This window comes from Coffea arabica, chromosome 9c (assembly GCF_036785885.1).
Source record: "Coffea arabica cultivar ET-39 chromosome 9c, Coffea Arabica ET-39 HiFi, whole genome shotgun sequence".
NCBI lineage: Eukaryota > Viridiplantae > Streptophyta > Magnoliopsida > Gentianales > Rubiaceae > Coffea > Coffea arabica.
In genome coordinates this window covers 36,274,585-36,418,763 of record NC_092326.1, presented here as the reverse complement: position 1 = coordinate 36,418,763, position 144,179 = coordinate 36,274,585, and the positions used below count along the sequence as shown (strand labels likewise).

Genomic DNA, 144,179 nt, shown 5'->3' with positions numbered 1-144,179 from the left:
TTGGCTAACGCCGTCCACGGGAAGCGACGCCACCCTAGCATTTATTCATAGTAAATCAAAGTAGTACACTATGATACAATGTTATTTTAACAACAAAAAAATTTTTTCACTCAAAGTCTCAAATATCCATGACATACGAATGAGGGATATTTTACCATATTTGTATCTCACATCTAATCATTAAAGTTAATTTGAGAAAAAATATTTTTGACAATAGAATTATTTTGAATTTAGTCAACAAGTTGAGATTTTTTAAACAATAAAAGTGAAATATTTGGGAACTTAGTTGTTTATTTTTGTGAGAACTCGAGAAATTGTGCGTATGCCACGAATTTATTTTATTTTATTTTATTTACCTTGATATTAGAAATATTACATATAACGAATAAACAGTTACCTTAAATGCCTAATTGAATCCCTATAAATTGAGAATTTAGAAAATAAATTCAATAAGTACATGTCTAGAAGTGTAGAAAAATTTTACGAATTAAATAAATATATGACGTGCATATCGTAAATTGTGTTAAATTGCAAATATTACTAGACACATAACATACACTAGAAGTTTAACAAGTACATGTCTAATAAGTTTTTCTTCAAGCTAAATGTGTCAAAATCAATGTAAGAAATTTTTAAGGTAAATGCAAATTAGAACAAACGAAATTTTGAATCAATGTGTGAGACAATATAATTACGGAATCTTGGCAAACAAATGAACTAAAATTAAAAAGACCAAACCAACCTTAGACCTTTGGTTAATCTTTCATGCAACCAAGAAACCAACTAACAGTACTACATAAATCAAACTGAAAGAAGCATAACACTTGACTAAATTGGAAGCAAATGGAAGCTACTTAAGCGGTGGAAGAAATCAGTAGGAGCTGGCCTTTGGCTGGGGCGGTGAATAACACCTAGTGGAGCACTTAGAATCTTCGATGACATGTTTTCGATGCCAATCCAATGCCACTTATGGCATTGTGCCAAGTGTCCTGTTATTATTTGCACTTTAATTTTCTAATAATTCAACTTGCACTATAACAAAAATAGTCTTTTCTGACATATCTATAAGGATACTTGCTGGTTTGTGCCATTATAACACTTCTATCATGACACTAGTTATCAACTCAATAATATATACTCTAATTTTTTTTATTTTATTTGATATAAAAATAATAATGTACCTTTAGACTCCCTATTATGACACTTACGAAAATGTGAGATACACCAAAAAAAATTAAAACACAAAACGACGTTGTTGGATTTTGGCGGAAGATTCCTTTGCCAAAACACTTAGTGAAATCTCAAAACTTCATTTTGCCTCCCAGTGAAATTTTGCTTCTTCTTTATCTCTCGCACAAACTCTCTCTCTCGGCAAACTATCTCTCAAAACTCTTGACCAAAATTTTGCTTTCCCGCAGAGTTTTTCCTGTTGAATCTCTTCGTAATCAAACTACCCTTGCTTTCCCATTGAAGGGGTGTAATTGCATGATAAATTTTTGCCCTAAATTGATTTCTCTCGGTTGCCTAAATTTTTGCCCTCTGCCTTTCTCTGCCACTTTCCTCTCCCCTGCTCCCTATCTCCACCGTCCCGTCGCCCCTACTCCTTCCCTCTCATCATCAGGTTTAGGTTCATCAAAACCAGAGAATGGAACAACATGACATCGAAGAGGACGAGTTTGAATTCTCCAGAAATTATTTCTTAGCAAACGAATTAGGTAAGAAATCCAGCCGCATGCTCGCAGATATCGATATCATCGATGAATAGGTTATATTCTGCAATTTTTCTATATGTAAATTTTGGTTGGTGGTTTCCTGCAAAAAAAGTTACATTTTTTGGCCTTTTCCTTACTGAATAATACGAGAGCTAAGGGAAGCCCTCGCCCATCTCCCCAACATTTCTAATTTCCAAACTGGTGTCCAACGAAAATTAGGGCTTTGAGTCTAAGAGAGACCTTAGATTGGGGGCAATATTCGCAACATCTGCAGTTATTCTTTCTTCGATTTCAATGATCAGCAGCAAATGTCGCCTCCTCTTGGACCCTACTCCGGCACCAGCACTCTCGCCTTGGTAAACCATCTACCTCCGCCAGCTTTAATTTCTCACAATTTCATTGATGTCTGATCAAATTTGGATTTTTTTCGTTTTCGTATAACTGGTGGCAGGTGGCTCGTGCTTCAGCCTTCACGTTTGGAGTCGTCTATGGAAATCTGAAGCTTAAGTATCTTAAGGTATTATTCTCTAGGGCAAAAAATCTGGGGCGACCATTAAACTTTTCTCATGATCATGTTTTGACCATCGAACTATTTTTTGTCAATTATTGACCACTAAACAACTTAATCAGTCCACCCGTGCCCATTTCGTCGGTAATGGCTGTTAATTTCTGAAATTAGCATTACACGCGGCAAACCACAGGGGCAATTTTGTCCGTCAATCCACTGACCGTTCCCTTACATTAATACATCAACTGAAAAGAAAAAAAGAGCGGTAGAAACAAGCCAATCAAACAAACTGAAGTGTCTGGTCTGGTGGAGGAAAAAATTGGGACTCAATTTCCAGCCCTAAATCTTGTGTCAGAAATCGAAGAAGCCAAAGAATGTCGAGACGCTCTCCTAAACCCATACCTAGATGCTCCTGCGGATTGATAGCAATGGTGAAGACCTCATGGACAAATTGGAACCCAGCAACAAGATTTGTGGTCTGCACTTTAGGAGAGGTAAGATCTTAGAGAGGTAAGATGTTAGATTTGTAATGAAAATGTTATAACAAGAGGATTTAGTCTTGGAAAATGTAAATTGCAGGATGAAGGATGTGGTTTTTGGGAATGGTATGATCCAACAATGTGCGAAAGATCAACTCAAGTGATTCCCGGTTTGCTGCGAAGAATGAATAGAATGGAAAGTAATATGGAGGAATTAGAAACTTCAGCAAGAAGATGGGACAATAAAGCTCAAAAATTGGAACTTAAAGTTGCAAAATTGGAGGGTGAAGTGAAAAAGTACAAGACCAGAGAGCACTATCTCAAAAGAGCTCTTCTCGGTACATGGGCTTTTCTATTGCTGTATTGTTTTTGCTGCTATTTGAAGACTGTTATTAAGAGTGACCATATGTTGGCCATCAAGGGATAGTTAATGTTGTTGGGTGATTGTGATGAAATGAGAGTAGTAAGGTTGAGTGGAGACAATTTTTGGTGGTAGTGTCCGTAGCAATAGCAGACCAAAGATTCCCATGTTGTATTTTGTAGTGATTTTTTCATTGGTTTGCTTTCTTATGTAATGGAATCCCTACTGTAATTGTGTTACTTTTTACTGAATGAATGGATGCAAGTTTTTTGTAGTTTCTGATGAATGCGGCATTATAACACAGAAAATTAAGACCAAAGGACCATTTCCATTAGATAAAACCAACTAGAAAAGTTTCCAATTTGCAAAAATACACAGCTTTCTGTTGAATATGCAAAAAGATAGTGGATGAAAAACAAAAGGCATCCACCATAACAAAACAAAATCCATCCACTATCAACATGAAGTGGATCCCATCAACTTAAATAAACTATTATAAGTCAAAAGATTTATGTACATATCAGTCACCATCATCAACATCTCGGATCACATCTAAAACTGCATCCAATTCCATCTAACTTGCACCTGCACTTCTGCCTCTTGTAGATCTAGATCTAGATCTACCAGCATTTGCACCTCTTCTACCCCTCCACCTACCAACCTTGAAGGGTGGTTCCTTTCCCAAGTAGGCATAGTTAGCATTAATCATCCCTTTGTCAGCATCAGTCAAGGGCCGTTTACCATTTCTGTTGAATTTCATGCCAGATCTAGAACTTGTAGCTGCTGGATATGGTTGCTGAACTACTGGTATTGGCTGTTGAAGTGGTGGAGTTGGGTGTTGGGACATTAGATCTGATTGCTGAGTTGCAGATGCGATTGGTTGGCTTGGTTGGCTAGCTAATGGAGTTTCCTGTTGCTGTAGCCCTTGGGTCTCTATACCTTGTGCTGGACTACTTTTGCTTGCTATTTTCTTCTAGAAACCTTATACAAATGCCAGTTGATTAGAGACTATATGTATGTATACTATATGACATTTGAAATACATTGAACTGTGTGTATACTCACATGTTTTTTCTTCTTTGGCTGGCCAGATTGTTGGTGCTCAGTCACCTCTTTGCATGTTGCAGCATTGTGCCCTGTTTTACCACATTTTCTGCAATGCATAGTGACATTTTTTCTAAGTTTTCTTCCATGGTTCTTCCCTTCTGTCTCATCTCTTCTCCTTGCCTTTTTTGGCCTCCCAGGCTGGACAGTGGGAATTGGAGGATCAAGTTGAAGCATGCTGGACTCAGGCCACAGTACTTGGCTGCTGATGGGTTGTAAGACATTATTATAAATCTGTAAAAATAAGCTCTTGTAGTAATATTCCACAATCATTTCATGTGGATCATCCTCAGTTTGCTTCATTGCTACAATGGCATGGGTACAAGGTAAACCAGATAATTTCTAGATTCGACAAGTGCAACTCTTCATTCTCAAATTCACAGCAAACTGGGAATTCCTTGGACCCTTTACCTGATAACCATCAATCCCATTGAACTGTGGAAACCACTGGAAAGACTCTTCAATTCTGTCCTCAACAATTTTTCTAATCAGAGGACCAGTTGAGTGTGGATATCTAGTCATGGCAGCCTTTCTTTTTTGAATTCTTTCCATCATCAGTTCTCTAATATTCTCCAAGCAAGATATAATTGGTTTATCCCTGGCCTCTAGTATATGTGAATTGAAAGATTTGCACAGATTATTGACAATCATGTCACATTTAGTGTGAGGAGAAAAGTAAGCCTTATACCAATGCATCGGATGAGGAGCCTTCTCCACCCACTTGTATGCTTCATTGTCATACTCTTTCAAGTCCTCAGCAGCTTTCTTGTACATCTCAATTGTGCTGCTCCTAGCTATCGCCCACAGCATCCCTTTAAGTGCCTTTCCAGGATGTTTCTTCTTGAAATTTTGATACATGTGCTGCACACAATATCCATGCTTAGAGTTGGGTAGCACCTCGGATAATGCTCTGTCCAATCCCTGCACAAAAACAAATGAATTATTGGTTCAAGCGGCCACAAGTCTCATATCAAATGTTGGATAATAAGATCCATACCTTTTGTTGATCAGAGATGAAAGTGTAGTGACACTGATTATCTATTTCCAGATCTGCTTGGAGAAGTTGTAAGAACCATTTCCACTGTATTGTAGCTTCCTTCTCCACTATGGCCCAAGCAATAGGCCACCAACCATTGTTGGGATCAACTGCCACTGCTGATAACAGTTGACCAGGGTAAGGCCCTTTTATATGGCAGCCATCAAGTCCAATCACAGGTCTACACATTTTGAATCCTTCTTTTAGTGCACCTAAACAATAGTACAGTCTCATGAACCTAGGATTCGAACCTGGATCTCTAAATGGAGTGAACTCGACCACCATGGTAGAATTAGTATGAGTCTTCTTAATCTCCTCACAATATTCCCATATATGCTTATACTGTTCGACTGCACAACCTTTGATTCTGTCAACAGCTATACCTCTAGCATTTCTGGCTATTGCTTTCGATATTTGTATCTTGTACTCCTCATGCACTGTCTGCCTTAAAGCATGGACTGGAATGTTCATATTGGCCCTAATTTTGTCCTCATATCTCTCAGCAACACATTTAGCAGTCATCATTTTATTTTTCCAGGCATGACTGCAGTTTGAGTGTACATCATAAAGGGTCTTAATCACCAAATCATTCGGCCCAATTGCTTTCTCTTGAGAAGCATAACACTCCCAGTTGCATGGATCCTTGCACCTTACCCTTACTCTCAATTCCTCATTAGTGTAGTACCAAACAGGTCTACCATTAGCAATAGAATAATTCTGCATTGCGGCCTTAAACTCAGCTGATGATGCAAATCGCATCCTAACCTGGAAATGTGGATTTCTCATGTCCTTTTCAGCATTGAAGTCAACATATTTGATTCCCTTCTGCACTTCATCATCTTCATCAGAAGAACCATCAATGCTATGCAGGTCATCCTCCATCATGTTGTCATGCAACACATCTTCATCAGCAGCTTCTTCCATTTCCTCAACAGCTTCCTGTGATGATGTGTTATTAACAGCCTGTGCTGATGATGTCTTCTCCCTTCTTGCTGACCTCTTTCTTTTTCCTCTTGTTGTTTTTCTAGGATACTTTTTCTTTGCTCTCTTACTGCCACCAGATGATCCTTTAGTTGCCTGTGATTGTTTTTCAGCTTGGGCATCATGTTGACCATCTCCAAGTGTACCACTTTCCAAGCCATTTACATCTTGGCTCTCATGGAGTATAGATTCAGTAGTTCTCCTCATAACAGGAGGGGAAATTTCAAATGTGGGAGTTGGTTTCTCACTCCCAAGCATTTGATCACCTTTGCAAAACTCTTCGTCATCAGTGAAATGCTCCCCTTCTGAGCTGCTGTCATCTTTATCATCTTCTTCACCTGCCATTGCATTCACATCGATTTTATCTCCTTGACTCCTACTCTTTACACCAGTCCCACTAGCTTCTCCCTCAATGACAACACTTACTCTTACACTTTCACCTCTACTTGTACCTCCCATTGCTGGTCCAGGGGCAGTCATATTTGTAATAACAAAAGAGCTACCAAACAGTTTTTTTCTAACCACCAATTGTTTATCAAGTTCTACAACTCCATTGCCATGTTCATCAACAACTACACTACCATGTTCATCAATTTCTTCAATTACAACCCCTGTTTTTTTCTTACTACCTAACAGTGGGGAATGTGACTGGATGTCAAGAATTTCATGTAAAGGCCTATGGTCACAGTAAACATCTATCAGTTTGTGCTCGTACGCCCATTTGGACATTGCCACTATATCTGCATCTCCTTGTAACTCTCTTAATCCCTTATTCAAATCACTCCCAGGTTCTAAGTAATAGTAAAGCATTGTACCATTATGTCCTAATTCCTGAACCATGTCATTTATCTCATGGACAGACATTCTCTCCGCATCACATGCATCAACATAATCTATTTCACCACCAACGTATGTTTTATACTGACGCCCACTAAATCTACCACCATGAAACATTCTAATACTGAATAGTTCAGAATTAGGCACTGCAATGAAATGGGAAAAAAAAAAGGAATCACTTCATTTGAAAAAAAAAAGGCTGAAAAAAACACTTGTTTATTTCAAAATTTCCCACTTTTACAACCGGCAGTTGGATGAAAACCCTAACATTTAAACCCTATAATGCTGCTGCATATTCACAACCCACAAATAAGTACCTTCGATTTCAGACACAAACTTGAGTAATACACCCATTACATTTAGTTTAAAGTATAGTTTCAGTTCATTCACATGATTTTCTCCGAAAAATAACGTATCGTAAATTTTATATGGATCAATGTCGACGTCTCTTCTCCTGATGATCCACTCCATAGATTCACCACGATTTTTCCTTCTCTTCGATCTTCAAAACCCTTCTCTTTGATCTTCCTACAACGATTTTGAGAACTTCAATTTGTTTGATTGGCTTGTTTCTACCGCTCTTTTTTTCTTTTCAGTTGATGTATTAATGTAAGGGAACGGTCAGTGGATTGACGGACAAAATTGCCCCTGTGGTTTGCCGCGTGTAATGCTAATTTCAGAAATTAACAGTCATTACCGACGAAATGAGCACGGGTGGACTGATTAAGTTGTTTAGTGGTCAATAATTGACAAAAAATAGTTCGATGGTCAAAACATGATCATGAGAAAAGTTTAATGGCCGCCCAGGTTTTTTGCCCTATTCTCTATTATTTTTCTATTTTTTGAAAATTTTCTTTTGTTTACTTTTGTCTGATTTTGAGTTCTTTTTGGGTAATTATTTTTTGTTAGTTGCTGATTTGGGTTTACTTAGTCAGAAATGAACATATATGGTGCATTTAGATTTGATATTTTTTGAAAAATTTTACAGTCCCTTTAGGGTACTATATGGATAAGATTAAAGAACTGTAGTATTTTGTTTTTTTTAAACTGAGTGTTAGATGGTGGTTTTAGAGGATTAAGCCGTAGAATGATTAGGCTTTATAAATCATAGCTTGCTTTATTCGCTATTCGAATGTAGACTTGTATAATTTACTTTAGTGCTTGGTAATCACTGGGAACTGATTCAGTTTGTTGAGTGTTATAAGCAGTACTGGTAGGCTTTGGCAGCATAGGGGTGTATTAATAATGAGTCGTACATGGATATTTGAGAAGCTTGAGTCATGGGGATTGTAACTTCTGATGCATCTGTGATGTTGAATTGGTGATACAATCAGCACTAGTTTATCACGCTGTTGGATAGCAGTTAAAAGTTATCTTTTCGTGTGAGAGAGTATATAGACGAAATACCGAAACTTTAATTTGTCTCCTTGTCGTGGTTGCGTTTGGTGAGGTTCTGACCTGATTTTGCATGATCCCTTAATCTGATTTTGAAGAAGTGCTTTGATCTGATGTACGAGTTTATAACTTTGAACTTGGACAACATTTATGGTTATGTTTGTGTGAAATAAGATTAAATTTTGCTAGCATATGATTCTTTAGCTTAAGGGATGCTTGGTATCGAACACTGTTCTGGCTGATCATGCTGGTGCTTCTACCATCATTTTCATAAAAGAGAGAAATTTAAGAATCTCTCATGCCTCTGAACTCCTGAATCTATGCACTTTTGTGTCTGCATTCACACTCGTCCCTTTTGTCGCGACAAATGCCCCTTGTAGTTAGTCAAACATAATATATATTATCTGATGTTTAAAGGAGAACGATTAATCTGCTTAGTCATACTGTCTTTTGTTCAATGCATTACTTGACAGTGTTGGTACTGTGATCACTACTATATGTAATGTTACCTAGACGACGAGCTTTAGTTTCAGCTTGTTGACAATGTTGGCTGTTCAGGCACCAGTTAGTGATTGGGAGTACAATGCTACGCTCCCTAAAACTGCTTCAATGATTGATTTGGCTTCAAAAATAATGATGACTTGTTTAGCACTGACTTAAGTAAGGACCAGCTGAGGCAGAGACTTGGACACATGTCCTACACACCTTGGCAGGTAGGAAATTGCAGTACATAGTTATGTCCAATATCTATAATTTTTACCATCGCATTTGATAGACCAAAGGCTATATTTCTAGCATGACATGATTTCCAGTAGGTTGAATTGCTTAAACGCAAACTATTTCCCGGGGTGTTATTATATTATTATTGTTGCAATTTTTTTCCTATCATTTTCCAATCTCAAATGCTCAAGATTTGGAAAAAAAATTTTCTGTTTCCCCAAGTCACTGGATACACTTTTCTTCATCCCTTCAATTTCTCGGTTGTTTTCTCTTCTTCTGAAGGATTGGCACTAACCTCTACTAAAGCATAGCCGAACTGCTCCACCCAGAGATGGCTGAAGGAAGTGGAAATGAGGAGACAACTCTTGAGCATACATCAACATGGGCAGTGGTAGTTGTTTGTTTCATCTTGATTGCTGTTTCCATACTTATTGAACATGGTCTTCATCATTTGGCTAAGGTAAGCCATACATTTCTTAATCTCCTTTCACTTCAAACATTTTTAGCTGATCAACAGACGCCTGCAGTTGCTTGATATTTGATGTTCTGGATTCCTATAGTACTTACAGAGGAAGAGGAAAAAGTATGTTCTTCATGTTCTAAGCAAAATCAAATCAGGTAAGGACACTTTAAAAAAATCAGTCACACTTGTATGCCTAGTATTCTTTTCGAGTATCATGGGATTATACTACACATACCAGGGTTTATTGTATACTTTTGAGTAGATAGTTGCAATAACATTTTTTTCCTGGCCAATGCTCTGCATGGATATGATGTTATGTGTAGATTTACTGCTCTTGGGATTCATTTCTTTGATGTTGACAGGGGGAGAAAGGCCGCTTGCAAAAATCTGTTTTTGTCTATATTTTCTTGTACGTCTTCAGATTATGCAGAGCAATGGGTGGTGTGGAAAGGTTGAAATTGAATGGGGAAACCACGCCGTATCCAACAAAGTTCAGGAAGCTGTCTAGGCAATATTAAACTTTGTCAAAAGAGAGGACCCCAAGGGATGGGATCACCCATGGAGTAAAATATCAACTTTTTTTTTCCTTTTTTTTTTGAATTGTTATTGCACTCTCTCAATTGATATTTATTTTCCTCTTGATGCTAGTTCGACACCGAATAAAACTGCAGTCCCTCTTCGTGTCGAACTAGCATCAAGAGGAAAAAAAATAGAGACTGCGGAAGTGAGAGCGAGAGCCTAGCAAGTATTGTTACCAAACAACCAAATATAAGGAGGATACCATGAGGAAGACAGGAGAAGCTGGGAATAGGACTAAGGAACTGGAACCGGAACTTAAGCAACTTGCACCAACGAACTTTGAGGAAGAAAAAGGTAACAACTCACTGTTTAGATGGTATAATTGGTATAACATGAACTATAAGTTGAGCTTAGTTAGAACTGTAACTTCTGGTTCAAGGAAGTGGTGTGCAGAAACTGTGAAAATGTAGAAAACTGAGCTTCGACTGAAGAAATGAAGCATTTCGGTTAGTTATCAGGAGTAATAACTCTAGAATTTCCTGTGATAGTTTGTAAAGTATGCATGGCATCTTGATTACTTCACACTTGAGATGATAAGCTCGATAGAGAGAACTAAACTTGAAGGAAATCTGATGTCTGCTGTTATGTAGCAGATTTTACAGCTAAGTACAGGCGCGAGGCTTAGTCCAACCTTTCTTCTAAATCCTGGTCATAAACTGTCTTATCTTACATAAGATAATTTGTAGCTGAGTCATTTCTCTTCATACAGTTAGCTGGAACATAAAACTGAAGAGAAACAAAAGGGAAATACAACAGCTAAGTCTTTACCTGCTGGAACTTTTTTTAGCTTCATCCGAGAGAAAGGAACTGGTTGTGTAGATTGTATGGAACAATTTTCTTATAGAAGCTCAAGCCATACGCTACTTCCTTGTCTTACCTGAGAACCTAGTGTAGAGTTGATAACTTGAGTGAGAATATTTCAATGATTAGCAGGAAGTTTTGTTTAGCTGACCGAGAGAAGAAATAAGGAAACTGTCCAGGTTTCTCTATAGATTTTGGTTCCAAACTCCTACGAATTCATTGTCTAATGTTTTGGTCTTAGCATGCATGTTGGATTTGAGAGTGACATGGCGTAGTTAATGGGAAATTTCTTGCTTAAAAAGTGATTGCTGCTCCAAACTTGTCTATCATGACCGAGAATGGAAAAAATTTCTGATCAATTTCTTCCTTGAGTTGGTTGTAAATTTTCGATAAGCTGACCAAGGCTACTTTGTAGCTTCATGATTATGAATTGCCTATCTAGTTGGAACGTGGAGTGAAAGGAAAGATTTAAGGAATAAAATGATAAAATTTTAGGAAATCTTACATATTAGCTACCTGGTTGCAAAACTACAATCATAGGCAAATAAGAAATTTAAATTAGAAAACGAATGAGTTATTACAAACTTAAATCATGATAGCTTAGAATTTGGTTCGGAATTAAAAAAGGGAAGGATGAAAAGTTTATTCACTTTCACCTTAGAATATAGAGTAAGGAATGGTGTAATTTTACCTTAAAACTTTATAAATTATAACCTTGGAAAAAAATGCATACTCTTGGTTAAAATGATCAATAAGTATTGAATATGTTATAGTTTGTTCTAAATTAAAACATGACTTTAAAACGGTTAACGTATAAGGTAATAAATAATAAAATCAGTAAGTTTCGAAAGTAAAATGATGAATAAATATTGAGAATGTTATATTTGTATTTTAAGGTCAAACTTGATTTTAATAGTTTAAATAAAAGAATAATAAATGATCATCTACAAATTATATTTACTTTGAAATTATTAACTTTGTGACAGTCCCACTTTCCCCTAAGGCGAACCAAAGGGGTTAGCGGACTGCCTGCCCAACTCTCGCCAGGACTAACGGAGCAGACAGAGCTATCTAATGCGTTCCGGAACTTACCAACGAGCGTAAGCTAGCCAAAATGGCAAAATAACCCAAAAATAAGAAAATAAAATCCGGAGTCGGCCATGAATAGTAACCGATCCGGCCGAACCCAACCGAAATAGCTAACAAACATTCACATCAAAATTTTAGCGTTTACAGATCAAAATCACATACAAAAGCTTTCAAAAGTTAATACATATACATGGTTTGCCAAATCAAAAGAGAAAACGCCCCAAAAGTACACTTAGGGTTTTAATACATGAGCTATACAAAAGATATGTTCAACTAGCTCAGTTTGGCAGCCATTTGTCAAATCCAGACCAAAAGTGTTTATTTTCCTGTAAGGAAAACAAAAGGAACAGAAAGGGGTGAGCTTGCGCTCAATGAGGTACCAAACATATAGCAGAAAATCATGGCATTTCACATTTAACAAATCAGATACACATGCCAGATGTAAAGCACAGGAACCAATGATTCAAATCAGAAGGATACGGGTGGCTCTCAGGAGCCAAATTTCCAGCGCAGTACTTGATCCAAACCGGTTGACTCTCCGTCAACGTATATAGAACCAAAACGTCCGTAGACCCCTCTTTACACCGAATTTCGTCCACCAAACACCCCTTTACCGGGCCCGCTCACCGTAACCGAACAGAAATGGTAATACTCGAGTATACCCGGAATCAAGGGTCTCAATACCCAAAATCCCCGAACAGACTACCGTGGTTCGTTATCTAATCGTCCAGGCCCTTGCCGGCCCGACTCGAATAACTTAGCCACAGGATTGAGCTCATAGGTCATAGAAAGGTCGTTGGACTCAAGCTTCCAAACGACGTCAGAACATATACAGATCCAGATACAGATAACAGATACAGATAGCAGATTCAGATACGCGTTCAAAATTGGCATATGAACAGACTAGAGAACGAGTGTGATAAAGTACACCCTCGCCTCCATTTTATCAAAACAGTATTTGGCTTCAATAGTCATAAATCAAATATTCAGATATTCAGATATTTCACATAACGGGTAGCAGGTAGTGGAACACTCACCGGCTCAACTTCAAAAGTTTTCACTTCAGACTGGCCTTAATCGCCAAGAAACCCTAAAATAATCAAAATAAATCAATTGAAGGTTTTACTTCCAGAATCGAGTAAACAGAATGCACATGTGAGGCTCGACTACTAGTCGTATGCCTCGCCAAATAATTACTAATGCAAGGGTGCAAAACATGATTTTCTTGGAAACGAAAAGGTAACATGAAGACTTAGGCGCAAACAACCCAAAAGCCTTTCATATCCACCAAAAGGCAAATTCAACTTAAAGGAACCAAACGGCCTAGAAAATCGGACAGCACCTCCCCTAAAATTCTTACTTTTCCAGCCATTAAGGCTTCATTATTTCCTCAAATCAGTCCCAACATTTCACACAAAAGTCATCTCATTTTCCAACAGCCGTTCACTAGACTCAAAGTAAAAGTTAACTAGAAAATTACCGGAATAAGAGTAAGCCTTAAAACATGTAAACAAATACAATGAGACTCGATAACTAATCATAAAGCCATGCCAATCACAACCCCAATAGGGTTTCATATGCATATTTAAGCATAATAGGTAACCAGAAATTTAAAAATGGCTTTAACAAAAAAAACGTATTTGACCTCATAATGCGGTAATGACACCACTTTCACTACGGTTATCGGATGGGGGTGCAAGACCCACCGTTTCGAAGCTATGAAATAGGGCTACAACAATGTAGAAGGCCACTCAGTCCAAATCCTAGCACAACTAGGTCGAAAATGCAGAATACCACAACCTGAACCGTAATTGCAGGTTTACAAATCACACAAAACTGTAATCAGTACAACTCGGTCTATACAGGTCCAAATGCATTGATTCCAAAGGCATATGGTAGCTAAAACATTCAGCTACATTTCATCATAAGACACCAACAACAAAATCCAAACCAATTCTAGTCAAAATGGCCAATTACTAGTGCAGTTTTCGCATTCTGATCAACCCAGAACAGCAACAGTAAAAACGTCATATCTCACTCTACACTAATCCAAATGACCTGAAATTTGCAGGCACTTCAAACTCATCAATACCTACAACTTTCATGTTTTGAGCAAAGTCCAATTCGGCCTCTAACCCTATGATCCAAAATCGGACAGAATTAGGGGTTTTGAAACCCTATATTTTCACAATTCATTCCAAACCCAAAATTGGTTGTAATTATCACTAATTCACATCTACTAGAGTCATTCCCCCTCATTATCAACCATCATAGATGACCACAACATCACATTCATATTAAACCAGAAAATTCCTCAAAAATAGAAAAACTTCACCAAATCACTTCAAACCAAGATAAAAACCAGAAATTTCAGCACTTTAATCACTACTAAGCATAACTTAAGCATCATTAGGTGTAGGAGGAAGTTTGAGCATCACTTACCAAGAAAACAAGAAAGAGGAAGTAGTAGGACACCTTAGCTCTCCAAGAAAGCTTCACCAAATCACTCACTATCACTAACTAAAGGGATTTTATGGAGTAATTGCAAGATCAAATGGTTGGATGGTTCACCTTGAGCAAGATTGGAGCTAAAACTTGAAGAGTTTCTTGCTTCCTTTTGGAGAGAGAGAGCCGGCCATATGAGGAGAAGAAATGGTGATTTTTGAGCAATTTTTTCAAGATATTTACTCAATTTGGTCAAAAGTCAAAAGTGTGAATAGTTGCCAACAAAGTCCAACCAATGGTTGTGTGACACTTGTCACTCCATTAATGCAATCTTATCACTTCTTTTTCTCTCTCACATCAATCATTTCACACACTCTACTTATCTCTTAACCCCCGATAAATTTTACACAGTATCCGGAATTTAACCTAATTGGCCGAATTTTTCCGAACTTTTCGCACTAGTGGGTCCCACGTCCGATATACATTCTTAATTTCTCAAAATCTATTCGATACTAGAAAAATCATCTAAAAACTATATTTACTCGTAAAAATAATCTAGAAAATTTTCCGGATACAGAAAGTGTAGAAAACAAGCCATGAAAATAAGAAAACCTAGAAAGATTATAAAACCTAACAAATGGAAAAGTTACGGGTTCTCACAAACTTGTTACCGGAAGTAGCCGTGAACCAGGAAATAAACTCGAGACCTGAGAGTAGTTTATTTGAATCTTTGGTGAGTGTTTTCGAATTGATTTGTTTAACTGTTTATGTGTATGTAAGTGAAATTATGTGATAAATGTGCTTATTATGAAATATTGCTAAGTGATTCATTGTGAAGTGTATCTCAATTGTCCCTCACCTTCTAAGTCGACGATATAGTTTATCGCACTCGGCTTAGTTGAACTTAAAGGTCAATAATTGACTGAATGTTACTGTAAGTGTGCATGAATGTAAGCCATATGTGTGCCTCGCCACATCGGCTGAATTGGGCCCCAAAACTCTCTGTTCAATGGACTATTTGAGCCAGCAAAGGATTTGATTGGGTAGGACAGTAGTTTTGGATAAATGTTACGGTATACTCGATTATTACCATGAGATTGGAAGATTATTAAACTGATTATTTAATATAAGAGATTGTTTATTATTTTGGAGGACATAAGGAAGTGAATTGGTTGAATGTACAATGATATTGAAATGAATGTACAATGACAGTGAAATGAGTGTCTCTTGACACTGAAATGAATGCTCAATGATATTGAAGTGGCTCTAATGCGAGCACCATATCTTTTTAAAAAGTGATTGTTTAGTGAAGTGTTTTTCCCAATTACTTAATGAAAGTGATTGTACAGTGAAATGTGCACTACTTGCTTAATTATACTGATTTAAGTGTTTATTAAATGTTACTTACTCGGCAAACCTCACTGGGCATTAGCTTAGCCCTTTTAGCTTTGTTTTCCTTATAGGAGTTGGAGGTCGAGGATCGAACGAGGGAACTTAGGGATTTATCGTGAAAACTTTAGCATTGTGATTAGTATCTTAATAAGGTAGGAATTTTGTATCGATCGAGATATTGTAAAGAATGTGAACGGTTGGTTTTGGTTTATAGAAATGTTATCTCTGGAGTTAATGTATGGTTAATGAAAATTATCAAACGGTTATCTTTGAAATTAATGTGAAATCAATGAGTCCTGGCGAGAGTCAGACAGACGATCCATTAACTTTTAGGGTACACCCTCTAAGGAAGTGGGGTCGTCACAGGTGGTATCAGAGCTCTTAACAAGCTCAAGCCAAGAGAGAGTTCTCGGACTGTCGGGATTGGCCTTTAAGTGTTGAATTAATTACTATTGCTAAGGGAATTAGATAAGTACGTCAGGTAGGAATTTCGAATATGGGTGATTTACTTTTGGGACCGACCGACTTGAGTTATGAATTATCCTATTTTCGGATTCTTATATCCGGGTACTAAATATTTCATTCAAGGGTTTATTTGTAAATTGGAAAAAATTTAGTATATTGCCTTATGATATGACTAGGGATCATGATTAAATTTGGAAAAATAGAAACGAAGGGACTAAGTCTAGATTTTGAAAGTTATAAGTGAAGAGCCAGTTGCGAGATCTTGAAGATTAGTGCAAATTCTATTTTCAAGATGAATAAATTTTACTAGTCCTTCAATGGTAAATGGATTATGTGCCATCTCTTATCCAAAAATATGGGTTTAGACCTAGAATTGAGCGAAATAATAGTGTAAGTAAGGATTTTAAAGCTGTAAACTAATGTGATAGAGGAGCAAGAGCGAACTAATGTAATGCATGATCAGTTGCAGGAGACTAAGGACCGCCTTATTAGGGTACTAAGATAAGGGATAAAATTGAAGGGATTTTTGGCCGAATGTAGGTCGTGATTGAAGAGGTTGTGAGAATGAATTTGGATAGGACAAACCCAAAAGAAAAAGCTCTTAAGGTTGAACATAAAGTTGAACTAACTAAAGAGACAGGATCCGCCAGCTCTATTATGGACTAATCCAATAAATCACTTGATTAAAACTTTTGTATGGATGATGGAGTTGGAACTTTGTCATGTTTTTATAAATATTGAATGTACATATATTAAAGACTTGTTTGACTTCTTAAGTGTACCTGAGCTTAATATATGTGGTACTTGACTTTGTTATATGATGTAACTTAATTGGCCATGAATCTATTTTGTAGTAACGATATAAATGGAATGAATGTGTTTCTGGGTTATGGTTAATTACATATAATTGATTATTACATATTCGTATATAGGCTAGTTGTGAGAGTTATAGAGTTTGAGAAGTGATAACGTCAGGCTTATAATGTTATCACAGGTATGGATTATATAATTAGGTATAATGCCTATTTGAATTGTATAACTAAAGAAATTGAATTTCATATACGTGGGGAAGTAGTCGATACAATACTTAAATTGGAAAGGGAAAATGCTAAGACACAAATTTCTTTGGTTAAGGTTTTGTGGAAACATGAATGATTAGACGAAGTGATTTGGAATGGAAGATAAAATACGGAAAGAATACCCGACACTTTTACGATTAAAAGTACGAAATTTCGAGGACGAAATTTTCCTAAGAGAGAAAGAATGTGAGAACTCGAGAAATTGTGCGTATGCCACGAATTTATTTTATTTTATTTACCTAATATTAGAAATATTACATATAACGAATAAACGGTTGTCTTAAATGCCTAATTGAATCCCTATAAATTTAGAATTTAGAAAATAAATTCAATAAATACATGTCTAGAAGTGTAGAAAAATTTTACGAATTAAATAAATATATGACGTGCATATCGTAAATTGTGTCAAATTGCAAATATTACTAGACACGTAACATACACTAGAAGTTCAACAAGTACATGTCTAATAAGTTTTTCTTAAAGCTAAATGTGTCAAAATCAATGTAAAAAATTTTAAAGGTAAATGCAAATTAGAACAAATGAAATTTTGAATCAATGTGTGAGACAATATAATTACGGACTCTTGGCAAACAAATGAACTAAAATTAAAAAGACCAAACCAACTTTAGACCTTTGGTTAATCTTCCATGCAGCCAAGAAACCAACTAATGGTACTACATAAATCAAACTAAAAGAAGCATAACACTTGACTAAATTGGAACCGAATGGAAGCTACTTACGCGGTGGAAGAAATTAGTAGGAGCTGGCCTTTAGCTGGGGCGGCGAATAACACCTAATAGAGACAGGTGTCGGGGAATTACTACCCAAAATTGCTATATAGGTAGAAAACCAAGAGAGTGCAGGTAGGAGAAACTAAGTGCTAAGAAGACCTGGGCGGTGAAGGAGAGCGAAATAAAATAGCAGTCCCTCTTCGTATCGAACTAGCATCAAGAGGAAAAAAAATAGAGAGTGCGGAAATGAGAGCGAGAGCCTAGCAAGTTTTGTTACCAAACAACCAAATATAAGGAGGATACAGTGAGGAAGACAGGAGAAGCTGGGAATAGGACTAAGGAACTAGAACCGGAACTTAAGCAGCTTGCACCAACGAACTTTGAGGAAGAAAAAGGTAACAACTCACTGTTTAAATGGTATAATTGGTATAACATGAACTATAAGTTGAGCTTAGTTAGAACTGTAACTTCTGGTTCAAGGAAGTGGTGTGCAGAAACTGTAAAAATGTAGAAAACTGAGCTTCGACTGAAGAAATGAAGTATTTCGGTTAGTTATCAGGAGTAATAACTCTAGAATTTCCTGTGATAGTCTGTAAAGTATGCATGGCATCTTGATTACTTCACGCCTGAGATGATAAGCTCGAGAGAGAGAACTAAACTTGAAGGAAATCTAATGTCTGCTGTTATGTAGCAGATTTTGCAGCTAAGTACAGGAGCGAGGCTTAGTCCAACCTTTCTTCTAAATCCTGGTCATAAACTGCCTTATCTTACGTAAGATAATTTGTAGCTGAGTCATTTCTCTTCATACAGTTAGCTGGAACATAAAACTGAAGAGAAACAAAAGGGAAATGCAACTGCTAAGTCTTTACCTGCTGGAACTTTTTTTAGCTTCGTCCGAGAGAAAGGAACTGGTTGTGCAGATCGTATGGTACAATTTTCTTATAGAAGCTCAAGCTATACGCTACTTCCTTGTCTTACCTGAGAACCTAGTGTAGAGTTGATAGCTTGAGTGAGAATATTTCAATGATTAGCAGGAAGTTTTGCTTAGCTGACCGAGAGAAGAAATAAGGAAACTGTCCAGGTTTCTTTATAGATTTTGGTTCCAAACTCCTACGAATTCATTGTCTAATGTTTTGGTCTTAACATGCATGTTGGATTTGGGAGTGAAATGGCGTAGTTAATGGGAAATTTCTTGCTTAAAAAGTGATTGCTGCTCCAAACTTGTCTATCATGACCGAGAATGGAAAAAATTTCTGATCAGTTTCTTCCTTGAGTTGGTTGTAAATTTTCAATAAACTGACCAAGGCTACTTTGTAGCTTCATGACTATGAATTGCCTATCTAGTTGGAACGTGGGAGTGAAAGGAAAGATTTAAGGAATAAAATGATAAAATTTTAGGAAATCTTACATATTAGCTACCTGGTTGCAAAACTACATTCATAGGCACAAATTAGAAAACTAATGAGTTATTACAAACTTAAATCATAGATAGCTTAGAATTTGGTTTGGAATTAAAAAAGGGAAGGATGAAAGTTTATTCACTTTCACCTTAGAATATAGAGTAAGGAATGGTGTAATTTTACCTTAAAACTTTATAAATTATAACCTTGGAAAAAAATGCATATCTCTTGGTTAAAATGATCAATAAGTATTGAATATGTTATAGTTTGTTCTAAACTAGAACATGACTTTAAAACGGTTAACGTATAAGGTAACAAATAATAAAATCAGTAAGTTTCGAAAGTAAAATGATGAATAAATATTGAGAACGTTATATTTGTTTTTTAAGGTCAAACTTGATTTTAATAGTTTAAATAAAAGAATAATAAATGATCATCTACAAATTATATATTTACTTTGAAATTATTAACTTGTTACAAGAAGTAACCGTGAACCAGGAAACAAACTCGAGACCCGAGAGTAGTTTATTTGAATCTTTGGTGAGTGTTTTCGAATTGATTTGTTTAACTGTGTATGTGTACGTAAGTGAAATTATGTGATAAATATGCTTATTATAAAATATTGCTAAGTGATTTATTGTGAAGTGTATCTCAATTGTCTCTTGTCTTCTAAATCGAGGATGTACTTTATCACACTCGACTTAGTTGAGTTTGAAGGTCGATAATTGATTGAATGTTACTGTAAGTGTGTATGAATGTAAACCGTATGTGTGTCTCGCTATATCGGCTGAACTGGGCCCTAAAACCCTCTGTTCAACGGACTATTCGAGCCAACAAAAGGTTTGGTCAGGTAGGACGGTAGATTTGGGTAAATGTTTCGGTATACTCAAGCATTTTCATGAGGTTGGGAGATTATTAAACTAATTATTGAATTTAGGGGATTGTTTATTGTTTTGGAGGACATAAGGAGGTAAATTGGCGGAATGTTCAATGATATTGAAATGAATGTACAATAACAGTGAAATAAGTGTCTCTTGACATTGAAATGAATGCTCAATGACATTGAAGTGGCTCTAATGCGAGCACCGTATTCTTTTAAAAAGTGATTGTTTAGTGAAGTGTTTTCCCCAATTGCTTAATGAAAGTGATTGTACAGTAAAATGTGCACTACTTGTTTAATTGTACTGATTTAAGTGTTTATTAAATGTTACTTGATCAGCAAACCTCACTGAGTATTTTTTTTCCCAACCGATAACAGATTCCATTAATATCATAAAATGTTTACATCACTTGGAGCAATTGTTCCTACATCAATGTTGGCTAACCGAAGCAGCCAGCTAAGAAAAGAATTTCTCCAATCAATATCAGCAACTAAGTTTAAGGCAAGCCTTGCCAAAGAATGAGACACCATATTGGCATTCCGTCTGACAAAAGAAAAAGTGCAATTCCGAAACTCTTTCCTCAGATGCAGGATGTCAAATAACACAGCATTGGCCCCAGGATCCTCCACCCTTTCCAATTTGATCTTCTCAACCACACTTTTACAATCGGATTGTATAATTATGTCCCTCCACCCACTCTTCATAGCTATGGTCATACCCTTCCTAATAGCTCGAGCTTCCTCCACCGTAGGATCCCCACACCTTTGTTCACTTCCTGCCCAGGCTCCTAGTAGCTTACTCCTGCTACATCTGGCTACCACACCCCAGCCAATTTTGCCATCCTTATGACTCAACGCGGCATCAGTGTTCAGACAAATGAAGTGTTGGGGTGGTGGTGACCACTTCCCTGCTCCATAGACTTCCTCCTGTCCATCATACTCCTGCCCATCCACTTCGTTGAATACCTCAGCATATTCCCGCCACTCCTGCATAGCCTTACCCACCACAATTCCAGGACATTTCCAATCATTATTAAACTGAATTTGATTTCTGGATTTCCAAATTTGCCACAGTATATGAACCGTCAGTTCAATATGGGTCCTACCCTCCGTTCTTGCCTTAGCCTCCACCAAAGTAGTCCACCAATGCCAAAAACTATTCCTATAAACGTTGAGACCATCCCAACAGATGGGAGCTGCCTTCCAGATTTGCTCTGCATGCTGGCAAAAAAACAACATGTGTTCCAACGTTTCTGGCATTTCACCACAACACAGACATCTGTCATTTCCCTCCCTCCCTCCTCCTATACTTCACTGCCTCATTCACTGGTAGAACTCAATGTAGACACCTCCAAATAAAGTGCTTCAACTTATGTTTGAGCCTTAAACTCCACAAAAATTTCCAGACACCAGAGTCCTCCATGTTTCTACTGCTACTACCCTTCTGAAGATCAAACCTCTTTGTTCCCCTACGCATAACTTTTGCCACTGCATACCCATTCTTGACAGTATATCGGCTAGTACTTGAGAACACCAACACCAGCCTATCCTTGGCTCCGTGTTCACTAATAGGAATTGTCATAATCCTCTTGCAATCCTCCTCCTCAAATAAGGTGCTGAGCAGGTCCTCATTCCATCTACCGTCCTTTATCAATTCATGGACAGATTTTAGTTGGCAATGTTGAGGCATCCTGGTCCTAATTCTCCCAGTCCCCATATCAGGAATCCAGTTATCCTCCCAAATATTTATGTTTCGTCCGTCACCCACAAGTTTCCTAATTCCTTCCTGTAACAGCTCCTTTGAACTTAATAGGCTCCTCCATACCCATGAATCCCCAGCCTTAGCCTCCAGCCTCCAAATTGAAGCTCCCCTGAAGTACTTCCCTCTCAAAATTTGACTAACTAATAGGTTTGGATTGGTTAAAACCCTCCAAAGCTACTTAGCAAGCATAGCCACATTAAACTCCTGTAGATCTCTAAAACCCAAACCCCCTCTGCCTTTAACCTCTGAGAGCTTCTTCCAATCAATCCAATAAATTTTTTTATTTTCCTCACTATCCCCCTACCAGAACTTTGCCATTTCTCTGTATAAATCCACACACAACCCTTTTGGCAACCTACAACAGCTCATAGCATAAGTAGGTAAAGCAAGTACCACTGATTTTAACAGTACCTCCTTACCTGCATTACTTAATAATTTATCCTTCTAGTTATTTAGCCTTCTGATAACTCTCTCTTTGATATAACTGAAAACCTGTTTTTTAGTCCTACCAATCACCATTGAGAGCCCAAGATACTTACTCTGCTTGACCTCTTTCATACCCCCCAACATACCTAAAATTCTTGCTTTCTGCCGCTCCTCAGTATTCTTGCTGAAAAATACATAAGATTTTTCTGCATTAATAATCTGTCCCGAAGCAGCAGCATACCGCTCCAAGATCCTCCTCACTTGCCCAGCTTCCTGCACATCAGCTTGGCAGAAAATCAACGTATCATCTGCAAAAAATAAATGGGATAACACAGGGCTATGCTTAGCAATTTTTAACCCTGAGAGGCACTTATCCCGCATAGCTTGTTTCAGTAGGTTAGATAAACCTTTAGAGACCAACAAGAACAAATAAGGGGAAAGGGGGTCTCCCTGTCGAATTCCTCTAGTCGGCCGCACATATCCTCTCTTCTCACTATTTATGTTAAAGGAATACACCACTGAGGACATACATCGCTAAATCCACCCCCTCCACTGTTGAGAGAAACCCATTTTCTCCATTATTGTCATAACAAAAGGTCATTCAACCCTATCATAAGCCTTAGACATATCAGGCTTTAAGGCCATAAAAGCATTGGATCCACTTCTCCTACTATTCAAGCAATGGATGGACTCATGGGCAATAATGAGATTATCAATGATTTGTCTCTCGGGGATAAAAGCAGATTGGTTATGGCTAATGCAAAGCTTCAGGAGAGGTTTCATTCGATTAACGAGAATTTTAGATATGATTCTATGAGTAACATTACACAAACTAATTGGCCTGAATTGTGACACCAAAACAGGAGACTCAACTTTTGGAATTAAGGTGATTATTGTTTCATTAACAGCACTAAGTAAATTCCCTGAGTGAAAGAAACTGGATATGGCCCTTATCAGATCTTCTTTAATAATGTGCCAATACTTTTGGAAGAAAATAGGGGTCATACCGTCAGGTCCCGGAGCTTTATTAGGATGCGAAGAAAAAACAGCCTTCTTGACCTCCACCTCTGATACAGGTCTGATCAGCCTTGTGTTCATTGGATCTGTGATTACCCTAGGGATTCCTTGCAAGATGGAGTCAGATAGCTGGGGGTTACTCATTGTAAAGAGTGATTAGAAGTAACTTTGTATTTCCCCTTCAACTTCCACCCCCGAGCTGCACCAACTATCGTCCTCTCTCTGTGATCCAGATATATTATTTCTTTTCCTCCTCCCATTCACTACAGCATGGAAATATTTAGTATTTTTATCGCCCTCCTTTAGCCAGCATGGAAATATTTAGCATGGAAACCTCACTGAGTATTAGCTCAGCCTTTTTAACTTTGTTTTTCTTACAGGAGTTAGAGATCGGGGATTGAACAAGGAAACTTGGGGATTTATTGTGAAGACTTTAGCATTGTGATTAGTATCTTAATAAGGTAGGACTTTGTATCAATCGAGGTATTGTAAAAGAATGTGAACGGTTGATTTTGGTTTATCGAAATGGTATCTCTAGAGTTAATGTATGGTTAATGGAAATTATCAAACGGTTATCTCTGGAGTTAATGTGAAATCAATGAGTCCTGGCGAGAGTCAGGCAGACGATCCGTTAACTTTTAGGATACACCCTATAAGGAAATGGGGTCGTCACAATTTTCCTATAATTAAAAATTGCTATATATTAACAATTGTTGCCATTGACTTTCCATTCTGTTGACTAATTTTTATCAATGTAAAATTAGTTTTATTAATAATAATTGAAGTTCCACTGATCCGAGGATTGGCATTCTATTGCTATTATTTTATATGTAAATATTTAACCTAAGTAATAAAATAAATAATAGCCACTTAAAGAAAGGAAATTGGTGCTCGATTGATTGTGGTGTAAAATATTAGTATACAATTAACTAGAGTTTGAAATGGAATTAAATTTATTTAGTATTTTACTACTAACAACTTTGACCCCATTTAATGGTTAAAGAAAAAATAAAAGAGACGTAGAGATTGTGATTGGTTCCTTAGTGTGAAAAGGGAAAGTTCCTCTAAAGTATTGCTGCGTGAAATTCTGGATCATACGAAATTAGAAATGTGATAACTTTGCAATTCATTCTCATTAATGATGAATTTCTTTGATTCTATATAGAATCGCAATTTTTTTCGTTCAGCACGAAAATATTCTTTTTTTGTCATATTGATGGCTTTTGCTTTTGAGATTATCTATATGTCGGTGGTTAGTATTATTGACAAGGTTAGAGGTCATGGAAAATGTTACTAATTTTAGAAGAAATTATGTATTGTAAAAATGGTTTAATAAATTTCTACTAAGCATAACTACTACATACAAAAGGAAAAGACATTTGATTTTATTTTGCTTTGATTAGAAGAACTTGTACTAGTAATAAAGGAAATTTCAATTCAACAATCAACATGCACATGATTACAATAATTTTTTAGTCAATTAGACTAATATATGCCATAAAGTAGTCAGATTGAGTCATTTGTGAATTGATAATTTTAACAATTTACATAACTTTCATCTATAAAAAATTATTATTATTATAAAATGACATTTTATAATAATTTACATACCATTTGCCAATAAAAAAGAGTTTGATAGAAAAAATATGGATACAAATCCATAATGCAAATAATACAAAGTATGTTTGAAATTCACAGAACTTAACATATGAGTAACTTTACTATAATTTTCAAAGATTATGCTACATTAATACAACTTTAATTTTTATACTTGTGACCCAGAAAATAAATTTATAAAAATTTTACCATTTTATTAAAGTCATAGGCTTTAATATATGAAAATTGTGATGTATAAGTAAGTGCTATTTTATAAACAGCTCAAAAGATTTGTTATTATTATAATACAACTTAAACTTTTATACTTGTGACCCAGTAAATAAATTTATTAAAAATTTTCCATTTTATTATATTCATAGGTATTAATATATGGAAATTGTGATATATAAATAAGTGCAATTCTATAAATAACTCAAAAGATTTGTTGTTATTGTCATCCAAACTTTCTAACCTTTCACAAATTCAAAAATAATTCAAAATTTATAATATGACAAATTATTCTTACATATTTTATAAGGTCATGTGCAAAAAAAAATATTTTTTTCATTGTATATTTAAAATGCTTAAAACATATAACATTTATAAATGATACGTACAATTATGTATCATACATTTACATTACGAGTAATTACTAACTATAATACTAAGTTTCAATCATTAATAAAAAATCTCAACATTATTTCAAATAAACTTCCTAATACTTGTTTCATATAAGTTTTTTAAGTAAAATAGTAAATCCATACCACAAACTAGTAGGTTTTGACCACTAACCAAATTTACTATTCTATCAACAATATTTGCTATTAATCTATAAAAACTTACTATTACTTAAACTAAACTTACTCTCCAAAAAGTAACTTTCAGATATAGAGCAGTAATTTACTTCAAAAAAAAAAGTAAGTTCCATATTTATTCCAATTTACTTTTTGAGACATAAAAGTTACTAATTTATTGAGTTAACTTACTATTTTTTATGTAAAACTTACTAACCAAAATTTTAGGTACTATTTTATTTAGGTAACCAGTCCAAAAGGTAATCAAATAGTCGCTAAAAGTATCAGGTAAAAACAGTTTCGTTACCATAACGATCGTTACTTCAGACTTTTCCATAATGTGAATATACATACTAATATTCACTATCTTTCCTTATATTTGGATGCTTTATCTATTCAATTTTACTTTTTTAAAAGATTTACACATAAACTATATTTTATGAGTATCCATTGAACACTTGTTAGATAATAATGGCATGTATATGACATTTATTTCATTGAGTAGCATCGTCCCATGCTCAAGATTTAGAGATCTTAAATTTAAATCTGCCTTTTTTTCCACGCTTTTCAAAGTCCACATTTTCCATACTATGGGAAAAATAGTAACTTCATCCCCAAGAGCCAATATCCGAAACAAAGGTCCTGTTGATAATCCAATTCAACACTTAAATTTAATGGATTCAGATCTTAATATATTTAGACCGTTTAATAACCAAAAATTAATTATTTAAATTAATAAAGTGGCACTAAAATTCTTAGGCAAAACTTACTCCCAAAATTAAGTGATAAGCTATTCACTTCTCACTGAATATGATATATGTTCAAATGTATTAGATTTAATACTTAACAATTTAATAACTTAATTGATTCAGATTTCAAATTTCAGACTTCAATTCTATGAAACACAGCCAAAATTTTGTTATTTCTCCCTAATTCTTTGAGCATTAATGAACCATTTAATATATATCCACAATTACCTTATAGGAATGCTTTCAAAAAGAACTTTTCTTTTGAAATTAAGAAAATACTTCCTTGCAGATGAACTACATAATACTGCATCCTACCCTGCCTAGTAGGAAATTTTAATGTATATAGCCCAAGTCCGAATTTCAGTTAGTTCATGGAGTCTTAGTATGGACTCGACTACCTTTTACATACTAACGTTGTCTGAATGATACCGAAACGATCGGTTTGCGTATACAGCCAGTATTCACTCTTGAATGTGTCAATACTCAATAGTGGTGTTGCCATAGAAGAAAATGCCTAAATTTAGAAGACTTCAGAAAAAAATAATCCAAATCAAGGGAAAAAAATTATCGAAATCAAGTCACGCCTTAATATGATGCCTATGTATGAGTTTTGACTAGGGTATGATTTCAACTTCTCGAATTTTTTTATCAAAACCTTTTTCAAATGCTATTAAGGTTTTGTTTTTGGATTAAAAAATACCGGAAACAAATATTTACTTTGGTTAGATTTTTGTTTACATTGACAATTATGAAAATTACAAAAGGTTATTTTGTTACTATACCATGCCTTCTTCTTATTCTTCTTAGCACTTTTGTTGTTTGTTTATAGATACCACCATGGTTATTCAGGTATGTATGTTCTTTTAATTGCGACCAATTTGACCAAATGAATCACGTTGGCCCAAAGACAATGGGGATCTGATCTGATTAAAGGGGAATCAAGAAACGCAGTACCAATTTTGTTTTTGTGGGAGTGATATTTTATGGGTAAATTGATTTTTTTTTTTTTTGTCAGAAGTGACAAGAATAATTTCTAACCTTAAACCCACAGTAATACCAAAAGCCGGTAACTTTTAGTACGACTATAAACTACACTCGCACACCCAACTCAAACGATGTGGGATACGGGGAAGGGAACAAGGGGACTAACCCACTCACTCTGTTTTTTAACCCTACCACTGATCTTGGTTCTTTTTTGTCAGAAGTGACAAGAATAATTTTTAACCTTAAACCCACAGTAATACCAAAAGCCGTTAACTTTTGGTACCACTGTTATGGGTAAATTGATAGAAACAAAGAAAAAAGTTCTTCCATCCGTGCTTGCTTCCAAATTTAGGTTGGGGCCTCCAGCCGGCCTTACAATTGCAACCCTATAAGCCAAACAAACAAAAAAAACCAATGAAACTAACCTTGAAGAACTCGAACCAAATGAGAAAAGCCCTTCACTTGCATTCATCTTAATTGTACTATTACGTACGTTTCAAATGCCAAATTTGTGCATGCAAAAATTTTCAATCTTGTTCTCTAATTTTTTGGGGTACTAGTAATTGTCGGCAAATTATTTATTCCGAATCTTATGTACTGGAAAAGGAATGAAGGAAGAACGCATTGGGAATCTTATGAGAGATTGATGTTTCCAGTGTTTGGGACTGCAAAGAGTATTAAGATTTTGAAGTTTTTGACATTATATATATTGTGCTGCCAAAATGTATGTGCACATTTAATGCCTTGTCGAGTAAGAAAGTTCAGAAAAAAGAAACAAAATTATCATAGTACTTGTGCTGTAAAAACTACAAACATTTGTAGAACAAAAACCTTGCACCAGCAAAATCAAGTACTTCAAGAGTACTTTTTGTTTATTGAAAGGTGTTGATGGTATTACAATGAATTGGCAAACAAAGTAGCAAGAATTGGTTTCAAATCGTGATTGTATATCACTTTTCTTTAAACTTTATTTATCATGTATAGCGTGCAATAAACTTGGACAAACATCTTTTTAGATAAGATGAAATTTGTTTGTCTTAAACTCTTGCACAAAATAAGACAAACCCTTTTGAACTAAGAAGTGCTTCCGAGAGAATTCAAAATAGTAAGAAAGTGATTTTTTTTTCCAGTAAAGCACTCTCTACTTAACCTCTTTATATAGGAGAAATTGTTTAAGAAACAAATGAACATAATAAATACTTGTATGAATATATTCAAGGTATTGTGTACAAATTCATGCATCACATAATTCTATGATCAAATTTATAAATCTATCCTTGCTGATCCCCACATACATGAATATATTCATGAATAAATATACATTTATCACAATATATGTACATCTTAAAATCATTTGATTCATAATACAATACATGTATGTACATCCTAGAATCACTAAATAAAAATTTTGAAAATTTCCAACAAAAGGGAATTTTAGTTACATATCATTTTATTTATTATTTTTGGTCTATTGAAAGAAAGTTTGGCATATTTTTTTGTTACTTTTACTTCAAAATATTTGTGGCATTACACTTTATTGAGTTTGTATCATTTAAACTTGTTTCACATTGCACATATAGCATATTAGGCTTGAGTAGTTGTAATTTTGATTTGTCAGACAATTGCCCAACTCTATTTACTCCTTTTACATTTCCCCTAACCAAGTATTATTTTTCATCCTAATTCCTGCTTAATTATGTGTTTTATGTCATATTTAGGACAATTAAATCAACATACTAAATTTTTCATTCCACTTTGCCTTCTCAATAAGATTATAGCAAGCATTGGAAAAGAAATATACATTTCATTGTGATTTCGGTTACCTAAGTATAGAATGATAAATAATTTTTTGCCCATTCTGACAAGAAAAAAAAAATCTTAAGTGGAAAGAACTTTCCATTCTGGACCATTCCTATGTATCAAACAGGGGTAAGTGATTTGTGGTGATTCTAACAAGTCGCATGCACTTTAACGGGTGCAAGACTCAAACGAATATGTGCAACAGTCTATTCATCGTCTCATATTATTAAGTAAAATATATTTGTTTTCCTAAAGCATCGAAAGTTCTTCAAATAACATTTATTGTTAGAAAAATATTTTTCCAATTAACACTTAAACACATTTTGTATATCACATCCAAAAAAATGCTTCAATAAATTTTATCTAATTGATTGTATTTCCAAATAATTTCCAAGAAAAAAAAAGATATACATAAACCCAAGAAGATACTAAGAAAGATGGAACTAGACCTAGTAATCATCAAACAGATGGTCTAGTTGACTCTATGCTTCGTAATCAGCCATTTGCAATAAAGGCAACTCATCTCTGTCCTCGAATCCAGAGGACAACTAATTAACTTCCAAGTTTCGACAGATTAAAATTCCCATTTGCTCAAATCAGGCGTGGAGTTTCCAAGAAACGCGGTTGGGCGAGTGAATGTAGACGTATCCAATTATATTTAAGCAGTGACGACTGCCTTTACCTCATCTGTTAGTGACGTCTGATTAATCCATTGACTACTAAATTTCGTAAAATTTTAGATCAGTTGGAGTACTCAAATTATAATACCTTGTGAAACTTTGGACTTGTCAATGGTGTTCGATTTTTAAAAGATGGAACACATTTTAGGCAAACAAGAAAGGCCTGCATTGATTCAAGAATTCTTTGTTTAATTAAATTTTCTTGTTTCACTTGGGAATTGCAGATGGTGAACGGCCAGCCAACTACTTAGACACATGAGATTTATCAAACATGCATACAAGAAAGAAAAACATATGTAGGAGAAAAATTCAGTTTGAGTAGTTCTATGAATCTTTGAGAGTGGCGATTGAGGTCCCCAACTAAAACAAAAAGCTCGATTGAGAATATGCATGTTTTCAGTTAAAACCATCTACAGGCAACAGCTGAAACGGGGAGCACTTATGTTGTTATTGTTGAGTGAATTAATATTACAGAATTTTGTCTGATCGCATCTTTTACTATAAAAGATGTAAAGGGCTGTGAAGGAGTGGTGAGAAACGGGGAAAGCTTGACAGTTAGGCACTGAAGAAGATGGTGAAGGCATCAGGGAAGAGGAAGCAGAGGATAAAATGGAGCAAACTGTATACGTTTTCGTGTTTGAATCCTCGCACAACGGATAATGATGCACCAAATCAACAGCTTCTTGGGCAGCCGGGGTTTTCGCGAGTGGTGTTCTGTAATCAGCCTGAGCTGCATAAGATCAAGCCACACAAGTATCCCAGCAATTACGTGTCGACTACTAAGTACAATTTCATGACATTCCTTCCTAGAGCACTTTTCGAGCAATTTCGCAGGGTTGCCAATCTGTATTTTCTGTTAGGAGCAGCATTATCTATTCCCAAGTTGGCTCCTTTTAGTCCTGAAAGTATGATTACACCCCTTGTCTTCGTTGTGGGAATCAGCATGCTCAAAGAAGCTATAGAAGATTGGAGTAGATTTTTGCAGGTAGCTACTCTTGCATCTTTTTGGATTCTTTTAATTATGCAACCATAATTTGCTTTCTGTTTTTTCCACTTTACTTGCTCAAAATATCCTAAAAGTTTGACACGTTTCACTTCTGTCTTCGTGCTTCATCGGAATTGCTTTCTTTTAATCAATTTCATGGCCTACTTTTTAAGAAGTGAGTGAACTAGTTGAACATTTGTTACCTAATTGCCAAATGTTTATCCGATATTGTTTTTCTTGTTAAAAGCAATTAAAGAAGCATCTTCTTATTCCCTTAGAAACCAAGATCTCTAATCTGCATTTCATAAAGCTTTGCTGAGTAGTATTTTCTTGAAGTTGGATGCATGTCTTCATACTGCCTTAAATCAAATTTCCAGGACATGGATGTGAACTCCCGGAAAGTGAAGGTTCACTCAAGGAATGGTTATTTTGTTGAAAAGACCTGGAAAGAACTTTCTGTGGGGGATGTTGTGAAAGTAAACAAGAACGAATACTTTCCAAGTGATCTCCTCTTGTTGTCTTCTAGCTATGAGGATGGTGTTTGCTATGTTGAGACCATGAACCTTGATGGAGAAACCAATCTGAAACTGAAAAGAAGCTTAGAAGCAACACTTAGTCTGGATGATGATGTGGAATATACCAAGTTCCAAGCCACGATACATTGTGAGGATCCAAATCCAAACCTGTACAGTTTTGTAGGAAATTTGGAGTTTAATAATGGAACATATCCCCTGTCCCCAACCCAAATTCTATTAAGAGACTCAAAACTTCGGAATACAGAATACGTGTATGGAGTAGTGATATTTAGTGGACCAGATGCAAAAGCAGTGAGAAATTCCACCAGATCACCATCGAAAAGGAGCCGCGTAGAGAGAAGGCTAGACTATCTTATATATGTTCTTTTTCTGTTATTGGTTATGATGTCAGTAGTAACCTCAATTGGCTCTGCATTGGTCTTAAAATCTGAAGCAGATATGTGGTGGTACCTTCGCTTGCAAGAAAATGCTGATTCACCATTCAAACCATCAAAGCCTGTAACGTCGTTTTTCTTGCAATTTGTAAGGTCCCTCATTTTGTATGGTTACCTGATTCCCATATCACTCTATGTCTCAATTGAAGTTGTCAAAGTTCTACAAGCCATGCTTATCAATAAGGATATGAGGATGTATGATGGATTATCAGGTAAGGCAGTGGAAGCTCGAACATCAAATATAAATGAGGAACTTGGACAGGTTGAGATGATCCTCTCAGACAAAACAGGAACCTTGACTTGTAATCAAATGGAATTTAGGAAGTGTTCCATAGAAGGAATATCTTATGGTGGTGAAATAAATGAAGTTGATCTTGCAGCTTCCAGAAGAATGAATGTTGATGTAGAAAGGTATAGGATCAGCATAGATGGATCAGATTCCACAGGGCAAAGCATTGAGATGTTTGAGTACTCTGTAGCTGAAGCTGATGCAAAGCAAGCTGTTTTAGGTTGTGATCATGCCATAGAGAATTCAGATATTGAACATAGAAGAATTCCTGCATCAGGGAAAGAACCTACTATTAAGGGTTTCAATTTCAGAGATGATCGCCTGATGGACAAAATGTGGATCCACGGGTCAAATGCACATGACATGATAATGTTTTTCAGAGTTATGGCTCTGTGCCATACAGGCATTCCGGTTGAAGATGGTAACAGCAAGAGACTGAAGTATGAAGCAGAGTCCCCTGAAGAAATTACATTTCTAATAGCAGCGCAAGAGTTTGGATTTAAGTTCTGTCAAAGAACTCAGTCTGTGATGTTTCTTCAAGAGCTCGAACCTTCTTCAGGAATTGAAGTAAAGAGGTGAAATTATGCCTGATATTAATTTTTTTGTCTAATCTTTTCCTTTCATATTTCTCTTTTATTAACAATGTTACTCATTTTGCAATGTCTGATTCTTCTTACCAACATGTATATGAAACTCTTAGGGAGTACAAGCTTTTGAATCTTTTAGAGTTCAACAGTGCAAGGAAAAGAATGTCTGTGATAGTAAGCAACGAGGCTGGGGAGATCTTTCTATTTTGCAAAGGAGCTGACAAGTAAGTGTTGGCTTGAAAAGCAATTAAAGCCAAGAAATCTATGCCACTAGAATTAGTTTGTTCTGGAGATAGTTAAGTTGGTAATCATGTCATTGTGAACTTTCTGCTTAGTCCACTAAATATATCCTTCTGCATTTTGGATGAGGTTCGACAGTTACTGCAGTGTCTTAGATGTAAATTTTTTTTTATGTAATCCAATCATAGACTTGCAGGGTTTCTATCATCTAATTGAGCTGTTTTCTGTGGTTGTCAGTATCATCTTTGACAGACTAGCAGACAATGGTAGGATATATCAGCAGGCTACAACGGCTCATCTATCAAATTATGCAGAAGATGGTCTACGCACAATGTTGTTTGCATACAAGAAGATTGAAGTGGTAGAATATGAGAGTTGGAATACATTGTTTACAAAAGCCAAGGCAACAGTAGGTACTGAAAGAGAAGAGCTACTTGAGCATGCCTCTGAAATGATTGAAAAAGATTTGTTTCTGCTGGGGGCAGTAGCAGTTGAGGATAAGCTACAGAAGGGGGTAAAGCTCACTTCCTACCTTTCTCTGTCGTTCCTTTTCTGTATTCCCCTTTATTCAGCGTTATAGGAATTCAGCATGTGCAATTTATCAGTTACGTTTCCTAAATTACATGAAATGGGATTTAAATTACATGAAATATGCAGGTTTTCAACTTAAATGCCAGATTTTGCTAAGTGAACGCGATCAAGTCCATTTCTTTTCCCTCAGGATTTGAATAAGTGACATAGGAATTTGGGTATTGTGATTGACAATTGTTTTGAGTATCTAACTCTCCATATTGGCCTTATATTGGAATATTTTCTCTTCATAGTCTTAACTAGTACACAAATTTTTAAATCAACATGCTTTTTTCTGGCAACATTTCACACAGTCAATTTTATACTTTCAGAATCTTTTGGTGGATAACATGAAGGAGATAGGAACTAGTAGTATTTGCTTTGTAGTACAAGTACATTTTTAAGATCAGCTATCCTTGGACTTCACTGCTTGACATGGTATTGGTATATTCCTGCCAGTGTTTAGATACTCAAAAATCAACATAATATATTTCTGAGATTTGATAACAGGTTCCTCAGTGCATTGATAAACTTGCACAAGCTGGGCTGAAACTCTGGCTGCTAACTGGTGATAAAAGAGAAACGGCAATGAATATTGGGTAAGACTGTGATCACTCCATCCTTCTAGCTGATGCGACTGTAGTAATGCTATGAAAAACGTTGGAATCATTTCATTGTAGTTCTGAGTTTCCATACTAACTTGTAAGGTGTAATTTTGTAGATTTGCTTGCAGTTTACTTCGCCATGACATGAAACAATTCCATTTGGTTTTGAGCAAAGAAGCTGAATCCAGTCATCAGTTAAAGGTGAAAACAATTTTCTTTAACTTCCATGATAGATAATATCTGCTAGAGATGATCAACAGCATGAACATAAATAATTCACTGGAATTAAGTTGTTTGTCTATGTCTAGCTTTTCAGGCTGTGGAAGAAGACATTTTATCCCAAATCAGGAATTCATATCAGGAAATTGTTAAAGGCAACAAGAAGGATGTCCCTTCTGCTTTGACAGTGGATGGTAAAGCCATGGAAGTTGCTCTAAGAAGTGAGATCAGCAACCAGTTCTTACAGTTAGCAGTAATGTGTGATTCAGTGATATGCTGCCGTGTTTCTCCCAAGCAAAAAGCTTTGGTAGGATCTGTCCTGTTCTTCTTCCTTTACACCTTCTTCGAGTGCTGTCTCTTTTTCTCCTGTCAGTCTCAAAGATCTGTGGCCATTACTTCCCCAAGAAATGTCTAGGAGTAACTAAATATCTGCATTGAACTGAGATTTTATGCTGTTAGTGAAATTGACATGCGGAACATCTAATTGAATGTAGAGGTTAAGCGAATTAATCAATTGGGACATATGTAGCCGACTTTGTAAACATAGGTCTTAGAATTTTCTTCCAGCATGTACCTTCTGTCTTTTGCACGGCATTTTTCAAGCTAGGTTTCTCTTTGTCCCTTGTTAAAGTTGCTTGACTCTATTGCATTTTCTTTTATGAATATTCTGACTGCTATAACCTTTTTTTAATGCATGATAAAATATAAAACGTTTCAATGAAATATAAGCACACTTATTAGACGTGACATCTGTAAATCTCTTTCACAAGTCTACTAATAACTTTGTTTGCCTACTAATCATGCCTAATACAAGCTTTTATGCACATACATGTTTGTTTTATACCTTGCCATGTTGCGGCAAATCAGATCGCTCGCCTTGTAAAAGAATACACAGGTAAGACAACCTTAGCAATTGGAGATGGAGCAAATGATGTTGGTATGATTCAAGAAGCTGATATTGGAGTCGGAATCAGTGGCATGGAAGGAATGCAGGTAAATATTTGGCTGGCTTTTTTTTTTTTCATTACTATTAATTTCGCGAATAAGGTTTGATAAATTGAATCCAAGCATACACAGCAATTAACTGAGGGATTCCACGTTGAAAAACAGCATTTTATCTACAAGAATGGATGACAGCTACTTGCTACTTGTTTATCAATTACTAACTAATATGGAATGAGTTTCTGAAACCTTGTGTCAATGCAACATGCAGGCGGTCATGGCAAGTGACTTTTCTTTGCCTCAGTTCTATTTCTTGGAACGTTTACTAATAGTTCATGGGCATTGGTGTTACAAGAGAATCTCCAAGATGGTAATACTCCATCCTATCTTGTGTTGCGTGTATGCAAGTGCCCAGAAAAGAAAGATAATCAACTTTATTAAGGTTCACTGACACAAATTTTGTTCTGCTACAGATTCTCTACTTCATCTACAAAAATGTTGCATTTGGCTTGACATTATTCTACAATGAAATTTACAGCAATTTCTCGGGTGATGATCTGTATGACGATTGGTATATGGTCCTATTCAATGTTCTGTTGACATCTTTGCCTGTGATTGCACTAGGTGTTCTAGAGCAGGATGTTTCAGCTGATGTCTGTCTGCAGGTGAGAAGAAACAAGTTCTACGATTTCATAACACTAGCCTTCATTGTTTGAAACCTCAGATAAACATGTAATTCTCACGTGTCCCCATCCCTACTGTCCCCTGAAAAAGCTAATCTTCTTGCAAGATTTTAACTTGATTAACCATTTTACCGTCACTGGAATAGTTTCCAGCACTTTATCAACAGGGACAAAGAAACATATGTTTCAGCTGGAAACGTATCTTTGGCTGGATATTGAATGCCACTCTTTCTTCTGTAGCTATCTTCACAGTCACCATATACATACTTTCTCCAGCTGCACTCAGACAAGATGGAAAGGTGGCAGATCTAGCACACATCGGTACCATCATGTATACATGTGTAATCTGGATAGTAAACTGCCAGATTGCACTCATAGTCACACACTTCACTTGGATTACCCATGTTCTGATCTGGGGAAGCATCTTGTGCTGGTATATCTTCTTAGTCTTGTATGGTATGCTTCTTCCTGAGCATTCTCAAGGTGGTTTTCACATCCTTATTGAGGCCATTGGGACTGCACCAATGTATTGGATTGTAACATTTCTTGTAGTAGTTGTTACACTCCTTCCATACTTCATTTTCAGTATAATCCAAAGATCATTCTACCCCATGGATGATCAAGTGATCCAAGAGATCAAGTACGGTAGAACTGATGTAAGCAACAAACCAATGTGGTTGAGGGAGCAGCAGAACTCCAGGAAGAGGACTCAAATTGGATTTTCTGCAAGAGTTGATGCAAAAATTCGTCACTTGAAGGAAAGATTGCACCGAACGAAAAAATGAATATACGAATTTGTCACAAATAACTAGTTTAACAATCAGCTGGAACCAGTCAAGTGACTAAATGATTATTTAGTGTATCACTTCCTCATTATCATCGAAGTATATTGTAATTATTTAGCAAGTTAGAAAATAAAGCATGGCTAGCAGCTTTAGCAAGGCTTAGAGTTATGCAGGTGAAGTCCTCTAATCTGCATTTCTTGCGAACTTAATTTGTCTTGGCTGTGATATCTGGTTCTTTTTGGAAGGAAATTAAACCGAACTGTATTTAGTTTCCTAATCTTTTAGTCTATTGTTTGGTGTGTTGTTTGTCTAGTTTCCATATTAGATTAGGGAATCTCAATCAGTTTCTAATTAGGTTTTGATTTACATTTGTATTTGTTTTAGGAAGTTTTAGAGTTTATAAATACTACTAGTTTAGTAGGTTATTAATTAAAGAGTAGAGTTAGGTTGAATTGAGTCTTTAAAGATAGATTTGAGAGAAAGTCTCATAATTGAATTTGTAAGTTGTCATTAGTGAAAGGCTATGACTTGATATTTGTTTTTGTTGAGTTTTGAATTAAATAAATTATTGACTATTTGTTCTGCTTCTCTTCCCACATATTTATATGAGTCAAAATTGCTTCCGCTATACACGTGATTTTTTATGCCAACAAGTGGTATCAGAGTTCTAGATTCAAAAGTTTGATTTTCGGGTATCTATGGTGGTCGGAAAGGGTGAAAAAATTTTTGATAGAGAAACCTATACCATAAAAAGGTATAAAAGTTGTGATACGTATATTAAAAAATTGAATCACAAGAGTTGGTTTTGAGGTACTAGTTCGTTGATTGGAATTAGAAAAAAGACCCTAATTGGACAGAGGTCTAAAAAGAAGGATTCTGTCATGATTATTGATGTTATGCAGTGATCAAAACAAAACAGATATTGTCAGATTGTTGATTGTTACAATAAAATTTGATCAAATCTGAAGCCAGGGAAGTCAAGAAATTCAAGAAGGGAAGAAAAAAAATATTTGTCAAGATAAATAAATTATTTTGAGTTGTCATGGACAAAGAATTTGTAAGTGACGAAAAATTTAAAGTTTTATGCACATTTAGTGGTGATAAAGAAAAATCTGAATGGTCAAGAATAATGCACAAATATCTTAAAAAGTGTGGTTTGGGTGAATTTTTTAAGATCAATCAAAAGAAATTAAGAGAAGGAAGGTCAGATCATTTTTCAAAATAATGCGAAAATTAATGGTTGAAAAGTATTATAAAAGACTTATCATCTCTAATCAATTGGCTTAGTGGTTTTGGTCAGACCTCTTTTATATTTTGGTGATAGAATTTTCATATGAATATAATTCTAAGTCAAAAATTGGTTTGGAATGCAAAGTTAATTTAAAGAAGATGTGTTTGTTGATGATAAAGAGACTTTTGAAATTTTTGTTATGGTTGAAATTATAATTTGCATATTTTGTTTGGGATGATTGATGAAGAAGAAATTTGTGATGGAAAAAGAAGAAAAAGAAGTTTTTGATGAGGCAAATAAAGAAGAAATTTTGGGTGCACATGCAAATAAAGAATTTGTGACTCAAGAAAAAATTTTACAAGTAGTTGAGAAAGAAAGTGAAATCATTGGTCAAAGTAAAGAGGTGATTAAAGATCGTGACAATATAGAAATTGTTAATTTTGTTGAGATTGATAAATTTTTTGAAGAGAAAATTCATGTGATGGAATTGGTTGATCTCAATTATGAAGTGGATGATTTAGTTGAAAAGTGTGACACTATCAAGGTTGATGCAGTTGTCAATGTGAATCAATCAACAGAAAAATATGGTGAGGTTAAAAATCTTGGTGAAAAAAATTATGATTTTTTGGTTTTGGGAGATTTTATTAGTAACATGGATGAATTGAGTTATGGAGTATTAGATGGAGAATAGGTGGATATGTTTAAATTTTTTGACAAGAGTGATCAATCGAAGAAATTGCTCAAGAAGTATAAGATTCATCCACTACTACGTGTAAAAATGAAATTGAAAACCAATCATAAGTTGAGAATGAATGTTATGTCTATCGCAATCGAGTTTTTCATGGAGATTCAAACTCGTGATAGCATTGGAGATGACAATGAAGAGTTTGGTTTAAGAGAGACAATGAAAGAAATTAAACCAAACTGTATTTAGTTTTCTAATCCTTTTAGCTAATTGTTTTAGTATGCTGTTTGTCTACTTTTCATATTAAATTAGGAAATTTCAAATCAATTTTCAAGTAAGTTTTGGTTTACAATTATATTTGTTTTATGAAATTTTAGAGTTTATAAATACTACCAGTCTAGTAGCTTATTAATTGACTAGGAGGTGCTCACCGCGCTTATGCGCGGTGTAGATTTCAAAGACTGGCATGCCCGGTGTTGCTGAGTAAACTAATAAAAAACTGGAAACAAGGAACTGACAAAATTGGAAATTATAATGAATAACATATCAAAGGCATAAGTAAAAAACATTACAAGTAATAAGTGCAGACTGTTGATACATGAAGGCTCGAGTAAAAATACAGAATAGGTAGATTGTCAATCATTAATGTTGAGATTGTTAATGTTGAGGTTGTCAATGTTGAGAGCTTCATTTGTAGTGTAGTAAGTGGTATATTTCATAAGTTACGCATTTCATCATCCTGGACTTTGAAGTAGAAGGCTTGATGTAGCATATAAGCATCTTTCAATGTAGAATAGTCTGGAGATGCTGACCTATATCCATGTTCTAGTGCGGATAAAGCGAGAAAGCAATATAAGCTTTTGAAAAAATAGAGGGAAACAATTGTTTTGTAAAAAAAAATGATAATTACTTCTATTTGCAAACATTAGAGCTCAGTAGTTGAAAACTGAGTTAGCCTTTCGACTTCAGAGGACATTGCAATAGGACAGAGAGTTCCAGTTAAATCCATGATCCAAATCGAAATACAATCCTTGGAATTAATAAACAAATATACAAGTGATTGGAGGCTTAGAAATCAGATACAATAGATTACCAATTTATGCATGTGTTAAACAGATATCTGCACTATGTAGAATCTGATGCCAATGGTTTAGTCAAACAAGGAAAGGAAAATGTCTCAAAACTTTATTTGTCAAAATATAGAATGCACTTGTTAATTTTACCTCACTTCCACTCAAGGGATGACAACATATAGTTTTCTTTCAAGACTCCAGGACTCTACTCCAAACCAAAGCTCTTCTCTTATCCTGAAAAAATGGAGGGGGCAATATAACCTTTATGATTCTAAAAACCTCCAGAATACTGTTTAAGAACCCACGGAGGGAACATAAAGGAAACTACAAAAATCATAACAGAAATAGATATAGACCGCTCCATGAGAAGGCCTTGATGCTCAAGTAGGATAAGAAGTGGTTTAAATGGGTCAGCTTCTAACATCTTCAAGGATCTTATTGCCCTTCTTTCCTCTGTTTGGCACACATGTGCCAAAAGGACAATGAAACCTAAATCCTGAAAATAGCTTGACATAAAGATCTTCTAAATTGCAGTTTTACTGCATAGGATTCTATTTCTCCAAGCTGAACTCCATAAGTTGGTGACTGACGTAGCTTCTCATTCAAAGTATCCAACTGTAAATTCAAAATCAAGATAATAGGAAGCATGAATGAAACATATTATGGAATTAAAATCCTTTTTAACAGCATCAGTTATTTATCGAGAAAACTAATTGTTATCTTGCAGCATGTTGACACTTGACATTAACTGAACCGAGCCAAAGAACTGCTATCATGCCCTTCCACCTTGTCTAGCCGAAAATCTGAGAAAGAAAATCAAGCATCCTCCAAAACCTTGTAATCAGAGTTGGCATGATGTTTTAAGGTAGAAACTTCTCAGTCAAGCTTGACTTGCTGATTTACACAACACATGATTATACCTATGTGCTTATTATCATCGCTAAAGAAGATTTCTTCCCCATACTTTAAAGTTAATGCCAGCTCTCACTATGCTATTCAGGTACATAATTGACACATTACTTATAGTAACAAAAAATTGGAACAATTACTGTCACAACTTTTCACATTTATAGGTACCAAGCAGTAGGCACATTCACATGTACTGGAAAAGTAATGGAATTTTTTTCATGTCATGAAGATTTGTTGGTATTACCGTATTCCATTCTGAAAAGGGGTAGTGGACTATGTAAGGAAGCTTAACATTTTATTTAGGACACATAAGGAAGTCACTGAGCATCTATTGTACAGGTAAATGGACCAACAATGTATGGATTTGCAAGTTAATGTACACACCAAAATGCAGGATATAAGCCACATATAGTAAGGGAAGAGAGAGAGAGAGAGAGAGAGTTGCATTTTGTTTACCTGATAAAGGTAACTCTCTGTAAATGAAAGTATTGGTAAGTATTTGAATATCAACTGCGGCTGGTGAACATCCATCTTATGAAACATAAAATATGACCTGCACCGTTCATCAGTACCGTAAGTCCAACAATGTTGAGGACAATCCCAAAGGAAAAGTCTTGCCATTGCAAGAACAAGAATTTCCTCCTATAATATAAAGTAAAACCAGCCTGAATAAATTTTAAACCCAGTTCTGTAGGCAAAAGAAAAGACTCCTATAATACTATAAAAAAAAGGACTTTTGCTAAAGATTGCATGGTTTGGTTATAACAAAGAACAATATTGCTCACAAAATCTTCCAATGTAGAATTTGTTCAAAGCATGGAGTCCAGCCCAATTGTAGCAGCTCCTTGGAAGTTGTCTCATGATCAATCAACCTTTTGCTCATCATCACAATGTACTGGCACAGCATTTTCAATATGTTCATTACCTACAAATTAAAACAGAACAGTCAGCTAAAATTTGCAGAAAGAATTAATAAACCTAAAAGATATACCCTATATCCCTTCCAAGAAGTAGTTTAGCTCAAGTGACATTTTGCAGAAAATAAATTTTTTATTTTAAAGTGACATTTTGCAGAAGTTTCAGACAATTAATACAAACGAGCAAGTGACCTCTTTTTTTCAGATTCATTTAAGTCATATATGGCCTAAACTCAGCTCCACTATGTAATGAAGCTGAGGGCACAATCCATAAGAAGATAGTCAACAAACAAAAAATGTTGAGAGTAGAACTGGAAAACTTTACTTTCTTCCCCAATACATTGCAGTGCTTCGTCCAAAAATAAAGTTGAAATTTGTCAAAAGGATAATCACAAGCATAAGTAGAGTTCTTGCATTCCATTTACTCTAACCTTAGATCACCCAAAGAAGCTTAGGCAAGTTATCATACAACACAAAAAAGTAACCTTTGTCATATACTCTGAAATCAGTTTGCACTTCATTTCCATGTCAAGCGCACTGCAAGGTTGAACCTTCACCAAATTGATTCAAGGTCACAAGGGGAGAACAATGAAACAAATAGGTGAAACAACTCGAAACTTTTTAATTGGGTGTCTGTCTGCCTGAGAGTCTGATTGAGATGAACTGGAAGTCTGGAACAGCAAATAAAATTTAATAGAGAATAAAAGAAAATTTAATCAAGGGGCAGGAACAGCATAAACAAAATTAAAATGGAGAAAGCAGTGGACTTGAGAGACAAACAAAAAACAGAGAGATGGAGAGAAGAGATTTGACTTGTGTTGAAGAAAAGAAGAGAGGGGCAAAAGAGCAGAGGAAGAAGATTGATTGATTGAGAAAAGGAAAAGGAGAAACAAAGGGGTGAGGAGGACGTCTGGACTCTGGAGATTGGAGTGGGTAAGAGTTGGTGGAGCAGTTCCTGATTTCCAGTGAAGAGTCTGAAGACCACGACACACGTGAATTGATGTAAGAAATAAAACAATCAAAGGATGAAGACATGCATGAACACCATCTACAGTACAAAAATGTAGCGAGCGAAAACGGTAAAGCAAGCTTAAACAATGTACGAAGCAAAAATACTAAAGAAAGCATGAAGATTCTGAAGAATGCATGTTGGGGAAAATAAGTAAAGTATGAAATGACCAGGAAGGAGGCAAGAAATAGCCGGCAACTAATGCAGCCAGAAGGAGGAAAAAGCCAACCAAAACAAAGAAACAAGCATCTGACCTGCAACCAAATTCCTGCCATAACACATAACAGAAGATCAGCTCCATAGCAGCGTCCTCGGAAGAACGAGAATGCCAGAAAATCCCAAGTACAAGGACATCAAATAAAGCTGTAGAAGAGGAAATGACAAGCACAGAAAGATGAGATATTGGAAAGAAAACAAAGAGGCGGGAAAGCCTTTTTTTTTGTTTTAAAATGAGCTCACCACAATAGCAACGGCATACATGGATCAGCATTCATCAGCACGGGAACAGGGGAAAAAGGAACAAAGTCAGCGAATAAAATAGCAAATGCTGCCACAGGTGATAAGGAGAAGCAGTAAACAGCATATAAAACGAAAAGCGAAAAACTGGTGGAGATAATTACCCTGAAGCTGGTCAATAGAAATGAAAGCTCCAAAAGAACAGAGAACGAAGCAGAGGGATAAAGAGCAAACCAACCTTATAGCTGAAACAACAGAACGAAAGAGGGAAAATGATCACCGGATGCATAAACCAACCACAAAGCATGATAGCATCTGCAAAATCCAGGACAGAAAGTATGGAGCAGCTTCCAAAGACGTACGGAGGACAACGTTCGAAAGTATAAGAGGCAAAGAAGGGACGCATGGCTGAAAAGTTACACAGTGACAAAGCATTGTTTTGACATCTATAACCCAACAACAGCTAAACTAAGTCAACCCACAAAAAGAAAGTAAATAAACATGTAAGACAAGGGTAAATAGGTAAAACAGAAGTTGTCACATTGACCCAAATACACACTCTAACCTCACCAAAAACCTGACATTAGGTAAAATGGGAAGCAGAGTATTACTATCAGCACTACAAGCCTAACACTATTATTATTATTATTATTATGACCACTATGAGTCCGGTCTTGGGTTCCATTGAAGGAGTTAATTTTTTTCAGCCAGGGCTCGGTGGCTCACAAACACAATCCACAGGCCAACAATCATGGAGAACGACCACTTTTCAGCAAATCATCAAATGACATGTCAGCAAACAAAACACACCATCGGACAACTTCCTAAGCACTTAGTCTATATATGGTTGAAGAGTTGACTTGAGTCTTGAAAGATAGGTTTGAGAGAAAGTTTCATAGTTGAGATTTATGAGTTGTTGTGAGCGAAAGGTTATTGATATTTATAATTGAGACTTGATATTTGTTATTGTTCGGTTTTGAATTAAATAAATTATTGACTATTTTTTCTCCTCCTTTTCCAATATATTTTTATATGTGATAAAATTGCTTTCCCTATGCACGTGATTTTTGTGTGCCAACATTTTTTAACTTCATTAAAATGTATATCCAAACATAATTTGTTAATGAAGGAAAAGCAAGGAAAGAAAGTAGGATCAATGGTAATTTTATCTTACCCGTTTTGTTTTCATGGGCAAAGAATATGGCAAAAAGTTACTCCCTCCGTCCCACTTTGATAGTCTTGTTTTCCTTTTTGGTCTGTCCCAAATTGTAGTCCACTTTCCCATTAAGAAATATAATGATCTTTCAAATTGTCTACAATACCCTTATTAAATATCTTGTTATTAATACATTGTTATTAAATACTAACCCATTACATTGAATACATTGAGCTTTTCCAATGCACTCTTCGTTATTAGCATAAGGGTATTTTAGGAAATTATTAATCTAAATTTATGTTTCCAACCAAATTAATTACACTTTCTTAATCTGTGTGAAAAAAAAATCAAGACTAAGTAAACGGGACGGAGGGAGTACAAAGTTTTAGATGGGTTTAAACATGGGACGATTTCAGAAACTTCTCCTCAGGTTTCTGAAAGGTTTTTGACTATTTTCACTGATCCCCCTCCCGCTTTTAAAAATTACATTAATCTTCCTTGAGGTTTACTATCTTATAATAGGGATAATTTCAGAAACCTCCCTTGAGATTTCTAATAATTTCACTGGAATCCCTTAAAGTTTAAAACATTGCACTTACCTCCCTTAATTTGATAGTTTTAATAACAAAACATTAACATAATATTGACTTGGTCAAATTTTATGTGAATACCTAACAATGTCCCTGTGTAATGGGTTTTAATTTACTTTTTCATACAATTATAAGATTATCTTGTATAATTATAAGGACAAAATACCAAAATTTTCATGTTCATAACTTCTATTTGATAAACAACTATAATAATAATAATAATAATAATAATAATAATAATAATAATAATAATAATAATAATTTTATTACTATGATATAATACTTTTGATGGTATTTTATTATGGATTTAGATTTATAAGATAGAAAATAAAATGTTGAAATAATTCATTTAGAATTTATAAATTTTTGAGGAGTGAGATCATCATAATTTAGTAGTGATTTTTGGGCCATTTCTTTTTGATGTGTTGTTAATTTTAATGCCAAAAAAATAGAAAACAAAGATCAACAAAAACATTGGATTGCATAGAAAGTTAACTGATAAAAAATTTACTAGTTTGACATTTGGTTACAATAGAAACTATAAGTAATAGTAGTGTTAATTCTACAGTTTTATTGGAAAAAATGTTTTAAAAATGAATAAGAAGGAAAAAGTATGAAAAATATAATTTTTAAAAGTCATTTTAAATATAAACATACCAAACAAGGGAATTTCATTAAAATATTTAAGGGTAGTATTGTCATTTTAAATGATGAGAGAGATATGTATAATTTTTAAAACCCCGAGAGAGCTAAATGAAATTGTCAAAAACCTCAACGGAGGTTTTTGAAATTATCCCCTTAGAATATTTAGGTCCAATTAACAATTAAAAAATGATATTAGAACAGAGAAGATAATATGATTTCACCATTATCACTCATTTACTAAATTGTTTAATTAATCTAATATTTGCCCAAATACTAAAGAAAATATTAGAATTTGTTGTTATCATCAGTAATTAAATCACATATGGTATCAAAAATAGTGTATCATTTTATATATTTTACTTATTGTAAGATCTCAATTGCACATTTCAGTTATAAAATCCATTATCATACATGATTAACAACAAATAATGAAAAAAAAATTTGCAACCAAAATATTATAAAGTGCAAGTTTTAATACCATAAAAATATCAGCAACTAACTTTAATATGTTGACAAGAATATTTATGATGTTAAAGTTTGTTCTCTATAATATTTTAGTTGCAAATTTTTTTATTATTTATTATTGATCATATGTAACAATTGGTATGTAATTAAAAAGAGTAATTTGGATCTTGTATTAAGTGAAAAATATAAAATGATATACTATTTTTTGATGTTATATGTGATTTGATCCTTAATGATAAACATCAAATTTTAGTATTTTTCTTTAATGTGTGGGTTGGTATTAAATTAATTAAATGATGTAGTAGATGAGGGGCAAGAATAGAATCATATTATTTTCGCTATTTTAATATCACTTTTTAATTATTGATTGGTGCTAAATGCTACAATATAATTAATCTCAACAAATGTTATTGTAATTTTTGAAACTCAGAGGTTTCTGAAATTATTCCTAAAAACCTCGGGGGAGGTATCTGAAATTATCCCTAAAAACAAACATTACAGAGGAAATTACAAATTGCACCAAACTTTGAGGGCCTTAAAGTAATTGACCCCATTTCTGAAGTAATCTGCCTTCTCTGCTCATTAATTTGCAGGTGTTCTCCGGCTCCATCGGTCTCTCTCTAATACACGTCACTAACTATTTTCAGCGAGAGGTTAAAAATGGTAATTAATTGTAGTTAAATTAAGCAATCCAAAATTAGAGCCGGATTCTATTTCTACGGAATGTTAGATAGAATAGGGAAAGAATTGCCGTGCAAACTTGAGAGTGCCATTTATCACCTGAGGATTAAAGGGTTCCGCTGCAAACTAGAAAGTTAGTAAAATTTTGATCACCTGAAGATTAACAGATCATTGATTTTATTTCAAGATTTTTTGACCCTTTTCAGTTTATTCATTTTTCTGATCAGTTTTAACTTGTGTTTTGCAGCCCAGCTGAATATTGAAAGATGTCCATCAATGCAGATACAGATTCACCAGGTAATCTCTACTAAATGCAAGATTGATTGTATTCTCGATTCAGTTTCTTTAGAATTTTTAACAGGGAAGTTATAAACCAAGTGAAATGGTATAACTTGTACGTTTAAGGTATTTTGTTATCTTAAAATGTACCGCATTAGGCTTAAATCTTGCTTCAGGTGACACATGTCTCTTATTTTAATTGTCTACGGAACATAGCTGTTAAGAGTTAAAGATGCTAGAAGTATTTCTTTTCCTTGCTAAATATGCTAGGAAGCCAGTTCATGTTGTTCCGCAGACAAAAGTTTGAAAAGAGGAAATGCTGTTTTTAAAGTTGAAACCAGACCTAAGTTTCGGAGGAGATCTAAGATGTCCAGGCCCATAGCAGGATATAAGTGATAAGCCTGCCTTTTAAGTATGTAACAGAGACCATATCTTATAATCTTACTGTAATGATGCTGACTTGAATAATTTGCAACATATCAGAAAGAAATGAAGAATAATCTAATTCCAGAAGCCTAGGTGCAGAGTTTCTTTTTTTTTTTTTTTGGGTTGTCTCAAATGTGGTTATAATGCCTCAAGCTACAGTAAGAAGATTTAGTGATGCAGATGTTACTGCTCTAGCAGTTTGGAAGTATGTAACTAGCTTTTCTTGTCAGCTGTATCAAGCTTTTGTCTGGATTAGATGTATAGGATTTCAGAGTGTTGCATTGTTTTCTTTTTATTTTCTGTGGGAAGAGAGACTTGGAGAAAAGTTTTATATCTAAGCCTGTAATTATTCTCCCTGCAGGTATATTGAAACATCAGACTGGCAATGTTAAACATCAGATGAAGGGTGCAGCTACTACATTCCGTAATGAACATGATCCATTTGATTTTATGAGATTTTTATATGGTAGGTTTATGCTTTCTATGTTATTCTTGAATATCATTGTTGGGTGAAAAGAAATGTTAACATAGCATGGTTAACATAAGTTTTGTACCGATGAGCTTTACATCTTCAGACAAAAATTGCTAGAACCTTGTGCATTATGTTGCAAAGACATATTACTACAAAATCTGTTGCTATTTTCATTTATTAATAGCAAGTAGCTACATGCTTTGTATGTCCATATAGTTTTTCAATTCTTTAATTTTGTGGTTGGAATTCTTTTCTTTAGTTTTGGGAAGCAAGTTTTCGGTGGGAATATAAAGGACAACTCAACAATGGAAAGCTTGAAATGAGATTTGACAATAATATTATATAGCATAAAAGTGGCTTTTAATTGGTCTGGATTATGATTTTTGTGGGTTTATCAGCCCTATCTGTCTCCATGTAACCAGATAATTGTCTAATGGATGGTGTAAGTCCTTTTTTTTGGGGGGGGGGGGGGTAAAATAGTGCATGCATTAGTCTCACAATCCAAACCGCAGGGAATGGTTGTTTTAGGTTACATATACTGAAATGTCTTGTATATTGGTTCGTGAAAAACAAAACGACCTCTAAACAAAAGTATGTTGAAGTGAGTGCATGAAATTTGAAAGTAGTGTAGTCTGACTGAAGCTTATAGATGAGATGGCTGTGTGGAAATGTCTAAAATTGGGGTTCTTGCTTTGAATAATTGAATTACTACCACATGTTTTAACTTTAGGTCGATGCCAAAGATTGTACAAGTATTAACAAAGTTCAGGAACTTGACAAATGGAACTGTTAGTTCTGCTTGCATTGCTTGGCATCATACTAAAATATTGGTAACTGGCAGTCCTATCATATAGCACTACAATTTATCTGTATAAATGACTGGCATATTCTAGATAGAAATGTGTTACCCTTTCATTGGAAAAGTTGTTTTATATATATTGGTAGTTTTGTCCAATCTACAACCCTTTGCAGTATTCCATTGTATGGTTTTGCAGAGGGTGCTGTAGCTGGAGCCACAGCTGGTGTTGTCGTTGAATCTGTTCTGTACCCAATTGACACCATCAAAACAAGACTTCAAGCAGGTTTATTTTGTTAACACATTTTGTTGTAGTCTTGTAGATTAAAAACTAGCTGATTAAAAAGGATCAGATGACAGTTCCACCTGTTGTTTGGTGAAGCTTTACATTGACATATTTCTTCTTGTGAACTGAGGTGATCTGTTTAGCTTTTCATTGTTTTATGGTAGGCAGTTCATGGTGGAGGAAAGATCATATTAAGGGGTCTTTACTCCGGATTGGCTGGAAATCTTGTTGGGGTCTTACCGTAAGTACTTATAACTGCAACTGCTGTTTTTCTTGTGCTCTACGAGAAACAGATAGATGATAATGTCATACAATGCAGTCTAAAGTTGATTTGAGCAACCTTGATTATGTAGATTGGGTATAGAGGCTGCAATTATATTGAAGATAACTTCTTCCTGTAGATATGGCCATAATTTGATTTACTAGTTTTCTATGTGTTCTGGGAGAAGTGATGGGACATTTATATTCTTTTCCTAAGAGATATATTATGACCTACACCTATTGTAGCTGGAGAGAGACAAAGAGCCCAAACTAGTGGCAGCATGTTCTTAATCAGAGAGTCTTCAACTTGGCCTTTAAACAAGAAAAACTTCTTTGTTGTGATCCATTAAATAGTTGTCTTAATTGACTGGATCACTTCAAGAATTGGCGCCACTTAGAAATTAGATAGTCATGGCTTTATGCACAGCAGGACATTAAGGGCGCATCTTAAGTGTTTCTTGTGGTACTTCTACATGAGCTTCTCCGGGAATGTATTTTTGAATACAATTGCTTATCATGAGACTAAGTCAGATAATAGGAAACCCATTTGCAGAGTGATGTAGATGGTTTCTTCTGGAATCTCTTGAGTCTTTTTAAGATAACAAGAAGCTTATACATAAGGGAAACTAGTGAAGCTTGTAAGGTTAATGGGTAAGCTTAAGGTATCATGCGGGCTGGATGTGTTTATGTGTAATCATTTAAGCAGTCTGCCTCTTTGAATACTGTGAAGCTCTTATGACATGCATTAAAAACTGTTCACCTGGTTTGGTATGATAAGACATACTAAATTTCGAAAATAATGTATGTGCTAAATTTCGAAAATAATGTATGTGCTTTGTTACTCTCCATGATTTACATGTTTGGAGGAAGCAAAATTAATATGTTATTTTTGTTGTCTTTAATTTTTGAGTCTGTGTTTTCTCCTTCTTTAGCTGCCTTTGCAAGTAATATGTGACCACAGAGGCATGAGAAAGTGGTAAATCGAGCCACAGGTTCCTTGGAAGGAGTCTAGAAGGAAGAAATATATAAAGTGGTTCTTAATGATAATTAAGAAACATTGCCTATGGTAGTCTGAAAATGGTTAACTGTGGTGCTTTCTGTTTAATATAGCCAAATTGAATTCTTGAATCCTGACATGGGAATCACTAACATTAGTTGTACAAAAAATTTAATAACTTGTTTATCTATTTATGGTGGCATTATCTGCATCTGCAAGGGAACCTGCATAATTTCTGATACCTGTGTTGTACTTTTACTTCTTGCATGAAGAAATTTGTTGAAGCTTTTTGGAGTTATAGTCTTTATGGGAATAACTTTAACTGCTTTTCATTGTTCTTAGCGAGAGTGCAGGACAAGTCTTGACAAATTTTCTAACATTTTGCAGGGCATCGGCAATATTTGTTGGTGTATATGAACCCACAAAGCAAATGCTTTTGAAGAGCTTCCCTGAAAGTCTCAGCGCCTTGGCTTATTTGGTTAGTTTTGAAACTATACAATATAAAAGTGCCATCTCTTTAATGGCGTATTACAGTTGCTGCTTCTTGCTAAATTGATTTAACTGCAAATTGTTACATTGATACAACAATGAAGAAATTAAGGAGTTATCTTCCAGTAGCAGATTCTACTCTTTGATTTAAATGCCTCCTGTAGTTCCTATTGGGATGGCTAATTTGTAATTCGAACTAATCATCTTCAAGATCATAATTAACTCCTGTCTCTTTACTTTTCTGCTAACTCCATTTTTTTTTTCCTGATCCAGGAAATCTAATTTTATATCTGCTCAAACTTTTTCATTATTGTTTAAATACGTTTTCATTTGGGGCAAAACTAAGTGTAGATAGCTGATAGGAGTTGTCTAGGAGCTTTAATTGTATTTCTATAGTGATGAAATGAGCTAAATCAAAACTTTCCTATGTCTTATTGACTGAGACAAAAAAGAAATAATTGTCTTCCATGTTTTAATTTGCCATGTTTAAAGATTTTGAATGCTTTTTCAGACAGCAGGTGCTGTGGGTGGGGTGGCATCTTCTATTGTTCGTGTTCCAACTGAGGTATTCAAAGTTGGTTATTCTGTTTTGTTTATGGGTGTTGTATGAAATCCTTATCTTTTATAACTACTTAGGTTGTTAAGCAAAGGATGCAGACCGGACAATTTTCATCTGCCCCCAATGCTGTGCACTGTATTGTAGCAAAGGAGGGCTTTAGAGGCCTCTATGCTGTACGCCATGCTCTTATCTTTCAGGGTCTAAATCTTTGTTTAAGGTGCTATAGGTTTTCCATCTTTTGAAAGTCTTTTACTGCACGTTTGCCTTCACCTTTATCTTTACTATTGCAGGGATTTGGATCCTTTCTGTTGCGAGACTTGCCTTTTGATGCTGTACAGTTCTGTATCTATGAGCAGCTTAGAATAGGTTATAAATTAGCGGTAAGAGATCCAAATAATTATTCTTTCATTTACTTAAGAGGCCTAATATTTTCCCGTGGAAATGAGATTTTATTTCCTACTTTGATGTAGCAGGCTTGGAAGCATCTCACAAAGTTATAAAATAGCCAAACTAGTCAACCTCTAACAAGATAAACTGAGCACATTCCCATATCTTTTGAAAAAATGAACACTATTGTTGTTCAACTGTGCCACCTGATATTTCCATCTTCTTTTTTCTGGTAATTGGTTGATCTCTGGAAAGATGGCTTGTTTAGTGTCACTTGAGTAGAAATCTATGGCTTATTTTGATAATGGATCATTAACAAGGACTAAATTTGTCATGACCATATAAAAGATTTATTGCCTTTGTTCTACAGCTTCTCAGCATCCACTCTACTTTTGAAGTATGGTTATTTATTGTTTTGCTAACTTTTTTGCAGGCTAGAAGAGATCTGAATGATCCTGAAACTGCAATGATTGGTGCTTTTGCTGGTAACTACAATCTTGCACGATTTTGTTTTTGAAATGCATAAGGGTTTCATCAATTAATATTTTCTAGTCTTCTGCAACGCTCAATAGTGGTCAGGTTGTGAAATTTTCCTGATTAGTATGGTTACATATATTAGCTGTAGAGTTTGACATTGTTATGTTTGTCACCGGTTGCTTTTCTGTTTAATCAATGCTTAAGAAATTGTAAGATACTGCAAAAGCAAGGTTTGAATGCTTATGAATGCTTAAGAGAGTTGACAAGACAATGCGAAATGAGAGGTCAATGCTGTTCTATCCCTTCCACATTGACAAGACGGTGAATTGACTTTCTTGGAAAAGGTATTGTAATGCTCAAACATAGCAACTGGAATGCACCTGCTAGTTGTCTCCTACCCGAAGCTGACTTAACATGGTAAATGTCGTTGAAGTTACCTTGAGATTTGTCCTAAAACAAAACTATTCTGTCTAAGTAAGATGACTACAACTTCTACATCTATGAGTACTAGTCTCTTCATATTACCAGTAAGGGACTGAATTTCATGTTTATACCTTCCTGAAAAATTAAATCAAAATTTAGGAATTATTCTGACAACTGCCCTTGGATTTAAACACTGTTCACAACACAACATTAAAGACTGAGTCAGACAGCTGAAATAATGTGACATATTCAAATTGAAATGGTTTGTACACCAGTGAAGTACAAACCACAATTAATTCTTTTGTGGTAAATGGCAAGTTGATGCACCTGCTCTTGTCTCAGATCTATCATGTCTTTGCTTGCACTTTTTAAACATCTCCTGATTAACCTTTCTAATGAAAATGAATTCATTAATAATAGACAATACCATGATCAAATTTTTTTTTCCCGATACGAATTCTATGGTCACTATATTATTGTTTGTGGTTGTGATTCCTACTTCTACTCAGAGTGCTTTGATTCCAAGCTCCTGTTAATGTGGTGGTCTCCATTGCTTCTCACAACTTCAATCCCTGCTTCCTGGTCTCCTTTTTTTTGTTTTTTTATAATCCACTCCATGTATGTCCATAGGTTCATCTTTATGAAAGCAGATGCACTCCATTTCACTAGCAGAACCGTCTAATTGCCTTTTCTGCAACTCTAGTTCTAGAACGGTGGGTGCATCATCAGAGGCATGTGGTTACATAGTTCAAATACAAGATACGTTCATAAGAACCCTTGAGAACCTTCCCCATTAACCTTTTTAGCATAACGCTCATTATACTTTTACCAAATTAAAAAGCTCAAGGATCCTTTTGTTAATCTAGTTGCTGATGCTGAACTACTGCACAGGAAATCTTGCCTAATTTGCACACCATGCTGATCCAGGTATTATGCAGTCTGCATCTGACTGCAAAATTGTGATCCTTTGGTGACTAGCAGTGAATTCATTTTTAGTCATCTTACTAATACCTTTCTCAATGTATTTGAATTTGTGAATTCTACTCGTGTGGCTCACTCAATATTAAAGAATGATTAACCATGGTTCCACTTCTTCCCCATGCATATCAGTGAAACTGAACATCCAATCTTATATGGGAATCTCTTGGATTTCTTTCTTGTTAATCAACAGGTGCAATAACTGGAGCTATAACAACTCCATTGGATGTCATAAAGACTAGGTTGATGGTTCAGGTGTGCTTTAATGATTGATGCTTATGCGTTAATCCTTCATTCTTTCTTAAATACATACACATGCTTGACCTTCAGTTGTTTGCCATCTTGTTAATTCTTCAGGGATCTGCAAAGCAGTATGAAGGCATCCTCCACTGTGTTGGTACTATTGTCAGAGAAGAAGGCACCTCCTCTCTTTTTAAGGTGTGTCTACATGTTACACATGATATACCCTGTATCCTTGATTCACAAAGACGATATTGTTAGCCAAGTTTATGTCTTTTACGTTTTCAGGATTCCTATTGATAACTCAAAAGGATATATTGATCTTTTTTGAACTAGTATTATACCTGATTAGTTTAATATGTTGATAGCCATAGAGGAAATACCATTTTCTTTCTTCTTCCCCTTCCAGTTATCTAAATTGAATTCAGTCCCAACTCAAATGAAACCTTGTTCCTTACCATTTGAGTCATGGAATGAATCCGCTTCTCTAATTTTCAATCACTTGGAACTAAAGATAATGTACTAATGGAAATTTATTGGACTTGTTAGTTATAGTCACCACTATTTTGTAGGAAAGTAGATGATTCTGGTCTCATCAACTTAAATGACGTGAGACCATTGTTTTGACTGTTATGCTGCAGGGGATAGGGCCGCGGGTGCTGTGGATAGGGATAGGTGGTTCAATATTCTTTGGTGTTCTTGAGAGGACGAAAAAGCTGCTCTCTAACAGTGGCCCAATTCACCCCAGTCCAGATTCTTTGAAGCAGGACTAACATAATGCTATCAGGTTTAATTAGTTTCATGAAATTAACTTCCAAAATGAGATTCGCGGGCATCATGTAAAAGATTTGTAGGAATTTGGTGGATTTTAGTGCAATATGAGTTCTGCCTCCTTTGGACCATGTTTCTATCAAGTAGCAGAGAACTGAGGGCCATGTGTCTCTTTATGGAAATTTTACATAATTTTATGAATATATTAAGGGAGTACAGAGAACATTAGTTGAATCTTTTGAATAGAGTATTATTTGAAATAATATTTTTTGTTATTGATACGATAGATTATCCTACACTAAGGGGGCGGGGAAGGATCTAAAGAGATCCAAGGATAACCCGGAGGGGATCGAATTACCACTAGATTAGCGTATCCATCTGGATTTTTTAAGCAGAGCCACTTTTTAATGTGGCAAATTGGTTGCCTCCCAAGTCCCACCCCACCAAGCTTTAATGCATTTTTTGTGATGTGATATATATAAGATAAAATAAAATTATTGAAAATATAAAAAGGTAAGTTGGAAAATACATGTATAATACAAGCGAAATATTATTTAGAAAAATATAATTATCCAAACAATACTTCAGGAAAAAAAGTGTTTGGATAGGAGATTATTTGGGATAATTTTTTTTAGAAAAATACTGTAACGCTTTTTTGATGTGATGTATGTAAGTTAAAAAAGTGATTGAAAAAATATATTGATGATATGTATAAATAATGTGAAAATAAGGTGCAATTCAAATGCACTATGGAAGTGTGCTGAGAGAGAGAGATATAGATTTAAAGAGGAGGAAAACATTGGAAGTGTACAAAGAGGCCGAGAATATAATATAATGAGTGAGTATCATCCAACACAAGAAAGGTTTTGACCAATAATTTTATGATTTATTCGTTTTACGAATTATATAAACCTAGACACTCAATTAGTGATTCTAATAGAACTATGTCGAGATGCTTAGTCGCCATTAAGGTCTTCCATTCATAGATTAGTATATTCTAACAAGTTGTGAGTGCTGACCTTAGAGTTTTTCGTTCCAAAAATTAGAGCATAAGAGTTGTGGTTATTTAGTGAGTTAATCGAGTAAGGCCACAAGATCGATCAAAAGTATTCAATTAGTGCAAATTAGGCCATAAATATGGTCCTAATTTGCCAAATTGATTGTGTGTTGAAAACGAGATCAAAACAGGATTAGGGAGAACTGTTGATCGCTGCAAGTTATCAAGTTGAAGGATTTGATTTGTTTAGCAGTCATAGACCGGAAATTTGACAAAGGGAGAGAGGAACAACTAGTGGAGGTAATTAAAATTTTTCAGCAATGATAATGGTGCAAAAAGAATTCACTAATGGTAAAAAGTTCAAAATTTTGCACACATTTAGCAGTGGCAATGAAATATTCAAGTGATCAAGAATAATGAAAACATATCTCAAAAAGTGTGGTTTAAGTGATGCTTTTGAATTAAGTTTTAAAATCGTTTGCCCAAAGAAGTTTGGAAAAGGATGTTAAGGTTATTTTTTAAAATTATGTGAAAATCAATAATTGAAGAGCTTTACAAAAGACTTAAAACTTAATTCAAAAGAGCATAATTAAGTTTAATTATGCTCTGTTTGGATTAACTGTATTTGGGGGTGTTTTTAAAAAATTTTATTATAGCAGAGTTTTTATAGTATATGTTGAGATATTTTTAGAATATATTTTGGAATATTTAAGAGTAACAGAGAGTTTTTAGAATATTTTTTAAACATTAAAAAAATTTGGACTACTTTTTAAAGTACATTTTAGAGTACTTTGTAAAAAATTTTATAGGATTTGAAAAACTAAATTGATGAGTCCAAACAAAGCAAAATTGTCATTTATATAATGATGGAATTTTCACATGAGTATGCTTACAAGTCAAAAATTGGTTTAGAGTGGAAGTTGGCAGGGAAAGAGAAAAAAGCATTTGTATTAGTCTTTTTGTCCTTGTTTTTCTTTCACAATCACAAATTCTTCATAATGCAGATCAAAATTGTCATTCTTATCAATATCTTCGTAAATGACTTCATCATCGATATACACGTCTGCATTGAGATTACTTTTCTAATTTTAAAACCAATTTTAGACCTGTAACCAGACCTATACGGAAATTCCATCGTGATATAAATGACATTTGATCTGAAAATTTGAGGTGCTCGAGATCAAGAAAAAGTATTTTGTAAAGCTCTTCAATTATTGGTTATCGCATGATTTTGAAAAATAATTTTGCCCTCCTTTTCCAAACTTCTTTGGACAAACAATTGTTGAAATTTATTTCAAGAATATCACGTAAACCACACTTATTTAGATATCTTTTTAGTATTCTTGACCGTTTGAATTTTTCACCACCACTAGAGGTCGTGGAAAATTAGTGACTTTTAGAGTGGGAAAAATCCACTTTTCCGCCGTAAACTTTGAATTAGGAACAAATTTCATCTCCAAACTTTTAGAAGCAGCACATTTAATACATGGATTAATAAATTCTGACCACATTTAGTCCAAAAATAGTAAATTGTTGAATTTGGACGAAGAAGGCTCGCACGCATGTCTAGTACACGGCTATTAAGTAAAAATAATTTTTTAGTCAAAATCAACGATCATGTGCCAAACATGTGATCTTTTTTGTCCAAATTAAACAAATTATTATTTTTGGACTAAATGTGATCAGAAATTATTAATTTATATATTAAATATGCTGTACCTAAAAATTTGTAGATGAAATGTGTCTCTAGTCAAAGTTTAGAAATGAAAAATGGATTTTTTCCCTTTTAGAGCGGAAGGCAATGTGGCAATAATTTGTAGCATAAGGATGTAAAATGCCAAAGATGACAAGTGTGAATGTAGAGAAGGCCTTAAAGTGGAAAGTGAAATTTGTCTAAAATCTTGTAGTAATTGACAATTGTAACATTTACATTCCCATTTCTTTTACTTTATTTTGCTCAACCTAGGTACATTCCACCGGTAGTCTAGCTCCTGTGGAGGAGGAGAATCTCCAATACCCACAAAAACCCAAATTTCGACCAATCAAGACTATCCATCTCAGCTACATTTACACTCATATCTCCACCCTATCCACTCTCTACCACTAGTCTCCTTGCTCCAAAATCTAAAAACCATCCCTCTCCACACGCCTTCTTCTCAATCTCCTATACTCTCATTCCTACCATACTCTTCTTCTCTTGCAAATTTTATTTTCATCTCACAAAAACTTAACAAAAAATCCAGCAAAATGTCTCTCACAATTCCCACAAATCTTTCTACAGCCATTGCTACACCAAAGCTGAATTCCCAGTTCAACACAAAGCCCAGAGCTGCAACAATTGTATGCTCAGCTAATTCTCCCAACCAAAGCACATCAACCTCAGAGCAACCTTCACCACCATCACTCAAGGCATTTTCTGCAGCTCTTGCACTTTCTTCCATTCTTTTATCGGCCCCGGTGATGCCCGCCTCGGCCGACATCGCTGGCCTCACACCATGCAAGGAGTCCAAGCAATTTGCCAAGCGCGAGAAGCAAGAAATCAAGAAACTTGAGTCATCCCTGAAGCTTTATGCCCCTGATAGTGCTCCTGCTCTTGCTATTAAGGCCACTATCGAGAAGACCAAGCGCAGGTTAGTATTGCCTGCAATTTTTTTTCATTTCTTTTCACCCGTGAGCAGACCTGCAGGAAGAGTTGAAAACTGTGTTCTGAAATGTTGATTGGGTTTGCAGGTTTGATAATTATGGAAAGCAAGGGCTGTTGTGCGGATCGGATGGATTGCCTCACTTGATTGTGAGTGGAGACCAAAGACACTGGGGTGAATTTATCACCCCAGGGATTTTGTTCCTGTACATTGCTGGATGGATTGGGTGGGTAGGCAGGAGCTACTTGATTGCCATCAGGGATGAAAAGAAACCAACAGAGAAGGAGATCATCATTGATGTCCCCTTGGCCTCGAGACTCGTGTGGAGAGGATTCATCTGGCCCGTCGCCGCCTACAGAGCGTTCGTGACTGGAGATCTCATTGACCCTACTGTCTAAATCCATTATCAGGTTATTAACCTACCCTTTTCTTTTAACCATTTTTACTATTAAAAACAGAAATTACTCAGCCCTTTGTGGAAATTTGACCAGTTGTATCAACAAGAAGTTTGAAATCACAATATGTTTCAACCATGAACAAGTTCACAGGATCTTGATGATGTTGGTTGCTAAGCTTGCTACTAGAAATGAGTTTCTTAGTTATCAATCCTTCTGTAAGAATAACTAAGCTGACTACTAGAAATGCAATGAAAAAAATGTCACTCATTTTTGTGGTTATGACTTTTATCAAGTGCGTTATTTGGCTGTTCTTGTATAGTTGAGGTACAGACATGGAACCCCAGGGACCGAAGATGAAGTGAAAGGCTTGAATTTTGGATCTTGCTCAGGAAAAAAAAAAAAAACAGATGATGGAAAAATTCTTGTATCTGGAAGTTGTAAACTCAAATGTATCTATTCGTTTCTTTGGAGTGACACCAACCAATGGAAGATGCTTAATTTTCTTTTGGGTGATCAATCAATTCTGAGTAATGCATGTCCAGTATTTCATTTTTTTCACTTTTTTGTTTCATTTGTTTCCCTTTTAACTCCTTTTCCCTGATTGTGATGTGATGATGAAGACATCAGAGACTAATGGGGGGAAATTTACGTCGGATTCTCAACTAAACTGAAGCAATTAACCAACAGATGTCTAGAAATTGTACATAGAAGAAGAACATATTCTATAATGCAAGATATACATGCCAGTAAAATGGATCAGTAGTATTCATTGCTGTACATGCAAGGCATATGGGATTCACTGGGATGAATATAAGCCAACCCTTCAGCAACATCATCAGCAAAATTTCCCATCAATTTAGACAGTGAACTGAATCTTTAGACACTCGCAGCAGCACTAACCTGCATAACTTTGAATGTTTTCCTCCTCTATATGTGTGTTTGTCATGTGTCAGATGGTGGGAAAAAAAATAATGTCAGCCAATTGAAAGCAATTTGCTATAGATAAGATGCAACTGAAAACATGTATTTTTTTTTAAAATATATATTTCTATTGCAAATCTTCCTATCCAAACAAACTCATATATCTCTTCAAAAGATAAATGCATTTAATTACCATTTGGATTGGTTATTTTTGCAAAAACAAGTTTTTCAAATACAATGTTACAGTAATACACAATAACTCAAAAAAACATCTCATCTATATAATATATCAAATATTTCAAAAAAAAATTTATAGTAAAAATTTTTCATATACATTGTTACAGTAAAATTTTTCAAAAACACTCCAAAAAACAGATAATCCAAACGGAGAGGACCTAGGTCTCTAAGGGCCAGTACATCAATCGCTAACATGTCGGGCTCTAATTTATTTTGGTCCTTGCAATGCTCGTACAAGTTAAAGGTTGTTTGTGCAACTTTTTAGAGTTATTTGTGCAAGTTTAAGATACTTTGTGCAGTGCCAGTGGTGGCAAATAATTGATTGAAAAGTTAACCACACACTACTAGAAATTGTATAAAATTTGAAAAATTAAGTCATTATACTCAGGAAAAACAGGGCAACACAAATTAAGGAATCATAATAAAACTAATAGAAAATCATATGTATGAATATATTCATATGAGAGAACAAATGGTCTTGGAGGTTTTGGTCAATCTTTACCAGATAAACTCTTGCAGTTTAGGTAGGAACAAGACTCAGCATTGTTTAAACTATCATCTTCAATATCACAAATAGGAAGGTCATCCAATTTGTTGAGTTCACTTTTAACCTAATACCATGATTGTCCACAATTTGTTAACAATACAAATTTTTAGAATTAACCGTTATTCCTTCTGCGAATTAAACTGGACAAACTGTCACCTTTGGCAAAATCATTATTGCCTTCAAAGTCCAAACTTTGCAAAATGTTTTAGATTTCATTGCAAAATATACCTCTTAATTAAAAAAAAAAAAATTCTTCCTTGATCCCATCATCCAAATCAAGGGAGAAACATTTTGGGTTTCTCTCAAAGTTTATCAGTAGATGACAAATTAGCCAAGAAAACTGCCTAATAAATACCTAAAATATGAAAAATGGGCGCTAACATGGTAGCAAATGAACGGCCAAAACTTCACTAGGAAAGTCCTTCAATTTTATTTTCTTTCATCCAAAATTCTCTGCCTCATATACATTTCTTGTCACAAAAGTTGCACATACTCACAACCACATATAACAAGAAAAAGTTAGTAAGCAAAGTTGCTCATTTACCAAAAAAGAATAAATAAATAAGGTTGCTTGGCAAATTATCCTTCCTCCTCATCAATTTTCTTCCAATACCACTTTCACTAGCCCTTCGTTATCTTAAAAAATATATAGACAATGCCTAATCTTTAAACGTGAGATGTATATTGTTGAATTTGCAAATAAAAATTTAGTCTAGTGATGTGCATAAGTTTGCTTGTCCTTTTCGATCCTTTTCTTTAGAAAGAAAATTAATTATTTTAGACAAAGTCTACGGCAATTTCTTTTAAAATTTCTTTTTCTTTCTTTTTTTAAGCCATAAAGAGTAGAGATTCAAGAAATGAGAAAGAAAAAGTTCTAAAATAAGTTTAACAACAAAAAAAAAAGGAAAGTAACAAAAACATACGCCATCATTTAATTAAATTATGCTCTGTTTGGATTGTAAATTATTTGATATATTTTTACTGTAACACTTTTTGTGATGTAATGCATGTGAGATAAAAAGGTAATTGGGAAGATAAAAAGGTGTATTGAAAATTGTAATGATGATATAAGCAAATAAATTTTGGCTAATAATTCTCTATCCAAACAAATAGTATGATCTGTTTTCCCTTCACCATCACCCCCTTCTTGCACACCACCTTTTCCTCCTCCTCCTACCCTTTTCGCCAATGCCCCTCTACCATGCCTCACTCATTTTTCCTCATACATTTCCCTTTTAAGTTCTATCTTCCCACCTTGCAATACTCCTCCCACCTCCTCTCCCACTCAAGAAGGGGGAAAAGAATGGATGTAAGGGGATCAAGTGAGAAGTGGGGAGAAAAAGTAGGAAAGAAGTGGGCGGAATGCCACGGAAAGGCATTCAATTTATTTAGATTGAAGATTTTGTGCATAAAAAAATCATTTACAATAATGCTTTTATAATATATTGTATCTGAAGAAAAAACAATTTAAAATAATAAAATGGTGATGTAATAATAATTTAGAAAATCTCCAATGTGACAGTCCCACATCTCCCTAAGGTGAATCAAATTATTCGGCGGACCGCCTGTCCAACTCTCGTCGGGACTCACTCACTCACTACAGTCCTCAAATAAATTGCAATATAAATCTCAAATATACATCAAATGTTCCACAAATTTACATACACTACAAACTAAAATCTCAAGAGATACAAGCAATACTAATTTTTCGAATAAGACAAAGGTCCTCAATTTTCACATAAGTACAAGTACAAGTACAATCGCAGTCTCAAATATTACACAAGATAAGACTATAACTCAAACTGTACAGTAGATCATCCAACCATTCACACAGAGAACTTTAATACAAATGCTTCATTCACCTCGAGCCCTGTGGAGGGGAATAAAATATTTTGAGGTGAGCTAGAAACTCAGCGAGTAACCATTAAAATCAGTAATCAAATCAGTTTCACAATAGTTAATTTCAATGATGTCATGATTCAGTAATCAAATGTACATTTATTGCTCTCGTGAGCCAGTGAAATCATTGTACTTAAACACCCAATACTCAAATCGATCAGTTAACAGTGAAACAGTGATAGGGAGTCATTAGTGCTCCAGATGAACAATAAATAGTGGTGGAGACGTTGGTTCTAAGTACAAGACTTCCCAAAAACTCATTGAAACCAAATCATGTCATGAACTCACATGCAAGCATACATGATATGCAATCGAGTAAACAATGCAAGAAACGGTTCATAAGTAGATTTGGAAACAGTTTGGGGTCACTCACAAATCACGGCTCATAATCCTCTTCCATTATAGACAATTTCGTGAATCGAACTCAAGCCCTTCGACTCAAATTCAAAGCAACCAAACACTCTCAAAGATCAAACAGCATTTCCCCTTAAATTCTTCATTTCCATCCTACAATAACAACATCAAATTACATCTTACCAACCGCAATTGCACATACGGTTCGTAAATAATAAAACACATCCAATTAGGGCCACAAAACCCTTCAATCAAAGCCAATTAGAAGCTTAAGAGCCAACCATAAGAAAATCCCCAAATTAAACCCTAAAATCGGAATTTCTGCACAAACCAGAAATTTTCCGCAAACAATCATATCCAACGTATACAAGCTCCATTTTACTCCATAACAAGCTATCATTCCATGACCAACATACCATAATCATATAAAATCAGAAAATTTCTCAATAAATTAGAAATTGGTCCAACTCTACTTAAAATCATGAAATCATCCACAATACAACATATTTAACCACTATAAACCACTAATATACCATTATTAAAACAAAAAGGGAACTTTCTTAGCAACTCACCTTACAACTCAAGAAAGATAGCACCTTAAAGCTTCGCTTTCAAAAATCAATCCATCAAAAGCTTTAAACCTCTATAGTACACACTTGTATTGAGTAATTTGTAATTCCACTGGTTAAAACTCAAGATTTGAACAAAATTTGAAGATAGAAAATGAAGAGCTTTCTTCGTTTCTCTCAAGTTAGCCGGTCAAGCAAGGAGCAAAATGAAGATATTTTGGGCCAAAAGTAGGATAAGAATGGAGGAAACAGCCGGTCAAAGCTGGTGACCGATTGTGACACGTCACAATCCGGTCGGATTCAAGGCAGAGGAGAAATCAATTTTTTTTTCAAAACCCTCAAGCAATCCGACCAACAATCCGGCCAAGAACTGGCCGGATTTGCAGCTGGATTTGATTCAGAACCTTTCCACCAAAAGTTTTGCTTTCCAAGTTCAAACGTTGCGCTACTCCGCTCTTCCGACAAAGATATATATAGATATATATAATCTCACACAATTACACTTGATATACACAATCACACGTTCATCTATATAGAATGAAAATCTTTCTTCTTTCGGGGCGTCACATACAAAAAAAAATTTCCGAGAAGGTTTTTGTCCAGACATTGTATTATGCTATAGAATAAATTGTAGAATTCATAATGTACTTAATTTTGAATAATTTTTGAATTTTTAAAGTGAAATCTCAACAATGTATGTATTTTTTTTATGTGAACTCCACGTGCTAAGATTTAGTAATTTTATTTTGAAAGATAAATTAAAAGATTTGTAAGTGTACTTATTAATGCATTTAAATTATATATAACTTATCATGTTATTACATGTATTCAAATCTACCATACATTTTTTATAAGAGAATTAATAATAGTTCCCTATTTATTTCCTTTGATTACTCGAACTGATGTAAAATGTTTTACCAATTGGGTTACATTTTCTTGTCAATTAATAAAAACAAAAAAAATTATTGCACCCTTACATTTGTGTTTGGATTGTAATTTAAAAAAAAATTATATTTTACGTAAATATATTTTTTAATTATTTTTTTATTTCATATATTTCAAATTATTATAATAATTTTTTAATAAAAAATTCAAAAAAATGTAATCCATACAATCAATCCATCACCAATGCCTTCTTGGCCAAATCCAACACAATCAACTTTACGATGTCAAATCAGATGAATTATTACTACTAGTTAGTATTTTAAGTCCTAATTTTAACATCTAAAAAAAAAGGTCCTAATTTTAAAATACTCCAAATTACAACAGTCAAATCAAATCTTGTCCCATTCAAAATCTGCTATCAGTCATGTCACTTCACTTCCAGTGAATTAACATCGAGGACACAAGGAATTCCCGCCAATGCCCATGGATTAACATCGGATTTCAAACCCAATATTTAGCCAAAATGCATGTTTCACGCAGAATCCGCAAGGCATCATACACAAAATGCTGCCTTGTTTGGATCATGGGTCTTCGCGGAAAAATTGTTACGTGTTTTTGTAAATAAAATTTTAATTATTTTTTAATTTATGTATATTAAATTATTATAATATATATTTTTAATAAAATTTCTAAAAGTATCAATTCGAAGAATAGGCTTATTGTTTGTTAAGGAAAATTATTTTACGTTTTTTGTGAGTATATTCTTGTTTGAATTGTACTTTTTTTAATAAAAAATTTCTATATTTTTTATAAACATATTTTTTAATCACTTTTTTACATCATATAGATCAAATTATTATAATATATTTTCTATAAAAATTTTTAAAACTAACAATTCAAATAGGCTTGTAATTTAGATTATTATTTTAAATTTTTTTAAATATTTTACATAAATATATTTTAAAATCACCTTTTTAACTGACACAATCCTTTTGGTAAAAAACTCCAAAAGATAGATACAAAAATATATTAATATATATATTTATATATAAATATTATATACAAAAACATATTTTGTTTAATAAATATATAAATACATATATAAATATTAATACAAAAATATTTATATACAAAAATATATAAATATTATATACAAAAAATATATTTTGTTTAATAAATATATATTTATATATAAATATTAATACAAAATATAAATATATATAATCAAATATATTTACATATATTTATAAATATATTTATATTTATTTATGTTAATATATAAATATATTTAATTATATATATTTATATAAATAATATATTTTTATATATTTATATAAAATTATAAATATATTTATTTCAATTTTTTTTATAATATGTAAATTAATATATATATATTAATATGTATATTTTGATATTTATATTTCAATTATGAATATAAGATATATATAAAATATAGTAATATTAATATATTTCAATTATGTATATTAATATGTATAACATATATATTATATCAATTTAAATAAATATTATATTTTTATATATAAATATAAATATTTTGTTTAAAATATATTTATATATATATTTATTTAAATATAAATATATCTATATATATATTTATATATATGTAAATATATTTATTTCAACTTTGTTTTATAATATGTATATTAATATGTATTAATATGTATATTTCATTTTGTATATAAATTATATTAATATTAATATGTAATTTAAATTATGCATATTAATATGTATATTATATATATTATATCAATTGAAATAAATATATGTATTTATATATAAATATTAATATTTGTTTAAAATATATTTATATATTTTTATATAAATATATAAATATATACATATCAATTTTGTTTTATAATATGTATATTAATATATATATTTGTATATGTATATTAAATATATAATAATATACATATTAAAAAACAAAATTAAAATTAAAATATTATATATTTAAATAAATAAACATTAATATATAGAAATAGAGCCAGTATATATTTAAAAAGAATCTCAATAAAATTCTAAATTATAAAAATATTCAAAAATATATTTTAAAAATATCTCTAAAAACAATCTAAAAACATATACAGTAAAAATTTTTTATATACAAAATTACAGTAAAATTTTTAAAAAATACTTTCAAAAACAGTTAATCCAAACGGAGCTTTTGAAGTTGTTTTTAAAATATTTGTTTGGACATGATATTTTTTAAGTTATTTTTGTAATACTGGATGAAAAACAAGTTTTTGAAAAACTCGTCTTCCAAACTGAGCCCGATTCGACCATTTTGTCTCGTCTTCCCCCATGCATGAAGTTTCCTAACGGCTAAGTCTACACGGAGGCATATGCACCGCCAAAAACCTCCCCAAAATCCTAGTACTATGCTAATCCTCGTACGATCTTTTTGTCTTCTACCTTCACCTTCTCCCTAGGCTGATTTCCCTAGGACCCTTTACTATAAATCGTCCTTCCAGCTTGATTTCAACTATCAAGACAGAGATAATCAGTTTCTTGATTTCGTGTTGGCAAAAAGGTTAGGTTTTCGTGTTGGTTGTTGCATTTCTGGGATAATCGAGAATTTTTCAAGGAGCTTGGCTGTGAATTCGAGGATGGATTCGGAGAGGGAGCTTCAACACAAGCTGATTGATGCTGGGGTGAAGCTTCTGGTGCCAATCTCTTCTACCGATGATCTCCTTGCCTCCCTCGATGTAAAGATCACTTTTTCATGAGGCATCTGGAAGATTTAGAGATTGGCTTGGCTTATTTCCTTTTTTTTTTTGGGCTATGTTGCATGCATGCGCAAAATCAAATATAAAAGTATTGGTTTTTGTCTCTTGAGTGCTTTTGTTGATTTAGTCCTTGTTGATTGAGATTATTAAATCCTGTTTTGTTTGTATCTTGGTGATTTTGCTGCTTAATAATGTAAACTTTTGTTGGGTTTGCTTCTGTAAAGTTCAAAATTAATTGCACATAGTAACAATAATTGATATAAATAGGCTTGCACCAAGCACGCACGAGGCACAGAGTGTTTGATTCTGTAGGTTCAATGTTTATTTGATAGGTTACTTCTCCCTGAGAAATGTTGTTAATCGAGGCTTTCGTTTTCTCTGATAAACGTTCTCTTTTCACGATTCAAAACTGCTGGCTTACTTCTGCGTATTATTTTATATTCGAGAACTCTTGTCTGTCTGATGTAAATTAATTATTATCTTCTTTTTCATCCTGTTGTTTAGAAACTAGAGGGCCTTTTATCGGTCTTAGGTCAAGATCCTTTCAGTTCGATACGAGATGCACTCTTGCCTTCGATGAAGGCTCTGATCTCTGATAGGCTGTTTAGACATCCTACTACGGAGGTCAGGATTTCGGTTATGTCTTGCATCTCTGAGGTGTTAAGAATCACAGCTCCACATCAACCTTATGAGGATGAAAAAATGAAAGTAAGCTGAAGAACCTATGGTAGTATTTATTCTTGGTTTAGTTGCATCTGTGCTTTGTATTCTACACTTATTTAGAACTCAGTTGTCAGCCTTTGCATTTCGATGGCGTGCAGGAAGTTTTTCAGCTAACTTTAGCTGCATTTGAGAAGTTGTCTCTTTTATCTGGTCGCTGTTATTGTAAAGCTTTGCACATTCTTGAAATTGCTGCAATGTTCAGATGCTGTGTTATCTTGCTGGACCTAGGCTGCAATGCATTTGTCACTGAAATCTTCGAACTCTTTTTAAGTACCATTAAGTAAGTCTAAAATCTTATATTTTATTGACAAAATCTTCTAATTGACTGTTTGTCCTTTTTGGATCATTTAGTAATTGCTATCGTTCACCTTTTCAAAGTAACTCTAGTACTGGTAGTTACAATACTCTTTAATTTGAAGTTACTAGATATGTTACATTACCTTCAACCTTCTTTCCTGAATATATGATCTGATTTTCACTTCATGAATTCCTCAGTGGGGGCAAAGGTTAAAAAATTGATGAGCTCATGGGAAAACCTTTTTGATGTGTTGTTGAGTGATTAAATCATGGTCTCTAATTCGAACAATCAAATTATGAGTGTTCATTTGTTTGTCTTCCACCTGTGTCGTACCTATCAACATATTAAACTATCATGTGCTGATAGATACTCTTATGTTTGAATGTTAAATACAAGGTTCAACCACCCGCATGCTGTATTCTCCAACATGGCAGAAATTATGACTTGTCTTATAGATGCAAGTGATGAAATTTCATTAGATCTTCTAAGGCCTCTTCTGAATAGTGTGAAAAAGGAAAATCAGGTACTCTTCCTTGTATAGATCTCTGCATCATTTGTTCTCCATTTTTTTTTAAAATAATCTGTACTCAACCACCTTTGTTGTTTGCCTCAGATTACTTCACCAGCTTCCTCTTGGCTAGGAGAGAAAGTACTAAAGAACTGCTCAACTAAAGTCAAACCTTATCTCATGAATGCATTGAAGTCAATGAGTCTAGATATTAATGATTATGCCGATATAGTTGCTTTGTTATGCAGAGATATGCCAGCTGGGGCCAATGTGGTGCGACATTTTTCTTTCGTTCAACTGGACCTTTTTTTTTTGGCAAAAGGCAGATAGGTTTATGATTTTATACTGTCTCCAAAGCTTCACACTTCTCTTGTAATTTATCTTGCTCCTTGTATTTGTGAATGATGGAAATATGTTTGGACTTCCTTAAAAGTTGTTGTTTCCCCCCACTGTCTAACATGTGAGATGTTAAGAAATAGTCTATAACTCTATATTCATCTTCCTGTAACTCATAGAAAAACCTGAAATTGTTCAGGAAGAGAATCAACATCAGAAAATGATTGTTGCTATAGATTTTCATTTAAAATTAAACCGTGCTTGAGATGCCAGACTGATTCTGTTGCTTCCAATGCATCATAGGATCGCTAGTTTTCATAGTTGAAGTTCTGTAAATTGAATTAATGAGTCTAATTTTTCCTAAAGATGAGGAAAATGCTCTTTTAAGCAAAATTAGTAGATCAGGCAGCTGAAATGGTTGATATTCTCCTGTTGGAATTGGTCAGTCTAGTAAGACTATTTAGAATCTGGTTTTGTTCTTTGTTGCTTCTTCACTATTCTTTCTGCTCTTTAAATGTTTGTGTTAAAATGAAGAGACTGGCTTTAATTTATCAATCTTAATTTAATCAGGTGATGGAGGAGTCAGAAATGACTGCTGCTCGCCTTGTGCAAGATGAAGCTCAGCTTTGCAAGTCACTGCTAGATGATTGTGCAGCTCAGGAGGCATACAGTGATGATAATGGATCGAATGATAGGAATTCTTCAAAGCTATCGCAGAGCCATGAACAAGTTGTTCAGCTGAAGAGCATAGCTAAAAGATCTGTTGCCCCTGGAGCTTTAGACGGTGGAGGAGAAATGCAAGCAAGAGCAAGAGTACGAGTCATGCCAAATAGAAGGGGAAGAAAACCCAATTCTCTGATAAAACCGGAGGAAGGTTATGAATATTCTGGGATAACTGGACACCGAGATTCTCACAGAATACCTTGTAAGAAAAAGAATCTTGGGAAAGTTAGCAGCTTACCGAGTAATTCATCTGCAACAGAGTCTGTTTTGCAGCCTGAACCAGAAAAGGATGACAAGCCAAGTTCTTTTCCACCAAGAACGTCACATTTTGACAGCAGATGTGCTCCCATTTCCCTAGATCCAACTGAAGGAGGTAAAAGTCTTCAGAGAAAGAGTAGGCCAAGGAAGAAAGAGAACATGTTTAGTCATGATGTTAACATTGCTATGTTTGACAAGGAAGGTGTTTTACTGGAAGATCAACTTAAGAAGAAAAGCTTGCCAGGTTCTGATGGTTGCTTAAGAACAGGATCAGACAAAACAGAAAATGCTGGCAAAAAACCTGGGAGATATTCAAGGAGGAAGAAATCTGCTGTCTGTAACAACATAGAGACAACCTTTGGCATGAAGAATGTATTTGTAACAAAGGAAAAAGACATGCAGAGTGATTTGGATGGAAAACCACTGCTTTTATTTAGAAGGAAGGATGGACAAAAAGGAATGAAAGACAAAGAAATAGAAAAATCTGAGGTATTATGCTTGTTTAGTGATGCTTGATTTGAATTTTGCGATCGAGAAAAGTGGACATAGTTTTGCAGCGACCAAATAGGAAATTAGGATGTTTAATTTGATATGGAGGGAGTTATTTTTCATGTAAAGGTGAAGCAATTCTGTTTTCACAGTAGAAGCCACCTCTGGTGTGAAAACAGTACTTGTAAAGAAAGAAAAAGATATCCAGAGTGATCAGAAGGAAAACCACTGGTTTTATTAAGAATGAAGGATGGACAAAAAGGAATGGAATGCAAAGAAGCTGAAAAATTTGAAATATCATGTTTGTTCATTAATAAGTCAATTAATGTCTGAGGTATTATGTTTCTTTATTGATGTTTCTGTGCTTTTACCTACAATTAAAACTATCAGATTAAGCAAAGTGGACAAGTTCTCTGCCACCCATATAGGAAATGAGGATGTTCAATTTGATATGAGGTAGTACAAAATCTTATTTTTCATGTAAAAGGTGAACCAATTCTTGTAACTTCTGTCTAAAACTTTCTACTACAGAAAGTAGATAATTTGAATCTTGCTTAGCATATGCTGAGAACTTGAGCAGGCACCCCTGTCTCTTGATATGTTTGTCAGCAATGACTGGCTAAATTTCGTGCCTGTCTGATGTGCCTTGTTTAGATGCTTTGTGTTTGTTCCATATATTCTGACATGATTTTCATATCTGATTTCTAATTTGCGAAGACATCTTTTTGTATTCAGGGTTGCAAGAAGCCTAGAATTGTGAAAGAGTATGGTGAAAAATTAATTGGTTCAAGGATAAAGGTCTGGTGGCCCATTGACAGGCAGTAAGTGACTCAGATTGTTTAATGATCAAAATTAATGACAATATGTCGATCCTTTTTGCTATTTCTGTAAGTTTGAATCTCTGAATGTTGCTATCATCTTGACTTTGGTCCAGGTGGTTTTGCTTCTTTGAAACAGTTTACAAGTAATAGGACAATCTTCTGGGTGGCTTTGTTGATATGGGTGTTAAATAGCTGAAGCTATTGCCATCTAATTTCCCCAAGCTGTCCCTCATTCCCCCAACTTTCTGCTTGATTTTGGTTTGTCCTTCCACCTAAAATGCATGAACTACAACCCTTCCTGTTTTTTTTGTCTCAGTTTAAATTCCATCAGCTTTTCTTTTTCTATGATATGACACCACTTATTAGCTCCTACCTTACCCCTTAAATGTCAGTAGTGGAAACTTCCTTAGCTGATAAGTACAAATTCTTTTAAAGGACATTTTGGCTTCAAAAGCCAATTTTATGAAGTTGGTTCAACCAAGGCTGGAGACTATTTCACCACTATTGCCTCCAACCCAATAAGTCTATGATTTTTCAAAAACCATGCATGATCTCAGCCTGAAAAACTGGGAATCTTGTTCACTTAAGTGTCTTCTTTTCTCCGTTCCAGCATACCTTTCTTTGACTGAGCGTATCTGTGAATTTTTCCTCTCCCCACTTCTGGGCATTGCTGCCCGTCCTTTCCCTCTTTTACTAAAGGAATTTCATGGTGCATGATGATTTAGTGCCCTCAAAACTTGTATTTATGCTAGATGAACCCAATATTTCATTCTAAAGTTATTCTTTTCTGATTTTCAGTTTTGCTATGGAAAACCATGGCCTGCTATGTGTTGATTTTTTTTAATGTTAATGTAGTAGTTTGATATATTTTTTGTGTTAATATTTCATTTTTCTGTGATTGGAAATATTTCTGCTCAGTTGGGTGTCAATGGTGCTTTTTGGATCAATCTTTGACTAGTAATGTAATGTATTTGAGCATGTTAAATATGTACATATGTGCGTCTGCGTGTGCACGTGTGTGGTAACTTGTTTGAATCAACTTGGATTCCATAGTTGATTATTTCCATTTGTAGGAAACTGATGATATTAATGCGGGCTGTTGGAAAAGAAAACCTTCCTATTATTATGTTTGAACAGAACTGAAAACACATGCTTAGAGTAGTCATACTCTTCATTAATAAGTACAAAATTGAAATCACTACAGCTGAAAATGAGATAATCTGTCGACCTTAATGTTTGAAATCGACCAAACTTGAGGCATATGTGTCAGGGAACAAGCAGAATATTATGTTCTATCTTATTAAATTTTTTTTTTTTGCGCAGGTTTTATGAAGGCACTATTGATTCTTTTGATCCCTTGAGGAAGAAACATAAGGTGAAAATATTGACAATGACAGCCTAAACCTTTACGTTTGCTATTATTTAACTCTTTCAAATTCATCCTTGGTTTGCTTCATCCTTTATTATACCTCCATTTTCTTGCTTTTAGGCTCTGTTTTTTATCCTTACCTCAACATGAGATAAGAATACTTTGTAAACCTTCACCCTATTCTTTAGGATTAAAACATTTTGCTGGTGCATTTGTGACATATTAATTCATCTTAACTGCATGAATAAGCAGTCATCTTAGTTTCTATACTGTAATTTTACATGCTCAGGACCACAGTTTTCTCTTACTGGTTTGAAATTTTGTGTTGATCGAGAATGTGCTGATGTTAAATGGTTAAGTTTGTTTTACGAGTGATCACATGCTTACTGTCCTTGTTTCAGGTTTTATATGTTGATGGTGATGAGGAGAATTTGAATCTAAAAAAGGAATGTTGGATTCTGCTTGGCGGCAGTTCTTGTCACCGAGTTAGTCACTGATTTTCTATCTGTCACCTTTCAATTTTTTTTTTGGCTGCTGCTCTTAAGTACTGTTTGAGACAGATGAGTTTATCCTTTTAGATCCTCAAAATGTGTTTCTGTTGAAAACTTGTCTTTACTTTGTTATTACCAAGTTTTTTCAAGTCGTCAGTCAAGCTTTTCTTCGTGTTGTTCTTCACTTCCCTTATATCAGAATATGCATAACTAGTTTAATTCTCATGTTCACCTTACCAAAAATTCAGTTTTCTTTTGCGGATTTTAGATGTCATGACATTCCCTCTGAACATCTGTACAGTATTCTTTGCTGGCTTGCTTGTTATTAATGGATGATGATTGTTTTTTATCAATTTAGTCACTTAACTGGTTAGGGATTTTTAAGATTCCTTTTTTTTTTTCCAATTTCAAGAGTCAATACAGTTGGAAGGGAAAAAAAAAAGAAAAGGAAAAATACAAAATAATTAAAATGAAAAAGAGAGAAGCTATCGTAATAGATACAATCTGAATATTGACCTTGAAAACAGATTAAATCCTTTGAAGTATCTTTTTCTAGGATAGAAGGTTTATCTATCAGTATGTGTCTTGGTCATCACTTCTGTTTTAGGATGTTTTTCTATGATGGAAGTTTTATCTAATTCTTTATATCTTGGCTGTTACTTCTGGTATAGGATGTATGTGCAAGTGACTCTCATTTTTAACTTCTAGAACGTTACTCCACTGAAACAATAATGTCTTTTCTCCACACAACTTTTGGTGTTCTTTAAGTTGGAGGGGCAGGCATTGGAAGCATGAACACTTAATCGAAATTTCAACCAAAAGCTTCTTCTTTTTAGATGTGCTTATATTTCTTTTCTTACTGAGGCTTATATTCACTTTGGCTGATTTAGCAGAAGAAAACGAACACAAAGAATATGTACCAAGATAAAACAGCAAGATCTTTCTGTTTTTTCAACATCAAAATATAATTGTTATTGATAGTTTTTCCTTCAAAATTAAGCTATATATTCCGGACATGAGACTGTATCTGTTGTCTCTGATTCATCAGAGGGTTGTTTGATTCCATGTCTGGAGATCTGTATAAGAATTGACGAGTTGAACTTTTTCTGAAGACGATAATATGGTTTTTGTTAGGCAAAATTAGCAGATCAGGCATGTCAAATGGTTGGCATACTCCTGTTTGACTTGCTAATGTCTTTGGTCAGTCTAGTTTAGATCGTATAGAATCCCATTGTATATTTTGCTGCTTTGTCACTAATCTTTCTTCTGTTTGAATATTTGCATTAAAATGTAGGGATTGGCCTTAGTTTATGTATCTTGAATTAATCCTTGAATTAATCAGGTGATGGTGGAGGGGGAAACAAGTGGCTCTCATCTTGTGGAAACTGAAGCTCAGCTTTGCAAGTCACTTCTAGATGATTGCAAAGCTGAGGAGGCGGACACTAATGACAATGGATTAGATGATAGGAGTTCATCAAAGATATTGCAGTTTGATGAAAAAATTGAGCAGCTGAAGAGCATGGCTGAAATATCTTTCGCCTCTGGAGCTTTAGAAAGTGGAGGGGAAATGCAACCAAGAGCAAGAGTAGGAGTTACGCCAAATAGAAGGAAAAGAAAACCCAATCCTCTTATAAAACCAGAGGGAGTTTATACTGAGGTATTATGTTTCCTTATTGATGTGTCGGTGCATTTCTACCTGTAATTAAATTTTCCGAGTAAGCAAAGTGGACATAGTTTTGTCACCACGCAAATAAGAATTTAGGATGTTCAATTTGATACGAGGGAGTACAAATCTTATTTTTCATGTAAAAGGTGAATCAATTCTTGTAGCTTCAGTCTAAAGATTTCTACTATAGAAAATAGATCAATGGAATCTTAGTTGGCATCTGCTGAGAACATGAGGAAGCACCCTGTTCTCTTCACATGCTTGTTAGCAATGATCAACTAAATTTCTTGCCTGTCTGATATGCCCCGTTTTGAAGCTTTGTGTTTGTTGCAATATCCTGACGTGATTTTCATATCTGCTTTCTAACGTCCAAATATATCATTTTATACTACTTCAGGGTTGCAAGAAGCCTAAAATTGTCAAAGAATATGGTGAAGAGTTAGTCGGTTCAAGGATAAAGGTCTGGTGGTCCATGGACAGTGAGTAAGTGACTTAAATTGGTGATAATGCTCGAGAGACAATATATTGATCCTCTGTACTTTTTTTGTAAGTTGAATCTCTGAATGTTGCTATTATCTTGACTTTGGTCCAGGTGGTTCTGTTTCTTTAAAACAGTTAGAGAGTGCTAGGAGAGTCATCTGGGTAGCATTGTTGTATGGGTGTTGGATATCTGGAACTATACTCATCTTATTTCCCCACCTCCCCCCCCTTCTTTCTGCTTGATTTTGACATGTCGTTCCACCTAAACTACATCAACTACAATCCTCCCCACTCTGTCTCAGTTTAAACTCCCATTAAACTCCCATCTTTTTATTTTTTTTGTTTTCTATAATATGGTACGATTTATAATCTCCTGCCTTACCAATTAAACACCATCAGTGGAAGCTTCCTTAACTGAGAAGTAGAACTTGTCTTAAAGGATGTTTTGGCCAAAAAGCCAATTTTGTGAAGTTGGTTTGGCCAAGTTAGGAGACTGTTTCACCACTGTTGCCTCCAATCCAGCAAGACTATGGTTTTTCAAAACCCATGCATAATCTCAACCGGTAAAACTAGAATCTTGTTGGCTTATTGACTTCTTTCTGTAGTTCTGGCAAACCTTTAATTGACTGACATCTGTGAATCTTTTCCTATCCCATATTCTGGGCATTTGCTGCCCCCATCCATTTTCCTTTTACTAAAGAATTTCATAGTACATGATGATTTAGTCCCTCAAAACTCAGGTATTTGTTGCTACATAAAGTCGCTGTTTTCATCCTGAAGTCATCCTTTTCTGATTTTCAATTTTGTGATTGAAGGTTGTGGCCTGTGTTAACTGTTAGATTTATTTATTTATTTTGTTTGTAGTTTTAGTGGTTAGGAATATTTCTGGCCAGTTGGGTGTCAATGGTGATTTCTGCTTTAATCTTTCGTTGATAATGTAATGTATGTGAGCATGTTATATGTGAACATATGTGCCTCTGTGCAGTGTGTATGTGGGTGGTAATTGATTATTTCCATTTGTAGGAAGCTCATGATATGATGCAGGCAGTTGTAAAAGAAAATTTTCCTATTGTTATCTTGAAACAGAATAGGGAAAAAGATGAGATATCATGAACAGATAGTGAAAATTCTCCCGGAGGGATGAAAAAAAAAAGCTTAGAACTGGGGTAGTAAACAGTACGCTAACTGCTATTACCAGATAAAAGACTAACAGGGATGCATGTCGAGGAGGCATAGTGATGATGATGGACGTCAGATTCCTCAAGAGGTGAAGTAATGAATCTAAGTGTTTCTTATAACACTAATAAATCTCCAATGCTACTTGGGATTACTTTTGACGTTGGTAGTTGATATATTGATTAGATACATAAGCATAGGTACACTATGTGCATGAACATCCTACTGGAAAGACACCTGGCGCAGAATTTCCCAACATGACATCCTAGTTTTCATGTTTACTTTGGAGGGCATTGTTCGAGGAATGCTCCTCCATTTCATTGATAAATGCAAAGTTGAAATTTCTGCAATTGAATATGGGATAATTTGTCAAACTTAATGTACTAAATCAGCCAAACTTGAGCAATTTATGTCAGAGAACAGGCAGAAAGTTGTGTTCTATCTTATCCAGTTCCTTTTGTGCAGGTTTTATGAAGGTGTTGTTGATGCTTTTGATCCTTTGAGTAAGAAACATAAGGTAATAATATTCACATTCATGGCCTAAACCTCTACTTTTGCTATCATTTACTCTTCTAAAATCCATCCTTGGTTTTGCTTCATCCTTTATTATGCCTCCATTTTTTGCTTTTAGTCTCTGATCTCTGTCCTTTCCTCATAATGAGATAAGAACACTTTGTAAACCCTCCTCATATTCTTTAAGAATAAAACATTTTTTTGGAAGACCCATTTTCTGGTGTATTTGTTACATATTGATCCATCTTAACTACTTTGATCAGCGGTTGTCTTAAGTTTTTTTTATTGTATTGTTACAAGCTTAGGAGCACAGTTTTCTCTCACTCGTTTGACATTTTTTGGTGATTGAGAATGTGGTGATGTTGAATGGAAGTAAGTTTTTTTTATGAGTCATCACATGCTTCTTGTCTTTGTGTCAGGTTTTATATGTTGATGGGAACGAGGAGAATTTGAATCTGGAAAAAGAAAGTTGGTTTTTGCTTGGCAACACTTCTTGTCATCAAGTTAGTTGCCTGATTTCCTACTTTTTCTTCATTATGCTATTTGTGGTGTTTCTGTTATCGCCTCCCCCCCCCCCCCCCCCCAAAAAAAAAAAATAAAATAAAAATTTCTCTCCCTCTCATATATTGATGAGATTTCTGGGATGTGATTTGATAGAATAAACAATGAAACCTTTCAATTTCTGCTGCTGCTGCTGCTGTGGCTTTGAAGTACTGTTTGAGACAGCTGTCAATATCCTTTGTTAAGGATTTTCAAGTTGTCATTAAGCTTTTCTTGATGTTGTACTTGCCTTCCCCATATCTGAATTTGTATAGGTAGTTAATTCTCATGTTCACCACACTAAGAGTTAAGTTCTCTTTTGCAGATTTATGTTGCCATGACATGCTTCCAGAACTTCTGTACAGTATTCTTTTGCTGGCTTGCTTGTTGTCTACAGAAGATTATTTTCTTGTTTGATCATTTTAATCACATAGCTGGTTAGGGTATTTAGACATTCATTTGTTTCAAATCCAAGGATCAATCCAGTTGTTTAAAAAAAAGATAAAATTATTGAAACAAAAGGAGAGAAACTATTGTAATAGATAGAATCCTAATATTGACCTTGAAAACAAACTCAAATCCTTTAACATATCTGTTTAGAGAAGTTTTTTCTTTATCTGTATGTCTTAGCCATAACTTCCTGTACAGGATGTTTTGTCTAAAATAGATGTTTCATCAATGCTTTATCTCTTGAACAATAATCATGGGCATTTCCTCCAGTCAACTTTTGATATCTTTAAACTAGAGGAGCAGGTATTGGGAGCATTAACACTTGATCCAAATTAGAATTAGAGGTTTTTTTCCCCCCTTTTTAGCGCTTAGATTTCTTTTCTTACTGAGGCTTATGTTTGCCTTTGCTGGTTTTGCAGAAGAAGAAAGCAAGCACGGAGAACATGTATAAGATAAAACAACAAGATGATTCTGTTTCTTCAGAGAAAAGGTTTGTCGTTTGATAACGTTGTCTTTTCTTCAGAGTTTGAGTTTTTGGAATTTTTATGGCATTCACGTCATCTTCACTACTTTTTTTTGATGTTATCAAATGAATTGCCAAGGGCTTTATAACAGCCAGAGAGTTTCTGCTTTTAGGTACACAACTCGAGCCCGAAAAGCATCAAGTCAGCAGAAAGGTCTGCTGTAGGTGATCTGACAAAGGATGATAAGGAAACAAAGGATGAGGACGAGAATCTCAGAAGCAAAGCTCTCAAGGATGCAAGTAAATCTAGCATGTAGCAGCTTAGCTACACAACCAAGAAGATTATTTCAGCAAGAACTCCATGGATATGCATGGAAAATCGCGATGCTGCATCTTGAAAATGGGCACAACTAAATGGCCTGCAAACACAGACAATGTCATTAAGCTGATAACATGGTACTTAAATTAAGAGTGGATGTTTTGAATTTTTGTAGAACTGGATTTTGTTATTATTATTACTGTCAAAACATCCAACATCCAAGTTTTGTGAGTATTTAGCTGAATTAAAGTTTCACGAAGTTTCACAAGTTCATAGCTGATTCCTGTACTTGTTAGGCTGGTCGACTGAGCTGTGTTGGTGCCTTCGCAGCTATCGTGCTATGTCTTGTGAATTGTGGCTTGTACTCTCTGTTTACTTCGGGATTCTAGATAAGTCCTTAAGATGGTTAGGCTAACAGGAAGTTGAGATGATTTTAGGGAGGATTGGTCAAAGGTCGTTTTGCATTTCTTTTGTTTATTTGTTAATTAGCATTCTGACCGTATTTACATTTTGAATCATAACAATAACAAAATTATTTGAGTTGCAAATTATAAATTAGCATTCTAATACAAGTTACATTCTTTCAGCTTGTTTAATGCTAACTTAGATATAGGTAAAGACAATGATCAATAAAAGTTCATATGGTACATAAAAATTGCTATGCATGAAGTGAAAATGCAATTACAAGATTATGTGCACAAAACAGAAGTTGTACATGCCACAAATATATATATATATATATATATGTGTGTGTGTGTGTGTGTGTGTGTGTGTGTGTGTGTGTGTGTGTGTGTGTGTGTAAATTAGAGTTGTTTCTCACTCTTATGTGATATGTTTAATTAAAGAGAATTAATGGGTTATAGGTCATTTGGATTTTATTCATACTGAATATTATATTATATGTTTAAAAATTATTCCTAATTTTAAAATAACTAATCTTATCTTAATGCTTTCTATGAAATTATTACATAGAATTATAGTAAAATCTTTTTAAAATCACAATTATTAAAATCTTACATACTCCATAAATTACTTCTTTTTACCACTATATCATTGATTAGTACTCAAACTATTCATCATCTCTTCCCTTAATTTTGAATTAATTTAGTACAAAAAATAGAATTAACTGTTACAAAAAAGAGTATTCAATATTGTTGAAAACCAAATATTTATTGATGAAAAAAATTGGATTGCTGGATGCCTAGATCTTTTCTACTTAATTAAATGTTAATATATAGTTCTAGATTTATGGTCATTATGAAAATTTAAACTATCTAAAAAAATATCTACCAATTTTTGATATGGAATACATTATTTGATATATACTATCATATTATAGTGAAAGTATGTTAACAAATTTTAAAAAATTAGTAAATAATTGAACATTTAGAATACATTAATTTTTTAAAGTTAATATGAATGAACATGTAGGATTTTTGTTAATTTTCATATTTAAATTATTCATATTTTTCTAAATTTATAATAAATAAAAAAAGATCCCGTGCTAAGGCACGGGCAAAATTCTAACATTTATTAACTCCAAAAATTGACGTCACTCATACAAAAAATAAAAATAGCAATTTGACAATATGTAAATGCATTTAGAGCATATATAATTTTTAAGACGAGTAGGGTATTTCTTGTAATCATGCTTTAGACATGATTAACAGCTACATTAGGAAGATTAGTTTAGAGAAAAGAAAAGAACGGAGTGGTAATCATTAATAAAAGGAAAAAAAAAAAAAGAAAAAATGGTCATTTTATTGAGAAGTAGCACGTACGCTACGCGTGCTTCCTTACAAGTAAAAATTTTGTCACCTTGCTTGTGTGAAGTTGATTAATTTAACTTTCCTAATATAGATAATATACAAATTTAAAATCTCTATTTCTTGGCATTTTACCAACCAAGCAAGACAAAAATATTCTAGAAATTACACGGGTTGGTGCATGGTTAATTGTTTTCAAATGAGTGATTGCAACAAAAGCAAATTAAATCCCTGATCATTGAATGAATAGTCTTCATGACCAATCAGTGACAAGTATGATTTTTACTACTCGATTAATTTTCTATACAAGAGTAAACATCCAAAACAAAAAAGTGTAATTCCAGTGCCCCATACAAACTCTAATGCCTTGAGAGATATCATACTTCCATTTAAATGTAATCCTAGATGCCTTATAATGAGCAATTGATCCATTACATTGTCGTGGTGGCCAAAAATTCAGCGATTTTGGCTCCAGGTATCACTGCATAGTATAAATCTTGAACCAACACATGTCTGCATTAGATAATCAAGAGCTTCAAAAGTATCAAACTCACAATGAATTAGCTTGCTGCTAAGTTCCTTCTTTTTTCTAGTACTAACTTAATATACAAGTACAATAATATGATCAGCAAATGTTAGTACAATACTTCAAAATTGTTATGCATAAATTTGCCATGCAATCAACCTATAATCTTTGCGAAAGGAAGTGAATATAAGAGAATATGATCTTATTATGTTTCTCATGAATAATCATGTTCTTCAGAATAGTTAACATCTAACTTAAGAAGAATTGTTTGAAGAGAAAAATGACTGGTTTGTTATAAATAAAAAAGCAAAAATATACTTGGAAGGAGCACGTGCGATGCACGTGTTTCACATTAAGTATAATTTATTAAACTTTTGGAGCTGATTAATCGAAATTACATAACATAAATAACATTTCCAATGGTCTGTAATTGGAACCATATTTTCTCAGAATGGAGTAGCATTAAATTCTAATTGTAACATTAGAGATAATTTCAGAAACCTCCTCTATGGTTTGCCATAATAACACTTAGCATCCTTGTGGTTCTAAAAATCTCTCTTACATCCCTTATCAGCGTGACAAAACAAGAGTTTCCATCATAGTTGATGAACCGACGCTATTACCCTACTAAAATTAAGTAATTCTTTTGTTAAAATTGCCAAGAAAAATTATAGATAGCAAAATTAGGACTGCTGAAATAAAGTAATTGTTTTGCACTTGCAATTCGTTCGAGGCCCGGTGTTTGAGAATATGTCGGTGTTTGAGAATATGTCGGTATCGATGTTAATAACCTTCATGTTGAAGAAATGACTATACAAGAATACTTGCATTTCAAGGAAGAGCTTGTAGACTTGCATCTCAAGGAAGAGCTTGTAAGAGTATGGTTCTTTGCATCTCATTGTTACTTTGCAAATTAAATAATCTGATTAAAACCTCCAATTTGATCTGATTGAGCATTTTGTACATGCAACGGCAATAACTCTGAACTTGAGCAGGAATTTGAACCATTTACTACATCAGTTCCTAAGCCAACTTTATTGAAGTAATTGTTTTGCATTTATTTTGTTTATTTGTTAATTAGCATTCTGACCGTATTTACATTTTGAATCATAACAATAACAAAATTATTGAGTTGAAATTATAAATTAGCATTCTAACACAAAGTTACATTCTTTTAGCTTGTTTAATGCTAATTTAGATATAGGCAAAGGAAATGATCAACAAAAGTTCTTAGAGTACATAAAAATTGCTGTGTACAAAGTGAAAATTGCAATTACAAGATTAAATGCACAAAACAAAAGTTGCACATGCCATAAATATTCATTAATTCCAAACATTGATATCATTCATCCAAATAATAAAAATAGCAATTTGACAATATGAAATGCATTTAAGGCATATATAATTTTTTAAATGAGTAGGGTATTTCTTGTAATCATGCTTTGGACAATGATTAACTGTTACATTAGGAAGATTAGTTTGGGGGAAAAAGGAAAAGAAAAGAGTGGTAATTATTGATAAAAAAAATAGAAAAAGAAAAATGATCATTGTATTAGGAAGTAGCACGTGTGCTATGCGTGCTTCCTTACAAATAAAAATTCTGTCAACTTGCTTGTGTAGAGTTGATTAATTTAACTTTCCTAATATAAATAATATACTAATTTAAAATCTCTTTTGTTGCATCTCACTACTTGATGTCAACATTAAACAGCGTATAGGACAACATTAGGAAGTTTTATCAACCAAACAACGGCCCTGTTTGGAAGTGCAAGTTTTTAGCAAGTTTGTTTCATACAAGTTTTTTAACAACTTTTGCTACAGGAACCCCAAAAAATTTCACAAAGTTTTTTACCTACACACCTCAAAATACCCAAAACACACAAAAAAAAATTCCCTCCCCTTTTTCTTCTACTTCCTCACCCACTCCAACCCACCACCACCTCCACCACCACCTCCGTCACCCACTCCAACACACCACCATCTCCTATCCCACCTCCCATTTTTCTTCTTCTTCCTCCGTCACCACCACCTCCGTCACCACCTCTTCCAGTGCCCAGCAAGAACAATTAGGCCCCCCATGAATGGAGGTAGCAGAAGTGGAAGGAACACCGCCGGCGACTTTGCCGGTGTCGCAGAAGTGGAAGGAACATTGGCACCGGCGGATGGAACCTCTGCAGTGGCTGGAATTGGAGAACTCGCCGGAATTGGAGAATTTTTTCCCTCTCCCCCTCTTCCTCCCCTGCCATCATCCTCTCGCCTTTTTTTTTTCTCTCTATGTCCGGCGCAGAGGGGGGTGGCGCAGAGAGGGGCGGCGAGGGGGGAGGGGGAAGGGGCAGAGGGGGACGGCGGGAAGAGGGGGAAGGAAGGGGAGAGAGAGGCGGCGGGGGGATGGGGAAGGGGCAGAGGGGGGCTGCGGGGGGGGAAGGCGGGGGAGAGAGAGGCGGCGGGGGGAGAGAGGGAAGGCGGGGGGAGGGGGAAGGGGCAGAGGGGTGCTGCGGGGGGAGGGGGAAGGCGGGGGAGAGGGAGGCGACGAGGGGAGGGGGAAGGGGCAGGGAGGGGGACGGCGGGGCAGAGGGGGGCGGCGGGGGAGAGAGGGAAGGCGGGGGGAGGGGGAAGGGGCAGAGGGGTGCTGCGGGGAGAGGGGGACGGCGGGGCAGAGGGGGGCGGCGGGCGAGAGGGGGAAGGCGGGGCAGAGGGCGGCGAGAGGTGGAGTTGCAGCTGGGTGTAGCGGGGAAGAAGAAGAAGAAGAAGAAGAAGAAGAAAAAGAGAGGAAAGAAAAGAAAAAGAAAAGAAAGAAAAAGAAAAAGAAAAAGAAAGAGAAAAAAAAAAAGAAAAGGAAAAAAAAAGAAAAAGAAAAAGTTTTTCACCTTACAAAAACTTCTACAAAATTTTTCACCTTATAAAAATTTCTACAAAATTTTTTTAAAAACTTCTACAGTGCACTACAGTAAAGTTTTAGACAAACTTCCAAAAAACTCAGGTTCCAAACAGGCCCAACATTTTCCTTTGTGAAACAAAAACATTCTAGAAATTCCATGGGTTGGTGCGTGGTTAATTCTTTTCACATGAGTGATTGTAACAAAAGCAAATTAAATCCTTGATCATTGAATGAATAATCTTCATGACCAATCACTGACAAGTTTGACTTTTACTAAATTAATTTTCTTTATAATAGTAAGTATCCAAAGCAAAAAAGTGAAATTCCAATGTCCCCCACAAATTCTAATTCCTTGAGCGATGACGTAGCTAAGGTTTTCAAGTTAAAAATTTCATAATTATTCAATTAATTAATCCCAATTGCCTTACTTTTCTGCAAGTACACTGGTCGATGAATATAGTGATAATTAAATGTTGATTCCACAGGAAATCAGATAATTACTATGACTTTATAAACTAACTCTATTACCTAAACAGCCAAGAAATCAAACCAAAGCAATATAATACTAATTATACAATTAAAACAAATAACTTCACATTGAAGAATTTAGTAGAAGAATTTCCTAGAGCTTATGAATCCCTTGTTGCTCAATATTATGAAAAAATCCAGTTAATTTATGCTTTGAACTTATGACTTGTCAAGCATATACTTCCAAATCTATTCAAATAACGTTTTCGCCATTACCCAAACATTCTCGTACCAAACCTTCTCCTATTTGCATGATGAATTAACTTACTACAAGTTCATTAAGATCTATGAAGTTGTAGAATCAAATCTACCTAAGTAAGTACATTTTCTACTTTCATGAAAATGATCTTTAAGGTTCATGAATCTAGCTTGTTCTACACTTACATGGTAACATTTAATGCATAACAAATAATAAGATGATTCGTAATTAGTGATCAAACATCTACAAATATTAAGCATATATATATATATGAACTAACAAGTTCACAAGTCGGCATAATTAACTAAAAGTTATTTGATATCATGATATAAACAAGTTCATTTTCACCCTAGGTGAAAATAGAAAATAGCTTAGCTAGACATAAAGTTAAGCATATTTAAGCACAATAAACTCATGTAGTAAAGCATAAAAACTCAAGAAAGTAAAGAGTAAAAGTTGAAGAAATCTTATTCAATTAGATGAAGCAAGCTCCTCAATCTCCTCTTTTACAACTTTGTTCTTCAAACTCTAGCATAATAGTAGTTTTTGCCACTAAAATGCCTCTTTTTTTCTCTCCATTACTCCTAACTTTAAATAAAGCTTTCCAAAAAATCGCCGTCTTAATCTTCCAACACAAGTGGTTTATATAGAAGAAAAAGTTACAAAAGATGCTCCTAGAGCTTCCAAAAAATAATGCTTCTTCCAGTTTCCAATGCTACTTTTACAGACTTTAACCGAAAGCGATCAGAAAAAATAGTCAAAAAATTATGTGAAAAGTTGTCAACTTAGGGATCTGCAGGCTAGACTTTGCACCTCGCGGATTGCCTCCCCTTCTTCTTTTAGACTTTGAAACATGAACATTAGGGATCCATGAGGCTCACATTTCTGATTCATATTTCAGCTTTTGAGAAGTCAATCTTGGATTCTTGAACAGGATACATGAAGCGGTCCATGTTTTTTACTTCCAAATTCATATTTCTAACTATTTTTAACATTTTGTTTCGATTCCATGTTAGAATCATCTTTGAATCAACTCTATTCATGCACCAAAACCTACAAAATTCATACATTTTGTACATTCATTTGCTCAAATGCAAGTTTTGGCTAAAGTTAATAACTTGAAGTAACTTTTGTTTCAAGGAGTCAAGTTAATCATTTTAACCTAAAAACACACGAAACATTAAGTAATAAAACACACCAAAAATATGTAAAATAAACATCTATCAAGAGATATCATACTTCCATTGAAATGTAAACCTCCAATTTAATTTGATTTAGCATTTGTACAGGCAACGGCAATAACTCTGAACTTGAGTTGGACTTTGAACCATTTAACACGTTAGTCCCCAAGCCAACTCTAGTGAAATAATTGTTTTGCATTTTTTTTTGTTTATTAGCATCTGATTGTATTTACATTTTTTAATATAACAATAACAAAATTATTTGAGTTGAAAATTATAAATTAACATTCCAACACAAGCTACATTCTTTCAGCTTGTTTAATGCTAATTTAGATGCAGGCAAAGGCAATGATTGACAAAAATTCATACAATACATAAAATTTGCTATGCATGAAGTGAAAACGCAATTACAAGATTACGTGCACAAAACAGAAGTTGTACATGTCACAAATATTCAGTAACTCCAAAAATTGATCACTCACCTAAAAAATAAAAACAGCAATTTGACAATATGCAAATGCATTTAGGGCAAATATAATTTTTAAAATGAATAGGGTATTTCTTGTAATCATACATTGGACAATGATTAATAGTTACATTAGGAAGATTAGCTTGGAGGAAAAAAGAAAAAGAAAGATTGGTAATTATTGATAAAAAAGATAAATGGTCATTTTATTAGGAAGTAGCCCGTGCACTATGCATGCTTGCTTATAAATAAAAATTTTGTCAACTTGCTTGTGTAGAGTTGATTAATTTATTTTTCCTAATATAAATAATACACAAATTTAAAATCTCTCTTTCTTGGCATTTAACTATTTGAAGTCAATGTTTAATAGCATATAGGGCATTATTAGGAAGTTTTACCAACCAGACAACATTTTTCGTTATGAGATAAAAACACTCTAGAAATTACATGGGGTTGGTGAATGGTTAATTCTTTTCACACGAGTGACTGTAACAAAAGCAAACGAAGTCCTTGATCATTATATGAATATTCTTCATGACCAATCAGTGACAAGTTTGACTTTTACTCCTTTATTAATTTTCTACACAATAGTTAGCGTCCAAAACAAAAAAGTTGTCTTGTTTTTGTGCTTCTTTATGCTTGATGAATCATCACAACTAACTCGGTGGTATGATTTTGATAAGGTCTTGAACAGCTACTTAATATTCATACATCTTAAGAAAAACAAAATAACCTAAGGCTTTCTTTGAGGGGAAGAGATGGGTTGGGGGAGGAAGGAATATCTAATTTAGCCCTTTTTATTCTAATTCTTATGTTTCAACACACTTTACCTAGAGACTGGTTTGTGGTGCTAAAGCTAAAGCTGCCATTGCCATTGGGTTTGATGATTTTATTCATGTCGTTTTGTCCGGTAATACATCCCGTATTGTAGAGCAAGTCTTCAAAAAAATGAAGACCAAATATCCCAGTCTATTGAGGAAAATGTTGAAATCTTTGATCCCTAATATGGATGCTTTGAAATGATTCACATTTGCTCATAATATCGTTTCTAGCATTCATTGTTTCAATGATCTCTATATTGTTGAGCATATCAATGAAGTAGTTGTATTTTGACTTTTTTCTACAGAATGAAGATATTTTGGCTTTTTTTTTTTTTAAGTTCTAGTAGTTGTATAGAAAAGCCGGATGTATGGTTAACTAAGTGATTGAGAATTAGGTACAACAAGTTTTGCTTTCATTTTGGCATTTGTTCAAATTGAGTTACCTTGTAAATTGTTTCTTGGTTGTGTTTGGTAGCTAATATTTTACTCGATTGAAATCATGACGAAATATCCAAAATTGAAAAGTACATGTCAAATTTTCATTTTGCCAATTGACATACTTTAACAAATAGAAGTTTTTATGAACTCTAGAATATTGACTAAGAGAATAAGGTGGGATAAGTATTTGGATTAAGTTTTTATTTTAACTTTCATATTATTTAGTTTAAAGTTTTATATTCTTATTGTTCAATTATTAAATAGTAAGCAATTTTCTGACATAGTGCACGGATGAGAAAAAATTAGTAATTAGGCTTATTGGACATTATAAATAAATATTTAAAATTAATGATAGGGTGCAAAGGGTGGAGTGGGATAAGTTTTTGGATTAAGTTATGTTAACTTTCATATTATTTAGTTCAAATTTTTATATTCTCATTGTTTAATTATTAAATAGTATGCAATTTTGCAACATGGCGCACGATGGGAAAAAATTGATAATTAGGCTTATTGGCATTATAAGTAAATATTTAATATTAATGATGGGTGCAAAGAGTGGTATAAATTGGTAATTTAGTTTACAAAATGAATTTAGATGGGTTTGTAAAAAGTTAAAATAAATGGGTTATAAATGGATAATTGGATTACCTAAATCATTTTTTGACTTACCTATTTATACCCATTTATTTAAATGAAAATAAATGGTTTGACTCACTTATATCTATTATCCATTTTAACCCACCCAAATCAACCATTTTAACACCTCTAATTTAAGCCTCTAATTTGATTTGATTGAGTAGTTTGAACATGCAACAACAGTAACTCTATCCTTGAGCTAGATTTTGAATCATTTTTTACATCAATTCCCAAGTCAACTCTAATGAAGTCTATTGGCAATGAAGCAAAGTTTCTTAACAAATATATATCTACCCCCATGTTCCATAACAAAGAGAGTATGCCCCATCTTCTTCTTGAGTTTCTTCAATCCCACCACTACAAGGGTAAGATAAACTATGACCATCCAAACACATGTGCAATCTAATAGCAATACAAAATGCTACAATCATATTCGCTATGTCTTATTCTAAGCAAAATATTGAATTTCCTTGTGCTTAAATTGATAACAAGTAGTAGTTAACATGAAAGACAGAGAATTTTAGTACTATTCTTGAAAATACCCATACATATATACTTCATGTGAAATTATATTATCAAGTGTGTCCTCCTCACAATGAAGTAGATGTAACATGTGTTCTAAATTTCTTGCTGCTACATTCTTTAATCTTGTTTAATGCTAAATCAGATGCAGGTAAAGACAATGATCATCAAAGATTCATATAGTGCATAAAAATTGCTATGCTTGAAGTGAAAATGCAATTACAAGATTATGTGCACAAAACAAAAGTTGTACATGCCACAAATATTCAATACTCCAAAAATTGATATAACTCGTCCCAAAAATTAAAATAGGTATTTGACAATATGCAAATGCATTTAGGGCATATATAATTTTCAAAATGAGTTGGGTATTTCTTGTAATTATACTCTGGACAATGATTAATGGCTAAATTAGGAAGAATAGTTTGGAGAAAAAAAAAGAAAAGAGTTGTAAGTATTGATTAAAAATATTATCATTTTATTAGAAAATAGCGTGTGTGTTATGCGTGCTTTCTGACAAATAGAATTCTGTCAAGTTTCTTGTGTGAAATTGATTAATTTAACTTTCCTAATATAGATAATAAGCAAATTTAAAATCTCTCTTTCTTGGCATTTTACTACTTGAAGTCAACATATAATAGCATATAGGACATCATTAGGAAATTTTACTAGGCAAACAACATTTTCCTTTATGAGACAAAAAATCCTACAAATTACATGAGTTGGTACATGGTTAATTCTTTTCAAATGAGTGATTGTAACAAAAGCAAATTAAGTCCTTGATCATTGATTGAATGACTTCATGACCAATTAGTGACAAGTTTGATTCTAATCGATGCAAATTAAGTGCTCATTTTGATTCTAATGGACTAAAATGTCAAATTAGTAATGTGTGAGTGACGATCAGTGTAATTTTTCCAAATAAAAAAGTGAAATTCCAATTTCCCCTATGAACTCTAATTAATGCTTTGAGAGATGTGATACTTCCATTTAAATGTAATCCTAGATGCCTTACAACAAGTAATTGATCCATTAGATTGTCTTTGTAGTTAAAAGTTGATGATTTTGGCTCTAGTTACTATCATTATGCAAAGTAAATCATGAGACCACAGGTCGAGGAAGTATCTATAATAAATTTTTTTTACAAACACTATTACAATAAAATTAAAAAATACCTTAAAAATACCTAATCCATGCGAAGCCATGATTAGCAAAGGTCAGTATGATGCATGAAAATTGTTATGCATAAATTTGCTAAACAATCAACCTGTATCTTTTCAAAAGAAAGCGAATATAAGAAAATCTGACCTTATTATGTTTTTCATGAATAATCATGTTCTTCAAAATAGTTAACATCAAATTTGGGAAGAATAATTTGAAGAGAAAAATGACTGGCTTATTATAAATAAAAGTATAAAAATGTACTAAGAAGGAGCACGTGTAATACACGTATTTCACGCTAACTATAATTTATTAAACTTGTGGAGTTGACTAGTGGAGTTTGCATGATATAGATAACATACACATCCAAATCTCGCTCACTTGATGGTGACTTTCTTCCTTTATATTGCTAGTGGTCTGCAATTAGAGGCATATTTTCTTGGAATTGATTAATAATAATTTGTAAATATAAATTTAGGGTGCAGATATTATTCGGTTTTAAAATTAAAAATCAACATCTAATTGTCGTGTATGATAAACATACGCTCATATAATTAGTGAAAAATGAGAATGCATATTTGTACCAAGGAAATCCGTTTGCATTAGAGTGATATTCAAGTCTCAAAAGGCTTTTTAAAGATTGAGTTCCACCATAATTGTTTTTGAAGTTAGCTTAAACTTATATAGTATTAAAATCCACATTGGCAATGCATAGGACTTCAATAGGGAGCTTACAGACCAAACAATGCACTTCCTCAAGAAAAAGAAATTGTCTGGAAACTACTTTAGATGATTCAAAAGTCATTGATCTTAAACTAAGTTTACTTCCACAAGATGACCAATCATTATTAACAATTCCGATTTCTTATTATTAATTTTCTGAAGATCTTGAAAACATCTCCTTCCAGCATGAATTGTGAAATCCCCAAATGTCATCATGCAAATTGCAATGCCCTCTAAGACATCATACTTCCATTTGAATGTTTGACTCGAAGTTTTAGGCATGCACTTAAAAGTGTTTTACAATGAAGACTTCTATGGTTAGATCTATCAAATTGTCAACTGTTTTAGAAGTATCCACTTCATAATAACTAAATAACATACATGCATGTTTGTGTTTGGATTGCTATGTTTTAAAGTTTTATAGAAAAATTTGTTGTAGTGATTTTCATGTATGTGAGGTAAAGGTGATTGGAAATTGTGATTACAAAAAAATGTAAAATTTTTCTTGAAAAAAACCTCAATCTAAACAAGGAAGCGCTTCTCTGCAGATTTCCCTCATCTAATTATACTAATTGAGAAACAGATAAGACATTAATTATTGCAAATTAAGGTTGGTAGATTAGTTGAAAAATATTTTGCTTTAACTTGCCAAACAATCGACCAATACTATTTGCGCAAAGGCATTTAGGGCATATAAATTTTAAGATAAGAAAAATTGATTTCACTCCATTTCTAATGTATAATCAAAATTTCCACACAAAACTAAATCTAATCCAGGAAGAATAGATTCAAGGGGAAAATGGCTGAGATGCTAACTGTTGATCCAAAAAAAAAACATAAACTTAATTTAAAGTACATTTCAAGAGCCAAATTGCTTTAAATCTTTTTCAATACTAAATAATCCAAATGTTAAATCATAAAATCACTCAAATGCTTGCTCATAAACATATAAATTGCATTTGTATTGTCCCGGCATCTTTATTATTTAGATAACATAGGAAGCATCTCTCCCTTTGATTGTTCTTGTATTTAATTTTATTTACCTTTTTTGACATCATTCTTTTTCTTTAATTATGAATAACTTCTTTTTTAATACTATTCTTCGTTACTATAAATGATCAATTTCAAAAGCATCCCTAACATAGTGAATTGACCTATCATCCTCTAAATTGCCCTTCTATGTTTTGATTTCAATTTTTAGATGGAAATATTGCTGCCTTTAAATCATCAAGTCATACTTCGATAGATTTGATTTATTAAAGACAATTAATTCACAGTTATTGCTACGTGCACAAGATATGCATGATAAATTTGTATCGAAAACAATCTACTTAGGTTGATTGTCTTCAGAGTGGAATGTAGCATTTTGATCATTCCACCATATGATTATGAGAATGCTTTGGTTCTTCCCAAATCTTGTTGCAATCTTGATTTATAGTCAAAATGAGCTAAATTCTTGGATGGATTCCAAAAATGGCTCCCTTTGGATCAGCTATTTTTTAGGGTGTTTTTGAAAAAATTTACTGTAGCAGTGTATATGAAAAATTTTTACTATAAAATTTTTTTGAAGTATTTGATATATTCAGTGGATGAGATGTTTTTTGAGTTATTATATATTACTGTAATCCTATATTTGAAAAACTTATTTTTGAAAAAATGGCCAATCCAAACAGAGCTATTGCTCTGATTTTCAGTTCACTATTTACTATAGATTGACCCAGCTCAATTAAGATAAACTCAGCTAGACAAAAGTCAATGGTAAATGGAACTTGATTTTCTTTTTTGAAAAATAGCCAAGTATTAGGCATGGTTCTCTCTGTCACGCCCCGAGCCCGCACGTGCCCGTCACATGATATTCGCCGTACTCTCAAGTCCCACCCAGGAATACAAGGCTACATTAACTAATTTAACTTGACAGTACTAAATAATTTAAACAAATAAAGCGCGGTTCGAATTACATATAAAAGGAAGTCTACGAATATTCAAGATGTTCGTACATTTATTGAAACAGCGGAAACGAAAGTAAATAAGACTAGCAACTGGAGGTAGCTAGCCTGCCAACTTCTATTCATCTAATGCTAATAAAAGTCATCCTCAGGGTCTTCTACGTAAACCAATTCATACTCGTCAAAATCTGCAAAAATAGTAAGAAGTGGGTTGAGCGACACATCGCTCAGTAGGTAATATTTACCCCTCTGTTGGACCATGCACTCTTAGTTTTATAGTTACATATACAAATATAAGTATAACTCAAATCGTTTGCATATCATTCACATCCGTAATTTTGGAAATAACGTCATTTGTAAAGCAATCAGTAGTAAAGGATGGCAAGCAACTTGAAAGCATCTTATGGATAGTTGTGCATGAGAAATCGTAAAGTCATAAATCATCTCGTCAAATCACAAATCCCGTCATATCCATTCATAATCAATTCATATCAGTTCATAAGCCTCCTTTCAAATCAGTTCATAACTTCATTCCATATCAGCTTATAAATCATTCTTTCATATCAGCTCATAACAAGTACATGTAATGACCGGCTACTGAGTACTCAGCCTAGAGATTAAACCCCTTCTAGGTGGGCGACCAATAAGTTCCATGACTACCGATTGGTCTCATTCATATTTGGGTCAATCGGCCGGACTCTATACCAGGCTATCATGACCTTGTCAATCGGCCGGACTCTATACCAGGCTACCATGGCGATTATACAGGACTATAGCCCCTACCGTCTATTCCATGACTGCTCTGAGCTTTACTTGTCAAAATTCATTTCATATATCATATACATAAATCTTTACTTTCATAAAAGATTCGGCTCATTTTGTATATAAGAGCATATCAAAACTTTTCAAATAAGTCACACGGTCCATTTTTGTATGGTAAAATATAGCTTTCATAAGTATCCAAGTAAAGCATTTAATCAAACACCTTTCGAGTCCACACAACAAAATAGTATTGAAACCAAGGATCTCATTTTGCACATTTGAAATCTCAGAAGGGTAAGTACCACCTACCTTTGTTTAGCTGCTCGAGTGGACTACCTTAGATCCTTGTACCGTACCTATCAAATGCATGAGTTCCCTAATTAGTTGTTACTTTCTATAGATGCATAAATATACAACCTCTAAGTAAGCATAAGGTTCATACCTAGGCCATTAAATGGACCCTAATAGCATCTCCCCCAAATTGGGCGATTTCTATTTTTGGAAGGTTTCCTAACTTGGAAAGTTTCTATTTTTAGAAAGTTTCTTAATTTGGAAAGGTTCTCCTTTTTGTAAAGTTTCCTAATTTAAAATAAAATAATTATTCATAATCATGTTTATTATTTTGACTGTTATCTCACTATACATATTTATAATTAATAATTATTTATTACTATATTATTATCGTACTTGTCGTTGCTACTTTATTTTATTACCACTTATATACATTTAATAATTAGTTATTATCACATTTCACTTTATTCCTACCTTTGTGCGTGTGTAGGTGTCATTATTATTTATGCATATATGTACATATATATATATATATATTGATTTATTATTATAATATTGTCTTAATTTATTACACTTGTCTTTATATTTATATTTTTTGTTTACATCCTTTATTTGTTTCATCCATATTATTATTATTACTATTATTATTATTATTATTATTATTTTAAGCACTTCGTTCAACAATCTAAAGCTTATCTTATATTGTACAACTTAATCTAATAAGGCTAAGTTAACATGTTTTAGATTTCTATTTAAGTACCTTAGACTTAATTAATAAGGTAATATTTTAAATGACTAACCCTCACTTCCAACAATTATATTAGATTGGGTCCTAAACTTTAATATTCACAATATACTATAAAAATGGGCTAGTTATATTTAAAATCTATTTATTAAATATTTACTAAATCTTATATACTATAGTTTGGTCCAAGATTAAATTGCTCCCTCTTTACTTATTTATTTTTGTTTATTGTTATCATTATTTTTTTATTTTATTTTATTTTATTATTAATATTTATTATTAATATATATATATTTTTTAATTTCTAGTGGGGCCCATGGTTGGCCATTGGCCAACCATGGCTGACCATAGTCGCCAGAGAGCTTGGCAACCCAATTTCCTCAATTGGGTGGCCGTGAAGGCTAACCCAAATTGCTCCATTGTCGCCAGCTCTTGCTGGCGACAACAACTAATGCTTTTTTTTTTTAATTTTATTTCTTAGCCTTGGGTTGGCCGAATGGCCAACCTTTGGAATTCTTCTTGTGGCGTTGCTTCTGCATCGCCCTGGCCGAAACAGAGCAGCGGCAGCCGCCGCCGCTCTCCCCTTTCCTCTTTTTTTTTTTTTTCTTAAACAGATTCAAACACCCCATAAATCAGGATTAAAATCAAACCCCCTCCTATTTCTATTAATCCAGATGTGAAACTTATTGAAACATATATATCTAAACCTATACAGCAATAATACATGTCCATAAGATTTCCTAGAACAATTAATACCACTACTAAAGCGTTTACAACCAAAAAGAAGTTTTCTTACGTGAACTCGAAACTTACAAGTTTAGATGCCTAGTCGTCGGATCGATTAACGATGTCGCCTGCTTCTCCTTCCCTCCTTTCTGACGGCTCTTGCTCTAGGGAGGTAGACGAAAGAGAGGTAAGGCTAAGGTTATTTTTCTGTCTAGGGTTTAGTAAAATTCTAACCCTAGCAATACTCACTAATAGGTGGCTTGGGCCAGAGTTTTACTTTATTAGAGCCCATTAGCCTATCCTACAGTTACTTCATTCTTTTCTTTTACCTAGCAAATTTTATCTTTTTTAATTAATTGGGAAAACAAAATAATAAAATCGGTGCCAAAAGTCGCGGGTTTTACACTCTCAAATTTCGTCTCGTCCCATGAAAATGCTTTCAAAGCAAACGTAATACATCCTTTGCTCGTCTCTACATCGTAAGTGCATCAAATTAAGCACATTTGGATTGAAGAATTTGACGAAAGATTTGAAATTCATTCAAGTCGTTCTACTTATTTGGGTAACTTAAGATGCATTTAGATTTGTAATTTATGAATTACCAAAATATATTTGAAAATGACAATAATTGGTGATTCACAAATTCAAATACCTTTTGAGTAATTTAAACAATTAGAGGGATTTGAGAGGATTTCAAATCTTTCTTCAAATCCTTGAATCCAAACGTAGCTTGAAATTAGAGGAGTAATTAGAGGTCCTGAAGGAATTTTTATTGCTGGAACTAAAATGACCATAGGGCAGCAATCAAACGGCAGAATTACGTGCACTTTTTCTTCTTTTAATGAAAAATTATGCACACTTAATGTAGGACTTGCAATTGGCATTGAACTAATATCTCACCTCTAATTATTCAGTCTGATTCTTAGGTTATTGTGAACATATGCAGACCTCCGCATGCAAACAAACTTGATCATGGAACATGGGATTGTCAGGACATGCACTATTGGTAGATCCTTAAATAAATGACCTGTCTACTTAGCATCCCCTCCTACTTAATATTTTGTCCATGCAAGTTAATGATGTACTAAAACTAAAAACGCCTGGAACAGGTCTTGCACATAATTGTGTTGTAGTAATGGAATTCTTGTTCATCTCAAACATGTATAATGGTGCCTTAATAGTGTTAGAGGCATTGGCGCCTACTATATACACCATCTAACCTTCATCCCTCAGTTCTAATACTGTCCCTTCAATTTTATCTTCCTTTGATAATGGGTCACGTGCTTTGCACGTGATCATATATCATGATATATGATATTCCTTATATACTAATTTTTGGCAAAATTTTATTGTCAACATCATAATTTAATATGTGCACATTTTCATCTTTCTTGACGAATCATTTTTAAAACTTTATTTTATATTAACTGGAGGTATCACCTACTTGTTAAATTTTCTCTAGAGAATTTTTTTGAATTTATTGTGGATTTTTTTTATAGCTTGTTAAGCAAAAGATAATTGTTTGGACAAATAATGTTCGTTTGCTCTACCATCATTATTTTTTCTGGTTTGAAAGTTGAATATGTTAGTACTTTGATGTAATTTTTCAACATGAAGTGATATGCATTGTTTTTGAAAAATGAAGGGATGTACATACATTCTTTAAAATTGAACTCTTCTGCATTCTTTTGTATGATGTTTCTGTTACTAATGGAGTGTAAATGATCAACCAGATACAAAGATTTTACGTATGACTGTTCATGTTTTCCAATTGAAATTTCATTTCTCCAGAATAATTGAGTTTTTCTTTTTTCTTTCCTTTCCTTTTATTTTATTTTTGGATAGAATTTGATACAAAGCACAAATGACAAAGACTCCATTATCCTAAGAGCACCCTATTTTTGTACCAAGAGTAACATTTATGACGATTTAGAAATTGAATTAGGCTATAATTAATCAAGAAATTTAGATCGAAATAAAAAGTGAAGATAGAATGCAAAGAGTTGGGGTGTTTTTGTTTTGTTTATTGTCTTCACATTTCAACTTCAATTAAGTTTTTAGATTTTGGCCTTCATAAGTGATACAATTATTGGCTATTATTAGAACATAATAAATCTAATTATTAGGAAGAAAAGGCATTTTTGGCATAATGTAAAATTAAGACAAATCTTACTTAAGCTCTATTCTTCCTAAACTACCATACTTATATAAACAGGAGTATCTGGAAAAAGTTGGACAAAGTAAGGCTACTTGGAACTGTTTTATACCCTTTTTTCTTGTTCTCTTCTACCACATAACTACACTAGGGTGGGTCCCTGCGTGATGCGCGGTCGCCGAGGGATTTTTTTTTATATTGCTGTGCCGAGGAATTGAGTGAGAAGTATATTTTGCAAAAGGCTGCTGCATTGCATTTGCTATATAGACAATTTTTCAAATGTTTTCAAAAGAATAGGTTCATCCGGATTATCGTCTATATTTAGTTTATAGGATCATTCACACATATTTACACATATTTACAGCTAAAGCTTCTTAGAGCTTTTTACAGTTTCAAAAGCATTAAAGTGTTTTAATCTTATATTGTATAGGTGTCGGTGCGTTGTTTTTTTATGGGGCTCTCTGTGAGTTTGAGTGCGGTGAGGAGATTGCTGTCTACATTTGCTGAAGATTCCGGTGTATGTACAACTTCAGTTATCTCTGACTGTGGTGGAGAGTCGACAAACAAAAGTGCAATATATAGTAATTCAAAACGAACAAGACATTCAATAAAAAACAGAACAACAAAAAGAAGCATGCACATAAAAACTATATAACGACACTCTTAACAAACGATAAAAAAGCCGAATATTAAGGAAAAAACATAGAATCGAACCTGAAATTGCTAAGCAAACTCGCAGGGACAAGAGGCAGTAACCGAAGTTGCAGACATGAGAAGCAGGAAACGAGAAACTTTGCATGGATAAGAAGTAACAAACGAAGTCGTAGGGATAAAAAGCAGCAAACGAACTAGAAGTAGAGAAAAGAAAGAAAATGCATATTGTTTAAGAGCTGCAAAGAAGAGAATGCAAAATGATGAAGAAATGCAAGATGAAGAACAAAGAAACTACAAACAATGTTTATATTGCTTCAGAAGAACCTCGGGAAACTATAGCTGCAGTGGCAACGCACAAACTGAAAGTGGTAGCACAAACTATATATCAGAAGTACAATTATACCCGTGAGTATGATGCATTGGTTGCAGACAAAACAAGCATCTGCAAGGACAATAAAGTTTTATATTCTGTGATTGCTGTATTACTGTTGGCCGGTAAAATAAAGAGTTGAATGGGTTATCTTCTTTGGCACAAATAGAGGCCACACGTCGCAAAACTAAAGCTCCACCTGCAAGGCACAAAAACAATGTGGCGGTACAAATGGGATTCATGTACAATTGTACCCATAACTATGATGCTTTAGTTGGACAAAAAGCAAGCATCCGGAAGGGCAACAAAGTGATTATATTGTATTGCTGCATTGCTGGAGTCCCGTAAAACAAGTATTAATGGGTTATGCCATGATAGCACCGTCTGTCTACGTGAATTTCCTAGAGCAGAGAAACAAATGATGCTTCCCTCCGCATAACAAAGCAAATATAACTTATCCCTAGATTTTCAATTTTTTCTCACCAACAAATCAGATGAAAGTGCAAGGCGAAAAGTGCACCAAACAGTAAACTCTAACTACTTCTTATACATGTGTATACATAAATATTCAACATATAACGGAGGACAGACAAAGCTTTATCTTTGGATCTGAGATTATATTCACTAAAGATACGCCATTAGATTTACATGGTGAAAATGAAACTTGGTCGAATGACGTGTCAAATGTGGTTTTGGCAAGGTAACATATAATTTGTCTTTTATTAACTATTGCTACCTCGGTAAATTCATTGCCCGTATGTTGTTCGCTTGTCATAGCAAAAATCACATGTTGCATTTGATTTAGCACAATGCAAAATTTTTTAAGTATCCAAAAAGACATTTTCCCAACTAAGAAAAAAAAAAGACAACCATTTTCTTAATGTATACACTGTTTATGTGGCATTTCATAATTAACTTTCAGCAAATGCCCAATATAACCATTATGGCAGCCAATAAGGACTCAAGTGTCAACTAATTTCCAACTTTTTTTTAACCTCTTATATCTTTTCACACCCTTCTCACTCTCGGATTCGAATTTTGAACTTAACAGTGAAAAGAAATCTAAATCAACTTCAACGGTTCAACTTCATTACAGTATAATGAAAAATTTTGAACAGCCAACATGAGTTAGTTCAATTGATAAGGACAGATAAATTTTTTTTTTTTTACAAAAAGAGATGTGTTTAAATTCCATTATCAATATTAGCACTATGTTGTTGAACGACTTATAAGTTTTAAATGATTTATGATCCACCTGTATTGATTCTCGAAGCGAAATCAATTCTGAGCAAATTGCAATTCAGGAAAAGAAACCCTTGAGAAGGGCATTATGCTATAAAATGAAATGAATTGGTGAGTTCAAAGCTATGTTTTCAGAACCGGACCGGATAGCGACTCGGCCGAGGTCAGGGGTCAGGGGTCAATGGGTTCGACCGGGGGTCGATAGGGGTCGAACCGGATGACGTCATAAATAAAAATTATTTTAAAATTAAAATGTTATATATATAATATCTAATAATATATTGATATTAATAAAGGCATATTCATATATATTTGATGTTTCAAATATATTTAACAAGAAAATACAAAGAAATTAGAACAATCAAGTAGCAATTTATATTATTTAATAAATATTAACAAGTTTAGAATTAAAATTATGAATTTAATTGAAAAATAACATCAAATTTTAGGACAATATTTATAAAGTATCAAATATTTGAGGTATATCAATAAGTTTTAACAATTTAGGGGGTCAAAACATAATATTAAAAAGTTTGAATTTTTTTTTTAAAAAAATACTGTTGAACCGGAAAAACCGGTTTTTTCCCGGTCAAACCCGGTTTTTGACCGGCTTTGACCGGGTTTTAAATTTCCGGTTTTCTAATGTGACTCGGACCGGCTACCTGGCCGGTTCCCGGTTCAACCGGTTCGACCGGCCGGTCCGGTCCGAGTTTGAAAACAGAGGTTCAAAGTGGACTTATTTTGACTAATATAAGCATGAAAAAGTTGATTCATCTCTCGTTATAAGTAAATAGAATTTTGTTTATAAACTCCCCGTGCATTATACGTGTTTTTTTCTTTTGAGGGCAATACGTGCATTATATGTGTTTGGACTTTGGACTTGGTAATCAATTTTGAGGGTAAAAAACAATAATCGACATTAGGAAGGGCCAACTAAAGCCAAAATAGAGCCTAAGAAAATTATGAAGTCAAATCTTGTATTCACAGCATCATTACATCCCTTCAAGATCTGCTCTTGTCAAGTCACTTCACTTCCCACAATCCCACTTCACTGAGCTGACTTCCCACTTAAAAGTGAAAAATCCCACCAAATTGTACGAACAAACACCGGATTTCAAACTCAAAATTTAGCTAAAATGCATATACCACCCAGAATCCGCGAGAAATTCCATCGGAATTCGAAAATTCCTCTGCATGCAAAGCCATTTCTTCTTGCAAATGTCCTAGTACCTGTAACGGCTATGTCTGAGATTACCCATTCATGGCCATAATTTTAAAAAATGCAGCTTATTCTGTACTCTTAGTTAACTAGTTCTGCACTCATCACTGCGTCAGCCCACAAAAACCTGCCTTTTCCTTTCATCCGACGACGGAAGTTCCTAGGCTTATTGATAAAATCTCCTTGATTTCTTCAATTTTCAACTCTTGGGGAGAAATTTTGGTGCAGGGTCGACGAATTAAGGGCCAAATTCGAGTTGGGTTGGCAAAAAGATAAGATTTTGGAGGTGGGTTTTGGGAATTAGGAGCTAGGTTGCCAGCATTTCTTGGGTTGGGGTAATTTTGCCTCGTGGCTCTGTGGGGATTTAAGTTGGGCAATGGATGTTAACGGTTTGGGTGTTTTGGATTCGGTGAAGGAGCTTCAACTTCAAAGCCAGCTGATTGAAGCTGGGGTGAAGCTTCTGGTGCCATCTTCTTCTGCCGATGATCTTCTTGCTGCCCTCGATGTAAAGATCATTTCTTTTATGCTACATTTTCTGCATTCTTTTGATGTTGGCTTGATTTTTAATTTTGTTTTAGCTATTTTGCATGCATGCGAGAAATCGTGTAAAAATGTTTTTGATTTGGTCTTATTGGGGGTCCTATAATTCGTGCTAAAAGGTTATTTCTTGAGTGTTTTTGTTGATTTAGTTCTTTGGTTTTGGGTGGTTGAGATTGTAAATTGGCGCTTTATTTATTTGGTCATGAATTTGCTGGAAAAATGTGAATTCTTTCCCTAATATTGGGTTTGATTTTGTAATCCAAAAAATATAATTGCATACCTTTATACCAGTTGGTAAGAAATAGGCTAGCACCAAGCACGCACGAGGCACTAAGAGTTGTTCCTAGTACATTGTTTCATAATCATTTTGAATAAGGCAAAATATTTTATCGCTTTTTGTTGATTTTCGTGATCTTTATTTCTCAGTCTGTAGGTTCATGATTGTTTGATGGCTTACTTCTGCCTGATAAATATTGTGAATGAGGCTGTCCTTTTTCCTTGATGAATTTGTTATTTGTTCAAATTTGTCGGCTTACTTCTACATATGATTTTGCGTTCCACCTCTCATAGTGTAAATTAACCATCATCCTCTTTTTCATTCTGTTGTTTAGAAAGTAGAGGACCTTTTATCCATTGTGGGTCAAGATCCTTCCAGTTTGATTCAAGATGGGCTCTTGCCTTCGATGATGGCTTTGATCTCTGATAGGCTGCTTAGACATCCTAATACAGATGTCAGGATTTCAGTTATGTCTTGCATCTGTGAGGTGTTAAGGATAAGTGCTCCGCATCAACCTTATGAGAATGAAAGAATGAAGGTAAGCTGAACACCTACAACAATATCTACTCTTTTCTGTATTTGTTTGTCTGCTTCCTATTGTGTACTTGTTTAGAGCCAGTTCTCAGCCTTTTCATTTGCATGCTGTACAGGATATTTTTCGGTTGACTTTAGCTGCATTTGAGAAGTTGTCGCTTTTCTCTGGTCGCTGTTATGCTAAAGCTTTGCACATTCTTGAAATCGTTGCAAAGGTCAGATGCTGCATCATCTTGCTGGACATAGGCTGCGACTCATTGGTCACTAATATCTTTGAAGTCCTTCTAAGTACCATTAAGTAAGGCTAAGATGTTACAGCTAATCTTTAAAGTGTATTTTTATTGTCAAGACATTTTGATTAACTGCCTTTTCTCTTTGGATCTTGTAGTAATTGATATTTGTTAGCTTCTTTAAATTAACTCTAATACTAACAATTATAGAATTCGAACTTGTAATAGCATTCCCATTATGTTCAACCTTCTTTCCTGCAAATATGATCTGCTTTCAACTTCGTGAACTCCTCATTTAGCAGCAATGAAATTGAAAATTTGCTGGATTCGTGGCAAACCTTTATTACTTGTTGTCGAGTGATCAACTCATGGTTTGCAATGCAACTTGCATAACGGAGTAATTTAGAAAGTTGTACCAAATTAAACAAATTAGAGGTATTCATTTGCTAATCTTGCACCTGTCTCATGCAAGTCAACACATTCAATTGTGATGTGCTGATTGTTGTTCTGTGTTTGAATGTCTAATACAAGGTTCAACCACCCGCAAGCTGTATTCTCGTACATGGAAGACATTATGACTTGGCTTTTAGATGAGAGTGATGACATCCCATTGGGTCTTTTAAAGCCGCTTCTAGCTAGTGTGAAAAAGGAAAACCAGGTACCCTTCCTTATATAGATCTCTGTTTCATTTATTCTTGTTCTTGTTTTATTATTACTCAGTTACCTTTATTGTTTGCCTCAGATTACTTCACCCGTTTCCTCTTGGTTAGGAGAGAAAGTATTAAAGAACTGCTCAACTAAAGTCAGACCTTATCTTATGAATGCAGTGAAGTTAATGAGGCTAGATATTAATGATTATGCCGATATAGTTGCTTCGTTATGCCGAGATATGCCAGCTGGGGACAATGTGGTGCGATATCTTCTATCCTTCAACTGACTTCTTTTTTGGCAAAAGGCAGATGTAGTTATGATCTGTGCTCATCTCCAAATGTTCATGCTTGCTTCTCATATAGTTTTTCGTTGCTCATTGTATTTGTGATGATGGAGATATGTTTGGACTTCCTAAAATTTCTTGTTTGTTCTCCTTCACTTTGTGTATAACGAGACATTAGAAAATATACTAACACTCATCTTCCCTTAACTAATAGCAAAATTTGAAGTCATTCAGTAAGTTAATCAACTTTAAGGAGTAACTTATGCTGTCAGTGGTTGTTCATTCAAATTATGCTATGTGTCCCAGATGTGAGACTGAATCTGTTGTCTCTCATGCATCAGGAAGCTTTTTTAGTCTTTAAGTTTGGAGTTCTTTAAATTTATTTGCGAAGTTGACTTTTTCCTAAAGATGAGAAAAAGGTTCTTGTAAGCAAAATTAGCAGACCAGGCATATCAAATGGTTGGTATTCCCCTGCTAATTTCTGGTCGCTCTAGTGTAGATGGTACGGAGTCCATTGTGTTTGTTTCTGGTTTATCGTTCTTCTTTCTGCTGTTGGAGTAGTTGAAATAAAGATATGAGATTGGCTTTGATTTATTTATTTTGAATTAATCAGGTGATGGTGGAAGCAGAAGCATATGCATCTTTTGTTGTGCCAGCAGAGGCTGAGCTTTGTGGTTCACTGCTGCATGATGGCACATCTCTACAGATTGATGATGATGACAGCAGATCAAAGGATGAAATTGAGCAGACGAAGAGCATGGCTAAAGAATCTGTTGCCGCTGAAACTTTAGAAAGTGGAGGAGAAATTCAAGCAAGAGCAGGTGTTGGAATAGTACCAAGTAGCATGGGAAGAGAATCTAAATCTCTGGTAGAACGAGAGAAAGATTATGAACATTCTGGGATGACTGGCAGCCCAAATTCTCTTGAAATGCCTTATAAGAGGAAGAATCATGGAAAAGTCAGTAGCTTGCCACATAGTTTGTCTGCAGAAGAGTCATCTTTTCATCTAGAACCAGAGAAGGAGAGCGAACCAAGTTATTTTCAACCTAGAACAGCACGCTTTAACAGCACACCTCCTCCCATTTCCCCAGATCCAAGTGATGTAGGTAAAAGTCTTCAGAGAAGGGGTAGGTCAAAGAAGAAAGGGAACATGGCTAATCATGATAGTGATCTTGATGGTCGCTTTCAGGGCTTTGATGGTCACTTAAGAATAGGATCTTCCAGAACAAAACATGCTGAAGAAAACCCTGTGAGATATTCAAGGAGGAAGAAATCCGCTGTTAAGAATAATATGGAGAGAACTGCTGGTGTAAAGAATGTAGTTATTAAGACGGAAAAAGACATCCATAGTGATTCAGAAGAACAACCACTTATTATATACAAGTTAAAGGATGGAAGAAAAGGAGCAGAAGACAAAAAAGCTCTAAAATCTGAGGTATTGTGTTTGTTCATCAATAAGTCAAGTGGAGGAACTTTGTTTGTATAAGTGATGTTTGGATGCATTACTACCTATGATGATTAAAACCTTCCATATAAGCAAAGTGGACAAAGCTTTTTCACCACCCAAATAGGAAAGTAGGATGTTCAATTTGGTGGAGGGAGTAAAAATTTGATTTTCCAAGTAAAGGGAGAAGCGATTCTTGTAGCTTCAGTCTAAAGCTTTCTACTAGAGAATGTAGATCAATAGAATCATGCTTGGCCTCTGTTGAGATCTTCAGCAAGCACTCCTGGTTTCTCTAATGTGTCTCAGCAGTGATTGCTAAATCTTGTTTCTGTCTCATATGCCTTGTTCTAATGCATTTTTCCCCCCATATAATCTGTGGTGGTTTTTGTATCTTATTTCTGATGTTCCTGTAAATATTTCTTTAACCAATTCAGGTATCCAAGAAACCTAGAATTGCCAAAGAGTATGGTGAAGAATTAGTTGGTTCAAGGATAAAGGTCTGGTGGCCCATGGACAGTCAGTAAGTAACTTAAATGGTTGATAATTCTCTAGACTTTGTATCCATCCTCCATATAGACTTCTTAAATCTTAAATCTTAATGTTACTGTCATTTTGACTTTAGGCTAAGTTGTTCTGCTTCTTTGAAATAACTTAAGAGTAATGGGAGAATCTTCTAAGCCGTGTTTGTTGATCTGGATGTTACTTGTTAGATATTTGAAGCTATTTTGATCTGGCTTTTTTTCCATCCTCAGCAAAGCTTTAATATGATTTTTTTGGGCTTCATTTTGACATGTCCTTCCACCTAAACTACATCAACCCCAACTCTCGATGCTCTTTGGCTCAATTTAAAGTCTCTCTGTTTTTATTTTCTGTTGGACGACACCATTTTTAAGTCCTGCCTTATCAGTTAAACACCATCAGTGGAAACTAACTTAGCTGGAAAGTACAAAATTCTCCAAAAAGGATGTTTTGGCTTCAAAAGCATAATTTATGAAGTTCGTTCAGCTAAGCTAGGGGTCCATTTTACTACTATTGCCTTGCAATCAGACAAGACCACGGGTTTCCAACAACTCTGCATAATCCCAAACTGAAAAACTAGGAACCTTATTAACTGCCACAATGAAATCTTTTCAGAGTTCCAGCAAACCTTTCCTTGACCGAGCATTTCTCTGTATTTTTCCTCTCCACAGCTGGGCAATTGCTGCCTGAATCCTCTAATCGTTTTAGTAAAAGGAATTTGATACCGGATTACGAGTAGTGCCCTCAAAATTTCCGTTTGCTGCATCAAGCCAATACTTTCATTCTTGAATAAGCTTTTTCTGATCTTGGAATATGTGATGGAATGACGTTGCCTTGTTGATTTGTTCTGTTGATATACGAGTTTTACTGGTTGGGAGTTTTTCTGGCAACTTCTGTGTCAATGGTGGTTTGGTAAAAATCTTTGACTATGCTGTAATATGTACAGCATCTCGCGCGCGCACACGTCTGTGCATGCGTGTGTGTATATTTAGTAACTTTGTATTTGAATCAACTTGGGCAATTTTCTGTTATTTCCATTTGTACGAAGCTGATTGATAAAAGAGTACTTTCCTATTATTAGGTCGTGAAACAGGAGAAAAGGATGAGATAGCATCAACAGACAGTGAAAAACTCTTTCCTAGGGTGGAGAAACATATTCGTAGAACCAATATAGGTCAGGTAGTGCATCTAAATGTTTGCTATAGTAATAAATCTTCAATCTGTTAGATCTAAGCATGACAAAGTGAGGTCAGTACTGAAGCTTTCCTGTTGGATAATGTACTTGATTACCATTAAAGCTTGGAAGTTTGAAGTTGATTGAAAAGGGCATATAGTTTGAGTGTAGGCAGATTAAAGATGGATCGGTAATAGCTTTGTTGATTTGAATTAGCAGAAAAGGAAACAAATTCGAACCTTCTCTGGAGAAATCAACCTATCGGTGAGTAATACTTGGGTCTGAATGAGATTTTATTTTTCCTCTAGGGATAAGTATGTCCTTTTGACTTTGAAAGTTGATATGTTCAACGAATACATGATCATGAATGTATTGTATGTACAGACTCCTTGGTGGCAAGACACCTTGGTCCAGATTTTGCCGAATTGACAATGAACTTAATTTTATGATTAGCACAGGTAGTGTTATTGTTGAAATGGTAAACTGGTTCTTCCATAAATTCCAAATGAAAATTCTACCACTGGGATTGAGATAATTCATCAAACTTCACGTATTACATCGGCCAAACTTGAGCCATTTATGCCATCTTCAGTGTTAGGAAAGAAATGGAATGACATTTTATCTTATTCATTTTCTTTTGTGCAGGTTTTATGAAGGCGTTATTGCTTCTTTTGATCCTTCAAAGAAGAAACATATGGTGATAATTTTTGCAAAGATGGCCTATTTATTTACTATTGCTATCATCCAACTCTCCAAATCCTCCTGCACCCTTGGTTTGCTTCATCCTGTATATTATACCTCCATGTTGTGCTTTTAGGCTGTGATCTTTATCACAAACTTATAATAAGAGAAGAGTACTTGTAAACATTCCCTTTTATCCTTTATGAATATGACCTTTTGTGGTAGATCCATTTGCTACTGCATTTCTCCCTTTGATACATAATAGTCTTAATTACTTTAATATATTTAAGTGGCTATATAAAAATTTTTGCCCCATAATACATTCCATGGAGAGCTGCTGTATCTCACTGGTTTAACATTTTGTGGTGATCAAGAATGTGCTGATAAATGGTTGTTTGTCTTGTGAGCCATCACATGCTCATTTGCTCTCACCTGTGTTTCAGGTTTTATATGTTGATGGTGATCAGGAGATTTTGGATCTGAAAAAAGAACGTTGGTTTCTGCTTGATGACCAAGTCAGTTACCTGATTTTATACTACTCTTCATTGTACATTTTGTAGTTTTCTGTCCCACCCCCATTCGCCCGAAACCCCCCCCCCCTCTTCAAATGTTGATGGGATGTGATATTATCAGGAGAAAAAGGGCAGCCTTACAAGTTCTGATGCTGCTGCTGTTCGGTAAGCACTATTTGAGAAGGCTGTGTGTATTCCTTTAGATCTTTAAAACGTCTTTCTGTTGAAAATATCTCTCTTTTAACTTAATCCACAAGTTTTCTCAAGTAGTAAATGAGGCACTTTTTGAGGTTGTACTCTGCATTGCCCATATCTGGATCTGCATGATAAGTTTTATGCTCATGTTCAACGTGAGAAAAGTTGATGGTAGTCATTTGCTTGTTCATGTAGCCATGACATTGATTGGGAACTTCTGTACATGAATTTCCTTTTGCTGGGTTGCTTGTTATTGGTGCTAGATGATCGTCTTCTTGCTCATTGTAATGACTTAACTGGTTAGTGTTTTCTTATGTCTAATTGTTTCAAATTGAATAATCAATAAAAGTTGGCCAAAAACGAGGAAAAGGGAGCTATTGTAATCGAAACAACCCTAATATTAACTGTAAAAAAAAAGAAGACAAAAATCCTACAAAACCATGCTATATCAAACTCTTTTCTATGGAAGACGTTTCATGTAATGCTTCATATCTTGCTCATTATTTTTGGTATTTTATGTTTGTTTACTGGACTCTTTAACTCTGCGACATTGCTCTACTTTTGACTATAATAACAGGCATTTCCTCGACTCTAACATGGTGATGTACTTTAAATTAGAGCAGGCATTGGGAGTATAACCACTTAATCCAAATTAGAATTGTATGTTTCTTTTATTTTGTCAATGCTTTTATTTCTTTTCTCATCTGAGGTTATTGTTTGCTTTGGCCGATGAACATCATTGATTCACAGAAGAAGAAAGCGAACACAATAACAAGATAAAACTAAGATGATTCTGTTTCTTCAGATAAAATGTGTCTATTAATTATTGAGTTCTGGAATTTTGTGATGCATTCACGGCATTTTGATAATTTGTGTATGATTGCAATGAAATAAATTGCCAAGGGTTTCATAACAGCCTAGAAATTTCTGCTTTTAGATCCCGAACTCGAGGCCGAAAACGTGGTAGGAAGTCAGCAGCAAGATCTGCTCTGGATATTCTTCACATCAAAACCGAAATCGAGGTTTTGGCAAAGGATGACGAGGAATCAAAGGATGAGGAGGAGAATCTCAGAAGTGAAACTCTCACGGATGCAAGTAAATCTAGCAACTAGAAGCTTAGCTGCATGCACAATCTAAAAAAGCATCTCAGCAAGAACTCAACTGATATGCATGGCGGCAAATCGCTATTACTGCATCTTGAGGGTGGCAGATTAAACTGCTCAAAACAATATATGAGAATATCATAAAGCTAACATCATGGCACTTTTTGAAGAGCAGATCTTCTGAAATTTTGTGGAACTTGATCTTGATACATGCTATGCAGTCGATTTCTGCATTATTTGTAACCTTGTGAAACTTGTGGGGATAGTAGTTAGCTCTTAGGCATAGATAGGGCATGACTTGTTATCTCAGCCATATGGAGCTCTGGCATGACTTATTTGTAGTATATCTCTAGTTTAGGTTCCTTTGCTCCTTGGAATCGCTTTTGGTGCCAGCATGCTGATGTTGCAAATACATGCTTGGTGGAAGTAATAAGTGCTTAAGGCTACTATATATATATATTCTGGTGGTATTCCTGTCTAAATTGGAACAAGTTCTTACTTTCAGAACATTTCCATGCGTATGTTTTTTTTTTTTTTTTTTTTTAAATCTCTGTTTAGAAGTTAGAAAGATCCTTGCAATGAGTTAAATTCTTCCATCCAGATGAACTGGAATATCTTAATTAAAACTGTGCTTTGCTGACTGATGAGTAGTCAAAGAAAGAAAATATGTTTGTCTTTTGTGCTTTTAATGTTTTGTGAGGGTTCATTTGGATTAGATTGGGAATGCAAAGGGTTTATGCTATTTTGGGCACAATGCATAACATGGTCGTTTACATTTTGCCATTTGTTCTTGGCAAACATACTAGCTTAATTCTTTAAACAATAAAATACAACAGACTTAAAAAGCAAAATGTCAAATAAAAATGGAATTTTTATGAATTTTCTGTTGTTCTCTAGAATTTTTTTTTTTTTTTGGGATCTCTCACTTACATCCCTTTACTTTTCTCTTGATGTTGCTTGTCTAGTTTTATGGTAATATAAATTTTGGTACGATTTCTGAGTGTAAAAAGAACAAAATATTCAAAATCCCCCGCCCCCACCCCACCCAAAAAAAAAAATTCCATAGTGGCTTTTGTTGCATCGAAATATATTTTTATCACTTGTGCTGATAAAATACTCAACATCCTAAAACTTTTATCGGGGAAAAAAAATTAATACAGAATGTGATGTGAACAATATGATGGCACATTACAGATATGCATATGAGAAATTATTTTCCATGAAGTACAATTACAAAGTCCAAAAGGAAAATTTAGAGTCAGCATAATTATACTTCCTCTGTCCTATTGAAACTTAAAATTGCCATCCGTTCTATTAAAATTGTCAGACTTTTCATTTTTTGATATTTTAAAATGTTTGTCATGTTAAAAAAGTTAAAAATTTAAAATGTTTATCACGTTTTTGAGATTTTCCTTTTTGTCTTTTCTTCCAATATAGTCTTTTTATTTAATCATATTCATATTATCATTTAAATTTAAATTTTAAATTTGTCAGAATAAAATTTAAAAAAGAAATACAAATATCACAATCAAAATATTCTTAAAAAGTTGTAATATTGAAACATGACAAATAAATTGGGATGAAGTAACTAAATCATGATATTCAAATAACACAATAATCAAAGAAGTTAAACTAGAAAATATACGAATACTAATAAATAAAAAAAATAAGTAAACTAATTCGATCTTACAAATGTTTGAAATCACATTTTCAAGTTGACTTTCGCTTAGAAAAAAAAAGTAATTCTTTATTGTTGAGAAAATTCCCAACGCGATGTCATGGAAAAGAGCCAAACACATGCGGCGGCTCCTGACTCCTAAGAAGAGATATCCAATGACTGCTAGTCTCTTACGGCCGGCCAAGAAAAGATAAAGAAAACCTATTGACTACATGACTAGTCTCTCTGGCCGAAAAGAAAGGAAATTACACTATTGACTAGTCTCCTATTACTTCTAAAAAATTACTACTACTATTTCAAATCGAATTGTCCAACGAATTCCAACCTATCCGAAAAGGAAAAAACAACAACAATCCTCTGGTAAAACATTGTGACCCCACTCTTGAGACTTAGCTATATATCGCATTTCAACTCCCTAGCTCTCGGATGTGCTAAGTTTTGAATTTGATGTGACCACGCTGATTAGCATAAAAATTCAATGAAAATCACGTCTTTAATCCCTTTTTGCTCCAAATCCCTACAACCAATGATAATTACCAAAAATAAGTAGAATCCACCAATTAACGCAATGTTTAGTAAAATAAAATAGGAAAATAATCATAAAATTAATGATAAAATTTCAACCTATCACGTTATTAAGCGAAAAAATAAATGTACTCGTCAAAAGTGGGAGCAACAAATAAAATTTATCAATTGAAATCAGTGAAGCCAAGGTGTAAGATGTATTATCACATTTTAAAGTGGTATTAGGATAAATGAATACTCTTATTCTGTTTCTACCTTATCAAGTTGTTTTGTTATCCTAACAGACCCATCCCCTCCTTCCCCTACCCTCAAATTTGGTTTACAAAATCATTAACTTGCCTGAGTCAGAATATGTTTCCGTCAATTTGAAACTAGATTCATGATGGACTTCCCTGTAAAATTAGCAATTCACCAAAAAAAATTTTTTTTGACAACAATACTAAAAGCATTGACATAAGCATCAATATTTCAAATGGCATGCATAATGACGCTACCTTTAATTACTTCTTTAGTTTTTTTTTTTTTTTGGAATGATATGTGCATTTTTTTTTTCATTTTTTCACTTTTGACTTTGCATGACAGTAAAAGAGATTATGTGGTTATTTTTAAATCATACATTTTAGTATTTAATTGTTATATTTTGTAAGGATATAATTATGTGGAAACCATGTGAGTTAATATTAGTACGACGAAAAAATACATAGAAATGCAATATAAAGAATTAGTCAATTTATGAGATAGTAATATAAAACCAAAAAAGAGGAAAAGACAGAAATAATTAGGATCATAGTCAAGGCAGACCATTTCCAAAGCCAAGGAATTAATATCCCAGTAAACAATCAAAAATAATTTTCATAGTCTAATAAATACTGTAGAGCTCTTTGATTTATTTTTTAAATTTACCATATTTGTAACACCGTTTTATCACATTGTTACCAAAACAACAGAAATCTATCGAACTTGTGTCCTACCTGAACTCAGCTACATTATTACCAAAATCTTGAATCTTTTCCTTTCCAAACTTGGATATCTCCAAACCTATATAAGTGCATACAACCACTGCAATCTCATTCGTAGTCACCCATCTTCAAGAGAGAAAAAAAAAAAAAAGTAAGATCATCTTCAAGGAACCAGAGCAAGCCCATAAGAATTTAAGATCGTCGGAATGGCAGCAGTTTATAGTTTCGTTGATACAGCTACGGACCCTTTTAACAACAGTGATCTGATGGAGTCACAACAACAATATATGCAAGCAATAGCTCTACCGGCAAACTTTGTTTCGCCTTGGGACGACGAAGATCACCCGGAAAACTTCATCCCAGGCCCGGAGGACCAGTATCGACCTCAAAGCATTCAAGAATCTTGGGAGGAGGATGAGGATCAGCCCGAAAATATTCCGCCACCGAACAGCATTCAATATGGTGGCCACTGGGACATTCCTCAAGTATATGATGAGTACGAAGACGATGGTGAATCTGATGAAGAGTTTGTTGATATACTTGGAGAACTGGCCGAACTGAATGGGGAGATCGTCACGTTTGGGAATGAACTCGGTGTAATTCTAGGTTTTGATGTATTATTGGACCAACGAAGTAATCTGTCCCAAGAAATAATCGCGGAACATCTGCAAACTCTGAAGTATCAAAAACTTGCCAAGCAAGATGAAGATGAAGATGAGGTTGATGAACTTTGTGTAATATGCCAGGATGAATTCAAAAGTGGAGAGATGTTGGGAACTCTAGGCTGCAGACACGAGTTTCATGCAGATTGTATCACGAGATGGTTGCAAGTGAAGAATGTCTGCCCAATCTGCAAGCGCATGGCTGTTCATCATCAAGAAATCTAAGAGTTTCTCGGCGAGTAATCCCAACTTTTTAGGCCTGGTTGGAATTTATCTTGAGCAAGGTAACTTTGTAAATCAATTGATCAGGAAGCTTGCTACCGTTGCAGTAGCTCTATACCTGCTCTAGAACGAGAGGAGTCAGAGGATTTTTATGAAGAAAAACAGTCTGTTGCTGGCCGGAGATAGATGCCCAATACTCGGCTGAATTGACAAATTAGTGTGGTCTCGGGGGAATTTGATTAATGCATCTTCACTAGAATTGAGTGTGGTATAGTATACTTGAACTATTTGTAAATAGTTAGGATTTTTCTGTTTAGTCTCAGCCATGAAATTTGCATGAATTGTATTTTGCGATATCAATACTTACCCAAAATAAATTTAAAAAAAATAAATAAATAGAAGCTCCTCCTAAGGTTTACTGGGCTCAATCTACTAGTGAACTTCAAACACAAAGGCTGCTGTTGTTGCCTGGTTTTCAACGTAACAAGAAGTTCTATTTATGGTGAATTGGGATGTGGAGACATTACTGGGATATGAAATAGGTGAAGGACGCGAGAATGACAATCTCAGACCCAAAATCAGACAAATTTCCATATCCCAGATATCCAACATGTTACTTTCCGGTGAATCATTTTCTTCATTGCCACTTGAAGTTTGTGATGGATTGTACTTTCATCATTCTTAGAGCTTGAATCTTGATGAAGGTTACAGAAATGGGCACATGATTCTCTTGAATGGAACATTCAAATCAGGGCAGAGAATTGGAATGGCAACAGGGCCAAACGTTTCAACTTGGTTGTTACATTAACCGGATGACATCTGATTCATCAGACTAAACTAAAAAGATTTTCATATTCTTCACGAATGATATTTGCAATTTCCCATCAAAATCATGCATCCTGTTATCTTTCATGCTAAGAAGTGAAAATAATGCACAGTAGGGAAAACATATCGACATTCAGACACATGGCTGGTTTCCTATTCTTCCACGAACATTCATTTCAACGTGAAGGCTGAATCATGCATAACAATCTGCAGAAATCCATTCAGTAGATTGAACACCAATTTTAAAGGTAAACTTTATTTTCAACAGAAGAAAAAATTGCATTGAAGGAGAAAAGAATGCCATCTATATAAAATTTCCATTCTGAACACCTATTAATATGGTTACAAGAATTTGATACATTACAATCAGACAAAACTTTAGCCGCCACCAAGAGTTACCTACACTTCCACCTTTCTGTTCAGATTTAACCAAAGAATACTAGAGCCCCCTCTTCTGGAGTCCTGCTACACAAACAAGTCTCGGTAAGATTTTGCCCTTACGCTGGAGTCTTCTTCAACCCAAGTAAATAAATTACGTCCTATCAACAGGGAGCATGCTACTCCAAAGAAAGCAGTATTCTCCTTTGAAAGGCCAGAGGGCATTGTGCCAAAAATTACCTAACTGCAATATGGAATGAAACAACATTTGACCCATTAGGTGGCCTCTTTGGCAATTGCATATGCAACCGGAGTTCTTGATCATGCCATGCAGCCAGCTCAAGACATAGAAGATCATCTGCTTTTCCATGGTCACCGTGTTACCAACCAGCCTGGTTTATATAAAACATCTTCCTTGAAATTACGACCTGTGACAGAGGTGGATTCACCTTGACGACGAAAACACTGTATAGAATATTATTCTTGATTAGTTACTGCCAGTTCAACAAACTGAAAATATTTTAAACCCTCTATCTAGGCAATAGATGCAATTACTATCTCCCAATCCCAACAGAAACCAACAATCTGAAAGGCTTATCCTTCACTGCAATGATACAATATATACCATTCATTCTATTTGCTATGGTGATTAACTCTTCAAATAAGACTTTTTTTTTTAACCATAATATGGATATTAGCTCAATTCCAGCCAACTTATTTAACGTGTCAGGCACCTAGCCTTAGACCTCTCTGACAGCTCGCTGTACCAAGTGATGAATTAACATCTCAAATCCAAGCTCTTGTTCAATCATTACATGTTTTGTGGGATCATGCTCAGTCTCTTGAATATTTAGACCTCATATGGACTTTTTACAAGGCGACATATATTATGTTAGACAATTATCAGCATATGCTATGTTCCCAACTACGTTTTGGAGCATATTACTTCACCTGAGCACTCCCACAGGTCAAAGCATATATAACTATGTTACATGGACTTGGGTGCCAATGCTGAGTGACGTACATGTCCATGTGCCAGATATCTAATAATACGGGGGCACAGCTATGGTACCTTAGATTCTGAATGGAGGATATGTTTGAAACCACTACTACATTTGCTAGAACCTTGGGTTGGTTTCGGTGGGTAAGGATGCGGAAAATGCTTAGAGAATGAGGAATGCTCCGATGACCATAGAAAGTTAAATACTAAGTGGCTTGATGGTATGCCAATAAGGCATAGGAGACAAATTTAAAACTTACTCAAAACTAAACAAATAAAAGGAGAAAGCCAAATTACTCACCTTATAGCAGACAATTGTGTCATCTGGGTACATTGCAAATAATTTGGTTCCAAGCCGAGCATGACAAGAATCACAAACACTCTCATCATTGATCAGCACGTGGCGTGACCTTTCCTCCAATCGTGCCAAGCTCGCATCGACATCTAAAGCACGGGATAGATTATGGACAATCTGAAGAAAGTTACCAGATTATCATGTCTCACACCCAGGAGGGAAAGATTCATGTACAGAACAAACAATGAGACTGCAAACTTTAAAACTGGTCATGCCAGCACAAAAGAAAGCAAACAAGCTCATCTTGGCCATTGGTAGTGGTCAATGTAAGATCACATGTATGTTTGGAAACAACCAATAAGAAATGGTTCATACTGCAGTTAAACTAGTAGGCAGATTGGAGACTATTCAATCCCAACTCCTTTTCCCATGGGGTGGGAGAAAGCTTGCATTTGATTTTGGTTGACATCAACAATAAATTTTTTATGGCCCAAAAGCAATAGATAACTTGAGACCACTTCATGCAATAATTTGTAAAATCCATGCATCAACAATACACAGAGTTCATATTTATTCATCCATGTCAATATAATAGGCTTCCAAGTAGAACAAGATACAAAGGCCTCAAGGGTAACAGCTTGAATAATGCCATATGCTTCAGTGGAGACTCAAATTTGTCATCTTCCACACCAATATCTACAACTCCAGTTTTAGTCTGCACATACTAATCAAGATCACAGTGGAAGGATATAAATCTCATGAGACTGATAATAATGCAACAAAGCTGCAAGCAGGACAACCCACATTTAGCTTCCCATGGCCTTTGGTAACTGGCACACATCTCTCTCTCTCTCTCTCTCTCTCTACCCAGATATCTGATCATCAAAAGACTTCAAGAACAACCCAAAACTAACAGTCTAATACACTGTTTCTTGACACTCAGGAAATGAAATGGTACAGAAACCAATTTTTGATAAAAGTCATATCTGATTTTCATCAATCAAGTATCAACTTACTTGCCCTTGCCGATGATGATGAAGCCGTGCCCTCAGCATTCTCAATATAGTATCTGAAGCAAGCTGGAGGGGCATGTCAGGGGACAACCTCTACAAAAAGGGGGGAAAAAAAGAACCCTATTTCAGCATCAGATATAGCAAAAGGCATAAAGAGGATCAGAGGCATTACCCTCTGTGGAACTAGATGATATTAGACCCATTATTTAGAACTTATCTCAAGCAACTTTCAACTATCAGTTTCTAACTAAGACCTATATTTTTATGTTCCAACTTCTTGAAATTGGGTTTACCTGGAGAAATGGCCAGCTATGCAACAGGCGAAAGACTCGTGATTACTGAATCAATAACACTCCTAACAACAACAGAGAGGTTCAAAAAAAAAAAGATAATGATGCAACAGTATCTTAGGTCCGTGGAACCTTTGTGATATTTGTCACAAATTAATCACCAAATATCATGTCAGCGAACAACAGTTTCCTTTTACAGCTGCTATTACAGAAGTAGAACAAAATACACAAGTTTCAATTCTCTGATGCAACTCCTAAATCCATGTGAAGAATCCCTCCACGTGCCCCCACCCTCCCCCTCCCCCCCCCCTCTCTCTCTTTCCCCAGGCCCCTTTTTCTCTTGGTTTTATGACATAAAAAGAAAGTAGGGAGGGTCCCACAAAAGGACAATGTTGGTATATAATCTACATGAAATACAGTCCCTCCCTTCTTTAATTACGATAGAGAGAGAAAGCAGACATATAACAGAAAACATGCAAGGTACCTTACATTTAGCAAGACCTCAACACAATAGCAAGTGTTTAAAATTACAGTATCAAAGAGCAGAAAATTGGAAAATGGTTCCTCATCTATCTCCATATTTCCTCACTACTTGAGGTCTATTAGACTCCATAAATGACACGTTGAAATCCAAAAGCATGCTCAAATGAAATGCTAGTATAGACACGCAGATTGCATATACTCAAGAGGAAATACCTCCAAGACTTGTAAAGGGTCAAGTGCTTCTCCATGATTGTGGAGAAGGCGGACAGCAGCCTTAAACATGGGCTCTTTGCCATCCTTCGGATCCAAATACATCTCAAGCAGTCTAGGAGAAAGGCCAGATTTGAGAAAACTAAAGGAAGTTAACTTGAGACTCTTAAGTGAGACAAAGTAAGACTTACTGCATGTAGGCATCTGGTCTACCAATTTCTGCACAATATTGTTCGGCAGCTTCACAGTCCTCCAGCTTCCTGAACCGCCAGGAAATTACACAATACATATTTAAGGACCAGAATCAGAGAATAAATCACCTTAAAGTTTTCATTCAACAATTAGGAACTTATAACCAACATTTTTCATAGCGAAGTACTAATTAAACATGTAATTTGGTCTGGTATGTTACACCTGCAGATATTTCTGTAGATGTAAACTGAAAGTTCGTATCAAGAAGCTCAGCCTACTGCACATAATTCAAATGACCTAATACACTTCACTATTAACACATAATACAAACAAGAGACTGATGATTTCAGTGTCAAAATATCAGCACATCCTAGAAATAAAGCTACATATGAAATATTATAACCTCTGTTTTTGGATTGAAGAATATTTGGAAAAATTTTTTTAAATAATACTGTCCCACTTTTTGCGATGTATGAATGTAAGATAAAAAGGTGGTTGGAAATATAAAAAGTTGATTGGGAACCGTGTTTCAACCAAAAAAATTCTCAAATAACTTATTATCCAAACACACTTAACTGTCCCTTGGATTACATCCATTTTAGCCCTCTTAAACTTTCCTTTAATCACAAATCAACCCTAAATCTTCTCCTTGCCAAAGTCCTAAAAGCCCCTGTTCATGTTTAAAATTTACATTAAAGAAAGCAATCAATTGAATAGGTATACTTAACAGTTTGAAAAAAGAAATTGAACTGCATTAGATATACAACCTTAACCCCATTAAAAAATGACAATTTACTACCAGACATGTCTATGAACAGTTTATATACAACCAATCAACATATGTATCAGAGTTCAAGAAAGATTTAGGGATGACAATATATTCATAGATTTTAATTAATTACTGACACCACGATATTTGTGATAAGAAATTTTAGTAGTTTCTACCAATGGTAAAACTGATTTCTTAGCACATTGCTGAGAGCATCTCAGAAACGAAGTTGCCCAGTTCACAAAAGATTGCAGGGCATGAATAATGCAATCAGAAAATTGAGGTGCAGTTTGGAATTGAAGAAATCATCACAAGGCAGCCATTCCCCAACACCCCCCCCCCCCTCTTTCCCTACACAAGGTCATAAATATGTATTGTAATATACAGAACTATCAACTCACAAGGCCAATATTTGGAGCACTAATGTTTCTTGACCAAGCTTCCTGTAAAGAATAGCCTGAGTAAGAAAGCACAAAAACACGATCAGATGTAAGAGATACATACAGAGCAAATGGTTGAAACACTAGAAACACATCACTTGCTGAACAGAATATCCTCCAAAAAGGAAAAGTACAATAACTCCGAGATTCCCAGCAAGACTTAGTATGCTTTGTAAGAGGAAAGAACTTAAGCATCAAAAGAAGTATTCTAAGACCTTTTCCAGCCACAATTCGGATCCTTCAATCAAGTCAAGGACCTCTTCTGGGTCATACAAGTCTGAAGACTGCAAAAAGATCTGCAATCTTTCTCTAAGAGGGCTATCAAATATTGAATTTGATCCATGATGAGAAACATTCAGCTCCTTTGAAGTTCCAGCTTCTGAATTTTGAGATCCATGTTCAATTTCATAACTTTCCAGCGCTGACTTAGCAAGCAAGAGTGCATACATTGTATGGAACTGAATGTCATCAGAATCTTGATCCTCTATCAACCATTGGAGATATCTGTCATGGATAAGGCAAGCATTATTGCGTAAAATTATCATGCAACATCAGCCAAAGATACGATACAGAGGAAACTCAAGAAAGGAGGAAGTTGTAGCGTATATTATACATGCTGCTGATGAATTCAGATAATTTAGCAAAATAATTTCTTTTCGCGATCAATTCTTTCATGAATAATGATTTTGTCATTGGCTTTGCTTGAGGCAAATAAAAAAAGAACAGGATAGTGCACAACTAGGATATGGATGCCCAAGAGGGTAGCTCAAAGGACAATATTTTTCTGAAAATGAAGACAATTACTCATCCAACAATAAAATCCGTTTCCCAATAAACACATAAAAAGCACTAAACAGAGAAACTGAGTCTTGTTCAGTTTGAATTGAAGCTTATCTTCAATAAAAATATGCACAAATCAAACTACCTGCAACTGTGTGAATTAAGTGGATGTTTCTTAGAATCAACTTCTATCATCTTAATAGAATAGTCCATATCTGGTCTCGCTTCCTAAGCCTCCTGATCCTGGTCCTAAGCCTTTGTCTCAATGACTGCTAGATTTCTAAATCTCCAGTAACCAACATTTGAATATTATGCGTGAAGAAACAACTTACAAGACAAATTGTAATCAAGCACAGAGCACATACATTTGAGAGAGAGAATGGCAGAAATTCAATACATGAAATGGAATGTCAGATACAGAAACATAACAAGAGAGAAGCAAACATGTAGCATAATATCCAAAAAAAAAAAGAGGAAGGGAAAGAGATGATTCCAACAAAGATTAGGAACAGTGAATTAAAATGACTACAGGAAACTTCTAAATTTTTGAAGACCTTATATTCACCGAGCTTAATGCAATATCAGAAAAATAAAAGAGTACCTTTGAAGAATTTCCACTTTTTTGGGATCAATTGCTGCTATTACCTCATCTGTGAAAAGAAGGTTTAGTGTCAGAGAGAGACATCTAAGGACAGAACTTATACTCCAATAAAAACTAGCAACCCATCAATCCAACAAAAGGAGATGAGTCTCAGTATAACATTTTACAACTATTATGCACCACAACATGCAAGCTAGCTCTACAATAACAACAAACCGTCAACTGGAATTGGAATAAACTAAAAACATTCTGGAAATAAAGCATTCAAGAACACTATTTGCATGAGTTAGTTTGTGTGCATGCATAGTTGTTTCTTTGGTTTTTTTTTTTTGAAGGGGGTGGGGGGTGGGGGAGGAAGTCAAGAATATCATCCAAAATGTTTCATCAAAGCAGCCTTTATTTGCAATGGAACAGGTTCGACATTGAAAAATTGGGATCTGCAACACTTGTGAACTAAAATTTCACATTCCCTAAGACAATCGTGTACCAACTTGATTTCTTTTTTTATTCTTCCTTTATTCCTTTTTAATTTCTCTCTCTTTTCCTTCCATTAAATTATTAACCAAGGTAAGAATCAACTCTTCCTCTTTTCCAGAACACAAAGTTTATTTACAAAAATAGACATCCTCCCCTTCAAAGTCTGAGAAATTCTAAGACCCGCTTACTTTAGAAATTAAATATGCATCGAAGCAAATAACAAATTGTAGTGCAAAAACTTATGATCATATCACAGCTTACCTGGAGGGAGCACATTGCTTCTTTTATCAGATATTAAAACTTGAACAGCAAGCACCGGGTTGATGTCTGCAATCTAATACCAAAAGTAAAAGCCATTAATAAAAAGATACGTTGAGCATAAGACATGCAATAATATATCTACATACCCATCCCAGATGCTGTAATACCAAATCCTGGTCAGATGACTCTTCAAGAATATTTGAAGCCTCTGCGACGGCAGTTTCCTGACCAGAGGTAACCTTCGCCAATACACGCCAAATAGCAAGAGCTTTAGAGCTCATTCCCTTACTAGCATAAAGAAATGCAAGTGTACGTAGATGCCCAGAGTCATTCAATAACATCTCTAATTCCTCCTGCACTGCCAATCAAAATAGCATGTTCAACCTTTAAATGGGCCCAAGGCCTAAAAGATACTTGAAAAGTTTCCAGTCCACAAGAACTTATCAGCACAAGCATGCCAAATTTAGCTGAAGAAACAACTACAACATTTTTAACGCAAAACCCAGCCAGAGAATGTAAAGCTCAGACCACCATCAAATTTTGCATGTGGAACCCTAAGCACAGCAGCTTCAGCCTAAAATAACTTGACCGGAGCGACATCTCCAACAAGTTACTGTTGGGGTGACATTCTCCACCATAAATGTCAGACATGAAACACTCCAAAGATAGTCAAGTTACTCATGATTAAAACAGTTAATTTACAAAACCAAAACTCATAAAGGCTGTGTAAATTATGAAAGCATCAAGTCTACATCTCATTTAACTCCAAATTCCAGTCAAATCCTTGCTTCCTCAAATACTGTTTAGCAGAAAAAAGTGATCTATACAAGCACTTAAAATCCTGCTCAATTTCAGCAAAAGAAGGAACCAGAATTGTTTTAATCTCTAGGTTCAGCCCATCAAACATTTCTGAAACCTCCAAATCTAGTCTGGAGAATTTACAATTATCAGCATTAAGGTTGATTGTCTGATAACTGCTGACTATATGTACAATCCATTGCAAGACAAGCACCAATACTCTAGGGCATCCCAGCCCTACCCCAAACACTAATGCAGGATCCATTAAATCACCAAAATTAAGTCATAATACGCCTGGAAGGTGATAGAGATGCCTTCTAACAGTAAAAATGCATTTAAAATGCCTCTAATATTTTATATGATTTGTGATTTCTGCTTTCATGTTTTCCTGTTTCCTCTTTTGCCCATGATGTGATTGTCCAAAGAATAAAGCCAGAGATAGAAACTGCTAAATCAATTAGCTTTATACAGAAGCTCGAAGTTTGAAACCACAAAAGAATTGCAACTGCATGATCCAATGATGCTATGATACCTCAACTCCTAGCTAAATCCCTTCACAAATACTGTTAAGATTCCATTCATCATAATGCATGATAACAAAAGCACAAAGGAGCCAAATGGTTCGAAGCATAAATACCACTATACAGCTGTTCTCAGAAGATGCAAGCCTTTCCATATGATCGACATGATTGAGGGCTCTATATAGGTACATCAAGAGAGTGTCAACTCCCTCCCTCAGTGAAGGAGTCAAATCTTTATGACGAGACGCTTGCATATACCTATGGTAGATAAGAAAGTGAGACTATCTTTAATAACAAACTCACAAGAAGTTACAATATTTCTTGGTGAAGCAATAGGTCTAACAGGAATTATAGACAACCTGAGCCATGATATAACATCCACATAAACCTCTCAAACAAAAGCCCACAGATAGGCAAGTGTAATCTTATCCACATAAACAAGAAATCAAGTAATGGAAATGAAAAGTAATTACCAACAGAAAATCATGAACACCTGATGAAGTTTTCAATTGCAGCCTCCAATAAGTCAGCTCTAGTTGGTGGATTTACAATAAACTCATCATCTACTGCAGTCTCAATGCCTGCTTTTTTTAGAAATATAGCTCTTTGAATAGTCTTTAATCCATCATCAACAACATTTTCAAGAGGTGTTGGTGGAGGATGCAGGCCCCAATACCGGTTCCTTGGAACCTGCAAGGAAAAAAAAATTTCTCTGAACATAGCAGTAGAAACTTGTGCAACAAGCTGCACCAAGTCGACAGTACTAAGATCTGTATTTTATCCGTTCACTCAACATACACTGACTAACTGAAATACAAAGACGAAGAAAGTATCATATGCACGCCAAAACATGTGACATGCCCTTTTAAGTATAAACAACCATCATTGCTATCAATATGTTAAGGATCAATATCTTAGTTTACACCAAAGGTAGTTAATCTTTCTGATATTCATTTAACGAATTACGTAAGACAATTTTTACCAATTGAAAAGTATAGTCAAGTATGTTCTAGGACCATCCAATCTAGGATCACCTAACCAGTCATGCTCTCAAAACACCAGAATCAACACCAAAACTATCTGCTATCTAACCCAACATCAGCTTTTCCAGCTAGATCTTCAGAAAGTGGGCTTTTATAAACAAATTCATAAACAACTAACACTATTTATCATTGTTTCTTCTCTTCCCAAAGTTCCATGCCAATAAGTTTGGTCCAGATAATAATTTTGCAGAAATTTGTTCAATCCAACCCCTTGATGAAGACAACCCGAGGCATTCCCACCAGCAGGCATTGTTATATTCAAAGTGGATTGCCCACATGCTATCTCCTCTATCTAAACAATGGCTATACAAATTCTTAAGAAGATATCTAGTCTGCTCATCAAGTTTCGCTAATCAGTTTTTCAGAACAGTTTACATAAGGAGCTGGAATGCCTTCTCAAGGCTTAAGCAGAATTACAGGTACAATGATATACCAAAAACATCATAACAAAAAGTATCAGCTAATACCAGAAGTGACCAGGGATTCGGGTCCCGCATGATGAAAGGGAAAAGTTCAGAAGGCTGCATTGTTTCTGAAAGCAAGAAATGATTGACTGCCTCCTCAAATTGCAAGTCAAACAGCAAGAGGAATCCTACTTGAGCATGAATAAATGATAATGTTTCCTTGGTCAATTCACCTTCACTCTGAAGCTCTTCAACCAAGGAGATGGCTTCTTTAAAGCATTTCTTCCGTAGTAGGTCTTTAATTTGTTCTTCCCAAGGTACTTTTCGATAGAAAATAACCTGTCATCAAAACAAAAACCTTAAGAACTCCAAAGATTGATCATTAATAGCAGTTAATGACCTTGCATTAAAAAATAAAGTTTAAGTAATAAGACATTAGATACCCAGTGTGCACTATTCTATCACCTATAAATTGCATAAAAGCAACCAAGAGTCTCATTAAATTATCTATAACAGCGATTCTCGAGTTAGGAACCATTTCACTCTCAAATAGTAAGCATCAAGACTCAGCACCGATTTCCAACTCCAACTCCGCAAGTAATAGTGAAGAAAATGATCACTAAACTTCCCATTCCACCAAAGAGTTGTTCAAGTAGCCTAATTTACCCTACTTGGCAATGGGGAAGAAACTGTTGAACACACATTTTCAACTTGTGAAGTACTTCATAGATTCTCAATAGTTTGATGCTTTATGAGGTTAAATCTTATCATCTTATAACTGCTTTTTTATCTTTTCTAGACAAGATTTATAGTTAAGAGCTTCAGTAATCAGCTCTGCTGGCTCAGTTCTGAGAAAGCTGGACATAACGATGCTACACAGAATGAAACCTTAAAGCTGTAAAAATCTGATGGCTATCCTAACAATCTCTGCTTCGTGCTGTCAATCAGCAATTGCAGCAACATACCCTAGTTGATGATGATCTACTGTATTTTACTAGCACCATCTCCTTGCGACATTGATGATTAAACTCAACTTCAGCGAAGCTAGGAATAACACTTCAGTGGGGGTTGCCGGTGTTTCAGAAACAAACACAAACAAACTTTCAAAAGGCTTCTATACAGAAATAGGCATTTAGGCACCACCTTAGCTGCACTAATCTAAGATCCACTTCTAGGGGTGACCAATCTAAATTCAGTGAAATGCTTAATTTATTAAAACTCTTTCACGATCACTTACAATGCTCTTTGCAAGCCTGACTTCTCCTAGGCCAAAAAAACTAATTATGGAAGGGATTGCAGAGACTCCTTCAAAATTCAATCAATATAAGTTCATTCTCTGATATGGAAAAATATAATCAGCCAGCTGATGTATTGCTTAGCTATGCAAGGACACTTGATTTAGGACAGGTTACCATTCTCTTAACACCCAAAATTTTGACAATTTGTTAGAACTTAATCTGAGGGAATACATATGCAATCTAGATGGAAAAATTCATTCAGCCAAGTTCTAAAATTATTCAGCTTAACGTACATGACTTCTCCCTACTTTGAACAGCAACAAAGGAAAAAACTTCTCATGCTCAACAGCAGGAAAAAGCATATCTTTCCTTGCAAAAATATCATGACTCAAACATACCACATTTACAAGTGCAGCACCTATACAGATGAAAAATTCAGAGCATATTTGTCCTACATAATGTTAAAGCACAAATAACTAGAACTACTAAAGCTGAAGAAAGAAGACGTCAAACATTTGATGTTAGTTGATTAGATAAGCACACTTTACGAGTAATATGGTAAAACCAAACATATTTACATATAAGACAATGCCATATACCTTTGAACTCATGGAGACAGCTACGAATTCCCCACTTACATCCTCCTGACTTGCCACGACACACGTTCCCCCGCCCGCATCACTCGATAGCATCACTACTTGCACGCAATTTCCTGATTTCTTATAATACAATTCCATCTTCCCATTCTTCACTGCAACAACATGTGATCCTATCTCCCCAATCGAATCTGGAACTCCCCGAAACACCAAGCTCCCTCCCACCGGCTGTCCTTCAGTATCCACAGTCACACCCACATTGTCCACCAGCAATAACACTCTACATTCCCTCACTAACAACTTCAACTGCGGCTGCCCCGACAACTCGGGCAACGAAAATATCAACCCACATTGCCCACTAATACAGGAATACAAAAAATACCCACTTTTATTCCCAAATATTATCGAATCATCTACCCATGCCAAATCCCTGATCATTCCCTCAAAAACCCCCAAAATTTCCTTCAAAAGCACAACTGAACCACTCGAAACCAACTCCGCCAGCACCAACTTTTTACCTGTGGCGGCCACGAAGAAACTGCTGCTGCTGCTGCTGCCGCTAATACTAGAACTACCATCTTCTTTACTTTTTACACCATTCAATTTCGGCAAAATTCTATCAGAATTACTGTAGTTCTTACTGAAAAATCTACGGGCAAAAGCAGTGACTCCACCTTTAATAACACTAACTTTTTTTGGAGCTTCCAGCAAAAACGAGTCTAATAAATACAAAAAACCATCGCCAGAAAGGACAATGATCCTTTTCAGATTGTCAACCACGAGGATGGAAACTATCGCCGACCCATTTCCGATGAGGGTGTGTTTGATCACCGAGACACGGTCGTTCTCGTCGGCGGCGGGATTTAAGGAGAGTAAGTAGATAGCTCCGGTGAGGGTTCCGATGTAGATTAAAGACTGCTGAGTGTCGGAGGAAGTGGTTGAGATTGCGAGGGCTTTGATGGCGGTGGGAGCTGGGAAGAGGTGTTGGTGGGTGGTTGTGGGGGTGAAGACGAAGTGGGCGACGGGTTCAATTACGGGTCGGTACTTGGGTTCGGGTTTGGATTTGGATTTGGGGTTGGCCATGGCAGATGAAGAGAAGCAGTAGGAAGCTGGATTGACTTGTAGCTTTAGAAGAGGAAAGGTAGAGTGGGGAAGAAAATAAGAACTAAGAAGAAGAAGTTCACTTTTTCTTTTTTCCTTTTTTTTTTTTTGCCATTTTGGTTTCTTTTTCATTTTTTTGTTCCTTTAGGTAAATTAAAATATTTCTTTTCTTATTCCCCATTTCAATACATGGCAAGCTCATATTTTTGGGCAAATAATTTCTATATTTTCTAAACCATCTTACGCAGCATCTCTCTCTCATGAGAGTTTTTTCTCTCTCTCTAAATAGAGAATCTTTTCCCTACGCAGCATGTCTCCGTCCCCAACCCCGCCCCGTTACATTTTAATTCCCCCTGACTCAGCCCCGCCTTCCCCCGCCCCGCCCAACTACTCCGGTGAAAGCATCCGTGAGGTTAAAAAAATTTTATTATATAATTAAATTTAAGTAAATAATCAAGTACTAAAATATCAACACATCATCAAATTCTTATTCATTGTAACTTTATAATTAAAACTCATAAAAATAATTAAATAAAAATTATTTAAATACAAACTAATATGATAAAACAAATATAACTAAAATAATTAAATTTTTACTTTTGATACAAATACAATCACTAAATTATTTTTTTTAAAAAAATATTATTATATTAAGTGTAATTAGATATTTAACATAAATATATTAATAAATTTAATATAAATAATTAATAATTTTTATTAATAGACATATATAATTAGTAATATAATTGATAATATCATTTTATATATATATATATATATAATTATGTATATATATATATATATAATTATGTATATATATATATATATATATGGATAATTGCAGAAACCTCCCCTGAGGTTTCTGATATTTACACTGACCTCCCCTATAGTTTGAAAAATTACACTAACCTCCCCTGAAGTTATTAATCCTTTACAAATTCAGTCCAAACGATTAAAATATTGTTTTAGAAAGTGAAATTAGAATTTTATACCAAATTTGTCCTTTGTACTACATGTCCAATGAATGACAAAATATTACAAATTAATTAATAATTAATAAACTTTAAAGAGTATAATTTATAGACAAATACGCATTACCTATTTAAAGTACCGGCTCTTTATGGGTATTTTACTTTCAAACATTTAATTTAATACAAATATTTAAGCTCAAATACATATTTGTATTTACTTTCAAATATTTAATTTTTGTTAAATAAAAAATTTACCAATCTCTCTTCCGTAAAAATATTAATATAACACTTTTTCAATTTTAATTACAAACATTTATGTATTTAACATAAATTAAATGATTCAAAATAAAATACCCATAAAGAGCCAATACTTTACTCATGTAATGGATGAAAACCATAAAGAATCAATACTTTATGGGCCATTTTTTTAAAAAAAATATTTAATTTATATTAAATAAATAACCTACCGATTTCCTTTTTGAAAAAATACTACTGTAACACTTTTTGAATTTTACTTCAAAATATTGATATATTTATTATAAATTAAATGTTTGAAAGTAAAATATTCATAAAAAATCGGTACTTTAAATGAGTAATGCTTGTTTGCGTATAAAGAGGCGGTAACTATTTAAAGTACCGGTTCATTGGGTATTTTATTTTCAAATATTTAATTTAATACAAATATTTACGCTCAAATACATATTTGTATTTACTTTCAAATATTTAATTTTTGTTAAATATAAAACCTACCAATCTCTCTTCCGTAAAAATATTAATATAACACTTTTTCAATTTTAGTTACAAACATTTATGTATTTAATATAAATTAAATGATTCAGAATAAAATGCACATAAAGAGCGAATACTTTACTCGTGTAATGGATAAAAGTCATAAAAAATTAATACTTTATGGGTCATTTATTATTTTTTTTAAAAATATTTAATTTATATTAAATAAATAACCTATCGATTTCCTTTTTGCAAGAATATTACTATAATAATTTTTGAATTTTACTTACAAATGTTGATATATTTATCATAAATTAAATAGTTGAAAGTAAAATACCCGTAAAAATCCGGTACTTTGTCAGGATCAAGCGCTTACCATTGCACAAAAAATTATAGCTATTAGTGAATGCGCAACTTTATTTTTTTAACCACAATGGCAGCGCAAAGCCACCGTACCACGCTCGGCCAGTATGAGGGGTTGCACCCCTGGGTGTCACGGGTTGGGCGGTTAGTCCCTTCGAGTCAGAATCTGAAAGATGTTGCTGATTAGGCCAACATACTTTAAATGAGTAATGCGTGTTTGCCTATAAATTATACTCCTTAAAGTTTATTAATTGTTAATTGATTTATAGTACTTTGTCATTCATTGGACATGTAGTACAAAGGACAAATTTGGTAAAAAATTCTAATTTCATTCCCTAAAATAATATTTTAATCCTTTGGACTAAATTTATAAAGGATTAGTAACCTCAGGGGAGGTTAGTGTAATTTTTCAAACCACAAGGGAGGTCAGTACAAATATCAAAAACCTCAAGAGAGGTTTCTGCAATTATCCCATATATATATTCCAAACGGGTGACAGGGCGGGAGTCCCCCGCCTTGGAAAAAAATTCCTCTCGTCCCCGTCCCAACCCCCGCCCTGATGACCTCCCGCGGGGATGCCCGTCCCGCTGCTATCCCTATTTTTTCCAGTGGGTGTGTGAGTATGTGAAACTACTTTTCAAATTTCCCGTTCTTTCACCTTTTCCAAAATTTAAACAAAAATTTAAAGGGCCATCAAAGCAAAAGATCTGACTCATTTCAGCAAGCAATTATCAAATTCTATAGCAATCCAATATTATCATGGTTTGATCTTCGCCTATATAGATGGAATAAAGCATATAACCTTCGAATTCATACAGGGTCTTCACCATTCTCCATTCAAAGTGTTTAGCTCAGATTGACTTGATTTAGCTCAACTTGCATTTTGATTTGTTTTTCATATTTGTTTTCTATCCTTTCTTCATTGTTTGTGTTCGTAACTTGTCTTTGAGTCTTACTAATTCCTATTTTCTACTAAGTTTGGTCAGGATCGTAGAGAAAATTGTTCTTCTAAGCTTCAGTTCTGAAATAGGAGGAGTTAAAGTTTATTTGTCCAGAAAGCATTGAGGAATCTATTCGGCCTTTAATCTGCATGGCAAAGGAGTTGGAGGAAATGCTCAGAAAGTTCGCTCTATCAGAGAAGGAAGTGTCAGATTGATGGGGGAGACGTGCTGCAGGAGCTAGCTGAATGTAAGATGAGTATTATATGCAAGGTTATGGGCGAGAAAATTGCACATATATAGCAGGTATCAAGAGTTTTGTTAATAATACGTGGGGTTTTGTTAAGAATATCAAAGTTATTGAGATAGGGATGAATACGTTTCAGACTGTATTTGGAAATCTACATGATAGGGATAGATTGTTAAGTAGAAGACCTTGGATCTATGATAATTTGCCTTTTGTTATCTTACCTTAGAAAGAAGGAATCGAATCTGATGAGGATGCTTTTAGTAGAACTTGGATCTAGGTTCAGATCTAGAGTTTACCAATGCGTTGGATAACAAAGGATACGGGGAAAAAAATTGGGGGAGTTTTTAATGCAATAAAGGAAGTGATTATTCCTACGAGGGGAGGAAAAGATGGAAAACACCTTAAAATTTTGGTGGAAATTGATTTGAAGCAATCATTGTTACAAAGTACTATGGTTAAGATGAATGGTATCATGAAATGGATTGATTTTCATTTTGAGAAATGTCCTGATTTCTATTATTGCTGTGGCTTAATGGGGCATAATGAAAAAACTTGTCAGAGTAAAGGAGCAAACCTTAATAGACAAACTTAGTATGGAGCCTGGTTAAGAGCAAGCAATTCTAGGAGTCCTGTTAAGAAACACAATATGACTAAATAGAGGGAGGAGATTACTAAGGAAGAGGAACAACAAATGCAGTAGAGAGATGTAGGTACAGAGCAACTTTTGTTAACTTGAAATGATACGGAATGGAGTAGCAGGGAGATAAGAGATGGTAATGGAGCGAGAAAGGATAAAGACATTAGGGAGGACAATAAGGCAATGGGGCAAAGAGGAGAATCAGGTTTCAGCACAGAGAGCTCTCATAAAGGGATTGGGGAAAAGGTTGGGAACAATAGTAAGGAAAATGCAGTTACATATATGGAAATAACTATTGAGGAAAATAATTGCAAAGATAGGGATCTGAGAGGGAAATATGGAAATATGAATGAGTTGAGTGAGAAAGAGGAATGGAATGTTATGTGGATTGCTAGTTCTGGTGAAAAGGAGGAGGGGGTGAGGGATGAAGGTATGAATGAAAAGTTGGTAATTAATGAAGGAGGTCAAAAGCAGAAAAGAAGCCAAAAGAATAAGGGTAGAGGTAGAGGGAAGTACAAAAGGTGTAGGGGATGGAAAAGATTGGTTCAGGAAGTGAGGAAAAGAGTGCATTTCTCAGAAGTAAATAGGGATAGACTGGTGACAAGAGAATCTGGAAAAAGGAAACAAGACTGCAATAAAGAGAATGGAAGCTGCTGAGAGCTTGTTGAACGAGAAAACAAGAAATGTACGATTATGAAGGATGATGATATTTTGGAAAAACTACTGAAGGTGGAACTGTCGAGGTGTTGAGAGCCCCTTGATAGATCCCTAACCTGAGAAGGCTATAAAATTCCACTCCCTAGAACTAGTTTTCTTGTCTGAAACAAAAAATAAAGAATGTGTGGTAAATAAGATTAGGAATAGTTTGGGTTATGAGAATATGGTTGTAGTGCTGTGGGGAAAGCTGGGGGTTTAGCAGTGCTGTGGAGGAAGGATCTTAAAATTTGCAGAACTATGAATACAGATTTCACTATAGAATTATTAATAGATAAGCAGGAGAAGAAGACTAAATGGTGGTGTATTTGTATCTATGCTAATTCAAAGGACATAGTCAGAGAAGAGCAATGCAAGATTATTGAGAGGAGGAAAAATATATGAGGACAGAATTGGGTGCTGGCAGGGGACATGAATGACATTTTATCTAATGGAGAAAAGTGGGGTGGGGTAAGGAGACCTGAGGAGAGTTTTAAGGTGTTTAGAGAGTTTGTAGAGAATAATCAGCTTATTGACATTGGGTTTGAGAAAGTTCCATGGACTTATAGTAATCCGCGGGATAAAGAGGGGGAAGTAAAAGAAAGACTGAATAGAGTTCTTTGCAGTACGGAATGGAGAAGTGAGGATGATAAGGCAAAATGCATACATATCCAAAATGAGGCTTCTGATCACTGTATGTTATGGCTAGATACTGAGCCTAGAGGGAAAGGATGGAAAAAGAGGTTCTATTTTGACAAGAATTGGCTGAACTTTGGGGAGGTGGGGGACATTGTAGCAAACGCCTGGGGGAAACAGCAGATGGATCTAGACTATACAAACTGCAGCATTTAATGAAGGAGTGCAAAGTGGATCTATTAAATTGGAATAAGGGGATAAAGGCTAATGCGAGAAAACAAATAAAGGACTTGAAACTTGAAATTGAGAAGATTATTTTGGGGGGAGGGGGGTCACTAACCTGATAGAATTGAAAGAATCTCAAAGTTAAAAAGGGAGTTAAATGATGCTTATAAAAGGGAAGAGGTGTTTTAAGCTCAGAAGTCAAGAATTAAGTGGTTGAAGGAAGGTGATAAGAATACTAAATTTTTTCATGCTAGTATGGAAAGGAGAAAGAAGAGGAACAATATATCTACTTTGATGAAAAAAAGAGGAAAGCTAGTGTAAGTCAGTGGAGGAAATAGAAGGGGTTATAAGTGGCTATTTCAAAGTCCTTTTTACTTCTACAAATCCAAAGCTATCAGAAGAAATATTGGATGGTATTCCTCGAGTTATTACTAGACAAACGAATTCCAAGCTCATCAAACCTGTGACAGAAATGAATATCAGAAAGGCTGTTTTTTCAATGCATCCAGACAAAGCCATAGGAAGTTATGGTATGACCCCTATCTTCTTTCAAAGATTCTGGAATGTTATTAAAAAAAAAAATTTGACTGATGTTATTTCTAGTTTCATTAATTCTGGAAACCTGCTCAAAGCTACAAATAAGACCATCATAACTCTGATTCCTAAAATTGAATCCCCCACTCTTGTGTTTCAATTCAGACCCATAAGTTTATGTAATGTGGTATATAGAGTCGTTGCTAAAGTCTTGTCAAACAGGTTGCAACCTTTGCTTAAACACTGCATAAGTCCCAACCAATCAGCCTTTATATCTGGAAGACAAATCATGGATAATATTATGATTGCTCATGAATTTATACATTGCTTAAATAGGAAAAGAAATGGATCTAATGCTTATTTGGCTTTAAAACTTGATATGTCAAAGGCCTATGATAGAGTTGAGTGGTCTTTTGAGACTAGCATCATGGAGAAAATGGGTTTTCATACGACATGGATTCACTGGATTTTCAAATGCATGTCCTCAGTGTCTTATTCTTTTAACATTAATAGGGAGAGAAGAGGTTATCTCAAGCCTATTAGAAGGATTAGACAAGGGGATCCCTGTCCCCTTATCTGTTCTTACTGGTGTCTGATGCACTTTCAAACCTTTTCAGAAAGGGTATGCAGGGTCACAGAATTTTTAGTCTTAAAATTGCCCCTTCTAGTCTAGCTGTTGCCCATCTGTTTTTTGGCAAATGATACTCTCATTTTTTTTAAGGCTACCAAGGAGGAAGCAAGTGCAGTCATGTAGATATTGAAAAGGTATGGGAAAGTGTCTGGACAGGTTATTAATATAGAAAAATCTTCTATCTTTTTCAGCAAGAACACAGGGGAGGGATGCAGGAGTGAGATACTGAGCATACTAGGGGGGATGAATCAGGTTAGACAAAGCAAATATTTAGGCTTACCTATGGTAATTGAGAGGATAAAGAGACAAGTGTTTAATTATATCAGGGAAAAAATGTCAAGCAAGCTAAGAGGGCAGAAAGAAAAATTTCTAAGTAATGCTGGAAAGAAAGTTCTTCTGAAATCAGTGGTATTAGCAATGCCTACTTATGCAATGGTTTGTGGCAAATTGCCAAAGACTCTGTGTAAAGATATATGTATAGAGATGGCAATTTTTTGGTGGAGAAGCAATGAGGATAAAAAGAAGATTCACTGATTTGGATGGAAGAAAATGTCTGAAATTAAAGGTAAAGGGGGGTTGGCGTTCAAGGATTTGTTAGACTTCAACATAGCTATGCTAGCTAAATAGCTGTGGAGACATAACCAAGGCAAATCTCATGGCGAGTAAGGTTTTTAAGGGAAAGTATTTTAGAGGGGAGTCCATTTGGACCATGAGACAGAAAAGTGGGATTCATGAATGTGGAGAAACATTTTAAGTGCAAGGGACTTGTTAGAGAGAGGGGTTAGAAAAAGAGTAGGGGATGGGCAAACCATTAATATTTGGAAGGACGGGTAGATTAATGATCAAGGGGCTGGAAAGGTTAGAACTAGGAAATCACCAAACTGTAAGGTGAGTAAAGTTTCTGAGTTGATTTATGATGGGAAGTGGAATGCCGAAATACTAAGCTCAATGTTTACTACAGAGGACTGTAGGAGGATCAAAAACATTTCTCTCAGTATAATGGGGTGTAAAGATAGGCTTGTGTGGCCATATTCTGCAACAGGAGAGTATTGTGCCAAAACTGGATATATGCTTGCTAGAGTGATGCAGAAGGAGAAGATGAAAGTTCAACAAAAAGAGGAGTGTAGTAAAAGAGATGGTGATGCTGGAGTTTGGAAATTCATCTAGAATCTGAACCTTAAACACAAGCACTTTATCTAGAAATGTCTACATGGTATATTGCCCGTAAATGCAGTGGTTAGAAGCAAATTTGAAAAGGGGGATGATAGATGTGTTTGCTGTGGGGAGAGCACTAAAACATTAGAGCATATGTTTTTCTTTTGTGAACAGGCAGAACAGATTTGGAAAGCACCCCCAATTCAGTGGAATGATTTAAATGAGTTCAGAAACAATTTTTGGTTATGGTGGAATGGCATAATGAAGGCAAAAAGTAGAACTGAGGGGTTAGACCACATGGCTCTGACTATAAACATATTATGGCAAATATGGAAGTCAAGGAACCAGAAGCAGTTTCAAGGAGAAAGGAAATGCCCCGGGAAAAACCAACGAGAAAGCAGTAAAGGAATGGGCTGGAATACAGTGAGATATGCTCAAAGGACAAGGGGACAGAAATGTCAGGAAATGATCAAGTAAAGGGAAGGAATGAAGGGACCAGACCACCTAAAGGTTTTACCTGTGATGCTGCACTGGATATTCAGAGGCTAATTACTCAGATTATGGTCGAGAAAAAAAAAATTCGGACATGTACCAATCTGACAAACTTCTGGTACAAATCTATGGGTACCGGGCTGTGTCAGCCCGGCACCCAAACTTCATCCAAATTTTTTTTTTTGACTTCTGACACAATGTGTCAGCCCAGCAGGCCAGAAATTTTTTTTTTATTTTTTAAAGGCTGTTGGCTACCGGGCTGACAATGCCCGATAGCCAACAAGGTCTGAGAAAAAGCTGGCTGCCGGGCAGAGAGAGCCCGGCAGGCCAGTCAAATTGCCTAAAAAAAAAAAAAAAAAAAACCAGGCTTCACAAAACAGCACTTGACTTAAATGAAAACAAAGTCACACGCCAATGGCATTAAATCTTTGAAACTTCCGCAATAACATAATGCCAGGCTCTTTTTCTGGTACCCAAACCTCTGTTTGCTGAGAATTGATGGGTCCGTTTGGATTAGCTGTTTTTGGGGTTGTTTTTAAAAACAGCACTGTAGTATTTCGTTTTTCAAATACAAGTCCGTTTGGATTAGTTATTTTTGGAGTTGTTTTTCAAAAACTATATGAAAAACTTTTATTGTAGATGTTTTATGGATTATTTTTAGATGTATTTTTAAAACATATTTTCAAGTATTTTTATAATTTATAATTTTTATATTTTTATAACAATATATATTTATGCATTTATAATACATTTATAAATATTTATAAATAAATATATTTATATATTTATATAAAAATATATAAATTATAAATGTATAAATTATAAATGAATATCATATAAATGTATAAATTATAATTTCCAATTTTTATATTATTATATTTATATACATTTATGCATTTATAATACATTTATAAACATTTATAAATAAATAAATTTATATATTTATAAATAAATATAAATGTATTATATTATATATAATAAATAATATAAATACATTTATAAATATATAAATTATAAATGAATATCATATAAATGTATAAATTATAAATTATAATTTATATATTTTTATATTTATATACATTTATACATTTATAATACATTTATAAATATTTATAGATAAATATATTTATATATTTATATAAATATATGTAAATGTATTATAAATGTATTATATTATATATAATACATAATATAAATAATTTTATAAATGTGTAAATGAATATTATATAAATGTATAAATTATAAATTATAAATTATAATTTTATATTTATTTATAAATATATTTATATATTTTTGTAAATACCTTTATAAATATTTATAAATGAATATTTATATATATTTATAAATAAATATTTATATATATTTATAAATGAATATTTACATATATTTATAAATGAATATTTACATATATTTATAAATAAATATTTACATATATTTATAAATCAATATTTATATATATTTATAAATGAATATATCAATGTATATTATTATAAATATATAAATTATAAGTGAATATTATTTAAATGTATAAATTATAAATTATAAATTATAATTTTTATATTTATATATTTATATACATTTATGTATTTATAATACATTTATATATATTTATAAATAAATGCATTTATGTATTTATAAATGCATTTATATTATATATAATACATAATATAAATGTATTTATAAATGTATAAATGTATGTTATTATAAATGTGTATAAATTATAAATGTATAAATTAATATATTATAAATATATATTAATATTATGTATAGGTGTATTAATATAATAAATATAAATGTATAAAGGTATTAATATCATGTATAAATGTATAATTAATATTATGTATATTAATATAAATGTATAAATGCATAATATTATATATAATACATAATATAAATGTATATTATAAATATACATAAACATATATATTATGTATATATTAAGTATATAATTTTTAATATTTAATATTCATAAATTTGTATAATTACATATTTATATTATATATAATTTATATAATACATAATATTTGTATAAATATATTATAGAAATATAAAAATATATTTTATATAAAATAAAATATAAATTAATATAATATATATATCCTATACATAATTGAAATATACAAATTGAAATAAACATATTAAATATGTATTTGGAGTTGTTTTTGATATATTGTTTGGATATAGTGTTTTTGGAGTTATTTTTGAAATACACATTACTGTAGCATTTGGAATGTAAAAAACAGTTTTTCAAAAACAGACTCAAAAACAATGAATCCAAACAAACCCGATAGTGCTGCATAAAACAGTTTTCTTCTGCTTTCTTACTAAAAATGGGTTGTCACAAGCATTATTAAGCTACCCTTAAAATTTTCTTTTTTGCACTAAATTTTCTTTTATATTTAAGCCTCAATTATTTCAAATATGAAATTAAATTAAAAAATAAAATGTACCACGAGTCTATTGGATTCTGTTAAACCTGCTGTCGTGAATTCAATGCAAGGGGTACTGGGATTGAAGCCTCGGGCTGAAAGCTTTTTTCAGATGCCTGCAGACCGCTTGGTTTTTTTTTTTTTTTAAGGCAATTTGACTGGCTGCCGGGCTCTCTGCCCGGCAGCCAGCTTTTTCTCAGACCTTGTTGGCTACCGGGCATTGTCAGCCCGGTAGCCAACAGCCTTTATAAAAAAAAAAAATTTCTGGCCTGCTGGGCTGACACATTGTGTCAGAAGTCAAAAAAAAAATTTGGATGAAGTTTGGGTGCCGGGCTGACACGGCCCGGTACCCATAAATTTGTACCAGAAGTTTGTCAGATCGGTACATGTCCGAACTTTTTTTTTCTCGACCATAATCTGAGTAATTAGCCATATTCAGAAGGGGAGAGCAAGTTGGGGGGCAGTTGATAGGAATGAAAATGGTGACTTGGTAGGAGATTGGGCTGGAAGTGTCGAAAGAAGTAGTGAGCCAATTGTTGAGAAAGCAAATGCTATAAGAAATGCTCTCAGGAAGCCAATGCAGAGGGGATGGAGACGCATAATTATACAATCTGATTGCAAGAATCTGCTTGAGAAGCTGGTTGAAGAAAACAATGGGGATTCGATGATTGGCGCATTACTGGAAAACATTTCCAATCTGAGCAAGGAATTTAGCAGTTGCCAAGTTTCTTTCATTAGAAGGGATGAAAATGTAGTTAGTCAGAACTTGGCAAAATTTGCCACAACATTAATTGGTGATTTAGATTGGAAAGAATCTTTTCTTGCTTGACTAAGCAGTTCATCCATGAAAGATGTAGGAACAGTGGCTTCAACTGTGTAATTGTTTTTTTTTTTTCTGAGTTTTTATCAATAAAGTGCTGTTATTGTTTGGAAAAAAAAAAACCACCTTGTGCTCTAAAACAATTGTTGGTGCATGCATTTACATAATAGATACCATGTTAAGTGTGATTTAAGTATAATAACAATAGCATTGAGAAAAAAAATTTTAAATGTAGAACCAAATTCTTGGATATGAATGTTTGTTTATCTTTTGTCCCAAATTGCTTTACAAATAAGTCGATAAGAATATCTCTATTATCTTTTGCCCCAAACTGATTTACAAATAAGTTGTGATATGACGTTTTAGGAATTGTACCTTGTAGGAACACGTTTTACTCTTTCTTAATACTTGACCATTTATTTTCAAAGAGGGATAATTGAAGCATTGAAATGCTCTATATGGCTTGGTTGGATAGTGCTTTTTAATCCCTTTTTCTCTCTCTTTAACTACCTTTTTTTTTTTTATTTTGAATATATCATATCACAAAAAGTACTTACTACATTGATTAATTCAAAAAAAATTTGAGAGCATTTGCAAGAAGGGGCTGATCTCGAAAACTGAAAAAGTTGCAAAATGAATCAATTAAAAATTTTAAGGGAACATATTCGTCCCCCTCTTCCTCCATTCTGATTTCCCTCCTTTTGGCTCCGGACAGATCAATTAAAAGTGTTGAATCACAATCTTAACGGAATTTATTTCCATCCGTCCATTTTTTCTGATGACAATTGGTGATGTGTCTTCATTTTCAGTGATGAATGAAATGCACAACTGCTATGAGTCTATGACCTGTTCGCGGAACTCCACCTAATTGTCAGTTCCAAGCAGCAGCAACTCAAAACCAAAGGGACAAACTTCAGGCCTGTTTGGCAAATAAGTTTTTAGCCAAATTTGTCTACTACAAGTTTTTTTTAAACTTTAGCTATAATAATGTCAAAAAACTTATCAAAATTTTTAAACTATACATTTCAAAATATCTAAAAATTTACACACTTCAACAATTTTTCCTACAACTTTTACAATAAGTTACGGTAAAGTTTCAGACAAATACCTAAAAAACTTATTTGCCAAACAGGGACAATTTGCATCAAAGTAAAAATTTTTCTTCACTGGCTAAGAAAATTGTGTTTTTTTAACTTGTTATTAAGAAAGATTAAGATCACCGTAGACTTCCATTTTCCAATCAAAGAGACCGCAAAAGACAGAGGTAGAGACTCAAAATAAAGTAATAACTATTTCTTTTACAAATACACGTTTTATTGTAGAACCTATCACACTTCAACTATCCAACACTATGTATACCTGTACAGAAAACACGTGCTTTTTTTTTTTTTTTTTTTTTTTAATGAAACTACAAATTACTTAATAACTATAACTATCAGAAATACCTCTTTTCTCCCAGTTAGTTAACTGAAATATCTGTACACAGAAAACCCGCAAATTACTGGAGACCCCAAGGCATCAGCTTTGACAATGCTGCAAGGACAAGATTAAATTTCAGCCTTCTTGCTGGAACAAATTGTAATCTGAGCTAGACTCGTTCTTTGCAACCTGCATGTCATTAATGCGGCCTTGATTAGCTAAATGAATTAGAGAAGCATTTTCCTTAGTTTCATTTGCTTACATAAACAGGAAACAATCAAATGAAATTTTTACATCGGCCACCCAAAAAAAAAAAAAAAAAAAAAGGCACTGAGTGAACATCCTACGGTTCAGACAGGCAGCACACTGATGCTATCAGTATACAATTGTAACCATTGTAAACCTGAAACTGTTTCCTACAAGTAACCATTCAGGAGAAGATTCCCTTTAGCTCGTCACCACAATAAGCAACAACTGCCAGGGTGCGGTGCAGATTTCCAACAAAATACATATGGAAAGAGATTTTACCATGCTGGTTTTAGAAAAATTAATTTCTAGAGTCTGATTCTTATGAAGATCAAGCCTGAATGATAAATAGAATGAGAAAAATGAATATTTCAAGCATGCTGCAGAAAGTGCTAGTAAGCCTAAATTCTAAGGCTAAACCACCTTTTGTATCAGGTATGAATTGTCATCAAGCTAAGAAAGGATACTTGCCTAGCTAAACAAAACCCACAAATTCTATTCATTGTCTAATAAAACATGAACATTCTATAGAAAAGGAATGTGTTTCAAAAACTGAACTGTTTCCCTAAATATATTACGTCAAGTGCAACTCAAATAAGTAATTGCCTCAAAATCCTATGCTCTGTTTGGATGGGAGTGTTTTTCAAAAACTAGTTTTTCAAATACAATAAAAATTTTTAAAAAGTACTCTAAAAGGTAATCTAAAAATTAGTTTAAAATTTTAAAAAATATCTCAAAATATATTCTAGAAATTCTTCTACTCTTAAATATCCCAAAATATTTTCTAAAAATATTCCAAAATATACTCTAAACACTCTGCTACAGCAAAATTTTTCAAAAATACCCCCAAAAACAGCCAAAGAAATCCTAGTTCTTGCAACTCAAATAAGTAATTGCCTCAAAATCCTGGTTCTTCCAAGTTCTTGCTAAAGAATCTTTATGTGAAAGTTGCTGTAAAATTCTTACTGTGTCTCAACGTCAATAACAACTTTTTTGAGTGTGTTTCTTTTCAGTTTTTACTTGAAGAGCCACCCGAAGAATTATGGATACAGCAGTTCACCTAGAGGTATTCTCTTGTAATTGCATTACATAACCTTAGTGCTTTAATTAGAATCTTTTTCACATATCCAAAACCAAAAAGTTAAAAATTAAAAAACCTATAGCATGGACTAACAGGTTAGAGATTGTAACTCACGCAATTTTAGAATGAAAAAGATGAAGCTTCAGCAAACGAAAACCAACCTCAGAAGTGCGCGAAGATCCCACAGGAAGAACTGAAACAAGACTGGTCCAAAGAACAGGATCATTTAAGGAATCAATAGAGTTGTAGTTGGTCACAAGTGGAGCAGTCAGTAAGGGAGTTAGTGGGTAAACATTTCTTGGAACAGGTAATCCTCCAGTCATCCCAAGTCCAGCTCCAACTCTCTCATTTCCACCATCATGACTACATTTTTCAACCCCCTTGCCGTAGTCCTTTTTGTTAATAACATTTTTATCTTCATTTTCATCATTCTCATCTATTGCTTTCTTCTTCAATCCTTTTTCTTGTAAGCTCTTAAATGCTGTGGATTGTGACAAAATGCTCATAGCAGACACAGCACCTTTTCGGTGTTTTCCTTCTTGAGGCACACCCAATCGTGGCATCTCATAGGGTTCAGTGGGCTTAGCTGTCAGTTCTACAGATTTAAGTTCACTGCTCATGTCTTCACCAGGGCGATATGATGTTTCCTCTGATGATTTAGCGTGTGGATCTACTTGACGTGGTTTATTGGTCCCCCACCACTTGATATAAGTGGTCAAATCAAACTTTCTATCAATGCAAAAGCCACCAATATATTCATTTTCTGCTGTTGCATCATCAGCTGCACCTGATAAGAGGAGAGGAATGCCAATAATTTGGTAACCAAACCACAAACTAAAACCTAAGAAGTTTAAGTAGGCAGAACACTATGAAACCTATAGATCTGTAGAAGATTTTTTCCTAGTAACCCGTAATTTTTTCTCCAATGTCTAAATTTAGTCACCATATCGAATGCTGGTGAAGTAATCAGCCCCAGAAAACTGACCAAATTGTGGATCCCATCGGCTGCATACACAAACAAACAATAAAACAGAAGGAAAACAACATTAAAAACACATCCAAACATGAGTAAATACACACACACACATATATATATTATATACACCACTGAGAAACCAATGATGGCAATCTCTGATAACATAAGCTTTCAGACAATACATTTGCCTCAAGCTAAAAAACAGTAACTTATGGCTCACATACTACTAAATAAAAGCCAATGTCAAAAATCTAGTTTATGCATTTGTACCTTGAAAGAGGACGATATTTGGAGACTCCTCTTGAGAAGCCACTACTCTTTCTGCAGAAAAGCATGTCATAAGGAGCATGTCATAAGGAACATTACAATTATTCTAGTATAACATATACAAGGTATACAAACCTTCGAAGGGATGCGAGATAGTCTTCTCTTGAGAAATTTTGCATCTCTTCAAGGTCCCTTGTATAGTCAGTAACCTATACAGCATATGAATAGGAATGATTCTCACAAGAATAACTCCAGCAGTACATGATATTGTGCTCTTAAATGAAGGTCTCTAAATGTACACTATCAGATTTGACAGGAAAAGAAGAGTAAAGCTATTCTTCCTTTTTCTTTTGGGAGATGGGGATTTTCCTTTTACATTCATTTATAAGAAAACTAGTCCGTGGCATCATACTGGAAAATTAATGAGTGTTCCAGGGCCCCAGTATTTCAAGGCAGCAAGATCATATGCTCTGGCTGCTGCCTCCTCATCATCATATGCACCTATAGGCATCATATTTGTTAAAGTTAATAGAGGTGGATATCACATTCAGTTTGAACTTTAAAAAGACAAAGACTACCAGTGAAACTGCATACCCAGGTAAACTGCCCATGAGAATCAATCACCAACCAGTATCCATATTTCCATGCAACAGAAGAGTTGGACAAAAGGTCAGGTCAGAATTTAAATGAGAGGTTCAGATAGTGATTTTTTAAATGCTAATAGAAACAAATCTACATGTACATCTATATAGATAAGCAGAAAATAAAAACCTTGCTTTCCCTTTTTATTTTGGTTTTGATTCCAGGTGCTTTTATCCCAAAGATGAGCTTCATATCGTCCTGTCCATCTATGCCTATGAGAATAACAAAGACAAGCTCACAAATGTAAGAATATAAATAAAGAAACACAATCAACTGATTCAAGGATCTTCAGAACAGAAAAGCTAAGAGAGAACAAAATCTACAATTGCACCTGCAGAGCTTTTGCAGACTGTCATGAGGATTCTAACTTTTAGGATGATTACAGCAGTATTATTCAATGTAAAGTTTATTACTTGAGATAACTTTTTGCTGAACAATCCAATATCAGCATATTTTGATTTTTAACATCCAAAACCTACAATATGTTCCTCTATTGAAGATTTTAGATTAATTCATAATGCCATCATGATTGGAAAAAATCCACGTACATGCACCACATAACAAAGACAAAAACTAAATATATTAGCTTTCAGGAAAAGTTGACCCGTTAAGTGTAGAATTTCATCCATAAGCCAAGGTTTGAAACAGTATGAGCTCAAAATTTTTTTTTTTTTTTTGGTTTTTTTTGGGGGGGGGGGGGGTGGGGGGAACGGGGGGAATGCATATGCAATAAGGAGATCAACTCCACCCATCCACTTCCCACTGAATCTCTCCAGATAGTGCAGAAAAGGCGTGAAGCTACTAGATTTTGTCAACTCACAATCATCTTAGACATGAATTAATGATTCGCAATATGCAAGATCCACTCTGTATTTTAAATAGAAAAAATTGATTATCAAATGCAGTGCCAAGGATTGTACCAACAGAGTGCTCACTGAATAAGATGCTACTGATGTTGCATCGTGGAAATGGCAACAGTATTGCTTTTCAAACATATAGAAAATTAAAATGGCATATGAGGTTTAACAGCTTGTGACAACCCTGGTTATCTGGTCTACTTTAAGGTGTGGTAACCACAAATGCACATGCTTCAAACTGCCCAACATCTTCAAGGATGCCCATTTACTAAATTGTGTATAATAAACCCCTCCAAGATGGGCAAGACTTTACACTAACAAAAAGACGTATATTCCCCACCCTCACATCTCAGTCATAGGCAACGGCAAAAACAAGTTATGGAAGAAGCCAACTGCTATCTTAACAGATGCTGAGCATCCACTGTGGCCTTTTGGCTGTGGCTATTGTAAAAGCAATTTCTGCAAATAGATTGTGTTCATTGAACCAGCTGTAGATCCCATGGAAAATGCAATACTCAAATGCAAGATATATGCATATGCTCACTGCCATGGTATTCTATATGATGATTCAAACAACTTGTTCACATTCCTATTTAATAAAGTTACAAAAACATCCTTAGTATCCTAAACTCAACAAAAGATATCAAAGATCATTAAAAGACTTGTAGCCAACAGTAGATGCTGGAAGCTACAAGAAACGAAAATGGATAGC

General features: G+C 34.4%; 9 protein-coding genes and 2 long non-coding RNA genes across 28 annotated transcripts in view; 6 read left to right on the top strand and 5 right to left on the bottom strand.

Moving 5' to 3' along the window:
- Window positions 1-20,847: 20,847 nt before the first annotated feature.
- Window positions 20,848-23,806, bottom strand: LOC140014209 (uncharacterized). Its single transcript, XM_072064634.1, has 5 exons — window positions 23,252-23,806; window positions 22,712-22,918; window positions 22,524-22,574; window positions 21,866-22,393; window positions 20,848-21,678 (listed from the first exon to the last, which is right to left on the bottom strand). Exons 1-5 carry the CDS (start codon window positions 23,804-23,806, stop codon window positions 20,848-20,850), a joined length of 2,172 nt encoding a protein of 723 aa, XP_071920735.1.
- Window positions 23,807-30,390: 6,584 nt separating this feature from the next.
- Window positions 30,391-37,418, top strand: LOC113708175 (probable phospholipid-transporting ATPase 4). 3 transcript variants are annotated; one of them, XM_072064296.1, is made up of 11 exons: window positions 30,391-31,250; window positions 31,628-33,084; window positions 33,210-33,320; window positions 33,574-33,850; window positions 34,417-34,505; window positions 34,628-34,698; window positions 34,802-35,037; window positions 35,598-35,723; window positions 35,944-36,042; window positions 36,146-36,337; window positions 36,502-37,418. In XM_072064296.1, exons 1-11 carry the CDS (start codon window positions 30,837-30,839, stop codon window positions 37,138-37,140), a joined length of 3,711 nt encoding a protein of 1,236 aa, XP_071920397.1. In that variant the 5' UTR covers window positions 30,391-30,836; the 3' UTR covers window positions 37,141-37,418. The 3 variants fall into 3 exon arrangements, with proteins under 3 accessions (XP_071920397.1, XP_071920395.1, XP_071920396.1); XM_072064294.1 differs by having other exon boundaries at window positions 34,628-34,712; window positions 34,828-35,037; XM_072064295.1 differs by having other exon boundaries at window positions 34,628-34,712; window positions 34,828-35,037; window positions 36,596-36,805.
- A 9,417-nt stretch (window positions 37,419-46,835) lies between these two features.
- LOC113709135 (S-adenosylmethionine carrier 1, chloroplastic/mitochondrial-like) lies at window positions 46,836-55,032 on the top strand. Of its 3 annotated transcripts, none has more exons than XM_072064975.1 (13): window positions 46,836-47,090; window positions 47,205-47,254; window positions 48,024-48,128; window positions 49,130-49,216; window positions 49,385-49,457; window positions 50,862-50,952; window positions 51,475-51,528; window positions 51,600-51,695; window positions 51,813-51,902; window positions 52,343-52,394; window positions 53,981-54,042; window positions 54,145-54,225; window positions 54,669-55,032. In XM_072064975.1, the coding sequence occupies exons 2-13, from the start codon at window positions 47,224-47,226 to the stop codon at window positions 54,798-54,800; spliced, it is 954 nt and encodes a 317-aa protein (XP_071921076.1). In that variant the 5' UTR covers window positions 46,836-47,090; window positions 47,205-47,223; the 3' UTR covers window positions 54,801-55,032. The 3 variants fall into 3 exon arrangements, with proteins under 3 accessions (XP_071921076.1, XP_071921078.1, XP_071921077.1); XM_072064976.1 differs by having other exon boundaries at window positions 46,866-46,939; XM_072064977.1 differs by lacking the exon at window positions 51,600-51,695.
- Window positions 55,033-57,895: 2,863 nt separating this feature from the next.
- On the top strand, window positions 57,896-59,352 carry LOC113708798 (photosystem I reaction center subunit III, chloroplastic-like). Of its 2 annotated transcripts, none has more exons than XM_072064970.1 (3): window positions 57,896-58,425; window positions 58,526-58,847; window positions 59,155-59,352. In XM_072064970.1, exons 1-2 carry the CDS (start codon window positions 58,043-58,045, stop codon window positions 58,833-58,835), a joined length of 693 nt encoding a protein of 230 aa, XP_071921071.1. In that variant the 5' UTR covers window positions 57,896-58,042; the 3' UTR covers window positions 58,836-58,847; window positions 59,155-59,352. The 2 variants fall into 2 exon arrangements, with proteins under 2 accessions (XP_071921071.1, XP_071921072.1); XM_072064971.1 differs by having other exon boundaries at window positions 57,934-58,425; window positions 59,166-59,352.
- Window positions 59,353-62,130: 2,778 nt separating this feature from the next.
- On the bottom strand, window positions 62,131-63,788 carry LOC140014427 (uncharacterized). Its single transcript, XR_011821188.1, has 3 exons — window positions 63,366-63,788; window positions 62,813-62,946; window positions 62,131-62,410 (listed from the first exon to the last, which is right to left on the bottom strand). It is a non-coding gene; the product is annotated as an uncharacterized lncRNA (long non-coding RNA).
- A 2,710-nt stretch (window positions 63,789-66,498) lies between these two features.
- On the top strand, window positions 66,499-79,081 carry LOC113708178 (sister chromatid cohesion protein PDS5 homolog D-like). 6 transcript variants are annotated; one of them, XM_072064992.1, is made up of 15 exons: window positions 66,499-66,973; window positions 67,499-67,702; window positions 67,816-67,997; window positions 68,412-68,538; window positions 68,629-68,796; window positions 69,430-70,329; window positions 71,065-71,150; window positions 72,474-72,525; window positions 72,921-73,004; window positions 74,353-74,667; window positions 75,074-75,159; window positions 76,798-76,849; window positions 77,265-77,348; window positions 78,255-78,325; window positions 78,472-79,081. In XM_072064992.1, exons 1-15 carry the CDS (start codon window positions 66,875-66,877, stop codon window positions 78,521-78,523), a joined length of 2,562 nt encoding a protein of 853 aa, XP_071921093.1. In that variant the 5' UTR covers window positions 66,499-66,874; the 3' UTR covers window positions 78,524-79,081. The 6 variants fall into 6 exon arrangements, 4 of the variants coding, with proteins under 4 accessions (XP_071921093.1, XP_071921094.1, XP_071921095.1 ...); XR_011821044.1 differs by lacking the exons at window positions 78,255-78,325; window positions 78,472-79,081 and adding an exon at window positions 76,180-76,423; XM_072064993.1 differs by lacking the exons at window positions 78,255-78,325; window positions 78,472-79,081 and adding an exon at window positions 77,503-77,906.
- A 13,309-nt stretch (window positions 79,082-92,390) lies between these two features.
- Window positions 92,391-95,186, bottom strand: LOC113708599 (uncharacterized). The gene is made up of 3 exons (XR_003452448.2): window positions 95,020-95,186; window positions 93,480-93,526; window positions 92,391-92,596 (listed from the first exon to the last, which is right to left on the bottom strand). It is a non-coding gene; the product is annotated as an uncharacterized lncRNA (long non-coding RNA).
- Window positions 95,187-100,331: 5,145 nt separating this feature from the next.
- On the top strand, window positions 100,332-109,197 carry LOC113708179 (sister chromatid cohesion protein PDS5 homolog D-like). 2 transcript variants are annotated; one of them, XM_072064936.1, is made up of 11 exons: window positions 100,332-101,077; window positions 101,724-101,927; window positions 102,040-102,221; window positions 102,685-102,811; window positions 102,896-103,063; window positions 103,701-104,522; window positions 104,966-105,051; window positions 106,870-107,011; window positions 107,349-107,420; window positions 107,539-107,582; window positions 108,550-109,197. In XM_072064936.1, exons 1-11 carry the CDS (start codon window positions 100,949-100,951, stop codon window positions 108,722-108,724), a joined length of 2,151 nt encoding a protein of 716 aa, XP_071921037.1. In that variant the 5' UTR covers window positions 100,332-100,948; the 3' UTR covers window positions 108,725-109,197. The 2 variants fall into 2 exon arrangements, with proteins under 2 accessions (XP_071921037.1, XP_071921038.1); XM_072064937.1 differs by having other exon boundaries at window positions 100,336-101,077; window positions 106,870-106,921.
- A 4,671-nt stretch (window positions 109,198-113,868) lies between these two features.
- LOC113707943 (vacuolar sorting protein 3-like) lies at window positions 113,869-126,615 on the bottom strand. Of its 6 annotated transcripts, none has more exons than XR_011820916.1 (15): window positions 125,379-126,602; window positions 123,605-123,880; window positions 122,588-122,784; window positions 122,211-122,352; window positions 120,922-121,128; window positions 120,776-120,848; window positions 120,038-120,086; window positions 118,872-119,160; window positions 118,618-118,673; window positions 117,447-117,515; window positions 117,259-117,370; window positions 116,276-116,365; window positions 115,266-115,436; window positions 114,205-114,429; window positions 113,869-114,051 (listed from the first exon to the last, which is right to left on the bottom strand). XR_011820916.1 is itself a non-coding variant. In XM_072064350.1 (14 exons), exons 1-14 carry the CDS (start codon window positions 126,456-126,458, stop codon window positions 114,337-114,339), a joined length of 2,904 nt encoding a protein of 967 aa, XP_071920451.1. In that variant the 5' UTR covers window positions 126,459-126,602; the 3' UTR covers window positions 113,869-114,336. The 6 variants fall into 6 exon arrangements, 2 of the variants coding, with proteins under 2 accessions (XP_071920451.1, XP_071920452.1); XR_011820915.1 differs by having other exon boundaries at window positions 113,869-114,048; XM_072064350.1 differs by having other exon boundaries at window positions 113,869-114,429.
- Window positions 126,616-131,489: 4,874 nt separating this feature from the next.
- LOC140014208 (uncharacterized) lies at window positions 131,490-131,909 on the top strand. The gene has a single exon (XM_072064633.1). The coding sequence runs from the start codon at window positions 131,490-131,492 to the stop codon at window positions 131,907-131,909; it is 420 nt and encodes a 139-aa protein (XP_071920734.1).
- Window positions 131,910-139,226: 7,317 nt separating this feature from the next.
- LOC113708806 (AP2-like ethylene-responsive transcription factor At2g41710) overlaps window positions 139,227-144,179 on the bottom strand; it is a 6,814-nt gene continuing 1,861 nt past the window's right edge. Inside the window, exons 2-9 of one of the 2 annotated variants that reach the window (XM_027231408.2) lie at window positions 142,740-142,822; window positions 142,563-142,571; window positions 142,381-142,469; window positions 142,104-142,177; window positions 141,972-142,022; window positions 141,669-141,730; window positions 140,887-141,512; window positions 139,227-139,587 (exon numbers count right to left, since the gene is read on the bottom strand). In XM_027231408.2, the coding sequence (XP_027087209.2) occupies window positions 139,534-139,587; window positions 140,887-141,512; window positions 141,669-141,730; window positions 141,972-142,022; window positions 142,104-142,177; window positions 142,381-142,469; window positions 142,563-142,571; window positions 142,740-142,822 (1,048 nt within the window). In that variant the 3' untranslated portion in view covers window positions 139,227-139,533. The remainder of the gene's footprint in view (window positions 139,588-140,886; window positions 141,513-141,668; window positions 141,731-141,971; window positions 142,023-142,103; window positions 142,178-142,380; window positions 142,470-142,562; window positions 142,572-142,739; window positions 142,823-144,179) is intronic. The other variant, XM_027231409.2, reaches the window with a different exon arrangement.

Coding starts and splice junctions, on each gene's coding strand:
- LOC140014209 (XM_072064634.1), bottom strand. CDS start 23,806: ATGAGTAACCCCCAGCTATCTGACTCCATCTTGCAAGGAATCCCTAGG. Junction 22,575..22,711: donor TTGGTAGGACTAAAAAACAG/GTTTTCAGTTAT, acceptor GAGCTGTTGTAG/GTTGCCAAAAGGGTTGTGTG. Junction 21,679..21,865: donor GAAACATGGAGGACTCTGGT/GTCTGGAAATTT, acceptor TTTTTTTGCCAG/CATGCAGAGCAAATCTGGAA.
- LOC113708175 (XM_072064296.1), top strand. CDS start 30,837: ATGGTGAAGGCATCAGGGAAGAGGAAGCAGAGGATAAAATGGAGCAAA. Junction 34,506..34,627: donor GAAACGGCAATGAATATTGG/GTAAGACTGTGA, acceptor GTAATTTTGTAG/ATTTGCTTGCAGTTTACTTC. Junction 35,724..35,943: donor GTGGCATGGAAGGAATGCAG/GTAAATATTTGG, acceptor TGCAACATGCAG/GCGGTCATGGCAAGTGACTT.
- LOC113709135 (XM_072064975.1), top strand. CDS start 47,224: ATGTCCATCAATGCAGATACAGATTCACCAG. Junction 49,217..49,384: donor CAAAACAAGACTTCAAGCAG/GTTTATTTTGTT, acceptor TATGGTAGGCAG/TTCATGGTGGAGGAAAGATC. Junction 51,696..51,812: donor GCTTTAGAGGCCTCTATGCT/GTACGCCATGCT, acceptor TTACTATTGCAG/GGATTTGGATCCTTTCTGTT.
- LOC113708798 (XM_072064970.1), top strand. CDS start 58,043: ATGTCTCTCACAATTCCCACAAATCTTTCTACAGCCATTGCTACACCA. Junction 58,426..58,525: donor ATCGAGAAGACCAAGCGCAG/GTTAGTATTGCC, acceptor TTGGGTTTGCAG/GTTTGATAATTATGGAAAGC.
- LOC113708178 (XM_072064992.1), top strand. CDS start 66,875: ATGGATTCGGAGAGGGAGCTTCAACACAAGCTGATTGATGCTGGGGTG. Junction 75,160..76,797: donor TGGTGGTCCATGGACAGTGA/GTAAGTGACTTA, acceptor CCTTTTGTGCAG/GTTTTATGAAGGTGTTGTTG. Junction 78,326..78,471: donor TCTGTTTCTTCAGAGAAAAG/GTTTGTCGTTTG, acceptor TTCTGCTTTTAG/GTACACAACTCGAGCCCGAA.
- LOC113708179 (XM_072064936.1), top strand. CDS start 100,949: ATGGATGTTAACGGTTTGGGTGTTTTGGATTCGGTGAAGGAGCTTCAA. Junction 101,078..101,723: donor ATCTTCTTGCTGCCCTCGAT/GTAAAGATCATT, acceptor TCTGTTGTTTAG/AAAGTAGAGGACCTTTTATC. Junction 104,523..104,965: donor AAAAAGCTCTAAAATCTGAG/GTATTGTGTTTG, acceptor TAACCAATTCAG/GTATCCAAGAAACCTAGAAT.
- LOC113707943 (XM_072064350.1), bottom strand. CDS start 126,458: ATGGCCAACCCCAAATCCAAATCCAAACCCGAACCCAAGTACCGACCC. Junction 120,087..120,775: donor AAGCAATGTGCTCCCTCCAG/GTAAGCTGTGAT, acceptor TTCTTTTCACAG/ATGAGGTAATAGCAGCAATT. Junction 117,516..118,617: donor GTGCTCCAAATATTGGCCTT/GTGAGTTGATAG, acceptor CTGGCGGTTCAG/GAAGCTGGAGGACTGTGAAG.
- LOC140014208 (XM_072064633.1), top strand. CDS start 131,490: ATGAATGACATTTTATCTAATGGAGAAAAGTGGGGTGGGGTAAGGAGA.